This window comes from Miniopterus natalensis, chromosome 3 (assembly GCF_054644295.1).
Source record: "Miniopterus natalensis isolate mMinNat1 chromosome 3, mMinNat1.hap1, whole genome shotgun sequence".
Taxonomy (NCBI): domain Eukaryota; kingdom Metazoa; phylum Chordata; class Mammalia; order Chiroptera; family Miniopteridae; genus Miniopterus; species Miniopterus natalensis.
Genome location: NC_142083.1, coordinates 28,120,600 through 28,229,084, shown reverse-complemented (window position 1 = coordinate 28,229,084; position 108,485 = coordinate 28,120,600). Strand labels below are relative to the sequence as shown.

At 48.8% G+C, this 108,485-nt stretch overlaps 2 protein-coding genes across 5 annotated transcripts; one reads left to right on the top strand and one right to left on the bottom strand.

The window, feature by feature from the left end:
- Positions 1 to 41,724: 41,724 nt before the first annotated feature.
- On the bottom strand, positions 41,725 to 65,702 carry BRD9 (bromodomain containing 9). Of its 3 annotated transcripts, none has more exons than XM_016212235.2 (16): positions 65,590 to 65,702; positions 64,722 to 64,936; positions 64,265 to 64,397; positions 62,789 to 62,849; positions 62,217 to 62,361; positions 61,102 to 61,212; positions 60,243 to 60,418; positions 58,742 to 58,874; positions 56,901 to 56,976; positions 55,462 to 55,563; positions 54,266 to 54,398; positions 52,436 to 52,547; positions 49,049 to 49,087; positions 46,146 to 46,245; positions 43,508 to 43,675; positions 41,725 to 42,093 (listed from the first exon to the last, which is right to left on the bottom strand). In XM_016212235.2, exons 1-16 carry the CDS (start codon positions 65,639 to 65,641, stop codon positions 41,993 to 41,995), a joined length of 1,857 nt encoding a protein of 618 aa, XP_016067721.1. In that variant the 5' UTR covers positions 65,642 to 65,702; the 3' UTR covers positions 41,725 to 41,992. The 3 variants fall into 3 exon arrangements, with proteins under 3 accessions (XP_016067721.1, XP_016067726.1, XP_016067734.1); XM_016212240.2 differs by having other exon boundaries at positions 60,243 to 60,358; XM_016212248.2 differs by having other exon boundaries at positions 60,243 to 60,355.
- A 273-nt stretch (positions 65,703 to 65,975) lies between these two features.
- On the top strand, positions 65,976 to 84,384 carry TRIP13 (thyroid hormone receptor interactor 13). 2 transcript variants are annotated; one of them, XM_016212217.2, is made up of 13 exons: positions 65,976 to 66,082; positions 66,893 to 67,058; positions 68,771 to 68,900; positions 69,599 to 69,654; positions 70,438 to 70,528; positions 71,836 to 71,908; positions 75,181 to 75,244; positions 76,024 to 76,110; positions 76,379 to 76,485; positions 79,677 to 79,830; positions 82,094 to 82,206; positions 83,258 to 83,327; positions 83,744 to 84,384. In XM_016212217.2, the coding sequence occupies exons 1-13, from the start codon at positions 65,991 to 65,993 to the stop codon at positions 83,837 to 83,839; spliced, it is 1,299 nt and encodes a 432-aa protein (XP_016067703.1). In that variant the 5' UTR covers positions 65,976 to 65,990; the 3' UTR covers positions 83,840 to 84,384. The 2 variants fall into 2 exon arrangements, with proteins under 2 accessions (XP_016067703.1, XP_016067713.1); XM_016212227.2 differs by lacking the exon at positions 76,024 to 76,110.
- The last annotated feature ends 24,101 nt before the right edge of the window (positions 84,385 to 108,485 follow it).

Sequence of the window (108,485 nt, the reverse complement as noted above, 5' to 3'; positions counted from 1 at the left end):
TCAGGAGTGGCTCATCTCTGTCTCTGCCTCACTGACAATGGACACTGCCGGGGGCTCAATGAAAGGACAGAACTCAGGACCCACTGGCGCACAACACAAAACCTGGTACCACGAATAGCAAGCTGGCTCACAACTCCACCATTCACTAAAAATCGCCTCCAAATTCACATCCTCAATACCCGTTAGAATGGAAGAAGATGGGTGATCGGGCCTTGTGGGGGGTCCTGGGGGGGCCTGCTGAACTCAAGATCCTACCAAGTCCCAGTAGGGAGAAGTCAAGTGCCCTTCACCATTGGACTGAAGTCCTCAGGGGCCGCATGGGCCGTGGCCCCGCCCTGTCCCCCCTCCTCTGTGATGGCGCAGAAAGTACACCCGATGCTGAGAGAACCCCGTACACCTGATGATGGAGCACAGCTGGCTCTGGGCACAAATGAGAGTTGGGGCCGCATGTCCGGCTTCCCACAGGGTTCAGGTGCGGGACAGGGAGTGGGATCTCTCCAAGGGCCCCACAACAAGCTGCTCAGGCACAGCACATCCCTCAGCCCACAAACTCGCGCTGGGCATGCGGTTTTAACAAGCTGGGAGATCAGCCTCCATAGTCAATTAAAAAGTGAGGGCTGAACAAGATGTGAGAAAGTTCTGTTGTCATAAGCTTTACTTTCCAGCTGGATTCAGGCAATAAACAAGTAAACAAACAGACAAATGGTATGACATCAGGTAATAAGAGGTGCACTGAGGAGAATAAGGCGGGTGAGACGGTGGCAGCGAGTGTGACTAGACGAATTGGAAGTGGCGTGGAGACTGGAGCCGCACGAAGGCTCCGGCATGTGGCTCCTACGCATGAAGCGTCTGCTACCAAGGCCGCCCTGAATCCACCAGACAGTTGAGGTTCCTCCCAGACTGAAAACCCCTCGTGGTGGCAAGCAGACAGAAGAGGGAAGGCCAGACAGGATGCAGTCAGGCTGGCCTTGGGTCTCCATCTGCCGCCCTGGGCACCAGTAGAAAAGGGACCGTGCTTTAAATGTTCTGAAGAAAAACCCTTCCAACCAGGGACTTGCACACCCACACCACGGCCCCCAGGGGTGAGGGGCCGAGGATGGCTGCAGACAGGTGAGCTCAGTGACCCTGCCACACTTGTCAAGCAGGCTGTTGATAGCAGACAGCATGGCAGGAATCCAGGGCTAACCCTGGAGAGGGTACAGGAGGCCTGGAGTAGGCAGGCAGCACTGGGAGGGGCACCTGGGGGGAGAGCTTGGGGGGAGCAGGCAGACAGCATCCTGAGGCCCTGCGTCACCAGGAGAGCTCTCCAGTTTCAACCCGCAGGGCGGCTGGCCCAGGACCTTTCTCCACCAGGCAGTGCGCAGCTTCAGCCTTTGACTTCCTCTCTAGCTGTGGCCCTGGGCGGCGTGCCCCTACTGCCAACACTGTTTCAGAGCTGTTTCTGAGTGTGTTGATGGGTTTTCACTTAGGAATCAGCTTGGAGTCTGTTCTCAGAGTCGATTCAAAGTGAGAGTAGACAGAAGGGCCCTGGAGTAATGACCGAGGTGGGCAGTGGGTGGAGCAGGGCACCTCCCACCCCCACTGCTCCCCCCCCCCCCCGTTAAGTCTGTGACCTCAAAGCTGCAGAGGTAAGATGCCCACAAGACCCAGAGCACAGCTCTCCGTTCTGGGTTTCCACTTTGCTTTACTATGAACATGCATGATCATAATAAAATATTTTTAAAATTATCTTAACAAAAATAACAGAAGGAGTTAGACCCTATGTGCAGTGGGGGAAGATCTCCAAGAGCATTGTTTGCTCTGTGGAGAAGCAGGACATGGAATGGCAGGAATCATGTACCCCACTCTGGGAAAACAGACAGCTGGGACGAGAGAGATAAATATTGGTGCTGCTAGGAAGACGGGGGGCTGCTGGGGCTGAGGGGAGGGGTCACGTGCTTCTGTTGTTTGAACTGCTCCAATAAATCCATGTGCTAGTTCAAGAATGATGTAATAATAATAAATTTAATTTAAAAAGAAGTCGAGGACCCCAGCAGAGTTCTACTGGAATACAGAGGTGTCCAGAGAGGCCCTTCTGTACATTGACGACAGCCTGCACTGGGGGTCTCCCTCCAAGTGCCAGCCTCCAGCAACTGACCTGCCTGACTCCTCTGCCCCCATGGAGGCTATGGTTTCCCTCTGCTTTCCTGCCCCCATGGTTCCTGAGCATGCGGTGAGTCTGCACCCAGGGTGGCCTTCCATGCCCATTCCCACCTGAGCTAACCACTTTCCACCATGATGAAAAATAAAGTTACTTAGAAGAGGCTGCCAGGAAGTCCAAATGCCAACCCACCGAATGCAGCATTCTCTGAGGTGTGGCCTGTATTCTCAGGTGTGTACTATTTCCAGGTGTGTACCTGCACCTAGTTGTGTACTCTGCACCCCCAGGTGTGTGCCCTGCATCACCAGGAAAGCTGACCCCTCCCTGGCCAAGATTCCCCTTATAGGGGACAGGTCAGTGTACGGTGGGAGTGGAGACTGAGCAGGTATGATCAGGCATCACTCCGACTGGCCACAGACATGGCAGTCTGGATGCCCAGGAGGCTCTGTTCCTGCTCCCTCAATGTAAGGATTTTAAGCAGCTCAGGAAAGCCCCACTGAGTCAAGTTCTGATTTATTTCATGGTCCAGGACCCCTGGCTCCACGTGAAAACCCAGTCTCTCTCCTGACCCTCTCATCTGCTTCCCTGGAAAGAGCCTGGACTCTGGGGATGTGTATGTGCTTGAGGGGCGGGGGAGGAGGAATGCACAGAGGGGCAGGGAGGCAGATGGGGAGGTGGGATCTGCTTTCCCAGACAAGAGCTGGGCTCCCTTGGAACCCCTTTCCTGCTGACCTCAGGGGTCCCTGGGCAAGAGGATGAGAACTGTGTCCCTCTCCATCCCTGGGCTTATGACCAAGCAGCCACCACAGGACCCTTCTTGGCAGGGACCCCACCAGCAAGTCCCTCAGCAGCCCTGGGCTCTGATGGTGTCTAACAGGATGGGGGAGGGGCAGGGGAGGAGCAGGTGAGAGGCAGGTGAGGTCCAGCTCTGTGTGCGCCATTAGCCTCCACCAGGTCATGCTTGAGGCAGGGCAGGCGCTGTCCTAGAGGGGTCAGGAGGGAACTGATACTCACACTGGGTGTGGCGACGGACTATGTTACCAGATTTGCATTTTTAAAAGAGGGTTTAGAGAGGGCAGGGTAGTCAAAAGGTGGAATTACAGACAGAGCAGCAGGAGATACAGGGGCAGGCACTTCGTGCCCAGAGGGCAGCTACCCTAGAGATAGTCAAACAAAAGCCACTGGCCAGGTGACCCATCCAAACCTGGGGACACTTGCCCCTTGAGTGTCCGCCAGGTTCCAGGGACTGTCCCACCACTGGGGTGGACTGTCTCTCAGATATCACATGGTCTCCCTCACAGGCTACAGATGCTCCAAAGATAGGCCATGACAGAATGAACTGGGCTCCACTTCAGAATGACTCTTCCTCGAAACCTGCTTAACATTTGACAGCCTGAGGCAAAACCTATAGAAAAGGTGACACAGGACAGACCCCAACAGGTGACAGTCACAGTTGCCACATGACATTAGCACACAGCACCCCAATCAGGAGGAATGAAAATTTGTTTTAGTGACATGCCTGCAGTAGGGCCTGTCTGTGAGCAGGACCAGGTATCTATAAGTAAGACCAGGTGTATCTGTGTGTAGGGCCAGTGTTTGTGACCAGGGCCAGGTGTCTGTGAGCAGAACCAGGTGTGTCTTAGAGCAGGGACAGGGGTACCTATGTGCAGGGCCAGTTGTGTCTGTGAGCAGGAGCAGGAGCAGGTGTGTCTGTGAGTCTGTATGCTGGGACAGGTGTGTCTGTGTGCAAGGCCAGGTGCCTGTGATCAGGGGCAGGTGTGGTTTTAAAGGTGGCAGTGACAATAGCTCTATGCTCTCCTGGTTCCCCTTCCTGGACAGGACATGGTTGTGTCCTGAATGCAAAGACGGGTATGTGCCTGTTTTCTCAGGTGTGAATCGCCTCCACTCTCTGGCTCCCTCAAGGACATGCTCAGCAACTCATTCCTGATGGCTTGCCAGCTCCCTTGTCCTGTCCCCAATCTGCACCCCCACCTGCTGGCACTTCCTGCAGTCTGACCTGGCCAGTGGGGCTGACCATGTTGCTTCTTGTAACCAGGTGCCTTCTAACTCCCAAGGCCCTTCACAACCTGTAGCTTCCTCCCCCCTACCCTGCATCCTCCAGCGCCACTGTCTGTGGCATTACCAAGCTGACCAACACACTGTCCTCCCCAAGTGGGCACTGGGTGCACCAAAATGGCTGAGCCTTGCTCGAGTGAGGGCCTGGACAAGTTGCACCAACACTGAGTGGGCAGCCAGAGATGGTGTTCAGTGTGGGGCAGGGTGCAGACCAGCAGGCTGCATGGGGCTGGGAACTGGGACCTGCTGCAGGGTTCCCAGAGCTCACACAGGACCATCCACCCCACCTCATACTCCCATTGCCCTCCCTGGGGACTGCACGAGACCCTCCTGATGGCCCCTTTGCCCAGGGAACCTCTGCCTCAGACAGCCTCCCTGGGACCACCTCTGGGACATGCTGGGTCTGACCAGCCTCTCCTACCCAGGAGCAGTGTCCTCTGCCCGTGGCCTGTTCTGGGCCCTGCTCTCAGACTCTCATGGGAGAGCCTACAGAGAGAGGCCCTGTGGCCCACAGGTCTGCTCAGGGGGCTGTCCACAGTGGCAGCCACTGGGGCCTCAGGCTCCATCTTGCCTAACTCAGCCAAACTGCTGGAAACTCAGTTCTCACCTTTGAGAGGGACAAAACCCTGCCCCCTCCCCCGTGCTGAAGCGACCCAGGCTCTCAGCACATGGTGGAACGAAGACACCTGTGCACTAGTGGTAAGAACCCACTCAGCAGAAAATGTTCTGCAACTAGGGCTGCCTGGATTCCACCATGAACACAAGAGAAATGTTCTTTGCCAAATAACCAGGTGGGGTGTCTAGCTCTGGTGAGACGTCACACAATCTTAACTCGAGAACCTTCTGGTGTAACTAAGGTTATGCAGAAATCCCACTGGAGAATTCCCCTTTTAAAGAGAACAGGACTCTTGTGATTCAGATGCCTATGGGCCTGGATGGGGAAACGTACCTGCTGAGCTCCAGGAGAGGCTGCCAGGCCTTGGCTGAGGCTGCTCCTGGCAGTGGCTCCACTATCTAAATGCAGGACCTCGGCTTGGGTTCTTGACATTAAGCTCTTCCTCTAAAGGTACAGCGCCAACCCCCTCAGGTGGGCTGGAGTTTCCTGGGATGCACATGTTGCAAGCTGGATTGGGAAATGGTTGCATGGGCCCCACCCACTGGGCTCTTTGGGAATGGGGTGTGTCTCCTGGGCTGGTGACAAATGCCTCCACAGGCCCTGCAGGTGGGAAAGGGCTCCCAGAAGAGTGGGCATCAGAAGGAAGCCGCCCAAGCGCCCTAAGCTCCTGCCTGGGCGTCACTCGTCCTCCACCCCAAGGGCTTCTGAGGGATGGGTGTGGTGCCACACACAAATCCTCTGAATCTTTACACTCACTTGATGTCAGAGGTACCGCCCACCACCAGGACTAGGAACCAGAGCCCTTGGACCATAGCTGGGCCCGCTGATGACCCCAAAGCCCAGGGTCTGTGTGAGAAGCCTCACAGGCCCTGGAAATACAAGTATTCCCGAGGGTCTGATAAAGTGACTCCTGCCAGACCTCGATGGAGTGCCCAGCACCGGCAGGGTTGACAGGCAGCCAGGGAGCAGCTCTGGTGATGGGAGCTGAGCTAAGAGCACCTGCAGGGAGGCTTTGGGTGCAGGAAGCGCCTTGCCAGATGCCGCTGAACTCTCAAAGGCAACAAGGGAGCTCCAAACAAAGTGTGCAGAAGGAGAGAAAGAAAAGTAAGGAGAGAACCTGTGCCTCCTCCCCTCAGAGGCCTCCATGGCAGGTGGGCCCTGGAAGCCCAGGCACCAAGGACCCAGGAAGACCCTCTTGGAAATGCTCCATGGGCTCCATTAGGGCCTGGTCCAAGGACACTGATCCAGAGGAAGGGGAGTTGGGGGGATAATGGCAAGAGCCCCCAGATTAATCCCAAGTACAACTGCCCCAGAGGCAGCAAGGGAGGCTTAGGCGTGGTCAGCTGGTCCAGGGACAGCCTTCTGCTCACTGAGGCAATCTGCCAGGCTCACATATGTCCTCACCTCCGCCTCCCATCATGACGGTTGCCGGGGTATTTGGGTGTGTATGTGAGACCCTCAGCAAAGGCAAGGTCAGGGTGGAACAGTAAATTCGAAAGGCCACAGGGGACTGAAGCTGGGAGGCAAATGGTGTCCATTTAGCTCACCTCCCCCTTCTCTCTTCCAGTCCACCAGGGCCCAGAGCCCACCGGAGGCTCAGTCCCCCAGCGTCGAGGCCTAGGAGGGTTGGTGCCACACCTGGGCCAGCCCAGCACTACCCCCACCATCTTCAGCTCTTTATTTGAGTCCATTTGAGTACAACATGGCCCTTTGGCAATTGTTCACATTTTCAGTCATAACATGGCCACCCACCCCATGGCTGTCCTGGACACTCGATGTGAAGAACCACTCGTCTCATCTGAGGGCCGTCCCAGGCAGCGGGAGCCTCCCAGAGCTGGACAAAGCAGCCTTTTCTGAGCCCATAGGCCCCCGCCACATGCACGGGAATGGTGTCTGGAGCCCCAGCTCAGTGTGGAAAGCAGCCCCGCCACCCCCAGCACCCTGGCCTTCACAGTCCCAGCGTTAGCAGCCCCGACGGGCTGAGCTGGCTGGACTAGGGCAGTGTGAGTGGGATGCTGCTCATGTCCTGTCACGTAGCCTCAGGCCGCTGGCCCAGAAGGTCCAAGGGGTCTGAGAAGCCTGAGAACTAAATCATACCCTTGATGTTCCCCGTTCATAGGTCAAAGGTGATGTCTCCTGGACACAAGAGAAGAAAGAGCAGAGTAGGCACCATTCCCCAGACTACCCGGCCACCCTAGGGCGTGGCACATCCTGCCATTGCTGTCCTCACCCTGGGCCCCCAAAGGGCCTGCACAGGACAGGGCTGGGTGGAATGGGGGCAGCCCTAGGACCGGCTGTAAGCTCTCCAAGAGATGGCCCGTAGGCCAGGAGGCTTCCGGGAAGGAAAACTGAGGGAGGAGGAGTTCTCCTCTCCTACCCCTCAGAAGAAGTGTCCACAGCAGGAACTTCTCTGGTCGACATGGAGTTGGCAGTTTCAGGACCCGCCTCCCAGGAGCTGAACTTTGCCCCAGCCCCCGACCCCCAGAGCCACCCTATTTTCCATCAACATGTTTCCTATGAAATCCAAGAACACTGCTGGCCAGCAGTGGCCGAGAGGAGCATGTGTGCACAGGGAGCTAAAAAAATGAGGGTCTCTTAGGGTAAGAGAGAGCCCTGCAGGGCAATGTAGCCCACTCCTGAGAGAGGCCTCTCAGGGCTCAGGACAGCAGAGGCTGGAAGGAAGATCCCTTAGCACCAACAGGAACAGAAAAGCGAGGAGCTTGCTGCTCTCTGCGCACTTGGGGATCCACGTGGTCCTCACAGTGGCCCCCAGACCAGCAAGGGTATACCAGGTTCCAAGATGCCTGCCCAGGGCTGCACATATTAAATCCCATCCCTGTCACGGGACATTCTGCCAACAGAGCACCCAGCAGGAGTCCATGCCATGAAGTGGGACAGAAAGAAGACCCAGATGACACAGCTACCATGTAGCGCAGATGGAATGGAGAACTGGGAGGTACTTCATGCCAACAGACAGGCATCCACCATGCAGGGGCCTGACCCTCACCCTCTTGCCAGAATCCCCCTGCGGGTTAGATGAGGAAACTGGTAGAAACTTCCAGTCACTGATCCCTTCCTTAGTCAATCAGCACAAGCCCCTGTCCAATAAGGAACCAGCGGGGGGTAAGGGGGTATCTCATCCTGCAGTCAACCTGGGGGATCAGGAGGGCTCCCTATGCAGAGGGCAAGTGTAGTGGGATGAATAATGGCCCCGAATTAGGTGTGTTCTGTCCTCACCCCAGAGCCTGTGAATGGGATCTTGTTTCGAAAAAGGTTCTTTGCAGATGTGATCAAGCCAAAGGTGTTGAGATGAGCTCAGCCTGGGTCATCTGGGTGGCCATGAACCCAATGAGAGTGTCCTTACGAGACAGAAGAAGAGGGACAAGGACACAGAGGGGAGGCCACATAATGACAGAGGACAGGACTGGAGCACCAGGAGATGGAATATGCAGGAAAGATCATATCTTAGAGACTCTGGAGGGAGCGAGCCCCTGGGACACCTCGATCTCAGACTTCGGGCCCCAGAACTGGGAGAGGATAAGTTTCTGTGTGTGAAGCCACCAGCTTGTGGTCCTTCATTAGAGCAGCACCAAAACCCTCATACAGGTGAGACCAGAAGGGGGAGCGTCCCTCACAGAGAAGAGAGTGTGAATGGCTCACAGGAGGCAATGCCATCTGGTGGTGGTACAGAGAACCCAGGGGCAAGACCCAGTAGAGGGTCCCAGTGCAGTGGACTCCAGAGGCCCCCGGAGGTCACCCTAAGCCAGGATGGGCTCTAAGTAGGGGACTGTCAAATGACACCTGTCCTCTAAAATACCCATTCTGGCCTCAGGTTGAAGGTATTTGGCCAGGAAAAAAGATGGGTGCACATTCAAGGTGAGGAAAAATACTGGGTGAAGCATGGGAGACCTTAACAGGTAACTTTAATTCAGGGCAAGGATAAACTGCAGGTGCACATGCTACGTGGCCCCTTCTAGATGGGGCCCCCTTTCCTGCTGGATGAGCTGGAGGCCAGAGTGGATCCCTGGTGCTTCTCCTGCTTTGGAGATGTTCCAGGCCAAACCAGCACAGATGGCAACTGAGGGCAGGTCAGAAAGAACTGGGATTTGCTCTGGCCAGAGCGGTGACAACAGGAATGAGACCAGAAAGTACAGAGGACCTGCAGGAAAGGGCCACTGACCAGGTCTGCCTGGTTCACAGTGAAAGCACAGTGTGTCACACCTTCAGGCCTCAAAGCTCTCCTGCCCCAAAAGCAGCCAATATGGGAAGAGGCCAACAGAGTGCTGGAGTCAGGAAGAAAAAAATGGAGGACTAAGGAGGGCCCACCTTGTGGGTGAGACACTGGAGGAGCCTGGCGCGGGCGTGAAGTGCAGCAAGCGTTAAAGAGAAGTGTGAGTGGGCGTGTTCCCTGCAAACAGCATCCTCCACCTGGCCAGGCACTGCTCAGCCCGAGAATGCAGGAGGGTCTCGGTGAGGGGTTTTCAGCCAGGCCAGGCATCAGAACCAGCAGGGGCTGTGAAAATGCAGATTTTGTGCTCCTACTTCCTGTGATGGAGGCCAGGCCCACCCACTCACAGGGCCACGAGGAAGAGTGGACAACTAGAAAACCCAGCTTCCTCAGTACACCCACGTGCTAACAGGGGAGAGAAAAGTAAGCAGCCAGGCCCCAGGAAAGAGGGAACCCTGGACAGGCCAGCATGCACTCAGCCGATTCTGGGCGCACTGGCTGGGGCAGGGGGAAGAGTGGGGAGCTCGCGGGCTGAGCACCCTGCCTCACAGCTGTTCCTGGAGGGGCGCTGGGAGTGAGAGGAGCTGGCAGGAGACCAAGTCAGCTCAGCTTCTCAACCCGCAACCTGGATTCAGGTGACTCTGGATTCCCAATGCCCAAAATGCCAGCAGGACACATATAAAAACTCTCTCGAGAAAGAGGCTGTCATAGAGACCATAAAATATCCCTATGAACATATTTTGATTACAATATCTAGTACATAGTAAAAAATAGCCAGGCACACGAGGAGGGAAAGTGCCAAGAACCTGCAGAACAACAGACAATAGAAACAACCTAGAGGTTCCGATTATTGGCACTTGATCGGGCACTGAGTCTGAAGTGACTATGTGTGCCATGTGCAAAGAAAAAAGGGCAGCATGTGCTGCGGGCAAGGGAGAAAGAGGACAAGCGTGTAAATTCCAGCAAAGAACCGGGAACTCTAAAGTGTAGATAGCAACTTTGAGAGAGAACACCTTAGAAATCTTAGCACTAAAAAATACAATAACTAAACTTCAGAACTCAGAGGGTAGGTTTAACGGTACAGTTGACTCAACACAGTATTAAAAAAAAAAAAACTCGCCCGGCCAGGCATGGCTCAGCGGTTGAGCATTGACCTAGGATCCAGGCGATCAGGGTTCGATTCCCGGTCAGGACACAGGCCTGGGTTGCAGGCTCGCTCTCTCATCATTGATGTTTCTATCTGTCTCTCCCTCTCCTTTCCTCTCTCTGAAATCAATAAAGATATATTTAAAATAAATAAATAAATAAAAATAAAAACTCATAAATTGGAAATGGAAAAACCAAGAGAAAACACCTCAATGTGGTGGAAATGTGTGTGTGTGTGTGTGTACACACATGCATATTAGGACAAAAACAATGGAAATAATGAAGATACACATAAATATTAATAAATTAGAAAATAAATCTACAATACATAGGACAACAATATCAAAAGGTTGTGCCTTAAAACACTAACTATATTGATAAATACTTGGGATATTGATGAATAAGAAAAAAAAGAGGTCAAAACATACAATGTCAGGAATGGAAATTGGGGACATCCATGTAGAACTTTCTACAGGTTTTAAAGGATTAAAATACAACGAGAGTATTACAAACAACTTTAGACCAATAATTTGATCACTTAAATTCTTAAAAACACAGATTTCTCAAAACAAAACAAAAGCCACCTTGTTAAAACATAACAAAAAGAAATAGATATTGTTATAATTATTATAAGAATTATTGTTATAACTATTAAGGACTTGAATCCTTATTTTAAACTTATCTCACAAAAAACCCCCAGTCATGGATGTCTTCACCAGCAGATTCTACCTTATACTGAAAGAAGAAATAATGTCAATCTTACTTAAATTCTTCCAGAGAAGAGTAAAAGATGAGCCGCCCCAGCCAATCATTTCATAAGGCTAAAATAATCCCGGTACCAAAATCTGATAAGACTGTTACGAGTAAAGAATAATTTATGGCCCCGGACAGGTGGGTCAGTGGGTTGGAGTGTCATCCCATACACCGAAAAGCTTGCGGGTTCGATCCCCCAATCCCAGGACCGATTCATGTTTCTCACATCAATGTCTTTCTCTCTCTCTCTCTCTCTTTCTCTCTCTCTCTGTCTCCTTCCCTCCCTCCTTTCCTTTCTCTCTAAAAAAAATCAATAAATATATCTTCAGGTGAGGATTTAAACAAAAGAATAATTTATGCCAATCTCACTTGTAGATGCAAAAACCATAAACAAAATATTAACAAACTGATTCCAGTAATAGATAAAAAGAATCAATACCTTATCATCAGTTCAGGGTTGTGCCAGGAATGCAAGGTTAGTTGAACAGTAACATCAATCAATATAATTTATCACACTAACAGAATGGAGGATACAAATCATATGATCATAATAAGTCCAGGAAAAGCATTCAATGGAGTTCAGCATCTAGTCATCATAAAAATTCTTAGCAAAGTAGAAAAAAAGGAAATTTCTTAATTTGATAAAGGGTATCTACCAAAAAAACAAACAAACAAACAAAAATCCTACAAAAATCATCATACTTAACAATAGTGGTCCTAGCACAAGGAAAGAAATTCAGTGGGATGGAATAAAGGCCCACTAGACCCAAGCATACACTGACACATTCAGTATGACAAAGGTGGCTCTGCAAGGGGAAAAAAATAAGGGGGTGCGGGGAGAATGTTTTCAGTCAGTGGAGATCAGTTGATTGAATAGACACATGGGGGGGGGGAGAACACTGGGTCCTGACCCATCAGCTCAGGTCCATGGCAGATGGAAGCAGGGTAACGAGGCCGCAAGAAGAGCATCTGATGTCCTCGGGGCTGCGGAAGATTCATTACACAGGACACAAGCATCACTACCCCCAGAGGAAACAGTTATCAAATGGCACCAGGTTAAAATTAAGAACTTCTGTTCAGCAAAAAATATTATGGAGGAAATGAAAAGGCAAGTCGCAAGGAAGGGGGCATCTGCTACTCCTTATGAACACAGGCTCGTCTCAGAGTCTGTGAGGAGCGCTGCTCACCAACAGGAGAGAGACAGCCAGTTCCAGGACAACGGCAAGGACTTGGCCCGCCATTCAGTGAGAGCGCATCTGATGCCCAGCACCACAGCGATGTAAATAATCCGGAAAGTGCAAAATAATCCAAGGCTGATACCACCGCACCCTCCGGAACGGCTGACAACTGAAAAGGGCGGTGATGCCAAGTGCTGCGGAATGAGGAGCGACAGGGAACTGCAGGGCACACGGTGCCAGCTGCCTTGGCGATGTGGACTGCAGGGGGACATCTGGATAACCGAGGGCCTACTCTCCAGTCCGCATTCACCAACAGAAACGCTTGCACATGTGCTCCAGAGACTGTTACAGGGAGGCTGGGGCAGCTTCATTCACAGCGGCCCCAAAATGGAAGTGCCCTCCACGCCCACCAGCCACACAGTGGGTAAAGGATGGTGGTGGCCCCCGGCATGGCACACGTGCACGCTGGCCACTCAAGACCACATGGGTGAGTTGCTCACACAGCACTGACTGAAATAAGCCAGCGCTGCAGAATGTTCTCTATGGCTCCCTAGATATAAAGGTTAAACACAACCACAGTGGTAAGTGGTAAAACTGTAGCAGAGGCACAAGCCCTCCCCCAGAAAAAGGAGAAGAGAGCAGCCCCACATCCAGCCTGGGGACATCTGGGTGCCAGCATCCTAGGGAAGGCTGGGCTCAGATGAGTTCTTTCATCCTGCAGCACCACTCTGTCCACAGCCTGCCCCTCACGCGGGCACAGAGGCAGGTGAGGCATCCGGCACGTGCAGCACCAAGGCCATAGACAGAAGTGGAGTGGACGTGGCAGAGGTGCCCAAGGACAAGGGAACAGACATGTGGGGCAGGCTGTGGAGAAGCGATACCAGGTTTGCAGAGAGGACGGATAGTCACCTGTGAGAGGGTTCCTAGTTAGAAGGCAGGAGTCACAATTCAGGCAGGAAGCAAAGATACTCAAAGAGAAAAGAGCCAGGGTAGAGAAGGCCCCAGTGGGGAGGACCTGACAGCCAGGGTGCCGGCTCAGCCCCCAGGCACACGCAGATGACAGGGAGAAGTGTCTGAACCAGGAGGATAGCAAGCGTGGTGCCCTGGCAAGCAACAGCAGGACCAGGGTGTAGTGGGAGGGTGACCGATGAGGCCATCTCTCCCCAGAGGTGGGCCCTGCTGCCAGGAAATCAGAGCATTTGGCCAAGGAGACAGGGCCAGGGGAAGAGCAGGGCCAGGAAGGGACCAGGTGGATGCCTGACCACGGGGGCAAGAGAAGAAGGACAGGATTCAAAGACTTTCCATGGAGTGCAGGCATGAGCAGGCCGCCAGTGACTATCAAAGGCTGAAGGCATGGGTGTGGGAGACCAGTGGCACCCACACCCCACAAGAGCTTCTCAGAAGCATCAAGGAAGGGGAGACTGTGCTCTTGGTGACTGCTGCCCTGATGCCTCTCCCTCCAGGTGCCTCCTCCCCTGGAACCAGGGCCCCTCGGAAATTGCCTCCACCACAGGATGGAGGGGGAGGGAAGCTGCTGACTTCTGAAGTCACAGCATAAAGGGTGAGACTCCTTTCACCTGGTTTTCTCTAGGGACCTGTAACAGGGAGCCCTCCACTAACAGGCAAGGCAGAAAGCAAAGGTGGCTTAAAGAGAGCCTGAAGCTGGCATTTGGGAAAAACTCCACAAGACACAGAAGAGATCCCACTGTGGCAGCCAACCATCAACCCAGACATGTGACTGAGCAGAGGGGCCCAGCCAAGGCCAAGGAAACGGAGACCTCCATCCATGCCAAGCCCTGCTGGGTGGCAGATTCATGAGCAAACAGAAGGCTGTCACTGTCTTAACTCCTGGTTTGGGGTGGGCTGTGGAACAGCATTAGAAAACTGGAGCAGGTTGGGGGACAGGGAGGAGCTGAGGGTCGTCAAATGGACAGTGGTAAAAACCATGGTGTGTGAAGCACATTTCCTTAGGGGTAGCGCATGACCCAGGGCTGCAGGCTCCTGGGAGCTCACTCGAGTCAGATGTGCGGGGCACTGACTCTGGGGCCAGACTACTGGGTGTGAGGCCCGCCTGCACACCCCCACCGCGAAGCTCCACCTGCCCACCTGGCTCATCCCTCGCCAAGAAGAGATGAGACAGTGGGGAGTGTGAGGCCTAAATGAGGTCACCTAGAGGACTCTGGCTGTTTTGTGACATTCCAGCTTGAGTGAGAGCTCCCCAGGGCGGAGGCCACACTGGCTCACCTGGCACCTGGCAGGTGCTCAGACACCTGTTGAACAAAAGGGTGCAACAGGGTGACAGGATGAGATCTCACGGAAAAGTGGCCCAGGGCGGGGGGGATCACGCGGAGCCACTCGGGGTGCCCCACTTATCGTGCCAAAAAATTAGACTTGGGACCGCTGGAAACATTCTGGGGACATGTGGAGACACTGCTGCAGAAGAAGGCAGAAGAGCAAAAAGGGGCTCCAGGTGGTTTTAAATTTTAGGCAGAAAAAAACGTAAGGACCCATCCTTCCCTTTCACAAATCGAATTTAAAAAGAAAAAGTCGGCATAAACATGGTGTTTTGAGGATGAGCTCATACTTCCTGCTAAGCAGTTCAGATCTCTGAGCCTATGGGGGGTTGCAGAAGTCATTTTAGTGTGGTGCAAATGTCAGAAAGCCATCATTTTCTTATCATTGTGAACGACTCTTTGCATTTGTTCACCAAAGAAGGTCCTGCATTTGGACGTTTAGAGAGTCAATCACAGTCACAACTGAACTGCCTTTACATGCTGTTGTACCGTTAAACGGAAAATATGGAAGCGAAAACAAGTCTTAATTCCCATATCAGGAACTGAGATTTGGAGACAGTATGCTGCGTTCCTGTGGGGAGCTGCCCTTCTCCCATATGCAGTTCTTGGGGGCTGCCAATGGATCACAGACCCTGTACCCTCCTCCATGACCCCAAAAGGTCCAATTAAAGCCCCTGCCAGGAACTGGCACTTGAAAGCTGCCCAGAAAGCTGCCCAGGAAGCTCTGCAGAGCTGGGATGCCATGGTTAGGGATGGAGTGGGTTGGGACACTGTGGCTACCTCCCCACCCAAAGAGGAAGCTGGTCTCCCCAGGGGGGGCTGAACAGTGGACCTATCTGGCAGCCCCCCTCCTTCCTTCCCAGCAAACACCTGTTGCTTAAGAAGCAGGATCTGGGAGGGTGTCCATTCTCCTGCCTGGTCCTGGATTTGTAGGCTCAGGTGGTCTTGGCACCATGCCCAAACCACCCTGGGTCCAGACTGGTTTCTGGGCAGGAGCTCAGGGCCCAGATCTAATAGCCGGAGGAGGACCTGATATTTCAAGGTGCTGCAGGGCCCCTTGCCTCAAGATCCCCAGATGGCATCTCTTGTGCATGCTCCTCCAGCCTCTCCAACAACATCACCAGCTATATATAGGCCTGGCTCCAAGTCAGCACAGCCTCTCCCCAGGAAGCCTTTCTTTAAAAAAAAACAATCTTTCAATTTACTTTCAATATTGTTTTACATTGGTTTACATGTACAGCATAGTGGTTAGACAATCAATACACTTTACAAAGTGTTCCCCTCAGTATTTCTAGTACTTCTCAGCCTCTTCTACAGGGAGCAGCTCTGCTGCCCCTCGGGGAAGAAAGCCAAGTAGTTACGTCCCTGAGGACAGTTTGGCTGCTCAAAGATTTCTCTTAAATCTCCATCAGTGATGAGTGGTTTTAACTTATTTATGAAATGTGCACATTTTCCACCATTAGCATTTATAACCTTGTACATAGTTGAAACAGTTATTTGTTGCAACTTGAAAGGATGCAGGATGATCAGCCAAACAACACAGGGGAGATAATACAATCAGCACAGCTTCCTCTAATCTCCATCACCTCATCATTCTGTAGCGATGGGGAGAAATTTTTTATTGTAGCCCTTAAGTAATGGTACCTTTCTGAGTCCGATCCCTTTGGAAATCATGAAAGCCAAGGAACCTTTCCGGAGAAAACCATGCATACATAACCCTCCTGCATACATTTGCAGATGCTCTGAGCTCCCAGAAAGTTCACCAGCACCACCCCTCCCCATCAGCACCCATCTCGGAGCCCTGCGATTCCGACCTAGTGATGGGAGGAGGGGCTGGTACCAGAGACAGGACCTTGGAATTTCAGTTTAAGGCCATCAGGAAGCCTTGCGGTTTGTCTCACTGCCCCCTTCACACACCCCATTTCCTGCCAGTTCCAAGCTCTCCCTCTCCCAGCCCCATCACTTCATCCCCGGATGTGATCCCAGCGCGCTCAGAGTTCAGGTCAGTGTTTACTGATCGCGTCCTAGAGGCCAGGGGCTGGGCTGGGCTCGGGGGAGCCCCCCTCCCCTTCCCCTCCCCTGCCCCTCCCCGGCTTGTCCTCCCTGAGAGGTTGGCCTCGGGGAGAGCGGGGAGGCGGCCCTGGGAGCTGGGTCCTTTTATCGGCGTCCCCCCGGGACTCCACGAGTATCCAATAAATGTCAGGGGAATCAGCCAATGAAATGCGCAGGTGGATGACAGCGCAGCGGGCTCGTCCCAAAAGGTGTCAGATCCTCGGAGAACACACAACCCCTATCAAAATAGCAGTCCCAACGGGGAAGCGCGAATGCATTTTTTCCCCCCCACAGCGTCGCAAGGCTTCTGTACAAAACTGAAACCGCAAAATAAAGGGTTTCTCAGGACCCTCCCTCTAAGGCGGGCACTGGCCCCAGAGGTGCGTGGGAAATGCACCGGCAGCCAACCTCCTATCTCGACTGCGAGCTCTGTACTCCCATCGATAAGAAAACAGAAAACCGTTCGGGAAGCTTCGATTTGCAGACTGTAGGCCTGACACTTTGCCCGAGAAATGGTGACGTTTGTGCCAGACCGAGGGGGGCTGGGACCCTGAGAGGAGCAGCGCAGTCTGTGCCCCAGGATCAGGCTCATCCTGGGCCCCTGGATACGAACGGCCGTTCCGTGCAGTAGGACGGCGGCTTCCTTTCAAACCCATTTAGTCCTAATTTCCCGCCGTCGCGCAGGGAGCGGCACCCCGGCCCCGGCGTCGGTAAACAGCGCTTCTGCAGCTGGACGTGAAGGGCGGGGGCGGGGGGGGGGGGATACTGCCCTGCGGCGCAGGAGAGAAGCGACTGCAAGAGGCATCGATGCGAAGGAGCAAAGCGCCTCGCTCGGGCCCAATGATAAACCTGCCTTTGCACCTCCAGACACACCCGCCCGCGTCCCCCGCGTCCCCCGCGTCCCCCGCGTCCCCAGACCCGCGTCCGACGCGGCGCCGACCGCCTGGCAGCCCCGGGGCGAGGGCGCAGGTGGCGAGCGGAGCAGGCCGGCCAGAGGCCCTGCGTCCCCGAAAGGTGTCGGTCTGCCCGGTGCCCCGGGGCCGAGCCCCGCGGCCGCTTACCTCGCAGGCTCAGGGACTGCTGCGGCGGCGCCTCCGCGACTCGGCCGCGCGCAACCGGGTGCCTGGCGGTGCTCTCGCGCCGCCGCCGCCCCGGCCCCGCCCCGGCCCCGCCCCGGCCCCGCCCCCACTGGTCGGCTCGCGCCCCCCCCTCCCCAGCCCCGCCTCGCCCTGCTCCACGGCCCCCACCCCCGAGTGCCCCACGTCCCGGAGAGCCCCAGGCCCCCACACAAACCTGCCCCCGGCTCCGCCCACACTGGCCGGCGCTCGCCCCCGGCCCCGCCCCGGCCCCCAACCCAGCCCACCCGGGCGCTCATTGCAGGCCCCGCCCCCGGTCCTTCCCCGCCCGGGGAGCGCGCAGGGCGCACGGAGGCCGGTCCGAGCGCCGCCTCTGCCTTACAAGGCCGTCTCCGCGCAGGCCCCGCGGCCACCCGCTCTTTGCGCAAGGCCGTGGGAACCTCGCGGGCAGTGCCCGGACCGCCGCAGCTGGCCCTCCGGGGGCCCCCCGGACCGCGGGTCTGGTCTCCGCGCCACCCCCAGCCAGGACGCGGGCGGACGAGGGTGGCGGCGGAGGGAGAATGAATGGGTGCGCAGACTGGCCTTCCAGGGTGGGGTGGCTGGGAGCGCCGGCCTCTCCTCCGAGGCGCTCGGGCCGAGAGGCCCCGGGGTGGCGGGGGACTCGGACCGCACGAAGGTGCGCAGGTCAGGGGAGTGGGGCTGCGTCCCGAGAGTTGCTGGGGTACCAGGGTGGGGGTGCGGCGAGCACCTGGGTGGAGCACCGAGGCACGGAAGCACGCCCGCCCGCGCTCAGCACCAGCGCCATGCGCGGCTGGGCCGCCTTCGCCTGGCGCAGGCAGTGGCTGCGCTCCCCCCCAGCCCTCCACTCCAGCTTGAGGCCTGCCTTCTTCCTACGGACCACGTTGGCCTCCCCTGGTTACCTGTGTGGAAAGTGCCATCCCGAATTCCTCTTCCAATTTCTCTTTTCTTGGAGACACCTGCTGCCCATTCCCCACCCGGCCAATTCTGCGGAGGGGAGGGGCGGTGTCAGCCTTCAGCAGAAGGTTCTCGGGCCAGGATGACAGAGAGGTACTGGCCTGAGTGCTGGGACTTGGGGTGCAGGCGTCCCTCTCACCCCAGGACCCCTCCAGTGTAAGAGGTCTCCTCAGGCTATTGAGGGATTCGGCCTCCAGTGGGGAGGGTGGCCTTGAGGTCACTTTCAGCTTCACTGCTATGGTTCCTTTGGAGCTAGCCAAGGAACCCCACCCCAGGCTGTCTTCAACCTCCTCGCTGGAGACCCCCCCCCCCCCACACACACACCCATCCCTCCAGGTGTGTCCTGCTGTCAGCACCTCACCTGAATCACAAGTGCCTGAGGCAGGAGTCCGCATGTGGGAGCACAGCTTTCAGGTTCACCTCAGATTCCAGCAGGTCAGGGAGCCTGGCAAAGGCAACAGAGGAAGTTGGGGTGCTGAACCCGAGAAGGGGTGATGTGTTTATCCACCAGACGAGTGAGAAAACATGGTTTCCTGATGCTCAGGGAGCCACAGGCTGCTGCTGCACAGCCCTCACCCTCACGGTGGTCCTGGGTCCCAATGCCTTCCTGTCAAACCCTCTGGTTTCTACTTCTACTTAAAACTGGCCCAAAGATGGGCTTCTAATTCTCATTCCTTTGAAAAGTTCCATACCGAAGAGACCAGGCAAGTCCAAAAACTTAGAGTTGGAAAAACAGGGAAAACCTGAGTGTCCTCCGGAGGCTCCTCTCTCCTGACTCATGGTTCTGTTCTATTTAGGTTGAAATTGGGTTGTGGCTTCTCTGTGTCCACACAGCCCTAAGCACTGCTGTTACCTGGAAGTTATTAACAATGCAAATGAAGTAATCGTATTAGCCAGGTGATTGTTTAATTCTGTCTTTCAAAACCAACACAATAAATATGGTGATTTTGCCAATGGTAAAACGGCAGTGGGAGGTGAGCACCAGGCTTCAGAAACAAAAGTGTTCAAGGAACATAACCATTGGGAAGCAGAGGCCAGGCATGGGGAGAAGGAGCGGGCCTCGCAGGGCCCTGAGCGAGTAGTCAGCACCCTGCCCCAAGGACAAGGGTAGAGGCTCAGCTGTGGAGGTGCCACCCCTATGTTCAGGCCTGACACTTTGCTTCTGGATTGTCAGTCACTGGAGATGGAGTTGCTGTCAGTGCCCTTCCTGGTCATCTGGGGATGAAGTTTTGAGTTCACAGGTGTGCTGTTTCTTAACAGGGAGTCAGTTCAGTCCACATTTAAAAATTCACATAAAATAGTGGCATAGGGTCTTGCCAAGCTGGGAAAGTCCCACTTCATGATGCAATTGCATTTTATCCAGGTTCAGGAGTCAGAGTGCCCTTCCTGCTGGACGCTGCACCCCTCTTGGTCCACTGAGACCTGGACAACCTCCATCTACCCTCCAGTTATTAAAACCCCACTCATGCCCAGCTGGTGTGGTTCAGTGGTTGAATGTCAACCTATGAACCAGGAGGTCACAGTTTGATTCCCAGTCAGGGCACATGCCAGGGTTGCGGGCTAGATCCCCAGTAGGGGGCGTTCAGGAGGCAGCTGATCAATGACTCTCATCATTGATGTTTCTCTCTCTCCCTCTCCCTTCCTCTCTCTGAAATCAATAAAAATGTATTTTTTAAAAATAATAAAATTAAAATTAAAAAAATAAAACCCCACTCACAGTTGGAGGGGCAGTGTATGTCCACACAGTGGCCACGTAGAGACTTTGCCTGTACGCTGGAATTATCTGCATGTATAGGAAGGGCACTGCTTATTTCCTGAGGCCCAGGGAACAAAGGACCACACACTGGCAACTTAAACAACAGAAATCCTCTCAGTTTCGGGGCCAAAAGTCCCAAGTGAATGTGTCAGCAGGCCACCTTCCCTCCAGAGGCTCTAGGGGGGGACCTTCCTGCCTTCTCCAGCTCCTGGTGCTGCAGATGTGCCTGGGCTTGTGGCTCTGGCTGCATCCCTCCACCTCTTCCTCCATCTTCGTGTGCTCCCACTCCCGTTTGTCTTCTTCCCTGGGCCTCTTATTATACAACACTCTCATTGGATTCAGGGCCTTCTGGGTAATCTAGGATGATCTCTCACCAAGGCCCCTAATTATATCTGCAGAGACCCTTCCTCCAAATGCAGTCACCTTCTGAGGTTCTGGTGGACTGTCACCCCAGTACAGATGCTCTTCCTGGCTCTCCCAGAAGTGGCCATCTTGGCCCAGCAACCATGGCAGGTCACCAGGAGATGTCTCCAAGTCCCTCGCTGCCCTCCCTGGCTTCCTGAGCAGGTTTTGTGTCATGCAGTTGGGAGCATGAAGGACAGCCCAACACCAGGTGTCTCAGGAGGTGGCAGCAGAAGGGTTTTCCACCCAGGCTCCCTGCCAGCCCTCCACTGAGACAACCGCCCAAGAGCCAAAGATTTAAAATTACCAAGACTGATTATGTTTATTGCCATTAAAATTAATTTTTATTATTTCCTATAAAACTTTCTAAAGAATGCTGAAGAATTTCCTTAAAAGCTACTTAAACTCATAAACTTACCAACATTACTAATCAACAGAGTAAAAACATTGTACCAAGTTCATTTTGGATTTACTTTCTTCCTTGAATAACACAGACATGCTAAGAAAACACTGAATGTCTTTTTAAAAAATTTATCTTTATTGTTGAAAGCATTACAGATGCCGCCTTTTTCCCCCATTGATCCCCTCCACCCTTCACTTGCCCCTCCCCCCCAGGTGAATGTCTTTTAAAATATGGTTTCCAAACCGAGAAAATGCAGAGTTCAAAAAAAATCACATGTAGCCAAAAAAGAGGAAGAAGTCTAGTTTCCTCTTTTCTTGACTCTCTTAGAAAGAGTGGAGGCCTGTGCAGGCAGAGGGGATCTGAGTGTGGGTCTTGGGTGCCCCTTCTGGGCACTGATGTCTAGGGGGTTGGGAGGGAAAGGATCTGGGAGATGTCCACACATTTTATTTTAAACACCTTCTTGGCCCAGTCCCCTCTGCAAGCTCCAGGTCATCAGGCATCATGGTGAGGGGTGACTCTGGAAGAGTGTCTGCTTCAACCTCAATGGACTCATTAGAGGAGCAACTGAGCTCCACCTGGGGACCAGGGACAGGTTGGTCCCTGTCCATCCCTGAAGGGTGGGGAGGCCCACTTGGCTGAGCCACTTGGCCCAGCACAGTCACCTCCTGTTTAGCTTCTAGAAGTTGGTTAGGCTGGAGGAGGCACTCATCCTGGGGGCCTGCCCCTCATCCAGCTCCTTCACAATGATGATGGTGGGGGACGGCACACTGGGCCTCCTGGCCTCTGGGAGGGCAGCCTGGGAGCTCCTGAGATGGGACATTCTGGCTGCTGCCATGCAGCAAGTTCAGGAGCAGCAGGTTTTCTATGGCTGACTCTGCAGCCAGGATCAGAATCTCGAAGAAGGGCTCCTGGTGGGGCACTCAGCCAATGCCAGCAGCTCGGCTTCTGCACAGCAAAGGAAAGTCACTGTGATGGCCCACAGAGGAGATGCAGCCAGGAACAGAGCCCAGCCCTATATGCAGTAGAGACCAAGGCCGGGTTCTTGGGACACCTTGCTGGGAGGTGGGGGCTGGCTCCCAGGGGGAACACCTAGGTTTACCCACAGAGCCCACTCAAACTGTGAAACAAAATATCTTACCTGAAGCTAAGCCTTCATTTTCAGCCCTGTCTCCTTCCACGGGCAGGAGATTGTTTTCAACCTATAGAAAGAGAAATATTAGGCAACATGTGATGCAGTATTTGTTATACTGCCAGAGAGAATGAAATGTAGCAACAAGTATGCTCTAGGGATAGACATACCTGCCTCTCTCCCTGATAAGCTTGGGGACGTGGGCAATCCCCTCACCTTCCAAGTTTCAGAACATTCATTGTGTGTGTGTTTGCCGTCATGACTGCATTGGGGGAAGGATGTGGGCTTTTCTGCATGTCCCACTAGTGCTCTGCCTAACGAGTATGGGGGTTTTGTGGTAGCCAAGCATTTCTGAAACAGGATGACTTTGTCTTGGAGAGCTCAACAATCATGTACCCAGCAATTCCACTCCTGGGAATAGCCCCCACACACTTATAACAGGAGACGTGTCAAGGTTGGGGATGGCAGCACCAGCTTGGTAGCAAAACCCTGAGAACCATCCCGTGGCCCATCCACAGCAGGGGTGAAGGTGGAGGGTAAATGCTATGTGGGAAAAAATAGCCACAGAAGCAAAACCAAAGGGACTGCAGTGACACAATATGGACAGCCTTGGCAATTTAGTATCAAGTGAAAAAGGTGATTCCCCAAAGATTCAAGCATATACAGTGTCCTTTCTGGAAAAGAAAAGTAATCAGTGTGTTGTGTGTACTTTTTAGAAATACCTATAACCTGAAACACTAAATTCAAAGGAAAACACAAGAATGAAGAAGGGGATGGGGTGCAAGAATTTGGAATGGAGGCCACATCAGCAGATATAGACCATGTCAGGACCCTGGCCTGTTTCTGAGAGAAGGTCCTTCTTCTGTTCTCAAAAATAAATAACTAGCCTTGGCGCAGTTGGTTAGAGCGTCATTCCCATGTGTCAAGGTTGCGGGTTCCATCCCTGGTCAGGGCACATACAAGAAGCAACCAATGAAAGCATAGATAAGCAGAACAACAAATCAGTCTCTCTCTCCTCTCTCTAAAAAAACAGTCAATCAATCAATCAATCAATCAATCAATCAATCAATCAATCAAACATTGAGTAAATTTAAAAAGCAAGTTGTGCATAGATCAATGCTGAATCGCTGAATCCATGTACCCAAATGGGGGTTATGATTATTGCAACTCTGCTCCAAGGTCCAAAGCAAGTGTGTGTGAGGGGGAGGAGACAGCTACCATTCACTGAGCACCACTGAGCCAGACACTGGGTGGCAGTGTCCATGGTTCCTCACTCAATCTTCTCACGCATCCTACTCTGGGAAGCAGATATTAATACTCCCTTATTTCCTCATGAAGAAATATGAACTCAAAGAGATTTAAGAAACTTACTCAAGGTTATATAGCACCAGAAATATCTCCATACTGGACAGACTCAGGTCTGCCTAATGCCGAAGTCCAAGTGCACTTTATGGTGCCAATTAGTTTCTAATCACACTGCTAAGAGCTGCAGGCTTTGGAGCCACCCTCAAAGAAGTGAGTTTGAGGGGCACCCGGGGGCTGTTAGAGCAGCAGCATCTCACAAGGGCTCTGCACTGAGCCTGTGCTGAGAGGTCATGGGGTGGGGATGCGAATGAGTATGTGTGGTTAAGGGCCAGTGTCTGACCTTCCTTGGTCAGGGCTCTCCTAAGTGGAACCAAGGACAAAGACTAGACTTCGGGTGTGTCCTTCTGAATCTCTGCTGCCACAAAAGAGAAGCTGGGCCCCACTGCCTGAAGGGATGGGGAATCAAGCCCAGCAGGCTCCCTGGGGCTGCCTGAATCACTCTGGAAGGGAGCACCCAGGGCTGTGAGGACCTGCCCCTTGGATCCCGAGGGCAGTCTCACTCCCTCTAGAGCAGTCTGGCTTCCACACTGCAGGTCTCTACACTCAGCCACTAGCAACTCTGTTCTTGAGCCACGGGCCACAGGTGGGTCTGCCTTGTGCACCTCAGCTTGTAGCACCCCGTCCTGCCCAAGCATCCTGTCTGGGCCTCACAGCACTTCTCATGCAGGCTTCCTCACTCAGTTTGCCTTTGACCCCTGCATGCGTCTCACTCGCACACTGACATTCTCTATTTGTTGACCACCCGTTATACACAAACACCATCTTTATTCCCTGTTTTCTACATGCACAGTTATCCCCCAGCATTTTATTATGAAAAATTGCAAACATACAGAAAAGTTGAAAAGATTCTACAGAGAACACCCACAAAACACCCACCACCAGGATTCCATCTTTACTAACATTTGCCCTATATCTTTTATCACATTACTTTATGTGTGGTGCATTTCGAAACTGGTGGCAGACATCAGTACCCTTCACCAAAGCAAGCATGTGATGCTTCGGTTTTAGCAACAACAGTTTTGTGCTCTATCTGCTTCCATCTCATATACTCACACCTCCCACAGTTAAGAATATTTTTTGTCCCTCACTTTTTCTTCTATTCCACACTCACCTTGTTGCCATTTCAGTAGCATCCCCGGGAACACTATAGATGTTAACAACCAGTCAAACAAGCCACCCAGAATATTGTCCTAAACCTCAGTTCCTGGGCGGCCTTAGACCCTACTTGGCCCTCACCCTTGCAACAGAGGCTCAGTAACCGACAGGCCTGGCTTACCTTTGTCTTTATTGTTGGGGAGCTCTCTGGGCTGATGGGAGTGATGGAGCTCATATTCGAGTATTCAGACAGCCCCTGGAACTCCTTGGGTTCACTCTGCTAGGATGGGGCAGAAAACACACACGTATCAACAAAGAAGGCCCTGGCTGTGGGTGGTGAGCTCACAGAGGCTGCTGAAGGCTGCAAAGTGCCACACGAGTGTCTGGTTATTGTGGTTCCCCTCCTACCTGCACAATCTCAGGGACAGGCGGCTCCTGGGAGGCTGAGTGCTTGAGAGTTTACTGTACAATAAACAGGCTCACTCCTCACGTAGAAAGGATTCTGCATGCTTGTCGGTGGGATGGAACAAAGAGATGCTTCCATGTACCAACAGACAATTAGAAGAAGCCACGTGCTGAATTTTAGCTGAGTGAAACTCCTTTAAAATTAGACAAGTAGCAGATTCACATGTGTGACTGATCCCACTCCCTGTTCATATTTTCATTTGATTGGTACAGTCGTTTCTATCCATTCAAGTTAATATCCCATAACAGATAAACAGGCCAGAAGAAAAACTCCCAATAATTTTGTCTGATAACTACCACCAGAGACAGACACTTTCTAAAGTCCAATGTTTTACAATAAAACATGCCCGTGACTAACACCCTCCCACTACACAGGCACTCAGTGAGTGGGCTCTTTTCCATTGGCATGGTGCAGACAAAGGCCCTGACCTCTAAGAACTTAGCCCCTAAGCTGTCACAGGGGCGCTGGATGAAAAGCCGTTGAGGTTAGAGGGTAAGAATGCCACAGCCACACACTTAAAACACAGGAAAATGTCTTACAGGACTAGCCTTCTAATTGCAAAGGCAACATGCGCTCATTGTACGATCAGGTAGATACTGTGGGGACAAACAGTATATAACTTACATTCATGTTGTGAGGACATTTCTTGTTACTCCATATGAGAAGACGACTTTTCATGGCTGTGCACAGTTTTGTCATGAGGACAGAGTATACTCTTTAAAATGTGTGCTTGAACCTGGACCGCGATCTCTATAATGGGCAACTTAACGGTGAAAAGTCACGTGCACCCCAGGTTGGCCTGTGTGCCCTGCTCGGGGCAGAGTGGCCGCCGTGAACATGTTTCCTCAGCATCTACTTGACTCGGGAATGAGTAAAGGACAAGCCCTGCTTAACCAAACACTATTATAAACTACTGAAAGGGCACCCAGACACAGAATGTTGCAGAAAGATGGAAGAGAAATGAGCATTACCTACATTTGTGCATTAGTTCAGATATTAGTTGTAAAGAATATAGAGGAGAATTTTTATAATTTTTCAAATTATAATTATAATTTTTATAATTGCAAGGTAATTGCAATGTGCTACATGAATGGCTATCGGTGTCAATAATGTTAGCTGAAACAACTTTATTTTCTATTATGTCATCACAATAGTTTAAAATATCTCATTATATATGAATCATTTTTCTAAGCAGTTTTAGTTAAGACAAGTATATAGCTCTTTTTCAGAAAGATAAAACAACTCCGATAAGCTTATACACTTACCCAAGTGCAGGTAAACTCTATTTCCTGTGAGGGCATAAATGATAATTTATAAAATGAAAAAAAAAAAAAAAAGTTGTTGATATTGAGCTTATTCTTAAACAAAATTCAAGTCCATTATTAGTCGATTGTGAGTAATGGTGCCTCAGGATGCTCCTGGGTCCAGGGAAAGGATGGATCTCTGGTAGGAGGCACCCTTCCTCCCAATCCTTGTGTTACAATCTGAATTGCGCCCCCTTCAATTCCATGTGTTGAAGTCCTAACCCCTGCTAACTTAGAATGCGACTGTATGTGAAGAGAGGGTCTTTAAAAAGGTAATGTTAAATTAAGTCGTTAGGGTGGGCCCTAATCCAATATGACTGCTGTCTATACAATGAAGAGATTAGGACAAAAGTGCACACCAAGGGAGGACCATGTGAGCACGTGGAGGAGATGGCCAAGGAGAGAGGCCTCAGAAGAATCCAACTGTGACTGCTTGTCAATGTGGCATCATCTTGCATTCCTATTTTATATCCCATTAGCAACATATGAGACTTCTAATTCCTCTACATCAGCCATGGTTTATAGCTTTCATTGCGCAGATTTGTTAAATTTATTGTTTTTTATGCTATTGCAAATAGATCACATTATTTTCAGATTCTTTGCTGTATATAGTCATATGATTAAGTTTTATACATTGATGTTGTGTCCTACACAGAAGCAAAGGACTATGGCTAAGTGGTCCTAGCTACCAGGTGACCTAGGGCCTTGTCCCAGCTCCGAATAAACAGGAATGATGAAGCACAGGGACATCGGTAACTGCGGCCATCCTTGTATTTGAAAGGTCAGATTTTTGTTCCTTGATGAGGCTTTTGACCTGTTGTTTGTAGCCCCATATCACATCATCAAATGTACTAGAAGGAGAAGGAAGGAAAAGGGCAGTTACCAACCATCTACTGTGCAGACATGACCCAGCACCCAGGGCTCCAACCCAAGGTGTTGGGGGTGGGCCCTAACCCAGGATGCTGGGGAGCTGCAGGACAGCCACTGCAGAGCCCACTGGCCTTAAGGAGCAGCAACTCCTCATACTCACCTGAGGCACGCGGGCCCCTATCCCTAGAGGGGCCGCTGCTCTGCCCGCCTCACAGCCCATAATGTAAATATGGGCCTATGGCAAGTGCCCTGCCCCGCACCCTTTTTATTAAGTTGAGATATTGGCTCCAGCATGTGGCAAGAGCACCCCAGGTTATTGAAAGAAAATCTGAGACATGTTTGTCAGTAGAAAAGCAATATCAATGATGATGGGTTCTATGCCTGTTTCAGCCGTGTGCTTCCATGGAGGGGCCAAACTTTTCATTTCTCTTCCCCTAGAAACTAACAAACATGAGAACAGATGGTTTATAATTATTTCTGGAAAGTGAAAAGGGCCACCCACAGAAGCTTATTTGCAGCTTGAGGAGCAGGAGGAGGGGTGGGCCACTCCCCCGTCCCCCAGTCCCCCAGTGACATCAGGCTGCTAGCCCAGGTTGGGGGAGCTCCACTGAGCGAAACCCCATCCCCTTCCCTGGGCAGTGTCAGTGAGTGCTTTTGTTTTTGTTGTAGTTGGGCCTGACTTGTCTTTCCTGATGAACTCCACCTGACTCTTACTGCATTCTTCCACATTCCCTCAAAACCTGGGTCACAGAGGATATAAACTTGCACTTGTGTATATTCTAGTGGAAATATCCATTCTTTTGCATGGGTTTGCACAAGTCCCATCAAAATCAGCTTGTAAAGCATGCCCTGTATGTCTCCCAGAGCTCACACTCATTCTGAGTAAGTTTCATGTAAGACATTTAAATCTGACATAACAATAGAGGAGACACAGCACAGAACTTTAAACCTCACAGGCGAGGAACTTGGAGGCCAGAGTGCAGTGTGCATTAAATGGACATTCATCCGTGTTTGCTCCAACATTAGCTCAAGCAGTCTGTGGAATCCTGCTTTCCTTAATGTCATCCAGGAGGCTTTCTGTCCCATTTCCCATGAGTGTGGCTTTTCTTCACCCCTCTGTAGTGGGCATGCTCCATGTCTACCCATCTTCCCAGGAGGTCTCACCCTCACCAGTTTCACTCCCACTCATGTTCTAAGAATTCATCAGGATGCTCCTGTCTCAAGCTTCAAAATGGAGCATCCAACTGCCAGTAGCTTCCCACGTGTCCCTGGCAGTGGCCACTGCAGGGCGCCCGTGCCTTGTGGACTCCATCCTCAGGAGTACAGGCTGGTCCCAGTGACTAGCAGAAAAGGTGATGGGATGCCACCTCCACGACTGGTTACAGAGGCTGGCTTCCAGCCTACTGCCCTGTCTCTCGCCCTCTCATTTGCTCAGCTGCCCTTTTATGAGACACTCCATCGTGTGGGAACATCCACGTGACAAGAAATGGAAGGAAGGCACTGGCCAAAGACTCATGAGGACTGACCCTGCCAACAGCCTGCTGATGAGCCTGAAGGGGGTCCTCCCAGTCAGATGAGACCACAGGCCCTGCCAGCACCTTCGCTGAAACCTCAGGAAAGATCCAGGGTCTGAGGAGCCAGCTGAGCCATGGACTCCTGACCCACACACACTATGAGGTAATAAACGTGTGGTTTTAAGTGGCTGCATTTTAGGGTAATTTTACTCTAACTAATATCCCAACTTTTTCCTGGAAACCTATTCTTTGATGTCCAAAAACCCTAAAATAGACATGTTCAGTCCTGAACTCAGTATGCTTCTCCCCTCTCAGGGGGTCTCCTCCTGTGATTCCCCATTTGTGGGTTCAATCCCAGGGCAAGGCACATACAAGAATCAACCAATGAATGCATAAGTAGTTGGAACAACAAATCTCTCTCTCTTAAAACCAATAAATTTTTTAAAAAGAAGAATCGCCTATAACAGAAGCAGACATGGCTCAGTGGCTCAGAGTGGGCAGCTGCAGCCCTGACAGCATGGTGACCAGCGCCTGCATGTCCCCCCAGGTGGACCACCTGAGGACAAGTGCCTAAGCATCCCTGTGGTGTGGGCAACCCTGCACACTCTGGGTTCTGCTCCAGTTGCATCGTGAAGCCCCTTCCTCCCACTCTGTCTTTTGGTCGTTTCTTTCAGCACTCAAGGTGACATCACTGGTTCATGACCACCACTGATCACACCTAGTTTATATTGCCTCACAACAAGCAAACATGATCTCACTTAATCCCAAGACGTTGCAAGGAGGGGAGCCGCCCCCCCAGTTCACAAATAGGGAAACTGAGTCTCAGAGATGGGGTGTTACCTCCCCAAGCCACCTAGGCCCACCTAGACTGTCAGTGCAGGATTCCATCACATCCCCAGCCTACAGCCCACAGGCCCACCTGCTTTTCCCTGCTCCCACTTATGCAGGCCACAGGTCTCTCCAAGCCACAACTCCCTTGGCCCCCCACCCCCTCAAGTTCTGGAATCGTGAAAAATAAGCCTTCTGAGCTCAGCCTGGAGTCAGGTAATGACCTTGAACAGAATCAGGTGGTGGGGCTCCTTGGTGCCCCTACTACCATCAAGGGCCCTGGGAGGGACACAGAGTCAGGAGTGCACCATGGAGGTTGCCCAGAAGGCACACAGTCCACCACGGCTGGACTCAGTGCCCACAGGCAGGCCCGGGGGAGCTTGACCACTCTGTACTTGCAGATGGCACATTCTTCTGAGGCCCATGCACACATCTGGGCCACAAACGATTAGACCGAAACCACTCCTGCCTCGTGTCTATGCTCAAAAGACATGGAGAATGACCCGTCCATCCAAAAAATAAATTCTAGATGGCAATTCTCAGAATATGTTTTCACTAAAACATCTCCCTTTAGTCTTTGTGTGATTATAATAGTTTTTTAAAAACTATTCCTTTGCATTTTCAATGTTAAACAATGTCTTTTGTTCACCTGGAATTTCAATGATCCCATTTTTCTTTCATAGAACTTCTTGAAGTTTCTTTACACAAATCTTTAGGTGGAGGGTTAAAGTGTGAGTGTTCTCAGAGGGTCGGGTGGATGTGGAACTCGGCCCTGGGTAAGATGTGGCCCTGAGGCCCCATTGTCCCTCTGAGGTGTCTCTTCCGTTACCCAGCGCAGGCTGACTCTGTCCTGTGTGACTGTGGGTACTCCAGAGCCTGGGCACATAACCCCACAGCTGTAGAGGACACAAGGTGTGGCCCCCACATCTGGCTCTAGTCTCCAGGAGCCCCGGAGGTGCAGGGAAGAGCCCACTGCAGGAGGTGGGCTTGCCTCAGGGTCATCTTTGTCCTGCTGTCCCCACAGAACCACCCTCTCACCTGGTGCAAGAGGTGGGCCCGTAGGACAAGGTGGGGGTCCCACCAAACAGTCAAGCTCATCATGGTGCTCTCCCTGAAACGTCCACAAAGAATGGTCTCCTCCCTGGATTCCTGGATTGTTTTGCCCACCCCTCTCTCCAGCTTTCAACCTGGCGCTATTCCTCATCTTCTTTTCCCAACTGTGGGCCTGTTATATACAATTTGGGCCAAATTACATTCTAAATGCTGCTGCTCTCACTGTCCTACATTTGAAAGGACAAAAGGCAATTGGGGACAAATGCTGGTGGTGGCCTATTCCCACCACTCAGGGCCAGCAATGGTCCTGGCTCCCACTCTGACCCCTTCCCCAGCCTTTGTGTACATAGGGCCCCTTCCCAACTGTGCTCCTACCGAGGTAAGCAGACCTCTCCTGGCCGTGTGCCAGGCTCCTGGTCTGTCCCGCCGACCCTGCCAGTGGTTGTGGGTAGGGTTCCCGGGCTCCTCTTCTGTAGGGGAGAAGGCAGGAAGAGGGCTCCCAGGCCCCTTCCAGGCACGCAATTCTTCTTGGATTTTTCTAATTATGAGACTTTTGGATTCCCTTCTGCTCAAAGCATAAAACTTCTTCTCATGCAGAAACAAGTGCTGCATTTTTCATGTGGTGTCCTGTGCTTGGCGGCAGGGAACACTGTGCAAGTTTGCTATCTAAGGTAGGTAAGCAATGGAGTCCTCTCTCCGCAGCTGGGAGGCCACACGACATGACGGCAAAGGCCTTCATTTCCAAGTCCAGCAGGGATTGGGGGGAGACCACTTGTGTTTCTTCTGGAGACACATAGCTCTCTAGGTCCAGCAGAACTGCCTGACAGCCCTGGTAAACCCCACAGGCCCTGCACCCTAATCTCACAGAGGAAAGGACTCTGGTCATGGCTGGATGCTTGCTCCTGGCATAGACCCCAGCCCACATCCTCTGTGCTCGGTGCCTGGCAGATGGAAGGCAGAGGGACCCAGGCCAAGCAGGCCAAAGACTCGTCAGCCTGGTTTGTGTCCTGTGGACAGGGGCTGCTCCTCAACCATCCTAATGAGGATCTCAGCAATTTACTTTGTAAAGATGGGCTTGACAAGGCACGTCCAGGTACAGATCCATCCAAACCCACTTCAGAACACTAAGCACTGTTGTGCTGGGGGATGAGACACAGCCCCTCATGCTCATGGCCCCCGGCTCTAATCACGAGGCTCCCAGCCCACAGACCCACTCCTGGGTCCCCCTCCTTCCTTCTCCCTCCCTTCTTCCAGATCCCTCACCAGTAATTCCTGCTCCTGTTGCAGTTGTTGAGTCATTTACAGTGATGGTCAGAGCCAGATGGTGCCAGGGTTTGAGACCTGGAGGCTGGGCTAGGACCCTGCCCTTAGCCACTGGGCTTCCGTCCCAGGCCACCCACTAATGTCCCCAGGACCACTAAAGATCCTGGGGTCCTGATCAGCCCTGTGATCTGGTGGGGGCAGGGAACTCATCTGAGAAACCCTAAGAAAGATATTGCTCTCCTACACCTAGATCAGCATGGGGCAGAGGGGGGCAGTGCTGTGTGTCTGAGGGTCATAGCTGCCTGAAAACAGCCCCTACTTCTATGAGGAAACAGCACTGCAGTGGCCCTCACGAGTGGTTGGAGAATTAAATTTGGCTGTCCACCGAGTGGGTGTCAGGCCATCGGTGTCGCCTGGCCCCATGCCCCAGTGCTCACACGGCGACCTCACACAGAGAGCATGGTACTCGACATGACGGTGTTTGGATTCATTGAAAGGAGGCAGTGGTTGACCGTGATTGTGTCTAACAATCATTTCAGCCAAATCAATAGAAACAGACACCAAGTGCAGGAGGAGATGAAAAAAGGAAATTCCTCCAGTCACCTGTTGCAGGGGTAGGGCAGTGTCAAGGAGTAACTTAGCCCTAGGCCTGGTCAGCACGGGACGAGGTGTCCAGGCCTTGGTGGTTGGCCAGGAGCTGTAAGCCAGCTAGTGGCAGGAACCGAGGGCAGCCTCTCTCGCCTTCCATTCCTCCCTCCAGGAAGGACAAAGGGCCTGCTGGAGGGAGGCTTTAAAATTGGACCCATGGCCTCACAATGGGCAAACAGTTGTTCACCTAAGGGTGTGGCTCCCACCAGTTTCACTAAGTGGAGGCCTGTGTGCACAGGTGGGAACCAAGCCCCACGCTGAAGGTTGGGGGTGGGAGGGTCTTTGGGCAGCAGAGACCTTCTGAAAGCATGGGTAACACTAGGAAGAAATCGTATCATCAAGAAACAAAGGAGGGAGGGAGAGAGGGAGGATTCAAATGCCCAGCCAATGAGCTTTGGGATGAGTGGGCAGGCTCTCTCTCCCCCACAGGATGGCTCAGCTTTCTCCAGCTCTCACTCCCTGCAGGGCTCAGAGGTAAAATCAAGCCCTCACATCCCACCTCTCCACCTCCTCTCCCCTGGGGACCAACACACCATCCCCATAGAAACCAAACAGAAGGGGGTGGAAGTACTGGTGTGGCCTCCCCATTAGCCCTGCCCTGCTTCCTAGGAACAAGCTCTGAGCCAGGAGGAAAGGAAGGGTTCAGGGTTTGCAGGCCTGTCTCCAGGACAGAGGGCAGCCTGGGTATGGTAGGAAACATTGCCTGACCACAGGGTCTGTGTGCCTGGGAGGGCGTCACCTGACTCACTGTCTTAGGCAAAAGATTCGGGAGATTTTGCAGGAGGGCCAACAAGCAGGACAGGCTCTGAACAGGGAGGTGGGATTAGGGCTCCATCCTGTGGAACCTCCTTCTCAGGTTCTTCCCAGCCTGCCACTTGGCCTGCAAGGTTGATCTCAGGGTGGAGCTGCCTGGGGGCTCTGGGGCTTGGGTTTCTATGAGTGGACCTGTCTTGGTGAGGGTCTGGTCACAAATGTCCATAGTGTGCAACAAGCCTGAGTGGATGCTGGTTCTGGACAAAGCTGCACATTCCTCCTGTGTCCTCCCACCTCCAGGCAGCGAGTACAGACCTAGGTCCCTGGGGCCCACCTAGCTGGGAATGCCCTGAGACAACTCAGGGAGGGAGGACGAGAGGAAGGCACCAGGAGAGTCAGAGAGGCAAGCTGGTACCTGGGTCAGGGGTGGGTGGGTGCAGATCCAGGAGGAGCTGGGAAGAGGGGTTGGGGAGATGGCTGAGAACCAGCCATTCCCTGGGGGATGCATGCTGGGGAAAGAACTGACAAGGCCCCTCCGGTGCCATGTGGGGGACTTCCCATGGCCACTGAATCCTGCAGGGCTGGGAGTAAAGCTTGAGCCTCCTTTACTCTGCTATTGAGTAGACAGGCCAGGCTCCTGTACAGGGTGTGGGGCAGCAGGGCAGGTGGCCAGTGGCTGGGCCTCACTGTCACAGCTGGTAATACTAACAAGGTCCTGGCACGCTGGTCCCCCTGCACCTGGTCCCTGAAGCCTGAGGAGCCTGCAGCACTATTTGTGTGGTTACTGGGGTAACAGGAGTATGGCCTGAGTGGCAGGACACAGGAGGGGGACAGCCAGCTGAGGACAATGAAACACAGCAGGAAGTAGCACAGTGGCCCAGGTGCAGCCCCTTCCTCTGCAGAGCAAGAGTATAATGGCCTTTGTCAGAAACTAGTGGGTGGGGTGCTGGTGGGGAGGGGTGGTAGTCAGTCGGGCAGGTGACTGGATGGGGCCTCCTTCTGGGCAGCAGGTAAGGCTGAGGCTGAGGTGTGTGGCCCAAGCCTTTGCCCCCATGTCTACACTTGGCTCACACACAAGACCACTGCCATGAAGTGTGGGGACAGCATCACCTGCACTAGTATCCTGGGCCTCAAAGTGGAGGTGCTAGGGCCTCTGACCTGGGTCTGCCTGTCCAGCCCTGCAGAGCTGCCTGTGGCCAATTTCCCAAGCTGTCCCAAACCTGCAAAGCTGCAGACAGGTCACCTCTTGCATGTCCCTTGGAAACAAAGAGGTGAGGCTTCCAGGTGGAAAGGACCCTGAGATTCTAGGGTAGTGTCCTGTCTAGACTCAGTGGGCAAAGCTGCCCAAAGTCCCCTTCGACATGAAGTTGCCCAAACCCAGAACAAACAAGTACACACCTTGCACAGCATGTGGAAGGGAATCCACCTGAGCATATGACCAAACACCTCCGCCAGCACTCAGCGCTTGACCAGGTCTGATTGGTCCCTCAGCACACAGATCACCTACAGGACTGATTGAGGAGCGAAAGTTGGTCACATTTTGCCCAAGATGACCTGGCCGGTCACACTCATTCACCTTCACTGAGGGTGGGCTGAGCCCCTGGAATGGGAAGGTCACAGGATAGGTACCAAACTCTCAGATTCCCTGCTTTCACTTTCAGAGGCAATTTTATCTCAGGTTCAAGTTTATAGTAAAGAGAAAAAAGAAGGGGGTTCATGATCACACTTTCATTACAAATCAGGAGCCGCCTGACCAGCCCTGAGGGCTTGCAGGAGCTGTTCTGAGAACTGGCTGGAAGGTCCCCTAGCAACAATCTCTGTTTGGTAAACAAACAGCACAGAGGGCGCCAGCCCAGGACACGCCCTCGTCACACTGTTAACCTCTTGTCCTGTTTGCAGCAGGAAGAGGCGGAGAGCAGGCCCCACAGCAGGGTTCCCACTGCCACAGTCACGTCCTACCCCCCCTCCCGGGCTGGCTCTGGAGTCAGAGCCAGGCATGCTGAAGATGCCAGCTTCACTGTCCTCACTAGGAGCTTCTCCACCACATGCCCAAGTCCATTTAGCCTCTGGCCACAGCACAGGATGCCCAGATTAAATAAAGTTCCATCAGATTCCAGAGCTTTCTGCACAATGGACCATAGGGATCAACCAGCCAAGGGAAGCACCGACTCAGAGGGTCAGCCAATACTGGACGTTGACCTCTGCCCTGTACAGAAGTCCACCTTTGCTGTTCCTTCCTTGTTCCCACTGGGAACCCCACCCTGCCTATTCTAGGGCCATGGACTGCGGTCCCTGCAGGCACCAAATGATGCTGGCACCCCCCCAGTGGCCAGGGTATAGAGCCCAAGTGCAGCTTCTGGGGCCTGAGGGATGTCACTGGCGGGGTGGGTGGTGCCATCCTGCATCCACCACTTAGGACAAGTGGGAAGGGCAGCACAGCCTGGGCTACAAGCTACCCAGGGGTAGGGAAGGCCAGGGCAGGTGTGAATAGGGAGTGCAGGTAAGCCTGGACTCCTTGCTGCACCATAAAGCAGATACAACCTCAGGGTGACCACTGGACAAAGAACAAGAGGCCAAAACAGGGCTGAGTTCTGGGCCAAAAGGAAATACAGATAATTGACTATAACCCAGTACATAAGCAAAATCAACAGTTGGGGGCTGAACTGCGTCCCCCAAAAGATGTTGACGTCCTAACCCTCAGAACCTCTAAGTGTGATCTTATTTGGAAATAGGGTATTTGCGAATGATCAAGTTAAGATGAGGTCATTAGGGTGGGTCCTAATCTATACGACTGGTGTCCTATAAGGAGAGATTAGTATGTAGACATACACAGAGAATGACCATGTAAGGACACAGAGGCCACGGCCATCTATAAGCCAACGGACACTTAAGGCCACCAGAGCTGGGAGAGAGGCCTGCAATGGGTCCTCCCCTGAGTCTTTAGAGGGCACACGGCCCTGCCCATACCTTGCTCTGAGAATGGAGAGATAATGGATTTCTTTGTTCAAGCCACCCAGTCTGTGGTACTCGTTATAGCAGCAGCCAGGGGAAACTCGTACACAGTCCATGGTGCTGCTAAGGGGTGCCAACACTCACCGGTCTGGCCTGCAAATGGGCTGATGTTGCAAGAGCAGATTTTGGCTGGTGTCCACTGCTTTTGGTCATCTGCTCTGGTTCTCTGGGTGTGATACCAGGTGGACATGGTGCCACGGTGGCCCTGAGCTTATTTGGGTTACATGAGAATCTTGGGGAGACCTGAGAGAACATCACATTTATGAAACAAGATCAAGGTCCTTGGGGAGTAGGGGAGAACACAGAAAGGTAATATTAGTATAAAAACATGATTCACAAATAAAAACATGCAGATATAAGAGCCAACTAACAGAAAAACATGGCCAAAAATCAAAGTCCCCTAATCCAGAAAGTGAAATCAAGAAATTATGGCAGATCTTGGGAGAGGTGAAGAAGTGAAAATTATGAGAGAAAATATAAGTGACATGGAGAACAGAAACTGGAGACACAATATTATATGTTGGGGTTTCTGGAAGAGGTAATGGGGAGGGTATAAGAGAAGAAACAAAGGAAAAAAGTAAAGAAAGTGTGCCTGAACTTCAAGGAGATTTAGGACTTTAGACTCAAAGTATACTCCAAGAGCCAGACAGGAATAGTGAAAAAAGAAATGAGATTACCTACAATAGATGGATACCTAAAAGTTGTGGCTTCAGATTTTGTAGAATTTAAAACAGAGCAATTCTTCAAGTTCTGATAGTCTTTTGAACCCAAAATAGATGCAACCAAACTATCACTAAAGTGTGAGAGCAAAGTGAAAAATCTTGAAATGTGTGACTCAGGATAGGACGCCGAAAAGGTTCACGCCATTGAATCTGAAAATTACTCACAGTTATGAGCAAATGAATCCAGAATTATGTCTGAATCAAATCTACAAAATCAAGTTGAAACAACGCCTGATGACAGACCTATGAGTCTGTGCAACTGTTAGCAGGCACGCTTGGTCGGAAGGCAGAGTGTCAGCAAGATGACATATGCCAAAACGATGAGCGTGAGGCATACACTCACTCGTTTCCTAGGACACAGATGATCTGCAGGCAGCAGCTGAAGTCCGCCGCTTTCCCAGGTGCTTTCCCAGGCGCTGCGCCGGGCTATGGGATCTAAATGGATTCTTCAGAAACAGAGGGGCTGGACTGCCACCCCCCTAAGGTGCTGCACGCCCTCATCCCATTCCTCCCCTCAGCAGGGTTTGTGCTCATCTCCATGAATGAGCACATATTTCACCCAGTTTGAAATATGTGCAAAAGGGAAAATGTGTCTCTCTTGGGAGACCCAGATAAGTTAAAAAAAACTGGGACCAAACATCTGGCTGTCAACAAATGTTGCACTTCCTGTTTCCTTCTGGGGTGAAATGGGCACAATTAAAGTGGGCTCCCTGTGAGCACCCCCACTGCCTCCCTGTGTGGACAAAGTGCCCCATCTGGGGACAGCCATGACCCCCCACCCCGAGGAAGTCAGTCATCACCTCCAGCTACCCTTTCATCCAACTCCGAGGAACATCTGCTTGGGGCCAGGCCTTCTGGGAAATACCACTTCCTACTGGAGATTCAGCTCTACCTTGCCTGCCCTACACTTAGAGAAATGAAACCATAGTGCTGTCTTGTCTGCCAATGGCACACACTCATTCCTCCATGGTTCTTAAGAGGAGTGTGCTGGTGAGGACCCCAGGGCTGGAATAGCAGCACAGTGTAAGGCGAATGCCCCCACTGCCAGAAGAAGGCAGCAGCGAGGCTAGGTTCCCACACCCAACCAGCAACAGATGCCAGCAGGCTCATCCCTCCTCAGAGAGCCCACTTCTCACCACAGCCATGCAGTCAAACTGGTCAGGCCCCAACAGTGAAGAGGGAGGGAAAAGGCTCTTCTTCCCACCTGGCCTGACACATGGCTTTGATACTGATGCTGCATGTGAACACATGGACACTACACCCCACCACACCCCCCACACCCATATGCCACATAAACCACACCCCCCCACACACATGCATCACACACACATACACACTACACCTACATAACCACAACCCCCCCACACACCCATACCATATAAACCATACGCCATACACATACACCAAACACACATGCACACACACTACACACACTGCTGTGGGAGCTGGGTCCACAGGGCTAGTGCCAAAGCTGACCTCTGGTTGTGGTCAGTCCACTCTGCCCAGCTACCTGGCCTCACCCGCCCCCACTCTGACCCCAGTCACCTGGTTTTCCATTTTCTCACACTGTAGCAGTGTCATCCTAAGGAACAGAAAAGGAGCAAAGCATCTTGTGGATGACAGGAACACTTATCCTGGAAACCTGGGCTGACCACGGGTGAGCAGGAGACAGGGCCTGAGAGGATCTCCTGGGATCGCCAGCCTCAGAGGCCCCAGAGAAGGCAGGCTCCGGAGGTTTTGTCACCAGGCCACTGTGGGTTGAGTGGCTGTCTCCCAGGGCCCCTGGGCACCAGTACCACCTGCGGGCAGGCCGAACCTGTCACCAACACAGCTCTGCTGCACTGACCTCTGCCTAGAAAGCACGTCCAAGTGACAGCCCAAAGACACTCACAGCTGACTAGACAGCAACCACTGCGGGGCACCGCTGTCCATGGTGCTGCCCAGGCCAGGCCCTTGTTGCTGGGGTCCCACCAGGTGCCAGGCCAATGCACTACCGGAGACCCAGGGCAGACAATCTGGCTGCTAGACTGGGTCTCAGATGCCTGAGAATCCAGCCAACAGTACACGGAGGCCACAAATTGCGGGAAAGATCAGAGCTACGATCACTGGTAACTAAAAACCCGGGCATGGCACCCCTCAGGGAGGGTGGTGAGTCTAAGGCACCCACACTTTCAAAAGGATTGATTTTGACAGACCTTCTGTGCAGACACACATACAGGGACTTAAACATGATGAATGTTCTGTGGGACCCACGTCACAGCCCACTCTTATCCTCTAACTGCAGCACATTTTGGTCCCTTCCCTCAACACAGATGCACTGATTTTATGGATGCATAGCACCCATCATGTGTGATCAACATGTTTGAAATTCAGATCATCCATGACTTTCCATTATAATGCTGTGAACCTGTGTGCGGTTCTGCTGTGCACATGTCTAAGATCCTGAAAAATGGCCACCTCACTGCAAGGGTCTCCGCTGCAGGTGAGGGAGGTTGGTGTGGTTGGGGGCGCTGAGGAGCAGCTACACAAGGGAGCAGAGGTGGGCACAGGCCAGGCCAGGCATGGGTGCTCACACATGTGAGCTCACCTGAGCACTTGCGTATGCAGACATACCTGGGCACAGGGCTTCCCTTTGGAATAATAGAAATATTCTGGACTTGATGGAGATGGTGGTGGCACAACACTGTGAAGATGCAAAGGCTATTGAATTGCGTATCGACAATGGGTAATGGTTAATTACCTCATGTGAATTTTACCAAAATAAAGACTTAACAAAACATGAAGACCATGGATCAGAGGTTCCTCCAGTCCTGGCGCTTCTTCATTCCCTGCAGGCGTGCAGCTTTCTGAGCAAAAAAGCCTTCCTTGGGGGCGCCCTCCACAGTGTGCCCTGGGCTGTGCCAGGCTGCACCACAGGCTCAGGCTCAGGAGGCAGAAACTCCCCACACTACACCCCTAGAGGTGGAGACCACACCTTTCTGGGAGATCTAGGCTTCTGGGTGGTGCCGTCATGAACTATACCAATGTCACACTGGCAGACATGGAGAAGTTAGGCCAGAGAGGTAAAGGCTCCAGGAAAGTGACTCCAATACCCTCACCCATGAGGCCTGTGGGACCGAGTCCAAAATCTGAGCTCCATCCCATCTACAAAGAATCCAACCTGAGTCCCAGTGGAGGCAGAGTCCATCCCTCATCCTGAGGCTGGAAATTCAGATTCTGCCTCTCCCAGCCTTCCTGAAGTTGGGATGCCAATGCAGAGATGAGGGACTGGGGGAAGCAGGGGCAGTGGGGAAGCAGTGGCACTCAGGCTAGCAGAGGGCCAGCTGCAGGGCTGGGACAGCTTTGTAGTCTGACTGTGGGATCATGCTCCTTAGCTTATGCCCATTAAGAAATTCCTTTTCTGCACTAGCCAGGTGGTTCAGTTGGCTGGAGTGACATTCCATACACCAGAAGGTTGTGGGTTCAATTCCCAGTCAGGGCACATACCTAGGTTGTGGGTTCGATCCTTAGTCGAGGAGCACATGGGAGGCAACAGATTGATGCTTCTCTCTTACATGGATGTTTCTCTCTCTCTCTCTACAAAATCAATAAAAACATATCCTCAGGTGAGAATTTAAAAAAAAATTTCTTTTCTGCTCCCATAAGCCACAGCTGCTTCCTGATGGTTCACCTATGACAGGTTTTGCTCCCCTTTCACCAAATGTCTGCAGGGAACCCGTACCTACTCCAGACAGGGCTTCAGCCAGCCCTTCTCATCCAGGCACACATTCTCCCCTAGGACTTATCCTACCCTAGGAGGTAACCAATTCTCCAACTTCATATTTTCACAATAAGGAACAGAGCAGGAAGTTGCGCAGAGATGAGTGTGACCCCAAACATCACTGCAGGGGCCGAGAGCCAAGCTAGATGCTGAGAAGATGGCAGGAAGACCAGACATTATCTTCCTGGCCAGCATGGCTCAATGCTTGAGCATCGACCCATGAACCAGGAGATCATGGTTCAATTCCCGGTCAGGGCACATGCCTGGGTTGCAGGCTCGATCCCTAATGGGGGGAGTACAGGAAGCAGCCGATCAATGTTTCTCTCCAACATTGATGTTTCTCTCTCTCCCTTTCCCTTCCTCTCTAAAAATCAATACAAAAATATATTTTAAAAAAGATCTGTATTTATATTTTGCCAATATAAACAGGCATCCAGCAAACATATTCAGTATAAAAAACATTTTAAGGACATAATACTTCATCGTAACTGGCAGGGCAGTTGACCTCTATGTCTTCCAGCGGAATGTACTCCTCTCAGGCATGTGAATTAAAAAGCGAACAGGGGAAGTTGCCTCAACTCTCTGCCTGTCCAGGGCCAGGAGGGTGTGCAACCAGCTCCCCACATGCTCCTGTGTGGCCCCTACCATGATTTACCTCAGAAATGTGGGGATGTGGGGGACTGGTGGGAAAGAATATACAGGATCTCCAACAGAACAGGAACAGACTCTACCATGTCTGCTTCCCAAGGGCCACTTGTGGAGGATGTGGGGCAGAACAGGTGCATCCACACCAGCCACAGAGAAGGGCTTTACTGATGCCATGAAGCTCAAGACAGACCACACCAGCTTTATATGATCCGGTCACACACCCTTTATATAGGATTTCCATTATTCAGATTCATAGGACTATCTACAGAAATACTGCATCAACATGCGGCCGACATGATATCAGAGACAATTCACCACCTCCCCAGGCTCCTTCCCACCTGCATACCAAAGGGGACATGATAGTCTTTGTCTCACAACAAAAACATTGTACTCTGTACATGCAAATAAAAACAAAAACAAACAAACAAAAAAACAAACAAAAAAAACCCTGTAGACAATCCACAAGGCTAGCTCTTTGTAGAGGCTGCAGGTTCTGGAGACTGAAGAAATTCGTATGGGTCATGGGACACCTCTGGCTGCTCACCAACACTGAGGCGAGAAGGGCTTCCTGCAATCACGGGAAAGACAAGACATTTCAATAAATCTATACACACAGTCCAGGCCTAGCAGGCACCTGGTCAAAATCTTGTGTCTCCCTGTTAGTAGCAAAGCCCAGGACTCAGCCAGAGCAATGGCTCCTGAGGTACAGGCCACCCCTCTCATCACTCCTGGGGTATGGGCCACCACCCATACCACTCCCAGGTTATAGGTCACCCCATCGTATCTCCCAGGGTACAGGCCATCCCTATCACTCCTGGGAGGAGGCAGAAGGCCCCTGTTCACAGACATGGTTGTAAAGACCTGGTAGCAGGAGGCTGGCCCTGACCCTCCAGACAGGACTACTGCTTCTGTAAGAACAAAGGGTCCTTGGCCAGGGGTCCCTCAGACAAACACTAGCCCCTTGAGCAGGCTCCAGTGTCACCTTGGGAGTCCACAAGGATGATGGAGTCCTCAGACCTGGAGCTGACCTAGGGCCACCTGGAACCTACTTTGTGTGCTGTTTATCACAAGGTTAATGGGACCAAAAATACTGGTCCTTATTTGGACAGCTTTTTGCCAAAACTCTGTAGCTGATTACCTCCCCCACCAATTAGTCTCTGAAAAAATAATTCAATATTCGTATCTGGGAACTAAAACAGTAGCACAGACACATTTAAGGAGCCTCGAGGCAAATGTTTAGTTCCCCTCCTGGACCGGCTATGACACTCATTAAATGCAGGAGCCCTGCCCTGGCCAGTATTGCTCAGTGGTTAGAGCATTGGCCCACACACCCAAGGGTGGGTTTGATTCCTGGTCAAGGGCACACACCTGGGTTGCAGGTTCGACCCCTGGCCCTGGTCAGGGCTCCTGTGGCAGGCAACCAATAGATAATTCTCTCTCTCCCTCTTCCTCCCTCCCTTCCACTCTCTCTTAAAAATCAATGGTAAAAAATATCCTCAGGTGAAAATTAACCAAAAAAAAAAACAAGAGAAAAAAAAAACACAGGAGCCTCCGGGCCATGGAAGGTCATGTGCTCTCCCCAAATAAGGATCCTGGAGGAACAAACTTGTCAACACACTGTTTTAGGACTAAAAGCAGGAACAAAAGAAAGAAACATTCCCAACATCTAACTCTGTATGCCTGTAAGGGTCTACAGCCTCTGTCTAATTCTGCCACCACCTAGGACTCCTCCTGATACATGGACTGCCAGCATCCTACGGCCAAGGCCACAAATTCCTAACACTAACTGAACTTCACTTAAACACTTCATCTCAGTGCAGTCACACTGGGAGGCCTGTTCTCCAAGCTCCAACGGACTGGTCTGCACTGCCTGCTCAAGCTGCAACCTCCTAGATCTCTAGCCTTTCTGACAGTGCTCCTGCTCTCTTCCCAGACTGATGTTGGAAGATTTGGGGCAGAGGTCAGGCCAGGGGCTGCCTTACCCAGGTGGTGCTGATCCCTGTCGGAGGTGTTAGACAGGGAGCTGAGGTTGGATGACGGCCGGGAGCCCCCGCGCTCTGCCTGTGCCTCATGCAGGTCCTGTAAGAGTTTTGTTGTCTCATCCAAGTTCAGATGGCTGTCATCATGGTCCAGCTCCTTCTTCACTTTCCCTGTGCAAACACAGCATGACAACATCAGCCCAGATCCGCTGGCCCACCTGTCGAGCACTGCGTGCCAGCACTTCTGGTCTGTAACTGTGATCTCTCTCTCGTCACTATGCACACTCAAGAAAACAACCCCTCATAAGTGAAGCCAGATGAGCACAAGTTCAGAGGATAGGGCGATATAGTCGGAGCGAGGGGAAGAGGGTGGAGAATGATGGGAGGGGCAACATGCCTAACAAGGAACCAGTAACCATGTCAATCTGAGTCATTTTATGGTCAGAGGCCTTGCATTCCTGTCATAAACAACTAGAAAACAAGACGATGTGTGCAACTGAGGCCTGCAGACACCAGGACTAGACAAAGGCTACAGCCAGGGCGGGGAACTGCAGGGCCAGGCAGTGAGTGGGCTAAGAGCTGGAGAAGACAGGCTTGCCTGGAGAGCTCACAGGTCTTGGCCAAGCACTGCCCTCCACCCCACCAGGTAGTTCAACAGTTCACACGTGTGTGACAATCTGTGTCCCACACACATGGAGGAATGCAGCCTATGGGTGGGACTACATTCACTCTACACTGTGGCTCTGTGCCTGCCCTAATAATGCCTCAAAGCAAAACCCGGACAGGGTCTGACAGCTCCAAGTTGCCCAACAGCCTACTGAAGCAAGGTCACCACAGTTCAAAGGCATGTAACAAATCTAGCACCCAACAGCATATCTGCAGAGTCTGGCCTCCAAGAAATCACCAGGCAGGCAACGGAGCAAGAAAACACATCCCCACCCGGAAGGAACATTGTGAAGAGATGCAGGAATAAGCAGAGAGGGCGTTAAAACGACAACTGGGTACCTGCTCCATGTGTTAAAGGCAGAGAAACCATAACCGTGAGGCGAGAAAGGGACGACAACATTGAAAAGTGGAATAGAGCTAGCTGGGAAGGGAAACCCCAGGAAGGACAATGGCAGGTCAGCACAGCAGAAGAGATGACCAGTACCCTTGAGGATGTAGCGCAGGACAGCCCAAAACATTGACTCAACAACAAATGGGCAGTCTGGGTAGAGCCAAACTTCCCATGTTTGATAAAACATCTAACCCCTCGGATCAAGCAGTTGAACATAACCCAGGAAGAATAAACTTAAAGAAAAACAAACATGGCACATTACAATCAAACTACTGAAAACCAGTAATAAGGAGAAAATCTTAAGATGCAGCCAGAGAAAAAAAGAATAGCTGGCGTGTAGAAAAGCATTATCATAGCAGCTCTAGACCGCCAGCTTTACTGAACAAGGATTTCAGAACTCCTCCCACCACCCAAATGACAGGAAGGGTTCCCTGCATCTGACCTATCTGTGCAGTGGTATGATTGATGCTGAACACCTGCTTTCCTTCTGGAAGCCCAGAATTTGGGGCTGTGCCAAGCAAAGGTGCTACACTGTCACAATCACTGTTGGGGGTTAGGTATATCCTGCAGAACATGAGGATGGGGCTCTGGGAGCCGTGCCTGGTCTCCAGATGCACCCCATGTGCCTCATTCCTTTGGGGAGTCTGGTCAGTGTCTTTTCGCTGTAATAAACCACAACCATGAGGACAACTATATGCTAAGTCATAGGCAATCACCAAACCTGTGGGTGGTCTTGGGGACCCCTGAATATTGGGAAAACAGAAAGAAAAAAACCCCCCAGCAAAATGGCAGATGTGAATCCAATAGTTCTTGTAATTGGGCAAAACACACTCCAACCAAAAGACAGAGACTGTCAGGGTGGATGACAAAGCAAGACTTTACTTTATGCTCTTAAAATTGTTTGATGAAATCCATTTTAACATAAGGTATTATAGACACTGGGGCCAGGTCACTCTTTGTGGGGGTACTATTCTGTGCGTTTCAAAAGGTTCAGCATCTCTGGCCTCTACATGTGATGCCAGAAGCACCACTCTCCCAACTGTGACAAGCAATGATGTCTCCAGATGTTGCTACATGTGCCAGGGGGTGGGGGGAGTTGCTCTCAGGTGAAAAGCACATGTGTGTCCAAAGTAAGCAGAGGGATGAAGATGTACCATGACCACTACTAATCAACAGGCAGCTGGGATAGCAGAGTAGACTTCAAAAGATTGAATGCTGTGTTAGAGGGCATTTCACATGGGGTGGGGGGAGGGTCAGCAGCCCACGAGGGAACATCCTGGTGGGCACACTTGAGCACGCCGATACACCAAAAGAATGGAAGGACCCAGTGATTCTAAAGATGGAGCCTGAAGCCAGGAAGGAGATCCAGGCAAGCCTCATCAGGAGTCATCTCACCTATGGCCACTCACTAGGCTATGCCATCCTCTGGGGAACAAGGACAGGCTGCAGTATACCAGCCCTGTGCCCCCAGGGACCACCCCTCAGGCTAAGTGGAAACGCACTACTAGGGGTCACTTCCTTTCAGCTGAGCCTGATGATCCTACTGCAGTGTTACATGGAAGGCATGTGCCCAGCACAACCTACCCAGAGAGCTGAGCATGGAGATGTCCAGAGAGACGTCAGAATACGACTTCATTGACATGAAATCCAAAACAGAGCCACCATCTCCTATGGAGTCTCCAGCCTGCAGAAAATGGGAAACAAAAGAGGGAAAGACTACTAAGTGGGCAGTGAACATCCACTGGCAGTACAGGCCTGCTCTGCCATGTCCAATTCCAAGGAGTGGGCAAAAGTAAGCTGTGTCCAGCCCATGCTACTGTCCAGGGACCAATGGGTATGAGCTCATGAGCGAGCTACTATCTAGGCCAAGAATACTAGACCGATATACAAAGGCTGCTGGCTCTCTGGGGACTTACGGGTGTGGAGGGAACCGTTGAGACTCCCGAGGGTACAGACTGTAGCTACCCCTGCTGTCCTGACTCTCATGAGGCACAACTTCTCTCTGGAAGTTTTCTGCTGTGTCAATTCCCCACTCTTTCTACATCATTACAGAAATGGCCAGCCCACCTTCCTTGAAATACTCTATCCTACCATACACGCAAATTTTCTTCCTTCTGATTTGCTACTACTCTCAGGCTATTAGAATTTTAGGATTAACATAGCTATATTTTAAGTAAATATTTGAAGGGCCATCTCCAGTATTTTAAGGCCCTCGAAATCCTGCCAAATCACATACTTTACATGAGTGCTGAGTCCTAAGTCACTACTAGACAATTTAGTGTCAAATGACAGTGTCCTCCCCAACTGACAGTCCGGAGTGACATCATTTCTTCACCAAGTAGTTAAGAAACAAAAGCTCCACAGGACAGATGCTGAGTCTATGGCCCTGGCTGGGGTGTATGCCTTCTGTGCGCCCTCACTCCACCCTCAGCACTCTCCCGGGGCTCAGACAGGACCTCTGCTAACCTGAACGGTAGGGAGGGTGTCCACCTCCATCCAGTGACTAACAGGAACCCAGTGACTGAAAGAAGCTGAGGATTTTGCTGCTGAGCAAGGGGGTACCAGGCCTATGACCCCCATGCCCACTGGGCAGCCTTGGCCTCAGTGTGAAACCCTCTGCCATGGTGATCTGTGAATTTGCTTCCTCCCCTCGGCTTTTACAAAACCTACTTCTGTGTGTGCTTTGACAAGCAGTCTCTTCCAAGAGGAACTATTACTGTAACAATTTAGGCCATCAGTACATCAGGCTGAACTCATGTTTTACAGAGCCCGATGATGGGCCAAGCACCAAGGTTTGAGTGTCACCATAAATTCCTACAACAACCCCACCATTACCACCCTGCCTCTTAACCAGAGACTGAGGATTAGAGTTTTTAGTTATCCTGCTCAGTGCCCAACACCAAAGCCCTCACTCCTCATACTCAGGGGGTCATCCCACAGCGTGTCTTTGAAGGATGTTACAGGTTTACCTGATGATCCTAAAGCATGAGGCAAGTTGGAACCCAAGGCATCCTGAAAAAAACTGGGTTGCTCATACCTACTCCACTAGCAGAAGGGCATTTAGCACCACTCATTTCCCTAGAGACCAGGCAGAGCAACACCCCACCCCACACCCTAATCATGCGCGCATACCAAAGAGCCTTCCCAAGGCTAGACCTTTACAGGCCCACCTGTGGGAAACTTGGCCACTTCTGCTAGCTACGTGTGGAGATCTACATTCTCAGAAACCACTGAAAATGCTACCAATAAAGTTTATGCCTTTGAGGATGTTAAAAAGTTAATCCTAAAGCAAAAGTGAGCACTATATTTGCAGAAATGTCTGGGAGCCCTGAGTGGTGACAGAAGCACATTGCCACAGATGCCATGAAGGGCAGAGGATGAGGGAATGAAGTGAATAGAGGTGGGTGCCTCATCCCATGTCAACATCAGGCTGCACATCATAGACAGATAGGAAAGCACAGAATGGACCAACTGCAGGGACGAGCACAGCCACCACAGGGTCGAAGAGGGGTGTGAAGCGGGTGCTCAGCACAAGGGACAGCACAGGTAACAGGAGGCCCCTTCAGAAAGCTGCACACCTGCCCTGGGGCTGTCCCTGTGGAGGCCCTGGCAGCAGGGTAAGAATGTGTGCCAGGATCCCAGCTCAAGGCAGCTTGCAGTGCATCCCAGGTTTTCAGAGATGAGTGTGGGGCTTACACTCTTCCCCAGAGGGTGTCTGCATAACCAGACAGAGAGCCTGAGCAGAACCCTGGTTGCCTTATGTACCCATCCACACTGGGAAGCACACCATCTGAAGAGACACCATGTTACCTTCTCTGGTCTGTTACTCAACAAGCCCCACCTGCCAGACACCTGATCCTCCTGCCCCAGGCAAGCCCTCCAACCACCAAGCCCGGGTAATAACTATGGCCCAGGCCCCAACACCCTGCCCAGTGTCCTGGCGTCTCTGCTCCAACATGTGTGCTCCAAGTTATTCCCAAGAAACAGGGAAAAAGGGGGGGGGGGGACTTAGCCAGATCACAGGGAACAGTTTCCTCAAATAGAGACCATCTATATTAGGCACTGGTAAGGCCCCAATGACCTAGATGTGCCAAACTCATCTCACAAGCATGCAGTGCACCCAGCTGATGGCACACAGCACTTGCCAGTTGGTGTACCCACCTTTCAGGACTGGAAGAACCCATTGCAGAAACAGTGCTTGCTGTATGCCCTGCAGGCCTTGGAGCAGGCCCACCTGCCTGGCACCTGTGAATGACTGAGTCTGGATTTGGAGGAATATACTGTGGTTTTACATCCCTTACCCCAAGCCATTAAAAATGGGGGGGGGGGGGAACTACCACTTAATCTTAGTCATCAAAAACTTACTCAGTTTCTAAATAAGACAGTTCATGAAGTTCTTCTCATTCATCCTGTTTCAAAGGCAGAATACAACCGCCCTGCTGGAGCGCTAAAAATTATGTTTTTACTTACATGTCCAAGGAACTCACCTTTACTTCATCTGGGGGCTTCATCGGGACATTTCTCCTCTGCAAAGCAAAACAGGCAGGAAACCAGTTTTTCCAAATGATCTTATATAGGACAATTCTTCCACACCACGGACACATGTGGTGTCTTATTCACAACTCTTGGGCTGTGCTCATTACGTTCCCACTATATTGTGAATCAGAGCAGGGCCTCAATACTTCCATGCAGCTGGAAGTGTGAGAAAGCTAACTCTACCACGGAGGGCCTGATTCACACAGCACCAGCCACGATTCCTGGGGGCCAAGTGCCCATGAGAGCACTGGGGGCAAAACAGAGATGAAGGGGTGAGAGGACACCCAATCTTGTTTCTGCAGCCTTGGATGGCGTAAAACAAAAGAAAAAAGTCAGATGTTGGACCCTGGATCTCCAGGGCAGCTCAGGAAAATACCAGGCCTAATGGTTTAACCTAGAAGAGCTGCACAAGTCCAGCTCAAATCCTGACAGTAGCAAGGTACCTGATGGTGTCACTGCCCTTGGATGGGCAGAGCTATGGGGCCATGCACCCTTCTCCTCGGCATGTACAGTGCCTGGAAGAAGGCTTATACTTGACTACTACTGTGTGACTACAGCCTGAATGCTGCACTGAGCCACTGTTCTATAATCTGGCAGGGGCACTACCTTAAAAATACTCTACTCCTGCATATATATCCCCAAAATAGCCATTCAGTTTGTACACGATTGTATTGGGGCTTTTGTTCAAAATAATGTTTCTGAGATTTGTTGTGTTAAGATTTTCACAAACTTCTAAGCAGAAAAATAAGTATTCACATATTTTAATGTCTGTTTCTTCGTATCAGCTTCCTTTACCGTACATTTTAGTATTATTTAATGCTGTGGCCCATCTGAAATGATACAACTCTGCAACACAAATTCCCTATCAGAGAGTGATGAAACTGGAACCTAAAAAGGAAACTGAGGTGCCAGCACATTTTAGGGCCTCCTACTATAACCACCACACGATGTACAGACACATGCTGCAGATGCACGTTCCAGATGCTGTGTCCAGAGACAGTGCCACGAGGAAACTTTCAGACCACAGTGCAAACAAAGAACAGCCCCCAGATCCTGGCTGCCACACAGATCACAGGCTAGCAAGACAGAGTCTAGAGAGGAGCGCACTGCTCAGAGTAGAAGCTCCAGAAATCTGGGAGGGATGCTGGGCCAGGATGACACTAACCTGTGCACATACAGATGAAATGCAACAGAGCTATGCACATAGAGTGAGACATGTCTGAACTCTACCCAGCCAAAGCAGACACCTCACAGAAACTAGGGCCACCAGAAGAGACCTCAAAAAGGCCACTCCTTAGTATTTAAACCAAAATAGCCCTAAAAGAAAGGTTGCCTAGACCGATCCTAACAAAGCTTAAAAACAAGCCCCAAGAGGATCAGGTCATTCAGAAGTACCAACTCTGCCAAAATCAACATAAACATTTTTTAAAGGAAGAAAATAAAAACCAGACCAATCGTGTCCAACAGAAATATAATGTAAGCTTACAACTAATTTTAAATTTTCTAGTAGCCATATTAAAATTAACCTTAACGCTAGTGCGATTAGTCTTAACAGTTTACTTAATCTATAGAATATGTTTTTATTCTAACATGTAAATCAAACAAAATAATCATTAAAATGTTTTTACATTTCTTTTTTTGTACTAGTCTTTAAAATTCTAGTTTGTAGCTCACACTTTGGACATTTCTAAATCCAGACTAGCTACCTCTAAATTTCCCCATAGCCACCTGTGGCTAATAGCTGCTGTATTAGCACAGTCTAAACACACAGCAGTGTAAGCCCAGCATCCAACCAGATAACAAAGCAGCAAATCATGGCCTATAAACCAAAGGAAAATTTGCCAACAGAGATAGATCCAGAATGATAGAAATGACAGGATTAGTGGGTAAGGACTTTAAAAGAAGCTATAATAAAGATTATGAACACGTTCAAAGATTTAAAGGAAAACAAAAACACAATGTGAGAAAGGATGATGCAAAAAAAAAAAAAAATAGAACTAAATGGAATTCTAGAGATAGAAAACAGTATCTTAAATGAAAAGTTTACTGTTTGGGATTAACAGATTTAGGCATGGCATAAGAAAAGATTACTAAACTCAAAGCCATGACAATAGAAACTCTTCAAACTGAAAGAGGAAAAAAAGTCTTTAAAAAAAAAAGGAGAGCTTTAGTAATGTGTGGAATATGTTAAGCTATCTTAACACAACGGTCAGTGTCTCGGAAAAGATGAAAGAAGGGTGCAAACAATATTTGAAGAAATAATAGCTGAAAATTCTTCTAAATTTGTTGAAAACTATAATAAGTTGCTGAAAATCAGTTATAAAGATTAAAAATTAAAAGCATCTAGAGCAGAAGTCAGCAAACTTTTCCTCTGAAGGGCCAGACAGCAAATACAGGGGCAAAAGGAGGTTTATAGTTGTTTGTATGGAAATACAAATGCTACAGTAAATAAATACAAGAATAATCTCTCATGTACTCACAACTGTTAGCCTACTTCTGCCTACCCCTGTATTTGAGGCTTTGAAGGCCATGTAGGGTCTGTAGCATAGTTGTCTTCTTTTTTTTAATAATCTTAAAAAAGTGTAAAAAAACATTCTTAGCTCATGGGCCTGTTTGTCAAGGCTTGATCTTGACTTAAAAAACACACATTACAAATGGAAAACAAAGATAAAAATGACTGCAGACACAGGAACACTGCAAGTCAGATATCTTTTAAAGTAAAGAGGAAAACAACATCAACCTATTAAGTTCATACCCAAGAAAAATAAATTTCAAAAATGAAGGTAAGCCTGGCCGGCATGGCTCAGTGGTTGAGCATCAACCTATGATCCAGGAAGTTAAGGTTTGATTCTGGGTTGGGGCACATGCTCTGGTTTGGAGCTCAATCCCCAGTAGGAGGTGTGCAGGAGGTAGCCAATCAATGACTCTCTCTCATCATTGATGTTTCTCTCTCTCTCTCTCCCCCTCTCCCTCCCTCTCTCTGAAATCAACAAAAACATATTTTTTTAAAAATTTAAGGTAAAATAAAGACTTTTCTCAAAGAAAAGCTGACCAAATTCACTGCAGCAAACCCATACTATAAAAGAATTCTTCAGGACAAAGGAAAATGACAGCAGATGAAAGAAATCTGGACATACACAAAGTTATGAAGAGTGAATATGTGGTAAATAGAGAAGGCTTTTAAAAGCCTCTTTTAAAGACAGTTGGTGGTTAAAAGTAAAAATGAAAAATGAGTGAAGGAAGAACTACTAGAGATAATCTAAAAACAGCCCATTCTTCCCTGAGAAGCCAGTTGTTTGGATGGGCTCTTACAGGAATTTCGCCACAGTGCAGCCCACCTGCCTCAGCTGGAAGAGCATCCGTGAGTGGTCTCCACCTGTGATCTGGTCCAGAAGGTCGTCCACCATTCTCTTGCTGTAGCTCCCAGCATCCTTCACAAACTCCTGCAGGCTGAAAAGGGTCAGGAGAGAATATGTTGACACAAACACTATGTGCTCTCATCTTCCAGACTCTATTGCCAGCAGTCCTGAGCAGAGAAGCCTGTCACATCAGTACACCTCAACCACTGCTCCATGAGAGGTTCTTTCTGAGAGCTGCGAACCTCCCAGATGTGGAGGTTCAAACTTCACTGGATCCTCAAAGTGGACCATGACCCAAAAAAGTTAAAAAGATCTTAAGAAAAAATTAATTTAAAAAAAAGAAAGGTGAAGAACAGTGTATACACATACATAAGATGACTTATACTAACTCTGTAAAGAAGCACATTCATAGCTATTTGTTTTGGATTTTAAGATACAAGTAGATTGAGAAGAGATGCACAGTGTAAATGGCTACTTACTTAAGAGGGGAGGGAGCAGTTGTAGAAGCCAGGCTCTCCATGGACACCTTTTAGTTTCACTTTGATTTTTGGGCCATGTGAATGCTTTAAAAACCAAAATAAAACTACCAAGAAGTTTAAAAGAAGGCAGCAAATGGATAACCCATGGTCCTAGCATGGAAAAGGCTCAAAAGGGCTGTCCAGACTTCAAAGACCTTCACACAGAGCGAGGAGGGCTGCTGTTCTGGAAGTGACACTACCCAAGTGTCTACCAGGAACATTTTATGATAAACCACCAAATGACAGTTGAGAAAAGGGACTGGCCAGAACACTCACAGTATGGACTGGAAGTGCCACAGGGCAAAGTGTCTGGGGAAGGTGGTGTGGGGAGTCCAGTAGGAAGGGGCCCTGATATCCAAGGCCAGGCCCTGTCTGCCTGCCTTCAAGTGTTGCTCTTCCGCTGTGACTTTTCACTGTACAGCACACAATCTGTACGTGCTTAAGGAGCACACACTTAGGGAAAGCAAGTCTGGTCCAGCCACACACAGTGCTACCTGACCAAAAGATGACTGGTGTCCCTGAAGGGCTGTGAGCATGCTGCCAGAGTAAGCAGGGTAAAGGGGAGGGTCACCAACTTATGACACCATTCTCTCCGGTAAGAAATTCCTCCTCAGTCTTCTACTTTTTCTTTTGTATCACAAAAATCTGGGCTAGGTATTCATTTACTGTATTAGCTGCTGACTTTTTTTATTTTTCAGATATTCTGTTTCTTTTTAGAATAAAACAAAGATCTAGTATGGAAAGATTCCACTTCTTAGAGGATATAGCAAAATTAAGTTACTTTCCCTAGAGAAAATTACTAAAATTCATGAGTAACCAACTTCTCTTTTGCCACAAAAAATGAAAAATACACAAAGAGGCCTCAGGAGAAAGCTGCTCTGCTGACACCTGCATCTTAGACTTGCAGCCTACAGAACTAGGAGACAATAAATGTCAGCTGTTTACTGCTCTGTCTGGTGGGCTTGTTACACAGCCCAAGCTGACTAATGGAGCCACCAAGAACCACATCTCAATACAATTGTGAAACAAACTCTTACTAAACACACAGGTGGTTATACACATACACACAAATGCTTTTTTGAGCTACAGCCTGGATCACCACCTTCTTAAAATTGTGACTGAGTTACCCAAACTTCACTGAAAATAACTTGGAAATTTCTGCTATTTGAACCTGCTGCCAGTGGATGTCTCCCCCACTTGGCCGCAAATGAGTTCTGAACTACTCAGTGGGAAAATGGCTCCCACCACAGAGCAAGCAAGAAACAGGCCCATGTCTCCAGGCACAGCTTACCTCAGTGCACACTGCACACCCGTCTCATCTCCGTAGGCAGAATACAGAAGCTCTGTTTCGTCTGATTTCAAGTCTCCAAATACAGAATTATTATGCATTGAAAGTGCAGTACTGGCACTTGAGAGAAATGTGACTGAGAGTGAAAGAAAAAGTAAAAGCATAAGAAGCGTCAGATTTACACTCAAACTGCATCCAGTACAAGATGCACTCCAGCTTTCTCCTTGTGTTGCTCACCCACAGTCTTGCACAACATATCACCCCCAGTGGCATCCTTTCTCCTCTATGAAATTCTTGCTGAACTAGTGAGTACAGCTGAACTAGTAAAAACTTTGGGGGCATAACTAGGAGAATCACTTCATCACCCTGTTTTTAACTCTGTGGCAAATGGCTGCAGAGAATGGTTCAGTATTCTGTAAGGAGGTGAGTGCGACAAGCAGAAGGGCTTCTTGGTGCCGGTCATGTCGCATCCCAGACATCACTGGCAACCGCATCTACAGAGGCCAGCTCATGCTGAGGGGTTGTAAGGGGAATCAGAGGGTCACTGTCCTGAGGGAGGTACATGCTGGCACCTCTGCACAAATAATGTGAGGGGCCAAGACGGCTGTGTCCGGGGCACGAAAGGGTATGAAGCAGCAGCCTGGGCCTCTCCCTGCTAGATGCCAGTAGCACACCAGTGTGATAATCAAAGGGTCCCCTGGGAAGAAAACAGCTACACATACTAACAGACACTCTAAAACAAACCAGATAGCCAACCACCAATACAAATGCAGCCAGTGCACCCACACCCTCCCTCATGCTCTCTGGAGACAGTCACTCACAGATCTCTCTCGGATGCAGGCAGCATCACCACCCTGTCCAAATGGATAAAATGTGATAGTTTGTGGGAGGAAATTAAATTTCCACCACTAGTTCACTACCACCTGGCCCCAAGAGTCCTAGCTATCACGGCAGCAGCCCATCTAGGGAACTGCACTAAGTGCAGGGCTGAGACCCATCCATCAGTAAAGAGCAGATGACAAAGGAGGAACTTGCCCAATGTCATTTTTATTCCCATCACTTCAAATGGTCTTAATTTTATTACTAGTCTCAAAATCAGAATCTAAACACAGTTCTAAAAATAGGAAGATCTTGGAGGAGGAATTGGGGACTCACTCCTTTACAGTGACTCACTGACCTGTGCGCTCCTCCCCACTTACCTTTGCTCCGTCTCTCGTCTTTGAAGCCCAGTGTGGTGAAGCTGAAGCCAGGAAGCAGCTTGCTGGAGAGGGAGCTCAGGTCCACTGGGTGGGTCTCCTCCTCTGCAAGAAGACCAGGGCTGTGAGCTGGGGGTTCTGGGAACCCCCAGCCCCACACAGCACCTCAAGCACTCTCTTTAAATCAGAGTAGGTATGTGTGGGAGAGAGGGCCTGAGGGCTCTCTATAAAGACCATCTAAAATCAAATTTACAAAAGCCAACTGCCATTCTCAAACCTTAACTGCACTCCAATTTCACTTTATGATTACTCCGAAGTCAACATAATGAAAAACTTCAGCTCTCTGACCACGACACTAGCAACATAACATTTTCAAACTAACCACTCACCACCTCTAAGAAATGCTGAATGATTCTAATAGCAACAGTGGAGCCCCCACCTTTGTACACTCTCCAACTGCACATTTTCTATATTGAAGTTGTCATTCACATACTATTCATGTGACCTGCCCAGGATTCTTCAAATCCCCAATCAGAACCCCTACCTCATGCTCTCTAAGCTAACTGCTGATCAACTCATCTATTCTCTTATGAAGAAGAGTATGATTCACTCTGGCTAAAGAGCAAAGAAACTGATCAGAGTTTATACTCTGTACACATCAGAGAACACTAAATAAACCTGCATGTCAAGAGCTGGGTGCAATAATGCCACCAGGCATGTCAGGTCCATGGGGGCTGCCGGGCATCTATGTGAGCAAGGCCAAGAAAAGTGTTTCATTTTCTCTGTGTGTGTGCACATATGCATATTCAAAACTCACTGGAGTGAGTTTTGCTTTTCTTCATAGGACAAGCCTTTGAAATCTCTTTCAAGATGGAAAAGTACAGAAAGACTTCTCAAAGACCACAAAAATGATCACAGAGATTGGATGAAACCAGTATTTATGTCTCCTTCAAGATCTTCCTTGATGTACTTATCAACAGGGGTTTTTCTTCCAAAACCCGTGTTTGAGCTGACAGTTACCTCTTTCAAGCTTTGAGGGTAGGGCAGAGTTGGGCACTAGTTTCTGACAAAGGAGCTCTCAGTGAACTTGTGAGGTAAATCCCTCATGACAGTATCGGGAAGTCCAGCCCCAAGCCTGCAGCTTTGCGGGAGTGCAACTCTAGCCCTGCTGGCTGTCCTAGGGATCTCGGTCATTTAGGTCTGACCAGCACCCCCGCCCCCCCTGGACAACCACCCTCAGTCCATTTACCACATAGGTGTCATGGTGAGGGGAGCTGTGCAGGCATGAGAAACCAAACAGTGCTTCTTATCTGCACTTTACTCCAGGGAAAATAGACATTACAATCAGGTTAAAAGGTTTTAAAATCACTGAATAGGAATAGAGGTCAGTAGAATAGCATGAAGGCTAAAAAGAAAACTGAGCCCTGAGAGGGGCCACCCACCGTCGGCGTCTGGCTCAGCTGTGTTGACCACGCTGTAGAGCAGGCTCCCATCTCCGCTCTTCTTCAGATAGCCCATCTGCAAGGAAGCAGGCCTGAGTGCACACTCCCCCCAGGAGTGTGCCCTTAGCTTCTACACATGAGACTTCTACTGAAGCTCCAACAAAACAAAGGCCTAGGAGCATGGCCTAGCTTGGACAACCCTGAAAGGCCACAGAGGTCACTTGTTTCTTCATGAACAAAGACCAGAGGCCCCTCTCATATCCTTCCCTGGAGTTTAAGACCCACTTGCAAGTAAAGTGCACACAAATGCAATGAAAGAACTTAGAAAAGCTCTTCATGACACCTTCTAAAAAGGAGCTTTTGAAACAAAACTTTACCTAGTAACATTTTATAGTAGGTCAGAAGCCTCTACGAAACAAGTCAGAACAAGACAACAATTAGCCCAGAGGCTCCATCTCTAAAACACATGGGAACTTTCCACTTAAAACCAACCACCAGATAAGACCAACTCCTCCTCTGCAGGCCATGAAGAGAGTAAAAGAAGGCACCTCTGTGTCAGTGTGCATGGTGAAGAGGCGGAGAAGGGTGCCCACCTGTCCAGATGCTGGAGCCCAAACTGGGACCGAATGTCTGAGAGGGAGCAGCAAGCCCGAAAGGGGAACCAGGGCTCAAGCAGGGTGAGTAGGGCATAAGGGGATGTGGGATTGGTTACTCTTAATCAAATAAGTGTATTAAGGGTAACGAAAGCCAGGTTTTTCACTGTGGAATTACAAAACCGAAAGGGAAAAAGGGAGAGCAGGCCCAGTGATACTGGGTGGCATTAGAGGTGCAGTAGGAAAACATGGTTTTTGGTGAATATAAACACAGAGGTCGGTCTAGGTTCCTTCTAGATGCTGTGTGTAACAGCCTTTCCTAGTTCTATCCACTGAGAACCACATATACACAGCATCCAGGTCTGGGTTTCTGAACACCATTCTCCACTAAGGAACCAGGGATCCTTGGAGAAACAGCCGATTCCAAGGCTAAAGCGCAACAGGTGCAGATCAGCAGGTGCAACAGAACGACAACATAAGCCACACAGGGAACCTCAAACTTTCTAACAGGCACATTAATAACCAAAAAGAAGCAGGCAAAATTAATTTTAACAGAATTTATATAACCCGACATATTGAAAAAGTTATCACTTCTGAATTCTTTACGATCTGCATTTCACAGACTTAGTATGAAAATGTGAGGTTCTAGTTCAGACTACACATTGAAATAAGATCTTGGGTATATCAGGTAAAGTAAAATATATCATAATGTCACCTGCGTCCTTGTTAACACAACTACTAGGAAGTTTAAAGCAAATGTGACTTGCATTATTTCTACTGGACATGCTGGCTTAGAACGTCTTCTTGTGTCAGAGTAGAGGAGATGCTCACAGGATGGTTGAGACCTCCTCCTGAGGACCAGCCATACCTGGGTCAGACCCATGAGTGACTGCAGGGCACACAAAGACATGAGTACCCAGGGAAAAGAATTAACTACAGCAGGGAAGCCTGGTTGGCTCAGCCTCTGTCGAGTGATGGAGGTTAACATACTCCTGACCCACGCTTCTGTCCCTGGAGGACCCCTTCACCCCCATGAGATAGGACCAGTGGCTACAATGGCCACAGAGGACAAGGAGCTGACCCTGACTATAGCATGTGCTCCTGAGCTGGATCCTCCAGTGACAAAGGCACCCCATGACAGCAATGAAGCTTGGACTAGACACATGTACATCCTGATGTTAACTCTTGATTCTGACAGCTGTGCCATCGTCCTGGCAGAAAACACCCACACCCACCAGGGAGCACTACCTTGCCACCTGGAAGGAGTCGGTTGATTCTGTCTCGAGCCTCATCCGCAGCGTGCTCCACCAAGGCCAGCACATGCTCTTCTGCTGTGCTGTCAGTCAAGCTGCAAGCATTTCCTTCTGGCTCAAACATGCAGCTACAAGGCAGGAACACCACACGAGTCACCAGGAGGCAGAGCGCACACCATTTCACTCCTTCCCACTGTGGTCAGTTCCTAGCGCCCCCCAAGTCACATAAAGGACCAGTAGGAGTGACACAAAGTGCACTTTTGCTCCCTTTCCTTTTAGTTCTAACCACATAAAACAAGACCCTCCCATTAAGAAGAACAATAAGTAAATTTTCCATATTTCTCACGTCTCAGTTACATTTCAGTTACTTTAAGAAAAATAGAAGAAATACCACATGACAGGAGCCTCACTAGTTCAAGCATTATTCAAGGCACCACTAGGAAAAGTGGCAAAAATTCTGTGGAGGGTTGAGGTGCTGGTGGCGAGCTGGGGCTGGGAGTACGAGGCTGCTTGTGGGCTGAAGAGCAGCCTCCACTGCAAGGCCCAAGGGATGCCCCAAGACTTTAACAAGCCAGCCTCAGGTTCCATGTGGAGGAGTTCTTGATTTAAAAAACTGAGAGGTGCTAGGTGCAGCACCCGAGGGAGACAGTCTCTGTAGAAGGTTCCAGAAGCAGGTGGGTGGGACCCCTCCAAGGAGCCATGGGAGCAAGCCCTGCCTGGGGATCCTGAACCTACAAGGCCCTTCCCCTGGTCCAGCGTTTACAGCTACAGGAGCAGGGAGCTGAGGGAGCGTGGTGAGAAATGCACATTGTCATGTGTGTTGCCTACCCAACATGACACAATTTTGCTCCATCAGCCTGGGACAGGCAAGCCCAGATCCCCAGCATGTGTCCTGAATGTAAGGAGGCTTCTTGGAAGTAACGAGCCAACAAATATTTACAAACAGGATACATGTGGGAATAGCAGTGACCAGTAGACATACTGCAAGGCGGGACAGATGAGCTCATCGTGTCACACCTGGGACAGAGCAGTGTACATGCAAGTGGGGGCTGTCTCAGCCCTTTTGCCTCTTGTGTCCATCAGTGTAACACTGACTCTCCTCCAGGACAAGTTACTGTGCTTGCTGTAGAATGGTGGTGCGTCTATATGTGGAGAGCATGAGTCACACAGCAAATCACCATTCCTCACAGAACTGACTGCGGGGTCCATGGTCTTCTGACACTGTCCAGTGATAATGGTGACATTCATTACCCACACATTATGGTCACTTCACTCTCAAGGTGGACAGGGAAAGATGATCATGTCCCTCTGAACATATATTGAAGCTTCTGAGGAGCTGTGTTCCTCCCACCAGGCTGCACAAGCAGCCTATCCCTAAGCTACTCTGGAGATACCAGCACAAACACAGGCCTGTGTCCCTAACCTGCTCTCTGCGGGAAGCACCCGCCTTCCCAAGGTAGGTGTCCGACTCCATAGACAAGGGCACTTCTCTTTACCTGATGACTTCTCTACTCGGCCTTTTCGATTTCTTGGCAGTTTCTACTTGTACGGGTACAACTTCAGGAACAGGTTCCTCAACAGCTGTGTCTTCATTGCCCAGAAGAGCTGCCTGCTGAGAAAAATCCATGTCCTGCATAAACGACATGCTGCGCTTCAAAGCTAACAGCCGCTCCTAGAATCAGAAAGGACAGAGCAGCACGACTTTACCTCTCCCTCACAGCCAAGGCGCCATGATGATGGGATGGGATGGGGATGGCCACAGCCTCACCTGGCCTATCAGCTAACCTTCCATGCAGTGCAGTGGGAGGTGCTCATGGGGTCAGCACCAAAGGGTGCAATTAGCTGGCAAGTGCTCAGAGCTGACAGAAGGGAACAGGCCAGAGGGCACAGGGCTGCACCTCACCTACAGGCTCATCGGGCACAAGGCACTGGTCCTAGACACACGACACATGCAACATGGCTCACAGGACAGACCTGGCAAACCATTCAGGATGATAAGGATCTCCTGGCTGGATTCACTGAGGCAACCATACAAAACAAACCCAAAGGCTGCTGGCAAACCAGTGAGACAGACACCTAGAGTTGAGATCAACAGATTGGAACTGTCCACCCACCCTAAAGGAGATGTTACAGCTAGGGCAGGAGCAGGAACAGAAAGAGGAGTGCCTGGAGGAGAGGGACATGGAGAGGGCAGCCTGCGGTGTCTACCCTAAAGCAGAGGGGTCCATGCCGTGGCCAGTGACGGAAAGATGGAAGCATGTCATTCACTGTGAGTGAGTTTCTGTTTAGGCATAAACAACGTAGAGGAGGAGAACTCTCGTTTCTGTGGCTCCTCGATGTTAGTGGCTTTCTTACTTTGCTCATCATCTTAAAGCCTGCGTGAAGAATCTTCTTAGCTAACTTGTAGTACACAGTATCAGGTCTGTTGTATGTCATTGCATTATCACACATCAGTTTGAAATCTGCCTGAAAAAAGAAAAGAAAAATTCATCAAGTTTGAAATACCATCCAGACAACAGCAAAGAGTTTAGAGGCAAAAATGAAGAGCTGGAAATTAGGTAAAAAACAATTAAATTTCTTTAATTAAAAAATTAACTTTAAAACCCTTTCAGAGAAATTTTCATAATTGTTCACTGATCTTTACTTGCATGAAACAAAGTCTGTACTTTTTTGAGCATAATACAGTAAACCCTCAATTTTGAGGACCTTGATTTAACAGACTTCAGATTTAACGAACAAAATTCCAATCCATGTGTCACTTGTGAATATGAATATTCTATTAATCTTAAAATGCTCTTAACCAAGATTTGCTTATAATTAAGTTAATAGGTTATTTTTTGTTATTAATTCACTGTCATTTTAAACAAATTTTAGCAAATAGGCCATATGTTGGAAAAAACACTGTAGTGATTTCACAGACATACACCTATGACAATATTGTACACATTTAAATCTAAGAGCCATAGCTCATAACGTTCAGGAAATGATTAGCACATGATCACACTGCATCGTGTGTGGTCAATGGTTCTGTTGTCTCCTGACATGACTTCCTGTAGCAGTTTTAACCACGCCACACCAGGCAGGGCCACTGACCTCTTTGCCCATAGACTGTCAAATAAAAAAAATTACAACAGCCAAAACAATAATAGCTGTCTGGTGTGAATAAATTTAAATTATACCTATTTTTTTGGTCAGATCAGCCAAAAATATATTTTTTGGTGTGCTACAGGATTTTAGTAATTAGTTTATGTGCCCTGAGATGAAAAAGTTGAAAATCACTGTTCTAGACCAAAATACAGAGAAAATTACAACCAACCCATTTCCTTGATGTTTGTGAAACATCAACCCAAATACAGAAACACCTGTGAAAGCTTGCAACTGGAAATGACCTAAGATGAATGAAGCATTTACAGAGCATAAATTAATGCAGAGCTTCCAAACAATCATTTTAGGAACTGAAATTAATTTACCTTAAATTCCGTGACTGACTTATATTCATTAGCCATGATTTTGTCTTTCATTGTGCCAAAATCCATTGGATGTTTTATTATCATTGAATATCCAGGAGCAATTGCATCCGTGACAGGAAAAGCAAAAAATCCATGAGGATCTTTTCTGAAAACAAAAACATCTTTATTTGAACTGGAAACCCCTAAAACCTAAATTTCTGAATGATACAAAATCCTTCACAACAAAAATATTAATATAATTGACCAAAGTTTCTTTCTTAAAAATAAGAAATAAAAGTTATGCTCTCTAAAACTGTGGTAGGTATTTTTGGATACACTAAAAATTCCAAAACCAGCATCCTGGCTATAGCCATGACATTTACATCACAGCGTCTTTGACAATCCCCCACAGTGACAGAGCCCTCCCCACTCTGCTCTCCAATGGTGCTTGCCCACATGCTTGCCACCCAGTCAGACAAGGTATTACCAGTAAAAGCCAAGTATCTACTTCACACATGATGGTGGTGGGGGCAAGAATGCCTCAGAGAAAAGGACACCCAAATGTCCCCAAGCTCTTTAGAAACACTCTTTACCTCTGGAGCTGGCGGAGGAAATGCTCTAGTAGTTGTTGAATAGGCGTGCTCTCATTTTCAGCTGATGATTTAAAAAGTAAAAAAATAAATTGAACAAAAAGATTCTGATATCATTTCACTGGAGAGCTCCAATTTCACAGTATGTACTTATTTGTTTGAGTTCCACAGCATTTTAATAAGAAGGTTCAAATAAGAACTGGATACAAAGATAAACCAGACCCAGCCTTGGCCCCCTACAAAGCTCAGCTGGGTGGAAAGGACACTCACACATCAGTCCCTAAACCTGAGTGCCAATATCCCTTAAAACAAGAACATGTAGCTATCAGCAATCAATCTATTTCCAGCCCCTATCATCAAATGGGCCTAGTATATTACAGACAAGGTATGAAAGGGAGAACAAAGGCTTTGGATATAGAAGCTGATCCTGGATTCACCATCATTTCACTTGAGTCCTACACTTCTGGATATGTCTGTTCTTCATGCGTGAAATAGGGATAGGAACACACACTGCACAGGAGTTATTACAAGCTACATCTCCGGGCACACATGTGAAAACATAGTTATTGGTGAATGTAAACACAGATGTCAGTCTAGCTTCCCTCTAGAAGTTGTATGTATATAATGGCCTTTCCTAGCTCTGTTCACTGAGGGCTACACCTAGTACACCCAGACTTTGATTTCTAAATGCCATTCTCCATTGAGGAACCAAGGCACAACAGAAGTGAAGACCGGCAGGTACCCAATAGTAATGCTCTTCAGAATCACTAAGAAAGTATCATGTGATCATTAGCTCTTCAGGCATACTGAGGGGGAAGCACCAGTATATGACCTCAAAGAGTTAAGTCAGATTAAGCCAACAATTACCAGTGACTGTACTAACTTTGTACTAACACATTCATTTAATGAAATGTTGTTTGCACTTGATCTTCTCAACACATTCAGCAGCCCCGAGTCCTACTTGTTCACCATGGCAATGACTCGCACAGGGGAGGGTGCTGCCAGAAAACAGCACCCCACCACGACTGCAATACAATACCTCCTACCTCCCCCAGCAAGAAAAGAAACCCCTAAAGGGCAAACAACCTGACCATCTGGAAGCCTCTGAGGGAAGTGACCACACACAGATCAGAGGGTTCTAGAAGCTCTCCTTTGGTGGAGCCAGCACAGCTCCCAGTGTTTCTGAAGTCCTGAATAACTGATTGAAACACTAGCTGCCTCCCATCTATAATGAGCTCCTTAGCTCACGTGCTTAAAGAAAAAGGCCAGGAGCAACAGTTGGTCAAACCCTGCTCTAGAAGTTCAAAGATGATGGCAAGAACCTCAGATCCAGCTATATTTCATGTGAGACCTTGAAAGAGAAAACACTGTCCCTTCCTTCTGTGCTTCTCCCCAAAAGCTGCAGGACATGGTACCAACCACTGCGTTAGTGACAAGCTCCAACACTCCAAGGAAGTTTTTGAAAATGCCATCACTTGCCTGGCTGTGTCCGGCATGCTCGAATTGGCCGATCGGGGGGTGGCTCCACCTCTACCTTCTTCCCAGGATCAAAGTCATCAGCCTCTCCCTCTGTGTCACAGTGTTCCTTTTCCCGTTTCCGCTTCTTCTCTTCCTGGGAGGCAAATTCAAGGCAGTGAGAGCAATGCAAACAGCTTTAAGCAAACCTCCTGATTCTAAGGAGAAACACAAAGCTAAGAGAGAAACACCCTCTTTCCAGAGACTCTTCTCACTCTAGACTCCCGCTCTTGCAAAGACCTTCCCCAAAAGTCAGAGGAGAAGCAATGCTCAAAGAGCCAGAACTGAAGAAACTACTTTTATGGTCTGTCTTCCTACAAACAAAATACCCCCTCCTTTCCTAGCCCTGCAGCACTCATTCTGTATGCCTTCCCTCCAGGGGTTTTGGGGCCAGCACATGCTGGCCACCACCTTCCTTTACCTTTCGCTTCCTTCTTTCTTCATCATCCAGATATTTCTCCTTCTCTGACTTTTTCTTCTTTTTCTTCTTCTTTTCTTTGTGTCTCTCTCGCTCATGGTCTGATCTATCATCGTAGTAACTGGAGTCGTGGCCAGATCCAGAGAGTTCAGTCACTTCACTTCCTCCAACCTTGAGAACCAGCTTCAGAGGCTTCTCCAAGGGTTTGTCTGTGTAATCTGCAGAGACAGAGAGGGCGGCCCCTCACTGTATATGCTTAGAGAAAACACCTCACAGGTAGATTGCATGGCTGGCCCAATGTGTGGGTGTTACTGCCGACGCCCACATAAGAGGAGGACTGGCCCTGCTAAGGCAGAGCAGGGGAATGCTAAAAGCATGAGGGAAACACCATGGGGCAAAGCTGAGAGTGGCTGGGTGTTGCTTGCCTTTCCTCTTCATATCCTTCCCCCTCATACTGCATTATCCTCAGGAAGCCAGTGACAGGGGTAAGCAACAAGACCAGGACCTGCGACCCCGCAGCCCGATCCCGCATCCTCAATACCCCCTGGCCTCTGTTCACCCCCTTGTCCGCTGGCACGGAACGAACTGTTGCAGGACCAGGCACTGGCAGGGAAAGGCGGAAGGACAGACCAGTAAGAGCTTCTCCTGGAAACCCGGACACAAGTCAACTCAGATGCTTAGCTCTTCTCCAGGGCTTGGGAGATGAACCAGACTCAGAGCTCGAGCCCCCTGCCCCTCGAGCCCAGTCCCCGCCCACCGCGAAAGCACGCGAGCCCGGGATCCTTAGCGCGTCCCCGGGACCGTCGCTCGCCCGCCCGCCCGCGCGAACGCCCACCCGGCCCGGCGTCACAAAGCGCGCCCGCCGCCTCACCCTCGTACGACGAGCGCCACTCAGTCTTGTGCTTCTTGTGCTTCTTGCCCATGGCGGTGGCAGGGGCGAGGCGCGGGCCGAGGGCAGCAGCGAGCGCGGCCCAAGCGTGGCCACCGCCCCTGCAGCCCCGGCTTGGTGCTCCCCTCACCCGGGGGAGGTCCAGGGACCCAGCCGGAAGTCGACCCAGCGGCCGGAAGTACCCCCCCCCGCTCGCCCGGCCAGAGTGCTTCCGGGTTAGGGGACGGCACTCGGAGCGCGGCAGATTCAAAGTGCGGGCAGGGCCAGCAGGCTTTTTGGCAGCTGTGGCTGAGGTGGACGTGGAGGTGGTGGTGGCGCCCGGCGTCAGGCGGCGGCCACGCTCGGGCCTGGTACCTGCTGCTCCTGGCAGCGGCGGCGGTGCTATGGACCAGGCCGTGGGCGACCTGAAGCAGGCGCTGCCTTGTGTGGCCGAGACGCCGACCGTCCATGTGGAGGTGCATCAGCGAAGCGGCAGGTGAGCCGGTCCGACCGGACCCGATAGGACCAGGGCCCGCCTGAGCGGATTCGGCCCCGGCGTGGCCCCTACAGATAACACTTGGTCCAGACCCCGACTGGATCCCACTGCGCCGGACACGGACCTGACCCATCTGGCCTGACCCTGAACGGGACCCACGCAGAGCCCAGCCGGGCGCCTCCCGGGAAAGCTGGAAGTTGGGACCGGCCAGATACTCAGAGCTCTCAGTTCTAAGGGAAATGTAGATGTTGTCATTGGAGCTAGCATTTCTCAGGCCCTTTCGTGTAAGGAGGCACATCATAGTGATCGCACACCTTGGTGTGGACTCAGAACCAGTCAGCCTGGCCGTCAGGTGGCAAGGTGGGCTGAGTGGAGCCTTGAATGCCAAGCCGGAAGTGTTACGTTTTCTCAGTGTGAATGCCAGGCCTTGGGCACTTGTTAAAATGAAAACTCTTGACCCGGCCCCACAGCTGTGGGGTTTTCTTCTTTCACTAATAATAGTAATAGCCAACATTTATTGAGTGCTCACTATGTGCTAGGCATTGTCCTAAACACTTTAAATGTATTGACTGAAATACTGTGTAGCAAAAACTTGCTGCTGCCCCTTTATCTGATGGAGAGCTGAGGCACCAAGTCCTCTGGCTGCTCCCCGGGTCACGCAGTGAGCAGGCAAGGGACAGGCCCACGCCCTCCTGTACTCCTAATTACTGCACTTTCTTGTGCATGTTCTGATTTCTTTTTTTTTAATGTTGTTAAAATCTTGGGTTTTTTAACTTAGAACTGATCTTTGTGTTTTGTTTGTCTGTCCAGCACGGCAAAAAAAGAAGATATAAAGCTGAGTGTTAGAAAGCTACTTAACAGACATAATATTGTGTTTGGTGATTACACGTGGACTGAGTTTGATGAACCTTTTCTGACCAGAAATGTGCAATCTGTGTCTATTGTTGACACAGAATTACAGGTTAAAGACCCACAGGTAAGTTACTAATTTCCCTGTGCCAAGAAACAGTCAACCCTTAGCTGAATAGAAAGTTGGTGCCATGAATGTCTGCTTGCTGCTTTGATAGTGTGTGTCAGAAACTGGTTTGCTCTGCTTACCTGTTGGTTTGATGATCAAACAGGTACTGGCTCTGGCAGGAGCCAGGTGCTGGGAGCAGATGTCGCCCAGTGCCAGCATGCTATCAGTACAGTTGGGGAGAGATTGGAAACCAGGAATTAGAATGAAGCACCATAGAGTAGTGGACTACACCGATGAAGCCTGTGTGCCTACTCTCTTATTCAGTCAACAAAATTTATGGAGTGCTCAGCACGTGTTGGGACCATAGGATGTCTGGGGTCAAGAGAGATGAGGAAATGGGCTTGCCTTCTTGAATCTCTTCATCTAGTCCAGCATATGAACTGCCTTACCCACCATCTTGTAGAGTTCGTGTGCGGGAGCTAAAAGGAGCTTTGTATAACAGTGTAAATGTGTTGGGGCAGTTCTATCACCAGTGTAAAAACAAGCCAAAGTTTGTTTTTACTCAAACAAACCTCAGGAGGATGAGTCACTGATACCTCCACAGTTTCTGTCTTATAAAGAATAAATTTGGAAGAATTAGTACGGCACTAAAATAACGCTTATGTGGTGGACCTCTTCATTCCTTTTTTTTATTGATTTCAGAGAGAGGAAGGAAGAGGGAGAGAGAGAGCTAGAAACATCAATGATGAGAGAGTCACTGATCAGTCGAAAGTCCTGCACACCCCCCAGTGGTGATCGGGCCCACAACCCAGGCATGTGCTCGGACCAGGAATTGAACCTCAGTCTACTGGATCATAGGTTGATGCTCAACCGCTGAGCCACACCGGCTGGGCAACCTCTTCATTCTTATATTAGGGCTATCATTTGTGACATTGTTGGAGATTTATCCACACTGAGATCTAATGCCATTGTACTCGATTTTGGTCAGCCTAAGGGGAACTGGAGAGCTTTCCAACACTGTTGTGGAGGGACAGTTAGCATAGCCTAACTGGAGGACATAGGTGCTAATCACTAAAGATTTTAATGTTCTCATCTTCGACTGCAGATTCACCTCAAGGAATTTATCTTAATAGATAATTATGTAATTTTGTAGAGATATATGAACAAATATCATTGCTAATAAACACTAACAACTTGAAATATTTTAACTATCCATCAGAGAGTGGTTAAATATCTGACACATTCATACCAGTTATGATATAACCATGAAAAAGAATGAGATTTCTATCTACTGATGTGCAATACCTCTAAGTTCTAGAAAGGCATGGTTAGAAAGCTGGGATAGAATCAATTTGGGGTCAGATATGTGTGGATGTGTTATACACTAACATCTATGAGGTTGGATGTAGGGGACTTAGACATTCTTCATTTTATAAGTGCAGTTTTTCAACAAGCATGTGCTACTTTTATAATTATAAGAACAAAAAACTTGTTTTTTCAAATAGATGTTATACCCCAAAAGGGAAAGGAAGGATAAACATGTTTAAAAGAGCTAATTCTAAGTCTAAAATAAGTTAATAGCCTTTTCATGTAATTTAAGAACTATTTTTTAACATACTGCACCTTCAATCTTTATTTTTGGACTTTAAGATTAAAATTGGACATTAGAATTCAAAAGCGAGCGATTTTTCCATTTGTGTAGGTTTATTTTATTTTCCTTCTCATCACAGCCCATCGATTTGAGTGTGTGCACTATTGCACTTCACATCTTCCACCTGAATGAAGATGGCCCCACGAGTGAAAATTTGGAAGAAGAGACAGAAAATATAATTGCAGCAAATCATTGGGTTCTGCCCGCAGGTACAATGTGATAGTAACAGTAGGTGGAGCATGCTGAGTCCACAAGGTCAGAGGAAGGCACACACCCTAGGCTTGCCAAGTCAGTTAACCAAAGAGATTTTTGTTCACTTGTTTTGTAGGATTTTAGGATATTTTATATCTTAAGAAATGGAAAGTATATCACAAAAGAGGGAAGTAGAGAATTCCTTTGGACTGGTCCCTCACAGGCAGTGTTCATCAAGAATGTGACCAAACTCTTCTTTCCTGCCCAGTTGGTCAGTCCTGCTGGACCACTCCTTTCTCTTCCTGTCTCGATGCTTGTTCATGGACTTCCCAATGTGTTCTTGTAGGCAGAATCCTGGGGTTAACTCAGTCATCAGGTTTTATACCTGATGTGTTAATGGCTAGGCTAGACCCGCTGATTTGCCTTGCCCAAATGTTGGATTCACTGTGCTGTGTAAAGCTTAGGTCCACAAAAGATGACTGTGCATAATGACATAACAAGAAGTAACTCTTACTCAGTTAATTATCAGTAGTCCTACATAATCGGCATTTGTTTTACATATTAAGAAAATTTTTAAAAATACAACTTCCCTGTAATCAGAATCTTAGCATACCATGTGTGGGGCAGGAGACAGCATCATGGCTCAGGGCAGATCTACCTGGTAGGTGTAATGCTTGTTTTCCTAAAGTTAAATATTTGTTTTACTTTGTCACAGCTGAATTCCATGGGCTGTGGGACAGCCTGGTGTATGATGTGGAAGTCAAATCTCACGTAAGTTGCACTTTTCCCCTGCAAAAGGCCCCGTTATTTGAAATAGAATCATTATTGTGTTGCTCTCCAACACCTCAGCTCTTTTAACTCAAAAGGGCTTTTGGGAGCCACTGCCTGCCCACAGCCAGTGTCCTGGATGTCCGTCCTCTGAGATTGCTCCCAAGTGGAGTCAGTCTCGGGAGCATCCCCTGATGGGGAAGAGGGAGGGTGCTGAATGTGAAGACAGCTTCGGTTGGTTTTCACTCTTAGGAACCTGTGGGGGCTGAGGGGACAGTGCCACAGAGCAGACAGAGCAATTACCAGCACATCTGAACCCCCTTCAAGGGGAAGGGTCCTTCTGCACACTGTGAGGGACACCAAAAGCCTGTATCCCATTCCCCCAGGCTGCTCTTGGCAGCCACAGTGAGAGAAGGAAATTCTGGCTGTTGTATATTTTAGTGAGTGTGCCGTGTGCTTGCCTACTGCTGTGTCAGCCCAGAGGAAGGAGCTTACTCCTGCTTGACAAGTCCCTTAGTTATTTTGTGTGATGTTGGCGTTCTAAATAAAAGTGTCTTTGTGTTTGTCCTTTATGCTTGTAATAGTAATAGCCAGTAATAGCCGGCAGTTGTCCTCTTCTAAGTTATCTTTTAAAGTGAAAGCTTGTGATGTATTCAAGAAGTGTTTGATTGTGGCAGTCTCTAGAGGGCTGCCTTGCTCCTCTCCCTGCTGTTCATGTAGGAGCACATATAATGGGAATCCTTGCCTGTTAGCTCCTTTATCTGCATTTTTCCTTTCTTCACTCAGCTCCTCGATTATGTGATGACAGCGTTACTGTTTTCAGACAGGAATGTTGACAGCAATCTCATCACCTGGAACCGTGTGGTGCTGCTTCACGGTAAAGCATGCGGGATTGCGTTTGACAAGATAGACTGCGTGATGTCAGACTTTACTTGTACCTTTGTCCTTCTGCGAGGAGTTACAGCAGTTTTATTCTGGTGGAGCCAGAGTTGTCCTAGAATGCTTCTTCTCTGTGAAGCCTATGCAGCTCACATTACTCTGGGCATTTGTTGCTTGACCCTTGGTTTGGCAGCCACCCAGTTACTGCCTTGTGACCTTTTATATTATTATTAAACTTTTCAACCAACTCTTATTTCCCCAACTGATCATATACTCCTTGGAAAAGAAATTGCCTCGAATTTCTTTTTAGCATTCTTAGAGCTTTGCTTTGTGAGTAGTAAACTGCAAAACCATCTTTACAGAAATTCTGTCTGCTTCTCAGAGAAAGATAATAGCTATTTTTCTTAACACTGGATGGAAAGAAAGCTAGGATACACAAATTATAGTGAGGAGGGAGTTCAGAGAAGCCAGCCTCTTTATACCAGTTAAGATTGTATGCTTGAATACCCCTTTTAAAAAGTTATGTCTTTTAAATAGCAGATACCTCAGCATATTATACTGATACCAGGATCAGGGTAGGCAATCAATAGGTATTTCAATTATTTTTTCATTTTCTTTTTTATTATTGAAAATGCTTACAGAAAATCAGTTGAACCTGTCAGCATTTTCTATTAGATGCATTTGTTGTTCTACATTGGTCACCTCAGGACTTCTGCAAGGCATGCTAGGTGACACACAGACCAAGAAGCTGTACAATCAAGGATCCTCGCCTTCACCCTCTGGTTTAGTATGGGGTGCAGGCCCATGTAGAAATAGCCATAGTGAAAGACGGTGCTGCTATGGGCTGCAGATACAGCAAACTTTGGTGCTTAAGAGTCCTGATGATTAGCAAGAAAGGTGGGTTTTACCTTCGAAAGGTGCGTTAATAGGTGAATTTCATAGAGGACATGGGGCAAGGAGGATGTCAGCAAAGACATAGAACAGGAAATGCAGTGCATGCGCAGAGAGCTGATCAAGTCCCTGGGCCCAAAAGCAGGGTTTGTGTCAGGGGCAGTGGAAGCTAAGGAAGCACAAGTTAAATTCAGATTTGGAAGAAAGACTTTTAAAGTGTGTTGGTAATATTTTATGGCACTTGCTCTGCTAGCAGACTTCTTTGTGAGTTAACAAGCAGTGCTTGTAATAGCATTCGTAATATTGGAGACTCTGCTTCTAATTTTGTATTCTGTGGAAAATGCAACTGCTATTGTTTTGAGAAATTTGTTACAGCACTGGCTTATACACTCATTTGCTTAAATTTTGTTACAGGTCCTCCGGGAACTGGAAAAACATCCCTGTGTAGAGCCCTGGCCCAGAAATTGACCATTCGACTTTCAAGCAGGTAACTGGTGATTTGAGAGGAGAGTAGCAGGAATGGGATTACCTGCATTTCCTTTATAATCGCAGAAGCTGTCTTTATTTTATTTTATTCTGTCTTTATTTTTTAATAATTTACATGAATAGCAGGTCCCTCTCTTTCTTTATAAATTAACTTTCTGTATTCAACATAGAGTTATGATTTCAGTCTTTTTAAATTTATGGAGACTTGCTTAATGACCAATACATGGTCTGTCCTGCTGACTGTTCCATGTGTACTTCAAAGAACATGTTTCTGTTCTTGTTGGGTGGAATATTTCATGGATGTCAGCTTAGGGTACTTGATGCCCCTGCTGATTGTTTGGTCTGCTGTTCTGTCACTTACTGCAAAGGAATGGCCAAGCCTGTAATGGTGAATTTGTCTGTTTCTCCTTGAGTTCTGTCTGTTTTTGGGTTTATGGTTTCATCACATTTGGAAAGTAGTTGGCCATCATTTTCTCAACTAAGTTTCTTCCCCACTCCCCCATCCCACCCCTTTTCTGGGAGTCCGTTAATTTGCATGTTAGACTGTGTGATATTGTCCCACAGATCACTGATATTCTTTTTTGTTTTTTCAGGTTTAAAAATTTTTCTGTCTGTGTTTCACTTTGGACAATTTCTGCAGAATCTAATTTACTTTTAACTCTATTCAGTGAAATTTTCATATCTCACAGTGAATTTTTTTCTCTGAGGTTCCATTTGGTTCCTTTCGTACTTTTCACTTACTATGTTCTGTTGAAATCCTTGAGCAAGTATACAATAGCTGTTTCAATGTTCTTGTTTACTAAATCCATAATCATTCTTATTTCTGAGTCTTTCTATTGACTGGTTTTTCTTCTGGTTACAGGTCACATTTTATGCTCTTGGCATGTCAGGTAATTTGTTTGAATCAGACATTATGATTTGAAGTGTCTGGGTTCTCTAAAGACTGTTGGGTCTTGTTCTGGTAGGCATTTCAGTTACTCATGATTTATTGTGATCCTTTTGAGGTTTGTTTTTAAGCTTTTTTAGAGAGGGGTCTAGATGTAGTCTAGTTTTAATTCTCAAGCAGGCTCTTCCTGTGGCCTCAGTTGAACACCTTGAATGAGTAACAAGTATTCTCCGCTTTGGCTTTTGAGAACTTGAATACACCCAGTCTGTGTGAGCACCGGGAACCATTTAGCTCACAAATCTGTAGAGCCTCATGGATTTTCCTGCTCATAGATATCCAAGTTCTAAAGATTTAGAGGGACCCCAGGGTGATTTCTGGTGCTTTATTCCTGAAAATCTTCCTCCTGGCTGGGTCTTGCTCTGCAGCTATTTGCTGCCTCAGGCTCTTTGAACTCTGGCCTCTGTCTCCTTAATTCAGCACAATGGTGGTGCTCTTCCTGTGTCCTCTCCAGGTGCTCCAGGATGAGAGCTGGGTGATTGTAGCACTTACTTTATTTTCCTTCTGTCAGGTCACAGTCCTCTGTTGCCTTGTTGTCCAGTGCCCTTCATAGATGTTTCATTTATTCTGTCCAGTTTTCTAATTGGTGAAGGCAGAGGGTAAATCTGGTACCTGTTACTCCCATTTGGCTTTAGAAAATGAAATCCTAAGAGATTTACTTTTAAATGTCTACTTTCTTTTCAAAATATCTTGTAAGTATCTTTACATAGGGAAAATGCTTTATTTCAACCCTTTATTTTATGCTTAGGAACTTGGCCTTTGTCTTGACATGTTGAAATGCACCTATGTTTTAAAGATAACTAAGGGCAGTTTCCTAAAACATCAGAGAGTGAAAATGTTATTACAAGAAATAGAAGTTTTTCTAGTACAGTCATGCATCACATAACTACGTTTTAGTTAACAATGGACCGCACATATGATGGCGATCCCATAAGATTATAATGGAGCTGAAAATTTTCTATTGCCTAGTGACATTGTAGCCATCATAACTGTCAGGGCACAATGCATTACTCACATGTTTGTGCTCATGCTGGTGTAAACAAACCCACTGAGCTGCCGGTTGTATAAAAGTATAGTGCATACAGTTACGTACAGTACATAATACTTGATAATGATAATAAACAACTGTTACTAGTTTATGTATTTACTATGCATACTTTTTATTATTTTACAGTGTACTTTCTACTGTGAAAAATGTTTGCTGTAAAACTGTGTGCCGTGTGTTGCTGGCTCATACTCTTGTTTACCCGAGTCTCGATTGCGTCCTTTTGCCTTGTGCTTGATTTAACCTTCTGTTGTTTTGTGCGGTAACAGGCTGTACAGGTTGGTAGCCAGAGCACCAGGCTGTACCATAGAGTCTAGGTGTGCAGTGGGCTGTGTGCCCAGGTCTGTGTAAGTGCTTCTGTGATGCTCTCACAATGGCAAAATCCCCTGATCATGCATTTCTCAGAATGTACCCCCATCATTAAGCAAGTGATGTATGACTATTTATACAGTGATCTGAAAATAATATATAACTTTGGTTAATATTCAACCCAGTCTTTATTTTGTTACATTGTTTGTCTTCCTTCTCCCCTCTTTTGTGAACGGAATTGCTAAATGGCCTTTTTCTCTTTTTTAAATGGAAAGGCAGTGATACTTTTTGAAAGTAATTTTTTTCCTTCTGTGGACTTTCAACATGAAAGAAACTGGAGAGGACCTAGAAGTCAGCTTCTGTCCTTCCTCAGTCTGGTTTCCTGTGTGATTCTAGTCAGAACTAAGTGCATTCAGACCTCTCAGCTGCCTCTTGAGTGCCTGGAGTATTAGTGCTGGATGTCATTCACTTAGTGTGTTAAGGTTCACTTTTTGCCATTTGAGCATCCAGGGTGCTAGACTGTGTGCTGGAAAACAAATTGTCACAGTCTTTAAGGTTTGGTGGAAGGAGAAAAAAATATTCAGCTTCAGCCAAAACTTCTGAGCTTGTTTACATTTGTTTGCCATATTAATACCAGTAGTACTTTTTAAACATAAATATAAATTACAGGTAGATTAAAAATGAGAGGGATTTTACTTTTGTTTTAATTCTAATGAAGATATTCAGTTCGAAAAACTTGATTTGCTTCAACCAGAACTGTTGGTTGCATTCTTTTAGAATTTTCATACTTATTTATTATGCAGATTGCTTAGGTACCTTGATTCTTTGTCAGTAATTATAATGACTTAAGTTAGTAATGCTCACCACGCTGGGCAGCTGAGAGATGTATTTAATGAGCAAAAGTGCTGCCACTGGGGTGGCACCAGAGGACTAATTTGTAAAGTAATTGTCTTGACTCTTTTTTTTATCATCCTAGGTACCGGTATGGTCAATTAATTGAAATAAACAGCCACAGCCTCTTTTCTAAGTGGTTTTCAGAAGTAAGTATTAATATTAATTCTAATTCTCTGGATTATCAACCATGTAGTTGAAAAGGTGGCCTGTATATTAAGCAGACTTTCTGTCTGCTGACTTTGTGGTGGTCAGAGGAAACTTTCAGAGTTAAGCAGTAACTTGGAAATAGTCTGAGGCCTGAAAGGCTGGGTACATCCAGACCTTTGATTGGGTGGGACTGGACATTCAACATTGTCTGAGAAGGGAGGGCATTGGAGTTCTAACCTGGACTGCACTGCTCAGCTGAGCGTGCACTCAGGGCTCTGAGCCTTTTTCCGCCATCTGTGAACTCAGGGGCTTGGACAGGGTGACATTGCAGGTATCCCTCACTTCTGAACTGCTCTGCCCCAGGGAACCCTGTCAGTAGACCCTTCTGGTGGATGGGAGTGGGGACAGGGAGTGTCTGTAAGGGGTGCACCCAGCTGGTTTGCATGTTTGCACCTATGATTCATCTCATTCCCAGTCATGGGGACAGCCGGGAAAGGGGAGGTAAGAGGAAGGCAGACAGGTGAGCCGTGTGGCCGTGACAGGAGTCAGTGTGGGCTCAAGTCTTAGTGTCCTGTCACATGAAGCAGGGAGAGAGGGCATTTGGGTTGACCTCCACCCCTGCAGATCTGGCTTCTCTGATTTAGGGAGTTCTCTGAGGGCTGTCAGGAGATGGTAGGCTTGCGGGGGCACCTGGGGTGAGAGTGATACCTGGTGGGGACATGTGTATACCAGGCAGCGTGATGAGTACAGGTCAACACTAAGAGTATTTTGGTTCCAGAGTGGCAAGCTAGTAACTAAGATGTTCCAGAAGATCCAGGATCTAATTGATGACAAAGACGCTCTGGTGTTCGTGCTGATTGATGAGGTAGGCAGACCTGTGGTGGAGGAAATTCAAGTCTGAATGCCTTCTTACTGCTGCTGGGGTGCAACCAGCCCCTTGCTCAGCCCAGCTTCCATCAGGCAGTCGCTGTCTCACGCAGTCCTGTCCTTGGCATCCCACATGTTAAGCTCCTGGCACACCCGGACTCCTGACACCCATTCATTTGTTCCTTCTCTTGCTCAGTTGACTTGTTCTGTGACTGCCCTGTGGGGCCAGGTACTATAATTTTTTATCCATTGCTCTGTCCCCACAGGTGGAGAGCCTCACAGCTTCCCGCAATGCCTGCAGAGCAGGCACCGAGCCTTCAGATGCCATCCGTGTGGTCAATGCTGTTTTGACCCAAATCGATCAAATTAAAAGGTAATACAGTTATGTGCCACTTAACGATGGGGGTACATTCTGAAAAATGCATTGTTAGGTAATTTTGTTGTTGTGGGACCATCATAGAGGCACTTACATAATCCCAGATGGCATAGCCCACTGCATGCCTAGGCTGTGTGGCACAGTCTGTTGCTCCTCACCTACAAACCTGTGCAGCATGCTACTGTACCTAGCACTGTAGGCAGCTGTAACACATGGTAAATATTTGTATGTTTGAACATAACCTAAATGTAGAAAAGGCCCAGTAAAAATACGGTATAAAAGAAAGTGTATGCGTACATGCATGTTGTGGGAGCAGGGGAAGGGCTGTGGAGGGAAGCACTGGAGGGAGAGTAGATGTCAGGAGGAGAGAAGGAAAAGGGGAGACAAAGGGGGAGCAGAGAGTGAAAGAGACCCAGAGAGATAAAGCCTGAGACAAGAGATAATAAAAAGGAGAATCAGAAAGGAAGTGAGTGTGTGTGTGTGTGTGCGCGCAGGGGTGGGTGGGCTCCCGGGCTCCCCTGTCTGCCAACTCTGGGGCCCCAGCCACGGGCAGCTGCACAGTGGAATGACAGCTTGTTGAGCCTTCTCATCTATTTAAACCAGCCAGCTAGCAGTAAATTCAACATTGTAGTCAGGTCCAGCTTTTTCTTTTAACATTGCAAATAAACCTTTTGCTTCTAACCCATTATAATCTTATGAGACCACCATTGTATGTGCCGTTCGTTGCTGACCAAAACATAGTTGTGCGGTGCATGGCTGTAAAGTCTCTGGCACACAGTGACCTTATGTGAGAAGTCACAGAGAAGATGTATGAGGGCCTGGCCAAGTAGCTCAGTTGGTTAGAGCATTGTCCTGATACGCCAAGGTTGCAAATCAATCCCTGGTCAGGGCTCAGATAAGAATCAACCAATGAATGCATAACTGAGTAGAATAGCAAATCGATGTTTCTTTCCCTTTCTCTCTCTCAAAATCAAATATATTTTAAAAAGAAAAGAAGATGTATGAGTATCACACACTTCTAGACCCTATTCCAGCTCTCGTAACTAAAAATGCCTCTGGCATTGAGTATTTGTTCTTTTTCCACTCTTGAGGCAGCATATACTAAATGCATTTTTCAGAAATTAAGCACTTTATTAGAGTATTAAAAATGTAAAACAACTTGGGCATGGTGAAGACTCATACCCTACAGAGAAGCATAAAATGAAGAGTAAACTGCTGCACTCATGCATCAGCTCCAGTACAACTAGGTGTGTCGTGGTTGAAGGGGCTGGCACTGGGCAGAGGAAGCATCCTTTGCTTGCCCTTCTTAGGGCCAGATTTCATGTCCTCATAGTCTAGTCTTACAGGTCCAGGGCCTGTGCTCAATGTTCCCAAAGCTGTTCTAGCTTTAGAAAACAACTCCTAACCTGACTCACAAGGAGGTAATGTCCAAACCAGAACCTCCACTTATTCTTTGCAGGACTTCAGTGCTCCCTCTGTCAACCAGAGTCCTCATGTTTGTTCTCCAGTGTCTCTCTGCTTCCAGGGTGCCAGGGCTCCATCACTCAGAAGCTAGCTTATTGAATGTGGAATGACAGTGAACTAAATTGTGCTTATCCCAGCCTTTACCATTGTTTTACAATAGAGGATATCTCTAGCTTCTTGGACATGTAGTTGTCTGTTGGGGTCAGCTGCAGAAAGAACCCTCTTGCTTCTCGCCCTTCTATAGGCAAACCTGTGGAAGGTGTAGCCCCTCGTTGCTACTTTTGTCCCTCCCCGACTTGCCCCTCAGTCTAATTTCTACCCGTGCTACTACCCCTCGTTCACCTCAGTGTTCAGTTTTCTCTTCCTGGAAATTTCCACAGCATTTGACTCCCTTGACTTCACTCTCCTGATACCTCAGTTTCTGCTGCTGGTGTTTCCCCACCCTCTCTTCATGGGGTCCCTGCATAGCCTGTTCATAGCCTTCTGTCCTCTAGCATCACTCATAGTTCTGATGAGCAAATCCTCACCATATATCTATGTATCCACCATGACCAAACATCAGACACGCTCCCAAGCTGCTCATTTGTCCCTGAAACCCCAAATGCCCATGCTCCCATGACACTGACAGCCATGCTATGCACCCACCACTCAGGCCATGACATGGGGTCACCCTGACACTTCTATCATCAGGGTACGTAGGCTCAGGAAGGAGCAGAGACACATGTGCCTCTGTTTCTCACCTCCCTTGCCTCACATCTTTACATCCTAGTTTAGGTCCCTCTCTGGGTAATCATTGCACACCTGCTTTTGTGTGGATCATACCCTTCATAACAGCCCACCCTGAGACATGTTTCCAGCTACTTGCTCCTTCTGCATCCCCACTTGGGTACTACACTGAGCAGCCTGCTCACCCAGCCTCTATACCAGTTCTTTCTGCCAGGTTCCTAGGACCCCTGTGCTCCCATCCCTGCCCTCATTTGGCTTGTCCTGTTCACTCTGCGGAGGGCTGTATACCTGTTGCCAGAGTCTAGGTGAAACTGATCTTCCTAGGTGCTTCCTGGCCACACAGCTGCCTGTGGACCACCTGTATGCTGACCACAGGCCCTTGAGGGCAGCACTGCCACATCCCCTGTGCCCAAGTCCACCAGGCTGGGAAGCATGCTCCCCAGGGCACCCTGTGCCAGCCTAGGTTGGTAAGCAGAGTGGCGATGGTGGCTCTCTTGGAATTTGGAAGCTAGAGGGGAAAGCAGCTGGTAAAAGGGATAAATAATTCAGCTTCATGGTGTATCCATGAGAGCTGTGTGGTAATGAGCAGTTGTGTGGCTATGCCTAGCCAGGCAGGCAGGGGTATTGGTGCAAGGGGGCCATAGTTCAGGAGATGGGGTGGTCGGGGATGCTCTACAGAGATTAGACCTTTACTGCAGTTGAAAATAGTAAGGGAATAGCCAGCAGGTGTCTAGGAGAGATTTCCAGAAGCAGAGAATCGACCAGAGAAAAGGCCCCTGAAGAGTTGGCCTGGCACGCTGTGTTGTGGCCAGGACCTCAGAGCTGCAGGACCTCAGGAGGCAATGCAAGTTGGTATTGGGACAGCTAGCTGTGTAGCTAGCTGAACAGCAGCTAAATGCCCAGAAATTTCAAGGGCATCTCCTGATAATCCCTGTGTAGGGTAGGGTATAATCGAGTTACAGCCACAGGGTGATTGGTCCTCACTTCTCTGCCTCCAGGCACTCCAATGTGGTAATACTGACCACTTCCAACATTACGGAGAGGATTGACGTGGCCTTCGTGGACAGGGCTGACATTAGGCAGTATATTGGGCCACCCTCTGCAGCAGCCATCTTCAAAATCTACCTCTCCTGTTTGGAAGAACTGATGAAGGTACTTTGATTTATTTTTCCTCTCTGCTAACCAGTAGATTTCTTACATTTTCTTAATTCCCTGACATAGCTTAAAATAGTTGATTCCAGTATGGAATAAGGTATTTTGACATGGCATTAACCATTTTCTTAGATTGAAATTTTTAGTTGTATCTGGTAGGTTGCGGTAGTAATCAAAATTATGGCCACTGACTCAATATTTTTGCTCTTTCTGCACAAAATGATCATCATGGATGTTTGATCTACCTGCAGGTGATGAGTGAGTGGGAGAGGTGTGGGCTGTGGTCAGTATTGCTGGCAAGTTCTGGTTCTAATGGCCTTTGCAAGTGACCTATTCTCTGGGCCTTCTTTTCCTCCCCTGAAAGAAGAAAAGTAGAGGTCCTGGATCCTAGGGAGGTCATCCGGACTGGAAGGTCCTTCTCAGTGAGGTCGTCTGACTGGAGGTTGTTCACAGGGAGGTCATCCGACTAGAGGTCATTATTCACAGGAAGGTCATTATTCACAGGGAGGTCATTATTCACAGGGAGGTCATCCTGACTGCAGGTCATCCTGACTGGAAGGTCCTTCGCAATGAGGTCATCTGACTGTAGGTTGTTCATAGGGAATTCATCTGACTGGAGGTCATAGTTGAGAGGGAGATTATTTAACTGGAGGTCATAGTTCACAGAGAAGTCATCCTGGCCAGACAGACACTCACAACCTATCATCAGCTATAGTGTTCATGTCCATTTGGTCCCATGTTCTAGTGATAGCAATGAGCACAGCAGCAGTAAGCGCAGTAATGTTCACAGTCTCTCATAATTCAGTCTAACAGGCCTGACCTGTGCCTGCTGCCAGGAGCTCTGGGCACTCGGGGAACATGGGCAGTTACCAAGCCAGTCAACAAATGGGCATTTACATGGTGATCATAGTAATGGCATCATTGTAATTGCTGATGGGATGGAATCAACACCTCCCCCTCACCCTGCAGCCACCTCCTGGCACCACTGATGTGGGACTCCAACATCCTCAAAAAGGATGACACAGCCTCTGTGACAGGGACAGGAGAGCCAGTCTCAGCACTGGTCTCAGCTTGGCACTTTCCATCCTACTTTTCTGTGGTGTGGGAGAGGGGCTCCATGGAGCTTTAACTTGAGACCCCAAGTAGCCGTCAGAAATGATGTAATGTAGTACTGCTGCCAAGCAGCCAGTGTGATGGCAGATCCTGCTGGAGATCACTGAGTGCCTTCAGTGTGGTCATACACTGTGCTGCGAATCCAGGGCGTGTTCTAAGATTTAGCCAAGTGCACAGACTTTTTCTGGGAGCTGAGCATGTGGGCAGATGTAGTTTCTTGTACAGATTATAGGAGTTAAGGTATTCCAGTGCTGTAGTGGAGAGCTGGCTGGTCCTGAAGACTGACGTGACTGTGGTCCTCTTTGTTAAGAGCCGGAGGTCTGCCATTCTTGCACGAGTCTGCAGGACAGCGCCTGTCAATGGAGGGGGGGCAGGGGCAGCTTGGGAGGCTGCAGGGAGCCTGAGGTAGTCAGTCACTTAGGCGGGGTCAGAATATATCAAACACAAACTCTATTTCTTAATTTTATCCATGACCCTCACCAAACGTCCAAAATGTGTGAAGGAAGCCATTTCTTCTTTCTCCTCTCTCCTGATTCCCAAATTGAAACAGTTCATGTTAAAATTCATTCAGTAGTGGGCACTGTCGCAGTTCAACAGTTCAGTGTGGCTACTTGGCAAAGTGCGTCCAACATGCAGATCTTGTGACAAAGTCTACAAGGTGAACTTGGACTCAGATCCTGGGTCTGTGTCATTGCACCAAATGAGAGTCTTATCTTAAAAACAACAAGCACAGACCCTTTTTTGAAAGGCAGGTGAAGTCCTGGCCCCAGAGCCCAGCTCTGCCATCTATGGGTGGTGTCACACCCTTGAAACTGAATACCAGACTGGACTCCCATGTTGTCACGTGGTGAGGATACATTTTGGCCAAAGGCATAGAAGAGGCTGGGTCGATGCTGGTTTCTGAGACACGTTTTGTTTGTATTCTTGCCTTTGTTTGAAGAATCAGGGAGATGTGTGTTGGGAAGGGGTGGAGTGTGCGCATGTGCGTGCACACGGGCACCCCTGAGAGGGGAAACCAGTCTGTTTCCTGGTTGTCTGTGCTTGTTAAATGACCCTATTTGCATTTTTATAAGATGTGATGTGGTTTATGTTTGTTGTCTCAGCGCTGTACTATTGCTGACCATATGCACTCTGCCCTCTATCATCCCAGTGTCAGATCATATACCCTCGCCAGCAGCTGCTGACCCTCCGCGAGCTGGAGATGATTGGCTTCATTGAAAACAACGTGTCAAAGTTGAGCCTCCTTTTGAGTGAAATTTCAAGGTGTGGATGGACCTCATTTTTGTAACCAAGAAAAGTCCATTTGCTGTAGGAATAGGGAGTTATAATTGATTGTAGCCATCTAGGGTAGTCGTTTGGGGGTCAGAGGACAGGGAGTTGAATCCTGAGTCATACAGAGGCAGGGGAAGCTTTGAGAGCCCCCTAGGCCCCAGGTTCCTGGACCAGAGGATGGAGGTCCAGTGCTTTCAAGTTTTCAGATGGCTTTGGGGATCAAGGGAAGGTGGGAAAACGGAGCAGAGCCTCAAAGGACAGTTAGAATTCAGATAAACTAGAGAGAAATCTTCAAGGCCACAGGCACTATGTGTGCAGGGACCTCAGGTAGGGTTGCACTGCAGAGGGCCAAGTTGGGAGAACTTCCGAGTTCTGACCAAAGAGTTTGGACTTTATTCTGAGGTGGTGAGACATGTGAAAGGTTTTGAATGAATGATAGCATAAAGAACAGTATTATTATTATCTTTATATAATTTTTTTTAAAAAACTTTAAGAGTGGGAGGAAGGAGGAGGCAGAGAGAGAAACATTGATGTGAGAGAGATACATAGATTGGTTGCCTCACATACGTGCCCCAATTGGGGATTGAACCTACAACCTGGGTATGTGCCCTGACTAGGACTTGAACCCATGACCTTTCAGTGCACGGGATGGCGCTCCAACCAACTGAGCTACTCTGGCCAGGACAGGAACAGTAATTTTTAAAGATTATATTTTTGAATTATCTGTTGAAGAGATTTAAACCAGTTGAGATGGGACAGAGGGGAGCAGTTCAGAAACTTGTGCAAAAGTTAATAAAGACATCAGATAATCCATGCCACTGGGCAGGCATTGCAGCCCCTGAGCACAGCAGTGCTTATAGGTGGCACATCAGGGCAGCAAGAACCCTGTCCCACCTGGAGCAGTAGCTCAGGACTAAGGGAGACCAGCCCCACTCAAGGGGTTGGAGAAGGGATATTCAGGGGTAGGGGTGGCGAAACCAGTCCTGAAACACATGACTGTTCATGTGGAATTGACATCCCTGAACTTGGTTTACATTCACAGGAAGAGCCAGGGCCTCAGCGGCCGCGTCTTAAGAAAACTCCCTTTTCTGGCTCATGCGCTGTATATTCAGGTAATTCTTCCACAGCTGTCTTCTTCCTCTGGGTATTCCTCTCACTGCCACCCACTCTGTCCAGCAGAGTGTGGCCATGCTAGGAGTCGCAAGTAATACCATTGGGATATCTGCCTTATTTTACCTCCATTTCTAAAGGGACAGGCTCCTGGGGCTGTAGGAGGTGCTAGCCTTGATACCTTAGTGGTGGGGCCCTGTCAAACCCTTTGGGAGGAGGTGGCCATGCTATCTGCTCACACACATCAAGCTCACATGCAAGCCTCCTCAGGTGCTCATGCCCCTCAGGTCTGGGCTCAGCTCAGACAGAACAGTGGCCTGGAGTTGCCCTCTCTGATGTCTGCGTCTTGGATGGGGTGAGTGCTGCCAGTGGCTCCCAAGGGCAAGGGTCACCCCACAATTCTTTCATATCCTTTCAGGCTCCCACTGTCACCATCGAGGGCTTCCTCCAGGCCCTGTCTCTGGCGGTGGACAAGCAGTTTGAAGAGAGAAAGAAGCTTTCCTCTTGTGATTGATCAGGAAAACAAAAGAGAAACTACATGGCCGTAATTAAGAATGTGGTCATAGCATTAAAAATGTACATATTACTCAAGATCAAAGGTGGCACTTGCCATCTGAAGTGAGCTTGTTTTATTTAGTGCAGACATTTCAAAGACTATTTAATGCATAAGGAAAAACCTATTCACGTGTTACAGAAATCAAGAAAAAAATTCTAGGTAAAGTGTTCTTCACAATAGTCAGATATTGTCCTCTTTGTGGAAAGATGCAGTCCTCGATGTTCATTCAAAACATGTGTCAAACGCCCCTCATAACCAGCGCAGGCAGTGCAGCAGTATTTCTCCCTGCCGTTCTGTTCAATAATGTTATCACAGTTCAAATGAAAATTCACATTAACAGATGTGAAACAAATTGGCTAATAATTGGTATATTCCACAGAATATTATGTTTGCTTTTATCTCATGCTAAAATAAATTTTATTAGTGTTTTGTACACATTTTTTAAAGAACATGTTACCTCTTGTTATATAGCTTTTTAAGTATTAAAACATTTTTTTCCAGAATTTTCTCATTTTGTTTCTCTTATCACTCCCAACCTCTTTGAATATTATTTAAAAATTGTTTACATGATTCCTTAACTTTTAGCCTGTTTTTTGCTTTAAGGATAAAGGCAGAAGAGGCTGTGCCCGTTTCTGGGAACTACACACACAACTATGGGGAGGGTTTCTCTCAGGCTGCATGGTGGAGGGACCCCCAAGGTCGTGGCACACACAGGTTTTGTGTCTGTGCCATCTGCCATCCTTGGCTTTAGCCAGATCCAGTGACTTCTGCCTTGGAACCAGAGCCTGGCTCTGATTTCCTAAAGACCCTATAAGGGGGTTAAGGTAGGGTGTGGGCACCGTAACAGAAGGTGAGACGCTTCATGCCCTAGTATTGGGGCTGGAGTAGGCAGAGACTATGAAACAACTTCATTTCACAGGTTTGCTGCTGAAATGCCCAATGTCCAGGTACCCAGGTGGAAGGAAGGGGTTGGGGGAGGAGAAGGAGAGCCTGAGGCACTGTGGATGAAGAGACAGACATAGTAAGGGAGACAGCCAGGGGGAGGAGAGCTCAGGAAGAGGTGCTGGCTGAGGATGAGAGATGTGTGTGGGAGGAGTCCATCTACCAGACCTAGGCCCATTTCCCAGAAAGTGGGTTCTAGAGGTTCTGTGGGTGTGGCTGATACATCCTCCCATGGGCCACTAGAGGGCGACACCACTCCATGGGATGGGATGGAGGAAGTTTGGGGCTCACCAAGGCCCCAGGGTAGAAAGAGTGGCCAGCAGAGGTGGCCATCGAGGCCATGTGTCCCTGTTCAGGCCCCGTGGGCCCCTCTATCCACCTACAAGCTATGTGTGTTCATATACTTGTATGTGTGCACACGTGCATCTGTCCCAGTGAGTGTGTATATATGGACATCTGTGTGTGTGTGTGTGTGTGTGTGTGTGTGTGTGTGTGTGTGTGTGTGTGTGTAGGGGAGGGGGTGGGGCAGAGCATGGGAACATGCCTCCTCAGCACCTAGCTCACTAGACCTGTGTAAAGAGAAGGAACATGGGCCATCCCTACATCCACCTGTCCTTCCAGAGGATGCCCCTGCTTGGGATGGAAGGGCCAAGGTATGAGGGGGGCATCATACCTGGAATCTGAGGCAGAGGACACCAAACCCAGACTCCTGGCCCTGGGCAGGCTGTCATGGGCACTGTCTGGGATGCAGTCAAAATCCCTGAGATGCACATTGCCTTGCAAGGCTAGATGTTCCAGCTGGCCCAGGGCAAGGATGGGGGGGCGCTGCCCTACCCATGAGAGGCAGGTTTGTGAAGGGGTGTTCCTGTGGCGGGCCACTCATTCCTCATTGGTGATGCAGACCAGAGCACTGTCCCCAGGAAGTCCATACGGTTATAACTCAAGGCAGGGGAGAGAGCACCATCCAAGAATCCATGTGTATGTGACCACATCTGGTCCTTTCTGAGTTCTCCAAATTAGTGGGCATGAGCCATGGACCTGAGCCCCATGGGACACTGTAACCACAAGGCCACACCTGGTACAGAGGTGCAGGGGCACGTGGGTGGAACCACCACTCAGCCAAGCCTGAGGGAGTCTATGGTAATGCCAAGGTCCTTAGTTTCTGCAGGGCCAGGTCATTGAGGATGGGTGTACCCTGCACTCCGCTCCCCATGTAGGATTGGTTTTCTGAGTTTTCCATTTGGCCTTCCCCACTAGGATGTCTCTCATCCCTAGGCAAGGACCCACTGTTGGGATCACCCCAACTGCCAAGTGTGTCAATCCTAATGACACATGGGGCAGGGGAAATGCTGCATTTAGTTCCTGGGAGCTCCAGCTGTACAAAGGTTCTAGCAGCCTCAGCTCCTGTTGGCCCAGCCCACAGAGGAGGCCCTGGGCGCCTTCCACACAGGCCTTGGGACCAAAGAGAGTTGGCACAGGCTTATGCTTTTTGAGGGGAAGTGTGGAAAAGCCAGTGCCTAACTTTGGGAGAATTACTCTGGGTTGGTACCGCTGGGGGCTATCTTGATGGCCCTAACTCTGGGAAAGATGAGGTGGCATAGAAGCAAGTAGAAGTGCATGCTGGGGTGGGCTGGAGAGATCATAGCAGAGACGGTGCTCCCAAATCGCACCCCTGATCGTTCAGCACACTCACAGCTTCCCTTGAGTAGGTATGGCTATGGGAATAAGGGGTGGGATACACAGAGCTCCAAGGACGGATGGCCTCGGCCACATGTGGAAAGCTACGCAGCCTCCCCGGTCGGCCTGACCAAGTGGATGAAAGCAGCCCCCACCCCGCCACCCCTGTGCCATGAGCAAGAACTGACGCTGCTGAGGTTAGCTATCACACACCTGCGCTCTGCGTCAGAGCTGCTCACCTGCTGTGGCAATGGCACCGTGCGGGAAACAATCCCCAGGACTGAGCGTGACGGTTACACACTCCCGCCGTACAAGGCCAGGGAGGCCTTCGTCTGGACACCACCTCAAAGCCCAGGAAAGGAAGCAACGGCTCTCCTTGGGTGCACTTGCCGCGACTCCTGTCACCGTGACTGCGCTGCTGGAAAACTTTCTCATCAGCTGAGTTACCATTTATAACTGCAAGTGTTTCTCTGTCACCTGAGTTATCATTTAAAGCTGGAAACCCTCTTCCTCAATTATGTGAGTTATATTTGCGACTGAAAACATTTCGTTCTCTATCATCTGAATTATTTATTTATGACTGGAAATGTTTCTCTATTACCTGACTTATTATTTATGATTGAAGACATTTTGTTCTCCTGAGATATTTGTTACAGGAAACCTACTTCTTCTATAACCTGAGTTATCATTTATGACTGAAACCATTATGTTCTCTGAGACCTGAGTTATTTATGACTAGAAACCTTCTTCCTCCAAAATTTGAGATATTACATGACTGGGAGCATTTTGTTTATAATCACCTGAATTATAATTTATGACTGGGAGTGTTGTTTCTCTATCACCTGAGTTATGAGTTATGACTCATAACAGTTGTTCCCTATAGCCTGAGTAAAAAAATGACTGGAAATATTTTGTATTCTATCACCCGAATTATCACTTATGATTGGAAATATTTTACTTTACCTGAGTTATCATTGATGACTGAATGCATTCTTGCTTTATCACGAGAGTTATCTTTTATGACTGAAAAATTCTTCCCCTAAAACCTGAGTTGTCACTTATGACTGAAAATCTTCCTCCTGTATTACCCACACTACTACTTATGATTGATAATAATTTGTTCTATTACCTAAAATTTTATTTATGATTGCAATTTTGGTTTCTCAACTACCTGAGTTACCATTTATGACTGAAAACAGTCTTCCTCTATAACCTGAATTATATTTATGACTGAAAACCTTCTTCCTCCAAACCTTTAGTTATCGTATTATTGAAAACATTTCGCATCACCTAAATTATCATTTATGACTTGAGACATTCTTCCTCTATCACGATGACTGAAAACATTTTGTTCTCTGTTACCTGAGATAACGTTTGTGACTGGAAATCTTTTTCCTCTACTACCTGAATTATTATTTATGATGGGAAACATCCTCCCTCTAATCTCATGACTTAATCTCATTCTCCCTCTAATTTATGACTTAAAACATTGTGTTCTCTATCAACTGAGTTGGCATCTATGAATGAAAATGGTTTTCTATCAACTTATTTATCACTTATGACAGGTAACATCCTTGCCTTATAACCTTATTTATGACTATAAACATTTTTCCTATATCACCTGAGTTGTCATTTATGATGAAAAAACATTCTCTGTAACTTGAGCTATCACAACTGAAAACTTTCTTTTCCAACGATCTGAGTTAGCATGACTGAAAACATTTTGTTCTCTGTCATCTTAAATAACATTTATGACTGGAGCTGTTTCTCTATGACCTGAGTTGTCATTTATGAAAGAAAACATTATGCTCTCTTTCTCCAGAGTTAACATTTATGACTGGAAATCTTTTTACTCTATAACCTGACTTACCATTTATTACTGAAAACCTTCTTCTGCTATAACCTGAGCTACCATTAATGACTGAAGACTTCGGGCCCTCTCCCTGGCCCGGGAGTTCAATTGGTTGGGGCATCGTCCCCTACACCAAAAGGTGGGAGGTTCAGTTCCCAGTCAGGGCACCTACCTAGGTTGCAGGTTCGATTCCCCAGTCGGGGCACGCACTGGAGGCAACTGATCGATGTTTCTCTCTCACACCGATGCTTCTCTTTCTCTCTCCCTTCCTCTCTAACTATCAATTTTAAAAAGCATATCCTCAGGTAAGGATTAAAAAAAGTTTTAAAAAACCCATTTTGACCTCTATCATCTGAATAATAATTCACACATAGAAATGTTTCACTATCACCTGTGTTATCATTTGTGACTGGAATTGTTTCTCCATCATTGACTCATTTGTAACTGAAAATATTTATCACCCAAATTATCATTTGGAACTGGAAATGTATCTCTGTCATCTGAGGTACCATTTATGGCTGAAAACCTTATTGCTCTATAGCCTGAGTTATCATTTATGACCGAAAACATTTTGTTTTCTCTCAGGAGAATGGAATGTTTGTTTCTCTATCACCTGAGTTTTCATTTATGACTGGAAACATTCTTTCTCTATAACCGGAGTTATCATGTATGACTGAAATATTTTGTTCTCTATCACCTAAGTTATCAGTTAGGAGTGGATTTTTTTAATTTTTAAAATAAATGTATTGGAGTGACATTGACTAATAAAATTATATAGGTTTCAGCTGTACACTTCTATAATACATCATCTGCATATTGCATTGTGTATGTTTTTGGTTTCTCTATCCACCCGAGTTTTTATTTATGACTGGAACCTTTCTTTCTCTAACCAGAGTTATCATTTATGATTAAAAACCTTCCTGTGTAACTTGAATTACCGTTTATAACTGAAAACATTTTGTTTTCTATAACCTGAGTTATCATTTATGACTGAAAACCTCCTTTTTCAATCATCTGAATATTTCTGACTGAAAACTTTTTTTCTCTATCACCTAAACTATCATTTCTGACTGAAAATGTTTCTTTATCACCCAAGTTATCATATATGACTGAACACCTTTTTTATCAATCATTCAACTTAACATTTATGGCTGAAAACTTTCTTCTTCTATATCCTGAGTGATTACTTATTGCTGAAAACATTTTCCCTCTAATCTATCATTTATGTCTGAAAACCTACCTCTAAAACCTGAGTTATCATTTAGGATCTAAACATTTTGTTCTCTATCACCTGAGTTATTTATGACTAGAACCTTCCTCCTCTATAAACTGAGTTTTCATTTATGACTAAAAATACTTGGTACTCTATCAACTGATATGTCATTAATTACTGAAAATGTTTCCGTATCGCCTCACTTATTACTTATGACTGGAAACTTTCTTCATCTATCACCTGAATTATCATTTATGATGGAAACATTTTGTTCTCTATCCTCTGAATAATAATTTATACCTGAATGGTTCCTTCTCTATCACCTATGTTATTATCTGTGACTGGAAACATTCTTCCTGTGTCACCTGAGCTATCGTATATGACAAAACATTTTGTTCTCTATCACTTGAGTTAACATTTATGACTAAAAACCTTTTCCCTCTATAACCTGAGATATTATTTATGACTAGAAACATTCTCCCTCTAATCAGACTTATCATTTATGACAAAACATTTTGTTCTCTATCAACTGAATTGTCATTTATGACTAGAAATGTTTCTCTATCACCTTGTTTATCATATGTAACAGGTAACATTCTTCCCCTCTCACTGGAGTTATCATTTATGACTGGAAACATTCTTTCTTTATCACCTGAGTTGTCATTTATTACAAAGAAATCTTCTTCCTCTATAACCTGAATTATTTATGATAGAAAACCTCTTTCAAATCATCTGAGCTACCATTTATGACTGCAGACATTTTGTGCTCTATCATCTTAAATAGCATTTATAACTAGAAATGTTCCTCTATTATCTGAGTTATCATAAAGAAGGGACAAATTTTTTTCTATGACTTTGGTTGCCATTTGTAACCGAATTTTTTATTTTTCTATTAACTGAGTTATCATTTATGATGGAACCTCTATCATCATAGTTATCTTTATAACTAGAAAAAAATGTTTTGCCCTTTGGTTATCTTTTATGACTAGAAATTTTTTTTCTGTCACCTTATTTATCACTTATGACTGAAAATTTTTATCTTTCAATTTATCATTATGACTGAAAAATCTTCTTTCTCTATAACCTGAGTTATAATTGACGACTGGCTCCCTCTTTCTTCACCACTTGACTTATCACTTATGCTTGGATACCTTTATTTTTATCGCCTGTTATTTTTATGATCGAACCATTTTTTGAACCCTCCCACAACAACATCATAATTACAACTAAACTATAGAACAACCATCTTTCAGAACTACCTGGAATCTAGCTGAACAGAAGTCCTGCAACTAAAGATATAAAGAAGAAGCCACATCAAGACTGGTAGTAAGAGTGGAGACAAGGAACGAGATGCTCCCACAGTGTGCCAGGTAAAACTTGAGAGGAATATCTTGGATGCAGATGTCCCCCCTGAGGAGTGAGGGGTCCCAGCTGTTCCCCTTAAGGGCCTGAGCATGGACTTACTCAGACTCACTGGTTCTGAGAAACATGCAGGGAGGAACCTGGAACTGGAAGCAGGAACCAAGTAGCCTGGGGGGGTGGGCAGCTGGTGGGGCAGCTGGTGGGACAGCTTTCTCCCAGACAGAAGTGCTGTAGCAGGTGGGCACCGTATCTGAGTCTCCATCAACCTGGCTATCGCTGTTTGCCCATCCCTGGTGATACCCTGAGACCAGGCCCCACCCAACTTGCAGGCTCATCCAGGCCGTTCCCAGTGGCTTTTCCATACAAATGGCCTGTCTTGGTTTATGCTTTGAACTTTCCTAAAATCTCTCAAACAAGCAGCATTTGGCCTCGGTGTGCCCTGTACCTCTTGCTAAGTGACCCCAGACCCAGCACTAGTGGCAGCCGGCCTTGGTTCACAGCTTGGCCTCTCTTGGGCACCTCCAAGCTCAGCACAAGTAGCCATCTGCAGATTGCTTTGTAGCTCATGCCCAGTGGCCACGTCGAAGCACCACCCAATCCCCTCCACAGGGACACACCCAAGGGGCAGACTCGGCACCAGAACCCTGCTGAATTAAGTCCTGCTCCGTGGGGTCAGCTCCTGCACAGCTGATCCATGGTGGTCACAGCCAGTCCTCACAGCTGCTGGGCCTGGGGGTAAATCCCTCCCATTGAGGTGCCAACAGCAATCAAGGCTCAACTGCAACAAGAGGATGTACACAGCCCACAAAGAGTGTGCACTTGGAGTGCCCAGCTTGGGTGATCAGGGAGGCTGTGCCGCAGGACCCTACAGGACACCTACTACAAAAGGCCACTCTACCAAGCCCGGGAGACGTAGCAGCTCTACCTAATACATAGAAACAAACAGAAGGAGGCAGCCAAAATGAGGAGACAAAGAAACGTGTCCCAAATCACTTCCCTTACCTTTTATGACTTGAAACCTTGCTCTCTATCCCATGAATTATTATTTATAACTTGAAACATTCTTTCTCTATCACTTCGATTATAATTTATAACTGGAAACACTCTTTTTCTATCATCTCATTTATCTTTTATGACTGAGTCTCTGTCAACTGAGTGATTACTTATAAATGGAAAACTTTTTTCTGTATCACCCTAGTTATCATTGATGACTGGAAATCTTCCTCTATTACCTGAATTATGTATATCAGGAACTTTCTCTCTCTCATACCCAATGTATCATTTATGACTAGAAATCTTTCTTTTCTCTCATTTGATTTATTCTTTATGACCAAGAACCCTCTGTATATATTGCCTGAGTTATCATTTATGACTAAAACCTCTTTTTCTATCATGTGAGTTATCATTTATGTCTAGAATCCTTCCTTCTCTATTACTTCACTTATTGTTTATGACACAAAACCTCCTTCTCTGTCTCCTGACTTTTCATTTATGACTGGAACCCTTTATTCTGTATCATCTGACTCAATAACTTATTAATAGAAACCTCCTTTATCACTTGAGTTATCATTTATGACTAGAAACCTTTTTCTATCACTTGTGTTATCATTTATCACTGGAAACTGTCTTTATCACCCAAGTTATCATTGACACTGGATACATACTTTCCTTATCTGATAAATATCATTAGTGGCTAAAAACCTTTCTTTCCCTCTCACCTAAGTTATCACTTGTACTAGGAAACTTTTTTATTTATTTAATAAATCTATGTAGTTTTATTATGACAAAAACTGACAGTATGGTATGAAGCTTACACTTAAACAAGGTTTTCACAGAAACCTAGCACACTCCTAAAAAGATGTTACAGCGAGGCTCTAGATGTAGGTCTAGATGATGTCAAATCTGATGGATCTCATGATTCAAGATAGCAGTTTGGGTATTAAATAATTCCTAGGCTTAAAAAAAGTATTTTTTTTTTGTTTTGTGTTTTAAAGTGAACTACTGCCCATGTACAAAAGGTTAAGCTTCTCCCAAGGCCAGAGCTTTTGAAATATTTCAACTCTTGAAGAGACTTAATGAACTTGCTGTCAGTGACTGGACCCTGCTACCAGTAGCTTCTGAGTTCAAAGTTCTAAACACAGAGAGGCTCCAAGGGTTTTCCACCCTAAGAACATGGGCCCTTCTCTTTACTCTCACACCTCGTATGCCACCCTCTTGCCCTCCCCAGATACCAAGCCAGTGGCCTGGAATGGCAAGCAAATATTTATAACTTCATAACTGGAAAAGAAGAGGACTTCTTGTCACTTTTAAGAACTGGTACCTCTAAGCCAAAATTATCTGCGTATGTATACGCTCCAATAAAAGACTTTCCCTCCTCAACCAGTTTCCACCCCCCAAGTGGAAGCTTTGGTAACTTATCAACTAGCTTAAGTCTTTGTTAAGAACAGCATTAAGCTCAGGCAGGGACACCTAGGCTTATAAGTTTCAGGCATTCACAACTTTTAAACAGTCTCTCATAGTCCTCATGCAGATTGCCAATGACATTTTTTTGAAAACATAAAATATCCTGGACACAGAACCGATTCATCATTAGTTATTTTTTTTCCCATTGTTTCACTATTTTCCTAACTAGGCCCCAAATTTTAACAAAAACGATCCTATCCATCTCCAGTGGGTCTTGGGACCTTCGGGTGGCTGGTATTTTGGAGAAACAGAAGGCCCTGTCTACTGACACGCTGGGGACAGGCCACCTTTGACTGACACGCCCATCCCACATATCCACTGGAACTGGCCGCCACTCACCAGCCAGCGCCCCTCACTCATCCCAGGCTCTGTGACCCCAGGTGGCTCCGTGGAAAGTTCCTGTGGAGGGACCATTTGCTCTGACTTCATGCAAGTTTTCAGAATCACACAGCTGCGTGCCTGGCTTAGAGGAGGCTGGGGCCTCCCTGCCCTGACAAGACAGTGAGTTGGCTAAGCCCAGAGCACATCTTCAGACTTAGCAGAAAATACAAACATGATTCTCTCTGGCTCTGTGACGCCAAGCACACGCTTGCTAAGCCTGCAGCTGTGCCGGGAGCCAGTGAGGACTCTTCTTCCCTCATTTACCACATTGACTGGTGTCAACTGTCGCTTCGGGTGGGGGTGCATCTGCGTGAGAAGCTCCAGACTGTACGATTGGGGCCCTGCTCATGTGGGAAGGGGTGTGTGGGGTGATGTGGCTGCTGAACAGGCTCTGCCCAGTGAGGGCTGTCTGGACAGCACTCTTCATTTCACGGTCTTTGTGTCAGTCAAGAGAACTTAAGTCCAAGTTACCCAATTCTTAGGAAACTGAGTACCCACACCCCGTGCATTTAGTTTAGCTTCCCTTGTGAAGACAGGAGTGACTGTGCCAGAGAGACTCCAACAGGACGGACAGATGGCAGGACTTGGGCTCCATGTCCCTGGGCAGGCTCAGGACACACAGACAACCACACACAACTATATGCACACAACTACACACACACACAATCAAATGCATGTGATTGCACACACACAATCTCACACATGCCACATGTGGCCTGGTGTGAGCTTCCTAGCATCTGAACAGATGTGTTGGCCCATGGCCACCATGCTCTCTCTGGTTTTGTCTGGATACACAGTGATGAGATGATCACTCCCCGTCAGTCTTGTGCAGGACTGTGGGCAGGCGGAAAGCGCTTAGAAACCGCCGACACACCTTGCAAGGTAGCTGTGGGCTTGCAGGTGTCAACAACCCAGCATGCAGCAGCTTCTCCCTCTTCCAGAGCAGGGGCTGCTGTCTTGCTTCTGATGCTGGCGTCTTATGTTTTCCCTACGGGCCAGCTCCCCAGGCAGTCTCCATGTTCCTCCTGGCCCCAGCTGGCAGCTCTGTCTTCCCTGGACTCAGGGCCTAGTCACTGCTGACTCCACCACACCCAGCCTGCCACCCCATCTCGCCTACCCCCACTTTAAGTCTCAGGTAGCTCGGCCACACTTCTCCAGTTGAGGATAAAGGGCTGATATCTGAGTGGCATTGGGTTCCAGTAGCCAAACCCGACCAAGGGGCTAAATCTGACTGTTGGTTCTTAAAAAAACAAATTTTTTTTTAAAATTTCCTTTTAGTCACTTCAGGGAAGAGTCCTTTTCTCATGCCTCTGAGCACCTGGGAGGCACCGAATTGAGTAACTGCCCCATCAGTGACCCTGACAGGAGGAGCCTTCATGGAACATCAAAAAGGGGGATGGGGAGCACCCTCTGGGTGACTCAGTGAGGGCAGCAAACTGTTTCTGGCCTGCTGCTCTGAGGTGTCCCAATCCGAGGAAGGGGTTTTGATATCAAGGAGCATGAAGCAGCCATTTTCCGAGATAAATGTCAGGCCCAAGCTCTCTGCCCCACAGGCGGGTCTCTGCTGGGGCCTGGCCCATCCTGTGGGGGCCTCCTTTCTGAGATGGGTGGCCGGCGGGTCCTCACCCCAGGGGAAGGCAGGTAGTACTGAGTGAGGACGCCACTGTCCTGCCCTAATCAGCTATTTCTGGCTCAATTTACTTCCCTTTGCATGAACTTGGCGAAACTGGCTCAGCTTTCCTTCAAGTCGCATCTCTGTACTTGGGTCTCAGCACCCAAGCACTGGCATGTTGTGTTCTGCACCAATGCTCAGAGGGAGGGTGGCGGCCACCCTGTGGCCCACCATTCAGTCACACACTACTTTCCTTTTCAAAGGAACAGAGTGGCCTGCCCAGAGGACACAGTGGCCACGTGGCCAGAGGCTCTCATCCCTTCTTCCAGACCTCCCCCTGCCCATAACACCAGCTGCTTCAGACTGGCTCGGGAGATGAACTGCAGCCTTGCTATTAACTTCCTGGAGTAAATCAGAGAACTAATGGTGATAATAAGAGGGTACAATATCATCAACTATTAACCCCTTCCTGGGTGCTCTGGGCACCTCTAGCTGCTGGTGTGAGACCCAAAATCTTCGGCACCTTGGTGTCAAGACAGCGGGAGCCACACAGGATCCAGCAGAGAAAGCCAATCCCTGGTCCACCCACCAGCCTATCATAGGGTTGTTATGTTTTCTGCTGCAACACATGACCTCTTTTATTTCCCTTTGAAGAACAATTAGCAAATATTCCAGCTAGTTTTTATTCAGCTTAATTTTGGGAATGAAAGGGAAGTAGGGTCATTTCTTAGGCTGGACAGACAGATGGCAAAACCATGTCTCGATTACAAAGACAGCACTTTCAGCAGGGATCAGTGCTGTGTGGACAACGGGTCAGGCCCTCATTTTTTTCTGAAATCAACCTGAAGTTAGGCCTTTGTGTACTTTTCCGTTTTCCCTGTTGCAAAATGAATGGCTCAGTGTTTACTCAGCATAAGAAGTTAAGTATAATTACTGGGAACTAAACTTCCAGCCAGTGAATGAGCTGTCAGGTTAAAATGATCAAAGGCTCTGATCTTAAATTGTATGTATCTACCAAGCAGACCCTTCATCTCATTTTTGTAAAGAATTGGAGTTGACACCTTGTTTGCACAGCATAAACCCTTCAGTCATCAAGCCCCTTAGGAAGTGGGGTGCTGCCAAGCACAAAGGCTGAAACCCCAGTGACAGGCCAGGGTTCTGGGGACGTGCTCACACCCTGACGGCCCCAGCGCTCTGAGCAGGCCTGGCCTCGTCTGACCTGCGGTAGCTGGGCGAGTCCGTTCCGTTGGCTCAGTCGGGGCACCTCATCCAAATGATGGGATGACAGCCTCACAGGTTACTGGTGGGTGTTTCAGAAAGTGCTTCTTGAAGTACTCCAAGGACAAGCATGGTGGGCGTGAGGGCAGCCGCCTGCCTCGTGTACCACGTTATTCTTAAGTGGGCCCCATTTGTTCCCCGCATAAACCCTATCTGAGGTTTCCCTGTTATGATCTGCATTATGCTGGTGAGTGACAGAGTTGGAGCAGCCTTACCAGGGTCACGTGACTAGCAGCGGTGGCTCTGGGGCCATGCAGCACACCCTGCACAGAACGCCAGGTCTGTGGGCCGATGCCAGACGCTATCCTACAGGAGGCTGCAGGTGTTCAAACACAAAACAACACTAAGAAATTCAACCCTTAGAAAGTGATTCTCGGCCAACCTTGTTTTTTTTCTTGTCTTGAGTCGATGGGAGTTCTGAGCAGGGTGGCAGGTGGGCACCCCTTTTTGTCTCCTCTTAGAGTGGAAGTGTCTGAACTCCGGAGGCTCGTCATCCATCCCCTCAAATTACAGGTTTTCATCTGCTTGACTGCCCACTCTTTGCCTCTGTGGCTTTTTTTTTTTTTTTCCTTCACCCATTGAGACAAGGTTTTCTGGCTGATTTGAAAGTTGTGTGTCCGTCTTGATTCTTCTGTTGCTCTGGACTTGTCGGGGTCACAATTGGGCTGTTTCCCGTCGACAACCTGAGCTGGTCACCATCAGTGCCCCTCTCCTGTGTCGCCTCATATCAACCTCACACTTTTCAGACAGGGTCTGTGTGTCCTGAACTCCCCAAGCCAACTCACCCTTGTGTCTTCCCTACACTGTGGTTCTTGTCAAATCGGAGGTGCCCATGTACTTGGCACCTGGCTCCACTGTCCTCGGTTGATAGGCACGACTGATGCCAATCTTGCTGTTTGCAGGGTCCCTCCCCTTGAGCATTTGGACTTTTCTCCTTGGTTTTATGCTCTTAATTTTAAGGACAATGGTTATAGCTGGGAGTGTTTTACTCCCTGCGCCCTCTGGCACTCAACATACCCTGTCAACCACAGTCTGGTTTCTCTTTCCATAAATCTTTTTATGTGTTTCCATTTTCACAATTTGTTTCTCTCTTCTGGGACCCCTCGGATGCCGGTGCCCCTTCTGTCCTTAGTGCCCCCTTTCTCCTGGTCCCTCACCGGCTGCTGGGGCTCCGGATGCCTTTACCCCCGAGTTCCGAACTTCAGCTACTGTGTGTCTCATTCCTGACGTTTCGTACCCATTCCCTTCATAGCTGCTCCTTCCATGGTATACCCCCTTCCTCGTTTCCGGAGTGATTTGGTGACATTCCCTCGTCATTCTGTTGACTTGGAAGTTACACCCCTTGCTGTTGCCACGGCTGCTCTGGGTGTGCCGAGCTTCCGAGCCCGAGCCCCTGGGCCTCCTGGCAGCTCACAGCACCTGGGAAGCTGCGCTCCCTCCCGCTGCCGGTGCTGCTGCTGCGTTCCACCCAGGACCCCGAGTCCTGGTGGCCCTTCTTTTCAGAGCCACCATCTGTGTAGGATATTCACACATTTTGAGCTGTCTGCTCCCCTCCCTGTCCTTGCTGTGACGTCTCATCTGGGTTCTGTCAAGTCCGTCTTCACATTTCTTTATGAGGCCACAAGGCTGGTGCTCAGATGCAGGTGGCAGATGTCCCCACAGCAAAGTTGCTTCTGCCTCGGGGCTGTGGCTTCCCCATGATGTCTCTGAGCATCCTCCCATCCTTGCCATCCTTTGAGGAGGCACTCTTAAAGTCACTGGCACTTTGCTGTTTTGGCAGGTGCCTGGCCTGCTAACTTGCTGCTCACAATTTCTCTGAGGATGTTTATTAGGTGCTTTTTAACTTCATGTTCTCACTATCCCACCACGTCTGGCTTGGGCTGGGCTGTTCAGGTGGCATCTTGCTTCCATCCAGGCTATACGCCTCGGTTTGGGCTCCTAGTCACACCATGGCAGTGGGATGGGGACAGGGCCGATGCCAAGCTTTGTGCGATCTCGCCTCCTGGGGCACAGTCACTGGCTGCTCTGAGGGGCCATGTCAGATGTTTGTGGCTGGCCCACCCCTGCTTCCTGCAGCACAGGTGCAGGGTGGGGACTGGGAGGAAAACCTGGTGTCCCAGACTTCACTGGGGAGGCAATGATGGGCCAGCCTCCTCTCAAGTCCCTGAACCCACGTGTTGCCCTTGAATTAGGTTCCAAGTGGGACAAGGGCCAGATCCCAGCCAAGTCCAGCTCCTTCCATGTCTCCTCTAGCTTCCTTCCCTCCCTTCTCCCATCTCAGGCAAACCTTAGTCTGGTGGGTGTGAGAGATGTGGGGGTGGGAAAATGGATAACATATTAAACATATTACAGCACAGGAAGATGTGGCTTTTGAGATGAAATAACCCATCTGAGGTTGCCGGCCAGAAAGAGCCAGAAAGAGACTGGATTCCTGAGCCGGGCAGCCGTGGGATGAGTCAACGGCGCTTTGCTAAGCAGGGTCTCTGGACCATCTGGATTCATCTCTGAAAAGGAAGTTCTTTTCTCCTCCTTATCATGTTTAACCCCTCTGAATCTGGGTTCCTGGAGTGTAGACGGAGCACCTGGGTTGTGTGGCCGACACAGCAGCTGGCTCTCAAGCAGCCCTTTACTCCCACCTGTCTGGTGCCTGGACGCCGGCTGGAACTCACCAAAGCGAGCATCAAGTGCCGCGTGTGCCCAGGGCACAGCCGCTCGAGAGGGCAACACATGCAGTGAAGTTGCACACATGTGGCTGGTCTCCCCGGTTCCTCACAGAAACTCGTGACAGCCCCCAGAGGAGTCTCTACACCTCAGACAAGAGCCTGGGGTTATGTGGAATGTTAGTTGTTCAATGTGGATTAGTCACAAGTGAGGCCTGGGATCGGAAACCAGATTTTGTCTGGTAAAGAACTCAGCACTTCCCCCTCTACCAGTGGTTTTCATACTTTTTAAATCCATCAAAACTTCCTTCAGAAGAAGTCTTGCCTGGAAGCCCAGTCTGTGAATGAGATGAGACGAAGCTCCTCTGGTGAAAGAGGCAGGTGCAGCCTGGGCCCTGGGCTAGTTCTGTGGCATCTGCGTGACCCTCTCCGGTGGCATGTCCATGACACCCCTAGGCCTCTACTGCAAGCTGCCTCTCGAGAAGGGTAAATTCCAGTCTTGTTTGTGGTGGGAGAAACACAATAACGGGAGGGCAGGCTGGGAGAGGTCTGGGCTGGGGCTCATTCTGGGGGGGAGCGGTCAGGGGCCAGCTCCAGGAGAGGCTCACCTGTGAGCTCAGGAGCCTAGAGATCTTGACACATTGAAAAGAGAAGATGAGTTGAGGTTGCTGGGCCAGTTACCTTGTGACTTGGTCCATCTGAGGCCAGCTGGAGAGTGTCTATGGCTCAGCTGCAAAGATCCCAGACCCCATGTTCCCTAACACTGAGCCCCGCAGCCAGGGCATTGCTGTAGAAAAGCTATACTGAGCTCCGTGGGAGTTCAGGGAGCTGAGCCAGCAGGTCCCCAAGAGCCATAGACTCAGCCAGGCTGGGTCTTCTCAACCTGGGACTGGGGCCAGGGCCTGGGGTGCTCCCTGAGAGGGGAAGTCAGAGGGTGCTCTGGGCCCAAAAAAGGGAGCCAAGAATCTGTACCAGCAACAGCAGCCAAGTGGGCACATCTGGGCAGAGGCCTGCAGCAATGTTGATCTGTCACTCAGGGAGCAGAGCCCAAATCCCACAGCTGCCCCAGGGGAGCAGGGCCACCTCTCACTGCCAGGCTAGGACCAAGGGAGAGGCTCCAGCCAACACTCAGAGGTGGAAGCTTCCAGGAGCAGAGCACATTGAGATGCTCCCTGGCAGTGACCTAAGGCAGAATCAGATGGGACATCTGTGTGTTGTTTGACTTACATTTTCCCTCTCATCACAATGCTGGTCAAAGTCAGGTTGAAGGCCCACTTCCATGCTCCTTGCAGTCCTGGCACAGCTGTCCTGTCTAGAGCCATGAGGAAGGTGTCTGGTGGGCATGGTGGCCCCACGTTCCAGGCTGGGCCAGGCCTCTTCCTTCCCCTTCCCAGACCCTGGCCCAGGGACCCTAGCTCTGTGGTCAGGCAGCTCAGCAGGAAAGGGCCCTGGGAGAGGAGAACAGGTGGGGGAAGGACACAGAGGACGTCTCTGTGTACAGAATGCACTGGCCTCAGCTGGGGTGGACACAAAAGAGTGTGGCGACGGTCGGTCAAATCTGCTCCTTTTGCCCTGGACAGCATGGCTCAGTGGTTAGAGCATCGGCCGGAGTACCAAAGGGTCGAGGGTTCGATTCCCGGTCAAGGGCAAGTACCTGGGTTGCAGGTTCCATCCCTGGCCCTGGTTGGGGCACGTGCAGGAAGCGAACAATCTATTGCTGTTTCTCTCTCTCTCTCTCTCTCTCTCTTTCTCTCTCTCTCTCTCTCCCCTCTCCCTCTCCCTCCCTTCCACTCTCTAAAAATCAATGGGGGGGAAATATCCTCAGTGAGGATTAACAAAATAACTAACTAACTAAATAAATAAATAAATAAATCTGCCCTCTTTTATTGTCCATCCTGCCTTGTGCTGGGTGATTCTCGTAACTTCTTGAGTTAGATGCTTAGCTCATAATGACCCCTCTTCCTCTTTCCCAATATAAGCATTTAATGCATTTCCCTCAGCACCAGTCCTGTGGGACCTGACAGCTCTTGCTCCAAAGAGTTCCCGCTTCTGTGTGATTTCTTCTTCAACCCATGAGTTATCTAGACATATGTTTTTGTTTTGTTTTTACTTACATGCGTATATGCATAACCCATGGACACGGGGAGTATTTCAAATAGTTATTTTTGCTATCTAATTTCTCTTCTTTCTCTCTTTCTCTGTTTTTTTTTCTCCTTCTCCCTCAGGTATCTCTAGAACATTGTGGATTTTTGAAAATTCAATATTTTATAATTGATTATCCTCATTTTTTCTATTGCCCAGATATCTCAAGTTTAACCAGTGGTAGCCATACAGAGATGTGACATTCGTCTCTTTACCACATTTCTGGGATCTGTAATGAAAACAAGAACTTCTGACAGATGCCTGCAGCCTAAAATGACCATGTTTTTTCCATCTACTGCCCATGCCCCAAGTCCCCAAGTCCCCTCTGGCTCTGGGGTGATGCCCTGATCTTCATCTGGGCGGGAGGGGCATTGGATGGAAGAGTCAGTGGTCTTGACTGACATATTTTTCTTGTGCAGCTTTTGTCGAGAATGGACTGTGTGAGTGTATTACAAGGCCCTCCCTGTGCCTGTGAACCTAGAGACTCTGGTCTTGTATGGTTTTGCATAAATGTCTGACCCCAAAGAAACAGAGACAAAAGGTCACATGCCAGGCTGCACTATGAGCTCAGAGGATCAGGAAATGCTCTCTTGGACAGGGTCCACACTCTCTGGCTGTGTTGAAGCTGAGAGGGGGAACCCACAGGTTCTAATGCAGACCTTTCTCCACACCTCTGACAGCTATGTCAGGCATCACTCAGACCACAGGGTGTGACTGCAAAGAGGATCTTTGTTCCCTCATCAGTCTCCGAAAGTGGGAGGCACCTACCGTCCCTTCAACTGCACACAGCGTGATGTTGGCAGTGAGGTCATAACATCATTGATTTTATGCATCACCACCAAGACTCCCTTCAGAAATTAGAGTCCAGAAAGTGGTCCGAGGTGGGGCCAGGACAGCTGGCAGTTGAGGCTGGAGCTCACCTGGGGATGTGGCCCTCAGATGCGATAGGCCTGGCAAAGGGCACCTCACCTGGGTCTGTGCAATGTGGGCAGGAGCAGCAGCCGCCTCGGCTCTAGGTCCATCCCTTGTGGAAGAAAATGGCACCATCTGTCCTGCTGTCTGTCAGCCGAGCACATGGTTCCTTTTGTTCTGCGAATGCGTGAGCTGTGGAGCCTATGCTGCCAGGAAGCAGGGAGTGGACATCCCCAGCCTCACTCTCTGATGTCTCCCCCTCTCCTGCCCAAACTGCAAAATGAAAAATGCTGGATGAGGAACCTGCCACCAACTGCTCACCCCCAGGCCACCTGTGAAAGTGTTAGTCTCTGAGACTGAAGCAGGGAACAAATTGTTCATTGAAACAATGTGGCCCCAAACCCTCATTTCCCTGCCAGAAACACACCCAGCCACGCTGGAGCTTTCAGGGCGGAGTCTGGCCACATCTGGCTGGCTGGAGATCAATCCAGCTCGAGACACAACAGACTCAGTTTTAAATCAAGTATGGCCTCATTTATTTTCCCTTTGTAGTTCAACAAAGGGTGGCTTCTCAGGGTGGGGGGTGTGGAAAAGGGGGCCACTCCCCTAGTTCTCCCCCCAGGCAGCTCTGGGCAGGAAATAACCACAGCTAGCAGATGCTGCCTGGCCTAATGAGGGCCAGTTCTTGTTCTGAGATGCGCTGTTTTGGATGGTAAACATGGGTGCATGCAGAACAGGTTGGGAACATGTGTCTGAGTGCCCTCCTCCTTGCTATGTGCACCCAATGTGATGCATGTCACTTTTGTTCCCATGCGGCTTTTGTAATCCCAGAGCTGCAAGGATTCTCTGCTACGTCGTGGAAATTGTTTTAATGAAAATGGACTCCTGCATCCAATTATATGGTTTTCCAAACGTTTTTTATTGATTTGAGAGAGAGAGACACATACACGCACATCGATTTGTTCACTTATTTATGCATTCACTGGTTGACTCTTGTATGTGCCTTGACCGGGATTGACCAGCGACCTTGGCAAATCAGGATGATGCTCTAACTAACTGAGCTACCTGGCCAGGGACCAATTATATGGTTTTAAAACCTCTTACTCGAATGGCACTCCACGGGAGGGCCTTTCAGATGGAATGGCCTTCAGTCTGCAGAAGACTCAGGTCTTCTGATTTGGGTTTTCTGTGTCAGCTTGAAGTGTAGGGTCCACAGGGCTCCTCTGAGTCCACTGGGGAGGTCGGCCTTTGGGAGGCCCTTATGGTGGGTCTGCTGGCTATCTCCACAGCTTCCTGTCAATCCAGCGCTCTACCTTTTGGGAGACTGAGGGCAAGTGACCAGCCCATGTGGTGTTTGTACCCCAATCAGATTCAAGGACACCCACAGCCTCAATTCTCTGGCAACCTCAGCTCTGCAGGCCAGTGTGGGCACTGCCAGGGGAAGCCAGGTGTGGATGACTGCCACCCTCATCAGCAGCCCTGAGAGCAGCAGGGAAGATGGAGGAGTGTGACATGGGCTGAGGCTGGGTGGGGGTACAGCATGAGTTTGGGCCTTGAATTGACCAGCTCTGAGCTCTGGAGCTCATGTAACATCCCTGGGCAGCTGACTTTTTGTAAAGTAGGCAACCATTTCTTGAGCACTGACTCTGGGCCAGTGCCTGCTCTGAGCTCTCACTGTCTCCATGTCCCTATACCCTGGGCCTGTATTATACCCATTTTACAGATGTGGGCATGGGGCCTGGAATGCTAACTGGTATGCTTGTGGTCACGCAGTTAGGTCAGCATGAAGCTGGCCCTGAAGTCCTGGGCTGAGTTCCGTGACCTTGAACATGATCTTCATTGTGCCCTCTGCCTTGTCAGGGGAGGGGGCCCAGGTCCTATCCAGAAACTCAATTTATGATCCTAAGGTGGCCGCAGTGCGCACACACTTCCCAAACATAGTAGGTGAGTCCCAAGGGGCAGAGGTGAAGGGTTCCATCCAAACCCAATAGGAACCACAGAATATTGGTATAGTGATGGACCACGGGCCTATCTTGTTCAAACACTTTGTTTTATTGGTGACAATGGAGGCCCAGGGAGGTTGAGTGACTTTTCTGGGGTAACACAACCAGGAAGTGGCTGGGAGAGCTTTTTTCAGGCATAAAGATATATATGAAAAACACATGCTCCTCAGAATAAGGGGTTTAAAACCAGGGTCAAATCCCAGGTGAGAGCACAGGGCTGTGGAGCACTCCAGCCAGTGTCTGAGTCTGCAGGGGACTATGACAGCACCAATAATGGCCCCCAAGTGACCATACTGCAGCTTGGAGAAGCCAGGGCCAGTTCCACTGCTACCCAGGGGTTGAGTCCAGAGGTTTTGCCCTACTCTCAGTGCCTACTCTATCCTCGAGGCCATCCCCTCTACCTCCCGCTCCCCCCCCCCCATTGCCTCCCCTCCAACTACAGGCCAAGGTGGGAGGGCACTGCTAGCTAAGGAACAAAGGCCTGGGTGTCTGAGGCTCCATCCCCAGGGAGATGTTCAGGGGAGCTGAGAGGCCTCACTGGCCATCAGTCCTTCTTTTCAGCAAACACAGGCCCCAGGCCAGAGGAAAAGCATCCTAGGCAGGTAAGTGAGGGCCCTCTGGGAGGGTGGTCTGTGGCCCTGGGTGTGAGGATGGTCTAGAGGGGCAGGGGCAGGGCCCACGGCCCAGGGCCCAGGACAGTGCCTGCTGGAGCCTCAGCAGAGGGGATATGCACATCCCTGGGTGCTGGCCTCAGAGCTGGGCACCAGCCACCCATGCGGGGCTCACAGTCTATTTGTGGGAAGCAGAGAGTGGAGGGCAAGGAGGTCTCCTGGGATCCTTACCCATCCTGACATGTACCCCTGCCTTGGACCTTACACATCTCCCAACCTGGGGCCCCATGGGACACGCTCACGCTGGCTCCCCATCCCCACCCCCAGGCTGTATAAACCAAGCTTAGCTTCAAAGCTGACTAAGACACTCTGGTGGGCTTGGCGGCATCTGAAGGTGAAGGGAGAAGTCTAGGCTGAGTGCACGGCTTGGCGGCCACTGACCGCAAACTGGCCCCCACCAGAGAGCTGTGTGGTAAGTGCGAGACCAGAATTGGGAAAACACAATACTGAGAAAGAATGCAAAACAACTTTAAATGTGGGTTACATGCTGAAATAATAATATTTGGGGTTAAATATTTATTAATATTTAAAAATGTATTAAAATTAATATCATCTGTTTGGGGGGTTTTAATGTGACTACTAGAAAATCTGCATTTGCATATGTGCATGCAGCTCATGCTGTTGGGTGGTGCTGGTCCAGATAGAGGACCATCTGGGCAATAAATCCCAACACCTCTGATGTACTGATAAAGGGTTTCAGGGGAAGGAAGCATGAGAGGTCTTGCTAAGGTTTTGTGGTCCTTCCTGGAAAGGCTCATGGTACTAGTTCACTAAAAGTTAAACATGGCATAATCTTAGGTAAGAAGCTGGCATTGAGGCAACCCTGACTCACAGGATGGATAGCACACAGCACACATGTTCACCTGCGGAGTGCTGATGCCACCCAGGTGCAGTTAGAGATCAGGGTCCACAATGCAACTAAACGTAGAAGCCTTGCAGAGTGGGTCTGAGGAGGTGAGCCCCTGAGAGCAGGCCCCACAGCTAAGGCATCTCTGCCTCCTCTCCCAGGTCCTGCACCCATTAGGACAATTTTATTTCATTCATGTTAGCTGCACTGTTTCTATATTTTAACATGGAACATGTGCATCCTCTCTGGGCATCCCTGTCTGGATCCCTTGTCTTAGCTCTACAAGCACATACACCCCAGGCCCGTGCTCTGAGCTGCTGCTGAAGCTTCTCCAGACACTTTGTGGTTGTTGGAAGTTGGTTCTTTAGTAAATTCTTCAGGAAGGGCTCATGGGGACGATACTCCCCGAGTGCTTGCAAATTTATGACTTCTCCTGCCTTTATTTTTACAGAGCTGCTTGGCTGGAGTCAGCCTTCTTGGCTCACGTTTTCCTCCCCGGAGTATTTTTAAAACGTTGCTTCATTGTTTTCTAGCGAAGAGTTGCTATTGAGACATTTAATGCCAATCTTATGTTCTTTCCTTTGTAAACAAATTTGGACTCTTTGTTTGAATGTCCAAAGGACTTTCCCCTCATCTTTAGAGTTCGGTAGTTTGTTAGGATATATCTTGGTACTGACTGAGACACACACACCACACACGTGCACACCCAGATGGCGACCTATCTCATAAAATTTATTACAATAAAAAATAAATAATACTCCACCAGAAAACAGAAAGATATGACTGAAAAGCAGATGAAAATTGTACCCTAATATTTCAAAATGAATTAAAGAATTAAGGCAATATTTAAGCTTTGAGACAAGAGTCATAAATGGAAAAGCTAGCAGTGATATAGCCAGATGACAGGCATACATGAAACAACTCAAGAAGTCAGGAAATACTGTGAAAAACAAAGGAAAGGCAATTTTTGAAATGGGGGCTAAGTTTAAAAGAATCTTAGAATAATAGACACCATGGAAAGCAGTCAGAGAAAAAGGAACTGGAAATAATAGGAATGAAGAAAATTAAACAGAAACAAAGGAAAAGGTGTCAAGGCCTGTGAGAAAGTCATGAGTGTCAGAGGCAGGAAAAGGTGATTGTGAGTGTGTATGCATGGTGTGTGTACTGTGTGTCTGCCTGTGAGTGTGTATTTATGGTGTATACAGTGTGTGTGTCTGTGTATGATATGTGTCCATGTGTGCATTTATGTAAGTGTGGTGTGTGTCTGTCTGGATGTGTGATGTGTGTCTCTGTGTGTGCATGTGTATGTATGAGTGCCTGAATGTGTGATCTGTGTGTGAGGAGTATGCGTGTCTGTCTGTGATGCAAGTGTGCACGTGTGTGTACATTTATGTAATGCCTGAGTGTGTGTGGTGTGTGAGTGATATGTGTGCGTGCACGTGCATGTGTCTGCATGTATGGTGTGTGTCCTCCTGTGCACATGGACAGATTTCCATGCACAGTGATCAGGCAGCTCCTGGGAGGTGGCCGGGGAAGGCAGTGTCCTCCCAGCTGGGTTTCTCTGGGTTGTTACGGGTCTCAGACAGTCCTCCCCATGGAGTACAGCCCTTCTCTGTGCAGTGTCTTCAGGAACATTCCACAGCCTTGTCTGCAGAGCACTGCCCTTGGCCCAGCTGTCCTCACTCTGTCCCCACTGTCCTTCTGGCCGCTCTGACCTGCACCTTCCTCCTCCCAGCCCCAAGCCCTGCTCCAATCCTTCTGGTCCTCTCCTTTTGGGGTGAGTGGTGTGTTTTGGGGTGCATAGCTCAGGGCCATCCTGGGCCCCTTTGATCCCCACTGCCCCGGGCATGCACTTTCAATGGAATGAGAGTTGGGGCAACAGGGCCTTCCCCTCAAGCAGGGCAGCACCATTGCTCCGTGTGACTGGATCTGCTCATCAGAAACCTGAGCAGTGGGTGAAGGTTAGAGAGAAGACATTTCCAAAGAATGGGAATGGAGGCAAAGAAGAAGTCCATTTTCATAGATTTGTAATGACTGAGAACAGCACACAAAGGGAATAAAATCCCTGGGTGAAAACCCTGAAAGGGGGCCCTTGAGCCACGAGCTGGAGCCGGGACAGTGGGGGCAGGGAGGTGGCCCTGTGTCTGCCTCAGTGGCCAGCTTACAGCTGCCTTAGAGCCTCGTGTGGTGTCTTAGACCTTCCAGCCTCTGGAATTGTGAGGAATAAAGGGCTGTTGGTTAAGCCCCTACCTGCAACATGTGTGGTGTTTTTTAATGCTGGCCTGAGCTGACTCATCCACAAATGACACAAATGGTTTAAGTGACTGGAGCAACCTGTCCTCTCAGGAGTCCCTGGTGCATTCCTGCCCTGTCCACACCTGGGAACAACCCACTGGGCCTGGGAAAGCCAGGTATAATGAAGGCATGAGCCTGCAGCTTCTGAGTCAGCAAACTGTGGGATAGGGCATTATGTGCAGGGAGACTGAGAGGTTTGCCATATGCCCAGGCAGACCCCAGGCTCAAAGCTAAATAATGCAAATGCCATCTGTTCTCCAAATCCTCACCTGCCCACGATCATGGCCTGCACAC

Excerpts from the sequence above, each read along its gene's own strand:
- BRD9 (XM_016212235.2), bottom strand. The coding sequence starts at position 65,641 with ATGGGCAAGAAGCACAAGAAGCACAAGACTGAGTGGCGCTCGTCGTAC. Across the intron at positions 64,937-65,589 it reads GTGGCGCTCGTCGTACGAGG|ATTACACAGACAAACCCTTG; the intron begins GTGAGGCGGCGG and ends CTGTCTCTGCAG. Across the intron at positions 43,676-46,145 it reads CTCCATGCTCAGCTCTCTGG|GGAAAGTGAAGAAGGAGCTG; the intron begins GTAGGTTGTGCT and ends GTGTTTGCACAG.
- TRIP13 (XM_016212217.2), top strand. The coding sequence starts at position 65,991 with ATGGACCAGGCCGTGGGCGACCTGAAGCAGGCGCTGCCTTGTGTGGCC. Across the intron at positions 70,529-71,835 it reads CCGTGTGGTGCTGCTTCACG|GTCCTCCGGGAACTGGAAAA; the intron begins GTAAAGCATGCG and ends ATTTTGTTACAG. Across the intron at positions 83,328-83,743 it reads CTCATGCGCTGTATATTCAG|GCTCCCACTGTCACCATCGA; the intron begins GTAATTCTTCCA and ends ATATCCTTTCAG.